General features: G+C 42.7%; 2 protein-coding genes and 2 long non-coding RNA genes across 6 annotated transcripts in view; 1 reads left to right on the forward strand and 3 right to left on the reverse strand.

Moving 5' to 3' along the window:
* Positions 1–4,222, reverse strand: part of LOC310673048 (uncharacterized protein C5orf47) — an 11,550-nt gene extending 7,328 nt beyond the window's left edge. Inside the window, exons 1-2 of one of the 2 annotated variants that reach the window (XM_083431009.1) lie at positions 3,594–4,212; positions 941–1,029 (exon numbers count right to left, since the gene is read on the reverse strand). In XM_083431009.1, coding sequence (XP_083287135.1) covers positions 941–1,029; positions 3,594–4,020 — 516 coding nt within the window. In that variant the 5' untranslated portion in view covers positions 4,021–4,212. Of the gene's footprint in view, positions 1–940; positions 1,030–3,593 lie in introns of both variants that reach the window. The other variant, XM_083431008.1, reaches the window with a different exon arrangement.
* Positions 4,223–15,346: 11,124 nt separating this feature from the next.
* Positions 15,347–67,930, reverse strand: CPEB4 (cytoplasmic polyadenylation element binding protein 4). 2 transcript variants are annotated; one of them, XM_083430797.1, is made up of 10 exons: positions 67,409–67,930; positions 66,681–67,039; positions 64,985–66,136; positions 52,034–52,115; positions 28,527–28,700; positions 26,290–26,379; positions 25,155–25,273; positions 23,964–24,078; positions 23,534–23,715; positions 15,347–19,887 (listed from the first exon to the last, which is right to left on the reverse strand). In XM_083430797.1, the coding sequence occupies exons 3-10, from the start codon at positions 66,107–66,109 to the stop codon at positions 19,660–19,662; spliced, it is 2,115 nt and encodes a 704-aa protein (XP_083286923.1). In that variant the 5' UTR covers positions 66,110–66,136; positions 66,681–67,039; positions 67,409–67,930; the 3' UTR covers positions 15,347–19,659. The 2 variants fall into 2 exon arrangements, with proteins under 2 accessions (XP_083286923.1, XP_083286922.1); XM_083430796.1 differs by lacking the exon at positions 67,409–67,930 and adding an exon at positions 32,259–32,282 and having other exon boundaries at positions 64,985–67,039.
* On the forward strand, positions 37,634–42,676 carry LOC310673084. Its single transcript, XR_014508827.1, has 3 exons — positions 37,634–37,700; positions 38,359–38,431; positions 39,008–42,676. It is a non-coding gene; the product is annotated as an uncharacterized lncRNA (long non-coding RNA).
* On the reverse strand, positions 53,524–64,974 carry LOC310673119. The gene is made up of 2 exons (XR_014508871.1): positions 55,747–64,974; positions 53,524–55,706 (listed from the first exon to the last, which is right to left on the reverse strand). It is a non-coding gene; the product is annotated as an uncharacterized lncRNA (long non-coding RNA).
* Positions 67,931–144,179: the final 76,249 nt, after the last annotated feature.

The raw sequence follows: 144,179 nt of genomic DNA on the forward strand, positions 1-144,179 counted from the left end.
CTGCACCAACTATCACCGTATCAGATGATCATATGGAGATTATCATGCATAATGACAGGCATCCCACTGCTACATGTGAGAATCTGTGGGTCAGGGTGAATGGATATAAAACTGATTGTGTAATCAGCCGTTACAGCTGCTGTGAATAGTCGCTGTGCTTATTTGGTATACAGTTAGACTCAACCAAAATGTCAGACTGTACATTTTGCATTTAATTGTCATTTAATCCAACTTTCACATTCCACCACCCCCCCACTTTATTCCAGAGGTGGGGAACATTTTTCAACCCAAGAGTCACATTCCCACAAGATCAACCTTCAAGGGGCCACATGGTAGTGGTGGACAGGGAAAAAACAAGTCAAACAGGCATATAAAATCATGAGTGTTTCTACCCGACCCCACCCCTTCATTCCACCCCACAAAGAAATATGCTACAATAGGACAAGTAAAACATGTGCTTAATTTGAGCCTGATCTTAGTCCCACCCACCCAACTGTTTTTAGTGCCTGGGCGTAATTCTGCAACATGAGAAATGGGACGTGAGTGCTGTTGAGCATGGGCAGAGTACTTTCCCTTCACTGCTAATTAATCACATCTGGGATTAGAGAAAGGCACTTTCAATTCACCAAAATAACTTCTAGGCAAGTTTAAACCCTGACATCCTATCACTCTTTTCTTCATACCTGGCAGTATTTTAAATTCGCCCACAACTAGAACATAATCTGCTTTCTTAACATATTATCCTCTTCTTAAGCAACACTCAGTGTATAGAACAATAAAGCCTCCTCCGCCATAGAGAACCACTCTCATATTACACCTTAGCAGGGCCCAATTTGGTAGGGGACAGCTTCAAATAATGCTGTAATGGCTAACCAGTTCTGGAACGGACTGCAAAGCATCTTCGTTTTTTATTTCTAGTGCCATTGTGCTGATGTTCTACCTCTTTCTTTTGATGCCTGATCTCATTGTTATCAACTTCCCGGGAAGGAGGAAATTCAAATGCATCTCCTTGAGTTTCCTTGCAGCCACCTATTAAAAGAGTTGGATTTTATTTGCCACTGTGTTTGTTTCAAACTGTGGCTGTGAGACATCACAGATTTAAATCAGATCATTTAGCTCTAATTAAAATCTTATTTCCCCCCACCTTCCCTTGCAATCATGGTGCAAGTTTAGGAGCCAATCTCTCACAAACCACTTTGAAAGATCAATATTTCATATCACTTCAAAGCATGAATGTCAGCCTTGCAGAGGGTACAGCATAATGCTGCATTACAAAGCTCATCTTGTTCTTCAGATAGTAGCTGGAAACGAAGGCAAGATGGCAATCAGAATTGGGGGCAGGGGGAAGAATTCAATATGTTTCCTGCTGCTGCTGTGAGAAAGGCTTTTTACTGCAGTACAAATGGGGGGAGGGTTTCTAATGTCTTTAGATGTGCCGAAAAATATCATTAGAACTACCGTTAAGGTTATTTTTCTTCAGGGGATAGAGGGGATCTTTCGGTGGGTTTGCCCTCCTACCTGCAGGACTACACAAACAGGGCCAACTTAAGTATATCCAGCGCCAACCTTTTACTGCGCTGCCAGCAGCTTTGCGGGGCTGGAGGTGGCAGGAAGCGGCTGGAGAGTGACTCCTCAAGCGGGGAAGAAGCGGAGGCTCTGGGCGCGGCACCGCTTCAGCGAGGCGGGCAAGGGCGGCGAGCTGATGCCGGGAGGCGCTGTGTCCAACCTCCGCCTCTTCCCTGGCGCCCTCCAGAACTTGGCATCCTGGCACCCCGCACTACTTGCCTCTATGGGCAAGATGCCCCTGTATGCAAATAAAGTTGCTGCAATCCAATATCCATTGGAGCAAGCCCCAATGAACTTAATGGAAACTATTTCTGAGGGGACATATATATCAAACAATTAACTTTTTATAAGTGAATGGTTTCCCAGCATTTATAGACATTGTATTACATTCTGAAAAATAATTAATTTAAATCACGAAATACTCCTTAATAGTGAAATGATTGACTAAGACTACTAGCCTAGTACATCACGCCTTCTCCAAATCTGTTCTGGAGGGTCGGGAAAAACCCTCAGAACAATGCACGGGCAAAGAGATGGGAGACTGTTCCATCTGGCAAGCAGATACGCTTGCAGTGACGTCATAGCTTGATGCTGAATGCCATCCATGATTTTAGAAATAAATTTAAACCAAACTGAATTGGAGTGTGTAGAGTCAGTAAGATTGAATACATGTATTTCTCAGGGAGAATTTCAGCAGGTGCAGGTTCTCCTACTAGTGTTACTGTGACAAGAGGAACATATTAAGTGCACCAAATGGAGACAAAAGTCCTGTTGAAAAAACTTGTGTAAACAAGAAAAATCGTACTAGTTTCTGGCCCTTGTGTTTGTTTGTTTGTTTGTTTGTTTGTCTGTTCATTTATTTATAAAAACTTTTTCCCCTTCTTTCACCTTAAAGGTCCAAAGGCAGGCTATAATAATATAATATAGTTATAAAAACAGATAAAACCATTAAAATTACATTTATGTAAAGCCATTCCAAATAGAAATCTATAAAATCAGGCAGATCCGCCCCCACCAAAAAAAAAAAAAAACCCTGTCAAAGGCCAGAGTAGGGGGTGGATCTTCAACATACAGAGAACGCTTCATAGCAGTAAAATGAAGATGTTGGAGAAAAACCTCTGCAGTGAGTTCCACAAGTTAAGGACTGTCACAGAGAAATCTTGTTACCCACAGGCTAGTAAAACTACCAAAGGAGCCCCCTCTGCAGATCTTAACAACTCAGGTTGGCAGGAATGGGGCGTTCTTTTGGATATTTGGGGCCGAAGTCATTTAGACACTAATGTGTTTAAATGCATCTTGAATCGGGCCTGGCAACAAACTGGCAACCAGTCTTGCATTGACACATGAAGAAACTTTTAAAAAAAGAAGAAATCCTGAGGGCCAGGAGGTTGCTGTCTATTTATTTTAACGGGGCAAGGCTTGGTATTGCAAGCTGTTAGATGAAAAGGCAGGCCAAGCTTCTTAGTCAGCAGAACTATTTCCCACTCCTCAAGGGAGCACAATCCTATGCAAGGGGAAATCCCACATTCAAAATGGACAAGAAATGATTCTGCCCACCAGTTCCTTCATCCGGATTATTGCGAGACCCTCACCACCCCAAGGCAGAACCACCATGGTAGGGGATATGCAAGTATTGTAAACAGGGCCAGATTTCGGTTTAATGAGGCCCTAAGCTATTGAAGGTAATGGGGTCCTTTATATGTCCAGCTGTCCTTTGTCAACTACAAATTGTCGCTGTTTTTTGTGTTGAATATATGCTACAGTATATGGTAATTTATGCACCTAATAGGTATCTAAAGCCATTTGCCCATAACCAAATATGTATTTTATCAAAGTAATTGTTGAACTTAAATACAATTAAGAAGTATGTTAATAGTGAAATTGGGGGGGAGGGGCAAGAGTGTGACTGTAAGCTATAGCTTGTTTAGCTTATACGTAAATCCGGCACTGATTGCCAAACCCTCATTAACACCACGAGAGGATACTGGCGAGGACACGCGGCCTCCTGCCCTGCGCTCTGCTCGTACCCGCTTCTTCCTGGCCGTCGGAGTCTGTGGAGTTGGCAGCCGCCGCCTCCGCCTTGCTGCTCCGCCCTTCGCGTGGCGACGGCGGTGGCTTGACCCCAACCAGCCTCTCGGCTCTGGGCCTCTTCGCCTCGCCTCCTTCCTCCCAGCCTCTCCCGACCCCCTTCGCTCTCGCCTCGCCAGGGGCTTTCAGCCCCAAGCAGGGGCTTCCTCGTTCCCCGGAGGGAGGACCGGCTGCACCCCGAGAGCCTCTTCTGCCCGAGAGCGCGGCAGCGGGAGACGCGCCCGAGAGGCAGGAGGCCTCCGGGTCCCTCAGGTGGCCGCCGCCGCCGCCATAACGAATCACGTTGCTGCAGCGGTGGCTGCCGAAACTGTTCACATACACCACCCGCCGCGACCTGCCCCTTCCCAGGACAGAGCTGGCCTTCATCCCGAGGGAAGCGGAGCCTCGGATAAGGGGCTTTCTCCTGTCAGGAATACAAACGGGGAGGAGTTGTGCTGTGAGCCAATGAGGAGAAGCGGGGCGCCCGCACTGTCCCCTCAGAGAATCCTGGGCCCTGTGGTTTGTACAGGGTTGTTGGGAAGAGTAACTCTGTGAAGGGGAAACTACATTGCCCAGAATTCTTTGAGGGTGGAGGGAATGTGTCTGGAATGGGGTGTGTGTTTCCTGAAAATTGCACAGCCTTAAGCGTTGGAACACAAAATGAGAACACACATATTCATATTAAAGACAGCTTTTCCCAAGCTAGCCTCCAAACATTTTTGGACTACAACTCCCATCATGCCTTGCCACTGGGCAGGCTAGCTGGCAGGGATGGTTGGCTGTTGGGAGCCCATTGTCATCTGGCTGCGCTAAGAATATTCCTGGGTGACTCATACTGCAGCAGCAGCAGTGAGTAAGCAACTTGTTTCCACGGAGGGGATTGAACGTCAAAATATTCCAGCTTCTTGCAGTGAAGAAAGTGCGTATTTATATATAGCTCATCATTATCTGACAGCCAGGGTGTTAAGAAGAAGCTATCTGAGCGAGCAACATAGAGGCTCTGCACCAAGTCCATTAGGGTAGAAGCATCCAGACTGCAGTAAATGTGTTTCTCTTTTGCTTTTCTAAGCAGTCCAGTATGATAAGCACAATTTGCAAACAACAGCATAAGAATCACCTTAGCACCTCTGTAGGTACTCAGGGGGCTGAGATTTATTACAGGAAAGGGGAGACAGGTTGGCACTGGGAATCAGGGCTGCCTTCAGGTGTCTTCTAAAATTCAGATTTCCTTGACATCTGGAAATGAAAATGACAAAAGTTCATTTCCTTGACATCTGATGGGAGTGCGTTCAACAGGGCAGGCTCCACCACTGAGAAGGTCCTCTGCCTGGTTCCCTGTAACCTCACATCTCACAGTGAGGGAACCACCAGAAGGCCCTCAGAGCTGGACTTCAGTAATGGACCTGTAATGGCTGCTGCAGAAGCAGGAGGGGCTTGACACAAATAGGATCTCATTCTCCAGAGATTACATAATTCACCAAACCCACATGTCAGACAGGGGCTTCACATACACTGCTTCAAACAAACTTTCTATATAGAACAGCCCACTATTTTTTTAAAAACCCACATCTTCCTTGCAGAAACATAACTGCAGTCTTCTCATTCACACCCACTCTACCAACTAACAGGCTTGCACTGCCATGTTAGTTTTCCTACTCTAATGAAGCTGCTCCCTGTGAGCTTTAGAATTAGCAAGGGTGCTGAGACCATACAATTTGTGAAGGGCCCTGAACTGCAGAGGGTTATATGCAGCTCTCTATAACTGTCTAGTTTGCCCTTCAAGCACATGATGATTGAGGATTACCAGGAATGGAATGATCATTGCACTGAGCCATAGAGGAATCACAACATGACTATTAAATTGCCACAAAAGACTGGCGGGAGGAGGCCGGTTAATAATCACACGGAAAACATTCTTGCTTGAGCACATTGCAGTTTGCTGCCTTCTACAAATTGTGTGCTTGTAACACACAAGTCATCAGACATCTCCTTAATACTCACTATGCAAGAAATAAAATGAAATACTATGCAGTATTTCATCTGGATTTTGTGTCAGTCTTGCACTGGCTACAGAAAGGTACTCTGAGAAAGACAGTTAAAAAGGAGCAAGGTGGGGAAATGTGCCAGTTGGGTAAAAGGTAGTGTTTTACAGCAGTGAATTCAGCTAAGCAATTTTGACTATTTGTAAAGCCATATTTATTGCTTTTCACATGGAGCATTTCACGAGGTGATAATGGGCTCTATCACAACATTTCCTGGAACTAGGGGCATGTCTTATTTATTTAACTGTTTTTTTAAAAAAAATTACAGCATCTGCATATATTTGTGTGAGGTTTTCTTCAGGTTAAAGACCTCCTTTAAATACAGTGGAGTTTTCACTATAACAAAATGCAACTCCATTAAAGGATGCAAACTGTTGTTCAGAGACAAACCATAAGATGGCAGGCTTAGCTATCAAAACACATATACACAAAGATAGAGGGAGAAAGAGGGGGGGGGGGAGAGAATCTGGTGAGAGAGTGGGGATTATTGTAACAAGCCCATCCCTTAGGTATTCCAGAACAGTAGTGTATTTTTATGTTGCAGGTAAAATGTCATGCTGGCATAAGCACAACTTGCAGACACAAAGCAAAATGATTTGCCATGAGTGATAGATAATTTGCTTCCCCACAGAGCAAGAAAAGCCTATCACAATCTCAAGATACCTATTCGACAAAAATGAGAGCCCATAAAAAGAAAATAATGACCAATGAATGAATGAGAATAAAATTACTTCTCAGTATTTTTAAGTCTGTTCAAAACAGCCATTCCAAGGAAAATGTATGTGATACAAAACAGGTAGGACATGCAAACTGGCCTGCACATTAACAAAATGAAAATTCAGTTCAAGTGAGAGAAGAAACCAGTTGCCCATATTTTTTCTTATGCAATACAAACTTAGCACTCTGGTGAGAAGACACCAGTGAGTCTGATTACAGGATGTTCTTTTATTGACTATTATACTGAATGAATGGAAGAGGTACCACAATCCTAGAAACTATAGTCCTGGTTGACTTCTGCATTCCAGGTGCTCTTGCCTCCAGTAACTGGCCACTGAACCAAATTTCACATTAGCCACACCCTTTTAGCCCCCTAAGAGGAAAAAAGAGTTACCTAACATTTTACATTTTACAAGACTGATACTGCTTGGCCACTACAGTGCTTAATGCCAAGCATACGGTATGCCCTAAGAACTGTGCTGACAACAGCATCCTGGAGGGTTCAGAGTGTACGTTAGGTAGGCAAAATGTGCGGGACAAGAAACAAATCAGCTGGAAAATGAGCATTGGCCTGGGTGTGGGGTCAAGTCAGCAGTAGACTTCGTAAAGCATTTCTTAAAGAGCTTGGAAATTATTTACAGAGAGATTTGCCTTGACAATTAATGGCAGAAAGGTTTCTGTCAAGCTGCTCCCTACAACTGGAACCAATAGAATGAGAAAAGGGGGTGATATCAGATGAGTTAGTGTAGAATGTGAAAAGCACTGCAAATGTTAGCATCTGCTTGCAGAACGAAGAAATGCTTTAAAACAGGGGTGGCCAACTCCCAAGAGACTGCGATCTACTCACAGAGTTAAAAACTAGCAGTGATCTACCCCTTTTTTGGTGTTCAGGTCAAAGTTGTTGTTGAGTTTTTTTCAGGTAAAATGTTGAGCTTTTTTTAGGGGAGCCACAGTTGTTCAGCTTCTCTGGAGGGAGCCAATGATCTACCAGTGATCTACTTGTTGGACATGCCTGCTTTAAAACAAGGATGCGTGACACTTCAGATATTCCCATCAGCCCCACCCCCTCCCTCAACCAGCACAGCCAATGATCAGGGATGATGGGAGCTGTAGTCCAGAAACATCTGGAGGGCCACAATTTCCCCATCTCTGCTTTAGAATAAAGACTAAAGCTTAAGGTTGATGCAGACTGTGGCAAGAAGCCAGTGCAGGTTTTCAAGGAGATGAGTGATGCATTCATAGCAATGGGAGGGAACAATGAAATGTGTGTTTTAGTTTATGTGCTGTGCCCAAAGCAACTCAGATCAAACACCAGCTTGCTACCAAAAGATGCAAGTACTATTATATAGGTACCAAACAGTATGGAAATACTATCACTTGCAAATTTACTGATTAATTTGCAAGCTCTCAAGTGATGCTATTGTCCTGTGAGATTCTCCTAAGAATCCAACAGCCTTGGAACAAGCACACTTGCCTTGTCTGCTTTGATAGAATTCTAGCAACATCCAGTATTTAATAAGCATGCAGGAGCCAAGTTGTGATTTCAGCCTGCATAACCACCATGGAACTTTTATATTCCCTTAGTGAAGGTTATTGGGTTGTTGTTTTTAAGCATGGCTCAAACCCAGTTACAAGCGAAGCTCTCAAGTTTATGATATTTGTGACGCGTAGGAAGGAAAATCTGCTGTTGAGTCATAGCAGAATTACTTCAGTCAGCTATAATACAAAGACAGAACAGATTATCCACCTTCAGAGCTAGTATCTGGAGACACCTTGATGGCAACTGAGGCTACCCTTTGCAGTGACGAAACTCCCGCACATCTTTGAGAGGTGTCGATCAAGAATAAAGTGCCACAACAGGAGTGCCTACTTCTCCAGGAAACTTTCAGAGCCCCTGTTGCTCTCACTGTGGCCCCCCACCTTGTTCAACAAGCTGTTCCCAAAATGTAGGATATATATGGGAGTAGCCTTTAATGTGGTGTGAGATGCTGGAACCAGAGCAGGAAATCAAGATTGCACTCGTGCACACATGAGCGGTCATCCCGAAAGGCTCCTTGGATCCAGACTCCAGAGGACTTTTGGAGAAGGCGATTCTCCAGGTTGTGAAAGACTAACTACCCATTTAAGGGCCATCTGGATATGCCCCAGGCATGTCAGCAAGGTATGTTTTATTTCCAGCAAAGGTTATGTGTGTCACTCTCAAAGAGAATATATATCCTTGCAAAGCAAGATTCACAATGAGTCCAGAAGGGACATAATGCTTACATCTGCAACTGGAATTTATCCAGCACATGCTGTTCCAGAAGCGTTTGTAATTAGGGCTTGGGACTAAGGGCCAATTCACAAGTACTTGATTAAAAAAGGATGAGTGTGAACTTATCAGAATGTGCATGCAAGGTTCTTGGCAAGTGTTTCTGTGATCACAGATTTTGGAGGAAATGCAACCACAATTATCAGCATGTACAGCCGAGTTCACACTGACCTTCTGCGGTCTTGCACCGACACATGTAGTCATGCGGAAGAATTTGATGTGTAAACTTGCCCTCCACAGAATTGTTTCTCTTCCCTGATTATGCCCCCATGTCTGCTGCTTGCTTGCTTATAGCTCTTGTATATAATATGGACCTGATCATCAGGACACAAATCGCTTGTGAAACTTCATTGTACAACAGTCCTGTGAAGCAGATGACCCACCAGATGACCCACCGGGACCCACAAGTACTGTTATGTAAATGACATGGATGATGGGGGAGTCCTGCCGTTTACCTGCTTTTTGCTTTTTGAAACTGCAGACCTTTCCCCCAAAAGGTGGTAGATTTCAAAAGAGCATGGGAATGTCCAAAACTAAAATGCATTGGTTATTAAGAAGCTCCTCACCCTCCTTCTATGACCACTAAATCTTTCTAAAAGCTTGCTATGCAGACATTGCCTATGAACAGCAGAGAGCCTTGCAGGGCACAGCCCTTTCATCACCTGGGAGCTCCAGTTAAAAAGGATTGAGCAAAAATGATGAGAAAAGCACCGCAACTCAGAGTTGACAATCATCTGCTAGATGTACAAGAGTCACCTGGTGTAAGGCAGCTGCACGTACCTCTGAAAAAAGCAGTAACATAATTATTCAGAAGGCCCAGCAGAGGGAGTGCAATACTGTTAATTTCATGCGCAGAGATGGTGGGTGGTTTCCTTTGAGTACTAAAAGCCAGAGAACACAACACACTTATGTGAAGGGCAAAAAACGGCCACTTCCACAACGTGCTTAACATGAAATAAATGTTAATACTACCTTGGTTACCCACAGATGATAATTCTATCATATTGCAGTGGTATAAGATGAAAGGTATTTACAACTAAGCCACTTGAATGTTTATATATATTGCAAAAGGCAGCTGCATACAGAGCTTCATTGCAGACGTTTTTCATACTGACGGACTGAATTGGCTTATTTTACTGAGAAGAAGAGATGTCAATGTTTTCTGCTCTGCTCTCCCTTCTGAGGCCATTATTTGTCTCCCAATTTCCTGTAGGCAGGCAATGGGCCTTTTGGACTGTTGTCTGAGCTGGCTTTCATGACACTGAATAAAGAACAGCTGAGGAATCGCCTCATAGGCATTTGCTGGGCAGCCAATTTTCTATCAACCAATCCGTTTTGAAGCAATGGGGAGATCTATTCTGCTTCCATTCCCAAAATGAGAGCAGGCACACACAATCAGGAATAAAATGGACATTTTGTCACCTAAAAATCACAAGAGGGTGGTTTTCTTGCGTTCTAACAGTTTGTAAGGGATGGAAAATTTTCAGCATGGGATGTGCTGTGCAGAGAAATGTGCAGTGTTCTAACCCATTATGCTGCACATGCCTCCTCGCTATCTAAACTCTAGCTTTAGGAAGGCAGTCTAAACAAATTCAGTTTTCAGCTTCCATTCCAAAGCTGACGAAAAGGACAAGCTTTAACCTGCAGGAAAAACAGCTCCTGCTGAAAGCGTTTGCACATATTCAACCCAGTCCTGATACTTCACAGGGTAACAAGAGCCATCTGATGCACTCTCTTTCTGACATACTTTCCTTTCCCCCAAAGTTCCCTTAGGAGGGGATACAGAATTAATTGGCCGGCTGGGGCAGAGCGGCTGGGCTAGGTCCCTGGCTGGTGAGTTTCTGTTGCTTACCAAGAGGGAAAGGGGCAGGGATGTTAGAGCAGTCCAAACACACCAACAGGGGCTCCACCCCACCCGGTAATCAGCTTTGGAGACCAAATAAAAGCAAATGCAGTTTTGGTACAAAAATAAAAGTAGGAACCACCATTCTTATTATCGTTAATTATATTCCCCGAGTTTGAGAACAGTCTCCCCTCAAAGTGTTGACCATATCCAGATTTGCTTAGCTTCAGCATGTGCCTTCGGATCGTACTCTGGAGTCATGCCACACAACCACTTCCAGCATCCTTGTTTCCAGGCATCACTAAGGAGCCACCAGGCTACTTAATAGTACACATAGAAATACAGTGGTACCTCGGGTTAAGTACTTAATTCGTTCCGGAGGTCCGTTCTTAACCTGAAACTGTTCTTAACTTGAAGCACCACTTTAGCTAATGGGGCCTCCTGCTGCTGCCGTGTCGCCGGAGCACGATTTCTGTTCTCATCCTGAAGCAAAGTTCTTAACCCGAGGTACTATTTCTGGGTTAGCGGAGTCTGTAACCTGAAGCGTATGTAACCTGAAGCATATGTAACTGTAGTACAAAAAAAGAGGACTCATCAGATGACTTCAGAAAGCAAGTAGATTCATACCTCACATTTAACTTGGGAGACAGTTCCCATCTCTCAACCAGGGCATGTAGCTCTAAACTCCCCTGATGCAGATGAAAACAGTGGCCCACCCTATTCCTGCCCTCCCTCATCCTGTCATCCTGCCCCCTCCCTCACTAGCCGTGCTGTACATCCAGAACCCTGCTCCCCACAACCAGGAGGAGTGGGCCAGGCTCATAGCGTTGCCTGCTACATCAGGGGGACTGTGGCCAAGATGAGAGATGGCAACCGTATCTTCAGAATTAAATCTGGGATGTGCATATGGTGCATATTTATAACAGGTTGTGAGGTGAGAACCCCGTTGGGAGATGGCTAGTATGTTGCAAATCAGCAATTCCATGTGTTTCAGTAAATGTCCGAGCAATTTCTGTTGCCAATAAAGTTGCAAAACCCGCAATAACCTACTAAAAGGGTGTGGCCCTTTCCAGGACTGGTCCTCATCCTCATTGTGAAGGGACAGGGTTGCGGGCAGCTCAGAAGAGATATATTCACTATACACTAGAAGTAGGTATGCAGAAAATAGATGCATTTAAAATAGCAAATGACTGCTTCCTGCTGTGACAGGATAAAGGCCGTTTCACCATTATGTTTCAAATGTGTACACCTACGATTCTTTTAAATGTATGTCGAAATATGTAAAGTGGGGATTTGACACCCACCCACACTAACATGTTTATTATACTTAATTCAGCTATTTGGGGAAACATTTTTTATTGCAGAAAACGAAAGGCTGGTCTCGTGTCAACCAGTTTACATTATTTCAACTTCAGAATCCAAAATGCTGTGTCTCAGTAATATCTTCCAAAACTCCGGGAAATGGAGGTTGCAAAAATGAAAGACCTTGCTAGATTGTTTCTTATACAGCAACTCTATTCTAATAATGATGGGAAAACTTGAACTGGTTTATGGGCTATCTGCCAACGTTTCTATCAAGAGAGTAAAGCAAGGTTGTATTTTAACACCTGTTGTTTAAACTTTGCACAAACGATACAGTTCAGGAGCTTTTATCTCCCCCCCCCCCCACTGGTGATCAAAAAACCCCAGTGCTTCTTTTTGCAGCTGATACAGCTCATTATCTCAAGTATGGCAAGGCTACTTTCCAAGTTTGGAAACTTCAATCAATTATAGTAAGGCCAAAGTGATGCACAGTTTGCCAAAAGGCATAAGCAGCATAAATGATTCTTGGTCATATAAGCAAACATTATTAAATTAAAACTTTAGGGCTTTTTTTGGGGGGGGGGAAATTACAGCATACCCATTTAGACACAATTAAAAGTTTCATCGGCCCATTCATTGGGGGCTATAAAGTCACTTTAATTCAGCAAGGGTCATAGTTTGCTACAACCAAGTTTTTGTTGATAAAATGGTATCTCATCTGGGCAGCAATCTACGGTAGTCCTAAAAGAGATAAATTTGATACAATTCACATTGGTTTTGTGCATATTGTGGTCTCATATACAGTAGTGTACTTGGCGCATTACCTAGAAGCAGCTCTTCCTTCTGTAAAAGGACACATAAATAATTCATCCTAAACTAGGTGGGAGGGGGGGACTTCCAGTAGTATCATGTCAATGCCTATTTTAAAAATACAATTTTTAGATCTGCAGCATTAAGAAGGCTGGGCATAATTTGGGAACTGTTTGATGCTATTTAAATTCTCTTGTAAAATAATATCAGGATGTGTCTGCTCACAAGATCTGTGAAGAAGATGCCCAAATAGATTGTGAATACACAAAGAATTCAAAGTCTGCAGTTTCATATGCCTCTTGCAGATACCATCAGGAGGCATCTTCCACATGATGTAAAAGTCAGGCACTTATTGTAATGACACCTACCCTTTGCAACTTTCTGTATTAGACAAGCACCATCTCGGTTGTCTTTTTGGAATACATTCAAGGCCTTCCTTTTTAAACAAGTCTTTGAAGGGGAGATTATTATCTTAGTCTGTATCCATACTGGATTTGAAATGGTTTTTACATTTTGCTTTGGGATGTTTCATAAATGAAAAGAAATTGCAAGGGGGGGATGTACTCACTTCACATTTCAAACAATGGCCAAATAATATCTGACTAGCCTTTAAAAAAAAGAAACCAGGCGAAGAATAATCTTTGTGTATGAACACCAGGTTGACAATATCACTATATTTTGTATTGCTATTTCTGTAACTCACATAACAAAACATAGGGATAGGGTTTTTGTTTTCCTTTTTAGTTTCCTAGAAGGTAAATCAGATTATTTTAGAACTAAATATGTTGCTGTAAACATGCTGATTACCTGTAAGGGTAGCTCTATTAAGAAGCAGCAAGAAAATCAAGAGCCATCTTTCTAATTCAAAACAGTGATTGATTTTGTTTTCAATGCCTTGGCAAACACGTGACATTTGCAACATTAGCTTTAGTGATCTGAATTTTGAAATTTTGGGTTGCTTTGTTTACATGTATCATGTATGGGATTTAGATTGTAAAGGGGCATTGGCTATAAAAACACAGATGGCTTGGCATTGTAATATAGAATACCACGTAGCTCAAAGCCTCAGCTGTGAACATTCCATAAAAGCTTTCCACTTTCTCCCTAGAGCAGCTTCCAAGTGTGCTTGGGGGATGAAGGAGAAAACCACAAGAACCCAGGCCGGCCTCACCCAGACTTGGCAGAGCTGGCTGAGCTTTTTTCTGCCCCGCCTGCCAAGTCACTCCAGTTTCTGATGCTTTGCATTCTTCTCCTCGGACACGTTGCCACCCCAATTGTCTCACCGCTCATCCAACATTCCATTATTTCGGCATCACACACTGGGCTTCCCTTTGTCCTGATGATTAAGTAGCAGAAGACCAGTAAGTGGAAGCAGGTGACCGAACACTTGGCTGTTTGTTTTTGGCCTAGCTGACATACCGAAGGCTGGATGTTTAAAAATAGATGCGAAGATGCTGAGTTTGCTGAAGATTCATGCCAAAGTCACATGAGACTCCTGCCAGAGACAGCAGATCTTCCCCAAGTACCAAATTTACAAAATATAAATAGTCAGGATTTGGCTCGACCCCCAGGGTGACATTTGAGCAGCAGCTGAAGGCTTATCCTAACAGCACACTCTCTGTGATTAGTGATGTCTGAAAACAAAGTTCTTTAGGAGTATCCCCTATTGTTGGGCTTGATTATGCCTAGGACTGAGACATCGAAGCTGACACCACTGGGAGGCCAAACTCTCAAAACCATCTCAGGACAACATGACAAAATACTAGAAGGGTTCTGACCTGACTGAAGATGGCAGATTTGCTTATTAAATATATCAATATCAACGCCATGGAAGCTGCATCTCAAGTATCCAAGGAAAATGGCCAATTGTATTATGGAATTCAAGAATGACTCAGAAAATTCACAGATGATAATAATAATAATCATCATCATCGCATGTTAAGCATGTTAATCTAACGTAGTACAGAAGACTGTTCTGGTTAACTAGGGCTCCTTCAGGAGCTGTAAGGATAAATGTGAACATTTTAGCTTATTTCTTATTTAGCAGGTTTGACCCAAGCAAGAAGCAGGACCAGATGCCAGGGAGAGAAAGTAGCAAAAGGAGAGAAGATCAGTTGTAGATAGTTCTTTACTAAAACTATTTCCTGGCTTATGATTATACGGAGAACATTACAGGAGTCATAAGATGTGAAACTCATTGGGCTGAAGAAAAACCAGTGCACCTTTCAAGTCTCCTCTCTTCTTGTGTCTCCCTCCTTTCCTTCCTTGAGCAGCTATTTAGATCTTAGCCACCTTGGTCAAAGTCCAAAACTCTGTCCTTATACTGGCTCTTCAATTCACAAGGTCCAAAGTAGAAAGAATAAAAGAATCATTGTCTAATTTTTAGTACTTCTTTTGAAGCAGAGAATAAAACACTACTGCAGGTCAGATGTTAGTTGTTTCTAGAACATAGTGGTTTGCAACTGTTATCACTAACAGCAATCACATAAATCTGAGCAATATTGGGATATGACTGTCCTTCAGGTCAACAACTGCATTTCATGGCTGGCCAGTGATTTGAATTAGAGACTCATGTAGCAAAATGATTTCCACTCTGCCACATTGTTCCTTCATAAAATAATGAAGTCAAAAAGGAATAGTGGTTATGTCACAATGCTGAAGAGTTCAAAATAACAGCTTGAGTAGTCATTGAGTTAAAATTTTTATTCATTCAACATCTCACATTACAAATATTTAAAAATTATATGCATACTGGTATAAATAGTCATTTGCAAACTATTTAATAACATTAATTTTCCACTAGCACTTCAACAAATGAACTCTCTTAAAAAAGAAACTTGTGTTATAACTTAGAGTAGAACATACAAAAATATGAACTTAATGTGAAAATGACTTTAATAAAAAATGAATTACCCTTATTTAAAATGCTATAATAAATACTACAACCTCCCCATACACAGTAAAAACTATATGGAAATTCAGCCAAGTAGTACAAGTAACTGACATACTTAAATAACTTTTCCTTCTGATAATATGAGCATTACATCGGGGGGAAACATATTAGGGATTAGTAAAAACTAGACACCCACTTGCTAAAAGTTTCACTTCCAAAAAATATAACAAAAGAATCTGATGAAAATTATAAAAACTAATTATACTTTAAATTTTAAAAATATAAAAAATAAAACAGTTGAATACAATATTGTCCCAATTCTTACAATGCTATCAATCACAGTAGCTTTAAAATAAGATAATAAAATAAAGCAAATGACCAAAACCTCTTTTATTCCTTTTTTTAAAAAATAATCTCAAATTTACATTAGTAGAAAGATTGATTTCTGATTCTTTTCTTTAGAAACACCAGCAAGAAAGAGGATTTACTAGAACAGTAGAAAATGACATTTTTAAATGTCTGCAATTAAAAACAAAGAATTACACTGCAAAGATCTTCCAGAAGTCTGAAATAAGTATTGCACATAACTTGAAGTTAACTTGCCACAATTCATCACATTCAAGTTTTAAATCACCTTTTAAAACAGAAGGCTTTAACTCTTCAAGAAACAAAAAAGGGGTGAATTATCAAGTCTTTCCAACAGCATCCTTATAAAACACTAAAGTCATTCACTGCAAGTTTTAGATTTGCTTTCTGCAGAGGTCTGTGTATGGAGAAGTAGATACTATATACCAAAAAAGCACGGGGCAGTGGGGGTTCCTTTACATATAAAATAATCAGAAACACTTTATTTTACATTGCAAAAATAACCATGTAATTACTCTGTAACTACATTGTAAGTACATGGCCAGTGCCATGCTTGTGAGAGAAAATGACATGCTTGTTTACACCCCTTTAAATAAAGTGATACCCTAAGATTTTAAAACTAATTACATGTTAGTTATGCTTGGAGTGACATGGCAACTCCACCCTCCCATGTAATCAGAAGGACATATTATATTAGCACTATCTAGAGTACAGAGTAATATAGATAATCATTTATGCCCTGTAAATTGAAGTGTAACCAAATAATCTGTAAACACGCTTTTCACACAATCACCACAAGTGAATATTAGTAGAATAACATTTTTCTTTTAATATTAGTCATGCATACTAACATTACATGCCCACCACTGGGCAGGCTTGGGTTTATTTCCTTACATATGATTTAAAAGAGCAGACACATCTCTGCAAACACCTAACATCAATTTGTTAAGATTAAAAATGGCTAAACATTCACCAAAAAACATCTGCATTTGTGTATTACTTTTAAAAACCTATTAAGAAGCGGTAGACAATTTGGGATGTTACTTTTAAACTTCTACTCTATGCTTATGCATTAAATTTCAAGGGTCTAAAGACAAACTCTCTCATTTGTCACTTTCATGCTTTTTAAAAATTTCTTTTTAAGTCTCAACTTTACATATAAGTATTTTTTTTTTTTAAATTATATGTACACCAAATACCTGGTGCTGGGCTAAAGATGTTTAAGCAACATGCTTTCTTTTCTCTGCAAATTCTAAAATAGCATTGCCAGTGCACAACATCCATAATTCAAAATGTATGCAGAGCACTGAAATGTATAAAAAGCAGAATATAAGAAAATAAAATTTATTAAAATTATTTATATTAAAAAATGAAGTATATGAAGATCTCTCAGTAATAAAAGTACAAAAAGCTACTCTTTGCAATATGAAAAATTGAGGTATTGCATAAAGAGATATCCCGTCAGTGAAAAGTGTGCCTAAAAATGCTCACTGTTGGAAAAACAAGATATACAAAAGTAGTGCATAACAAATATACATTATGTGCATGACAAAATAAGTTAGCTACAAAAACACTGTACCGAAATTCAGCAGGTCATGTACAAAGGGAAAAAATTATTATTCAAAGCTACTTCTCAAACAGTGTTATTTCTTGTAATGGTAACCCATCTCACCTGTTCACTGGGTAGGATCGGCACAATAAGACACCCCAAGCCACCTACAAGCATTTAAAAAAATTAAAACGAATATTCCAACTATAATTATGTACTTCAGAGAAAAAGGTCCCTGACAGTCTACAAAAGAGCACTCTCCATTTGCATTTACTGTTGTCAATATTTGCAGGGATTTCATTAAAAGCAGCTCCCTTTCTCTACTTGACGAGTAGACAGCAAATGTCTCCATTTTGACCTTTGGAAAATAACAAGGTATGTTTTATGTGTTGAAAATCAAAACTGCTTCTCAAAGATAATTGGGGAGGGGGAAGGAAAGGGGAGGGGGAGGGCTTACAGAAGAGATTTGCTTTTTTTTGTCTGTAGCTGTGCTAAGGCAAGTCTTTGGTTTAAGAGTCTATGGTGGTAACCATGCCAGTTCAGATTGCCAATGGACTGGGTTGTTTTGCACACTGCTACAAAATCATTTCTTAAGAACTGAACTCATTCACTCCTATCAATTTTCTCAGCTTTACAGAGCTCAAGTGACTATATCAAACTAACCAACACCACCCTGTGCTTTAGCTTTAACATCTACTGTGTTCTCACTTATATGGTTCAAACAACCCATGCATTTCTCAGCAAGTTGGTACATTAGAGCCCTGGAATTCTTTATTTTCTGTGCTAAGTTCCAAAAAGAATTATTTATTGAGATTTTCTTACTTGCTCTCTGCTGAAAGACAAGCATATTCTTCTTTGCCAATATGCAATGCATATTCATTCAACCAACAGTGCATAACATCCCTGGAAACAAACTTCACTTTGTCCCTCTTATGCTTTTGATGATCCAATTTCATTCGGAGATTAAAACACATTTACATCCCAGAGTAAGCCCAGTAAGTAGCCAAATTTTGATCTGTGTGGTTAGAATGAATTACTAGTGTCTTAGAGGCGGGCGGGGGAGGTGGGAATCAAAATCATAATCTTGAGGTATATCTTTAGGTTCTTGTATTTCACGTCAAAATGGAGAGCAAAGGCTGGCCCCTGATTAACATTAGTAAATTAGGATATAGAGTTCTATATAACCATCAAAAATAAAATCTATACATTTGTTCTTCAGGAGAGGACATGCCAGTTCACTAGTTGTCATTACTTTAGCTTTGGTAGGATTTCTAGGGCTGTATTCTGATAATGAAGTTTCTTCTTTAAAAATAATAATAATAATAATATAACAACAACAAACAACAACAACAACAAAGAATAAGTGCACTCCCCACCCACCCCCAGTAGTAAATTGACCCAGGATTTACATTCAGGAACTTTTAAAATGTGATTGCTTGGATGAAGAACACAGATCTAAGCTCTGCCTACTCAATTAGTAAAAGTTTGAATGTGGTGGGAAGTCGGAGGCACGGTGAGAAACACGTACTGTGCTAAAAAAATAGCTTCGGAACCCTTAAATAAAACATTTAACTTAATGCTGCTTTAAACCTTGCTCATGCATTTTTGTTGCTTTAAACATGCTCTTTCCTGTTACTAGGTTAACGGCTAACTGTTTCCATTGCTATAAAATCATAGGCGGCAAGAAAACAGGCTTCCCAGAGGTTTGGGCAGGGAAGGGGAGAAGGAAGGGTGGGTTGGACAAAGTGTCAGAATAGATTCATAGTGTTCCTATCTCATGATTACTTTTCATAAAAGTATTCTATTGATTTTGTTATTAGCAATAATTTAATTAAAAAACAAAATACTCTATTGTTTCATTTCTCTTCTCTTAATATTGTTCTCTCTTCCTTCAAGAAAAGATAGCAGGAAAGCAGTGTCCCCCTGGGTAACTAAAGGTAAGAGAACCTGGTTTCCATGCACTGTGTTATCCATATGAATAGCAGTTCCCAATACAGTTTAATGACAAGATTCTACAAAATACCTATATGATTATAGGTCATTCTTTTGTTACACTATTGTTAAGTTACAGACTACAACAGTAGGACATGCTATCTTGAATAAGAGGGAAGAGGAAGGGAGGGCATGGGAATCAGGTTAACAGAAGAGTGCACTTATTTTGAGGCCTGCATATGAACACGCTGCAGGAATCACTTAATTCCAGCGGAATGAAATATGTCTCGGGCGATCTCCTCCCTCTTTCACCAGGGGCTTGTGGAATTCCCTGCCAGCACGTGAATGGATAGCAGCCCAGCAATATTCACAGTAATACTGCAGACAGGTAACGTTAGCACAGAAAAATGGAGCGAATTTTCCACCACAACGGGCCCCCTGACATTCATCACACAGCTGATCATCCAAGACATATGGCTTAACTTCCACCTGTGTTAAAAGAAGGAGAGAGAAAGTTTACACTGCTAGAGTGTCTCCTGTGTAGATTACTGCAATCTAACTGTTAATACAGATGCCTCAATGAATATTCCACTGTGCCTTCAGAAAACCTCAATTGGAGCAGAGCAAGGATCCAACTAGCCGGGCATCCTGTTGCCAGCAATGGATAACCAGATACCTCCAAGAAACCTACAAACAGGACAGGAAAGCTATAGCTTTCCCTTGTTATATGTCCACTAGTAATTTGGTTTTCATAAGTTGTTTATTAATTATGAAGGTTATTTTATTACTATTATTAAAATTTGTATACTGTCCTATACCTGTAGGTCTCTGAATGTGGAGTGTGACACAGTGGTCAGAGTTCTAGACTAGATCCTCAGAGAGATGGTTTCAAATTTCCACTGAGGCATAAAGCTTACTGAGTAATTGTGCACAAGTCATCTTCTTTGAGTCTAACCTAGCTCACAGGGATGCTGTGAGGATAAAATTGAGGGTGCGAGAGAGGAAGCATATATGCTGCCCTGAGATCCTTGGAGGAAGAGCAGGATGAAAATACAACTGCTACTGCTATTATTATTATTAATAAAAAATATTTTACTAATTGATGCTTAAAGTTATCTATCAATTTGCCGAACCCTCTTTTAAAGCAATCCAGGCTAGTGGTCATCACCATATCTTTGGCAGCATGCTAAGAGACACCATGTAAACCTACAGAAGTCCCCCCCCCCCCGGTAATTCTTAGGATGCTTGCACATGTTAAGAATTTGTTTCGTTTTATACAAGACACACCATTATGTAAGTGATGTGTAAGGCAATAATTTGGCAAGGGAGAAAGGAAAGGGGATTTTGATTGTGCTGAAATGTTTGATCGAAGTATCATATTGGGGGAGTTCTGTGTTGCTGGTTTAAAAAAGTATTTGTTCCTAACTGGCAGCATGTCAAGTCAATTTTGAACATGTGAAAGTATTTTTTAATTAAAGTTACTGAGGTGCCCCATAAGAACAAGTGATTGAGGAGTTTTGCTGAAATAAAACCATTTAATATTTGCTTAAGCCTCACTACTGGGAAGAGACCATGGAAACAACACAAGAAGGGATATCTGTGATTGGATCTCTTCAGGATTGTTGGTTTTATTTTAAAAGGCCTGATTTGGATCTGAAATACAGCACAGGGGAAAAAGGCTTTAATTCTCTCCCCACCCCCACCCCCATTTTCTTAATAGCTATGGGGTAGAGTGGGGGGGAGCAATTTGGATTATTTGCCATGCAGAGCAAAGCATACAGTAACCATATGTCAGGCTGATGGTAGTATTAGGGGGACAATCTGAAGTGGGAAAAGGAAGGAAATTGGTCTTACCATGAATTTCTGTTTGAAGAGTGGACTGGCAGACATTCGGTTAACAGGTTAATTCCTCTAGTTAACGAACGTCCGCCAGTCCACTCATGCAAATAGGGAGGGGAAGAGATGCTTAAAAAAACCAATGTTCCCTCCACTGCCTGATTCAGTTCCTTCCATGAACTAAATTTACTATTAAAAAGGGGGTCAGTCCAATCATGGATCTTGTGTCATCTTGTCTTTTTGCACCGTTTCAAGGATTTTAAAAATATTTGAATGTTGAACAGCACTGTTTCCTAACCAATGTTAAGAAGTGTGAATAAACAACTCCTTATTTCATTGAATATGTTTTAGACAGAAATATATTTCAGAGGCTGTAGTGATATTTGCTTTAAATTGAGTTTTATAAAAACGTGTGTGTGTGTGTGTGTGTGGTTGAGAGAGCATTAAATGCTTACAAATGTCAAAGTCTAGATTTTCACACAAAAAGAGAGGCACAACATGATCCAGATATCTTCCCTGACTACAGTACACACTGATTGTCTGGATTTGCCAAACAAATGGGTGTCACTGCTATCACCAACTGTGGTAGCCCCTACTGAATGCCCTACTGAAGGGGTCTAAATTTAGATTTCCTCCCTCGGGGGGGGGACTCCTCTTAGATGACTGGTGCTGTTAAAACTGACAGTGGCTGCATCGGAAGCTGTCTTGCAAATCTGGCTTGTTTGGAAGTCATTAGTCATAGTCCCTGCTTCACATGTAACAGGAAACCATGGTCTGTTTTTGCCACTCATGTGAAGAGTAGAACAAAGTGACAGCAAAGGACATATCCTAGTTTATTAAACTGGGATCTGATTGTGCAAAAGTGGCGAGTTTGACTTGCATCTGTGGCTCCATTCCCCAAGGGGAAAGTGCACACACAGATGCAGATTCTGGACATGGAAATCCAGCAAGGGGGACGGCTTTTCTGCAAAGGGGACTCAGTCTAGAAAGGATCTGCATATGCCTAAATCTGCTGGAGGACATGGACAGGAATGTTTTCATTTCCTGCTCAGATTTCAGGTACCTTTTGCTAGCAACAGTAAATCTAACCTGTATGCCATTACTGTGTATGAGAAATTGAAACATGACAGCTCTTCTAAACTCGGAGAAGGACCAGCCACCACAAATCAATATGCACAATATGCAAAATTTTCTTTTTCTCCCTAAAAATCCAATCAAGTAAATCATGGTTTTCAAATTGCTGAGTCACAAAACCCCGGGAGAAAACATGTAAAATGGCTAAGAAACAGTAAAACAATACAACAGTGACAGAGCTGGCTCACAAGATCTTACACCACAACAAAATACTGCCTGTTCCTTAATCCTAACTCTTTCTTCCTCACCATGTGAATGACACAGCACAATGAAAACATCAGAAAATATCTGTCCGACATTAACTCGGAAGTAACTGCAAGGGTGGCTGAGTTTTTATCAATATTATCTCTCAGGGTGGTGAATAGCACTATTTAGCAGGAAGAAACTCCAACAAAAATTCTCATTATTACATATTTTTACATGGCTGTTTATTTGTATATATTTTAAAATTTTATATGTGGATGTTTTATGATGGCCTATATTTGTAATGCCTAATAAAGGTTTGGCGAATGAAGGAAGGATGACAATGAGCTACATACAGGGAAATATGGACATTTGTGGCAAAGCTATTTTTGCTTTTGTTGGCATGTGCTGTGAACATATGTTATTAAGAAGTCAGCACTAACATCAACATAAAATGATGATTGCATATTGTTGCTGTGTAACCTGCACTGAATTAAAACAGGACTCGGAGAGACTCACACAAATTCTGTAGAAATGAATGCAAATAGTGCAGCAGTTTGCATTCTACTGTCATAAACCAATTGACCATTCTACTTCCAGCACATAGGCAGGGGTGAAAAAGAGGCCAACAGCAAAGCAAGTCATGCAGAGGTAACAGGATAACATTAGGAACACAGGCTTATGCTGTGCTACAGGAAATTTCTCTGAAGGGAACAACAGTTTTAGAAGGTGCCAGAAGGCATTAAAAAGCCAATGTTAAACTAGATCCCCCCACCTCCGGATCTCTGGGATGGTGGAGGGGCTTTGTGGTATAGCTTTTTTGTGTGTGGTATGGCTTTTTTATGCATGTATGCTAGGAATACAGGGAAGATAATATTTTCCATTTAATACAACATTTTCTCCTGCCACACACGGGCACTTATATGGAAATAAACCCATGAAAAAATGCTGAGTAATACACAGAATGTGCTCTAGCCCTTACCCGTTTATCTATCTCTCCATGTTGCAGCTGAACAAAGCGGGCACTGATAGCAGCTATGTAACTCTGTTGATTAGAAAATGCAACACGCCCAGCTCCTTTTGGGTACTTCAGCTCAGGATCTGTGTCAATTCCAGCATAGCAAACTCCTCCATACAGCCGGTCCATTATCATTGCAAGCTCCACTAAAATAAAGTAGTAACAAATGATTTACCCAGATATTTTATATACATACTTCTCTTTCTAGACCCTGGGCAAAAGCATGTTTATTTGTACTCTTGTATCTGGAAATAATTGGAGTGTCAGCAAAAGTTAAATTTAGCAAGCACTGGCATACTTCTACAATAGAAATAAGGACACAATGTTCTCTCACAGCAGTAAGGCAGCTTGGATAGAATCAACGAGCCACTGCACTTGTTTTTGCATACCATACCTGCCCGTAAGGGTCGTGGAACTCCTCCTACAAAAATGGTTTTCCGCGGGTCTAGAGGCTGTGAGCCATCCATCACAAAGTCACTATCGCTAAGATTCCAAGGCCGGATTTGAACCTACAAGCAGAAGATGAGACTTTACCACTCACAATTCAAGTTGACAGTCGAATTATCCCACCACCACCCTGCCCTGGAGCATGCACATCATTAAGATGTTACAACAACAGTGTTTCCTGCATGTCACATCCATGGGATTTTAGAGGCTACTTTCCTAGCAATCATTCTAATCTAGCCAAGCAATAACAAAGCCAGGTTTCACATATGGAATTTCTGAAGCAGGAGCATAATAGGCTACCAGGGTGGAGAGAGGGCACTCCTCAAGGAAGCAGCTTGCACAGTCCACATGTCTGTCTAAGAAAGATGAACCACCATGTCCTTTACTCAGATACGGCTCAGTCATCACAACAAACCTCTGTCCACACATTAAATTATTCAGAAGTGAAGGACTATGGGGAGGGGGATGTACAGTGTATATGCGTGTGTGTGTGCGTGCGTGCGCACACACACGCACGCACACACGAGTGCATTACTTGTGACAAATGGGCTAGTCCTCAGCATTACCCTTGAACAGATAAACAGCCACATCCAGCCAGTGGCCCATGCTCCTGCCATGCAGACCAATGATTATAGGTGGGTGGGGCTGCCCACCCATCAATCACCTGACATAATTATGGCAACTATAAAGCATCTTGCTGTAACCTCCAGTCAGCTGGTTGATAGTTATAGCAAGGCCTATTGAAGTCTATTTGCAGACATGGTTGGATTCATACTGAAGTGGGAGTTAGATCTCCGCTTGTGAGAAAACAGATTAAGTGGGTCATAGTATAGGAGGGTCTCTTTGGGGATGGGGCTATGCTGGAGATCAGATATGAAACGTGGGATTTGGCCCCAAATCAGGTTAGTAAAGACTAGCCAAGTTTGGCCTAATGCCTGCTATTCTATATTCTGGAATAATTATCTCGACCCTAACCCAAAGAAAAGTGCATATTTATTGAAAAATAATGGTAGTATGTGCTCACGTAGAAAAAAAAGCATGTATTGCCAACTTATGCCTTGTGAAAATATAGCACTTATGCACCCAATTTCCGTGTACATCTTCTTCCAAATTACACATACCTGACAATTCCACCTACCGGTTTGTCTTTAATTGTGGGACTGGAAACACACAGATAGAGTTTTCCATCCTCTTCAATACATGCATCAATCAAAGCCTGCACAGAGCTTTCATCTTGGAACAGCAAAAATGCATATCCTATGCAGATAAAGAAACAGAGGCAAGCATTGCAAAAATTCTGTGAGATTCTGAGCATTGAAGTTATCTACTTAGGCTCTACATAACCAAGATGAACGAACCTTAGCTCATATTTGGGGAATATGAAGATTTTTTGGAGAAGCAGTTGGAAAAGCTCTGATCAAAACAAATTGCCTTTATTAATAAGTGTGGGAGCAGGCTACAAGAGCCAAAGTTTCCTACATTTCTTGGCCACAACTTCAATGGCAAACTCCCCATACAGTATATGTTGTAACACATAACCTTTTGTCATTCAAAGTGAAAGATTTAAGTGGAACAAGGAACAGGGGGTGAGGGGAGAGAAGTTAAAGCAAAGATGGAGAACCTATGGCTCTCTAAGAATGGTATTCAACTAAGTTTAATTCAAATTGGGCATGATAAAATAAATGGGCATAACTTAGTCAAGTTGATTAATTTCAGTGAATCTACTTTGAGTAAAATGTAGCTGAACACCCCCCCCCCAGATGTTGGGCTACAGCTTCTATTATCCCTGACCAGTGGCTATGCCATCGGGGGGCTAATGACAGCTAGAGTCCAGTAACATTTGGAGGGCCACAGATTCCCTGTTTCTGGATTAAATAAAGCAAGTAATTTACTGAATGGGAGCAGAAATAAAAATAATCTTAAACTATGACTAAATAGAGCACTCTTATCTACAGCCCAACTAAAGTATTCAAAGTACAACAGGGTCTTAGAGCAATAGCAGCAATGAAGAACAATTTCAAACAAACTAAAGGTACAGAGAATAATACTAAAAAAAAATCCATAATCTGCAACCTTACTGTGCCCACATAATAGGAAAATATTGTGTATCTTAGTGGATTGTGTTGGGCTTGAACCAAGAGAGCTGGGTTCAAATCCCAGCTCAGTTGTGATGTTCAATAGGTGAAACAAGATGTCACCAGATCACAGTTAACCTGCGCTCTTCTGAGGAAGGACGGGACACAAAATGTAACATATAAAATACTAAGTGTTACCTTTAGGAGGAAAATAGGACTTGCTTTCAGCCTTGTGAGGCCAATCCACAATCAAAGGGCCAAAGCGGCGAAAGCTAGCGGTGATCTCATCTGCAGGTCAGAGGGAAAAGCAAGTATTAAAACACCACATCATACAGTGATTTCAGGTAAGTTGGTCTAGCCCACAAGTATTTTCTGTAATGCTAACAGACAGAGAGCTGATGATATTTTTATTGTTTAAAAGGAAGGCTTGACAAGTCAAAACATATGTCTAATAATGAAGAAAACAGTTCAGATACTGAAGCTGTGTGTTTTAGATTACAAATAAAGATTTGCAGCAAGCCACTCAAAGGAGCGAAATCACTGAACCTAAACAGCTACCAGATCCTAGCTTCAGGCATTCTCCCACAGCTAGCGTGCAGAGTCTGAATCAGAGTGCAGAGCAGTCTGCTCTGCAAGCTGCTTTGCAAAACGCTGGGAGAAAGAGAAAAGAATATCACACGGTCTAGTCATGCCTGCTCACATCACATGCTTATGCCACATCTGTGCACATTATCTGAGCTTGACCTCCGACTAACTTCGGCAGGGCTTCTAGAAAGCAGTTATGTAATAGCCATAGAGACGAGGATGCAGACAGTATGCACAGAACACATTAACAGAAAGCAATTGCTGCAGCCATTTCAAAGCCTCCTTCCATTTCAAAATTCAGATCAGGTGACTTACATACTGGCTAATATTACACAAATCTAACTACTGTGCAGCTCATGTTAACAACAGCAGATAGAGAATTCTTAAAGTCAGTCTAATTTTAAAACAAACTCATAATTAAAGCTATTTAAAGGAAGAAAATTTAGTGTTTCTCTATAACACAGTATCTGAATAAATAAAATATATGTGATCTACCCACTTCCATTCATTTACTATTTTCCTTAAATCCCTCTCAAACTATCCTCTGGATTTCAACATGTGTCAGGATTTCTTTCCCCAAAAGCAAATGATCTCTGACCCAGTCACAAGCCTCCCAGATACTTTAATGCACATGCAAGCAACAGAAGTGCTAAAGAGATATTGGGACATTGCTTGCAGCTTACTAAGAACTGTTTTTCCAAATTAACAGAATTTGAAAATACAGTGGTGCCTCGCAAGACGAAATTAATTCGTTCTGCGAGTTTTTTCGTCTTGTGAATTTTTTCGTCTTGCGAAGCACCACTGTGTATTGACGGTTTCCCATAGGAATGCATTGCCGGTTTTTTAAAAAAGGCGCAAGACGTTTTCGTCTTGCGAATCAAGCCCATAGGGAAATTCGTTTTGCGCAGCAACTCAAAAAATGAAAGACTCTTTCGTCCTGCGAGTTTTTCGTCTTGCGAGGCATTCGTCTTGCAAGGTACCACCGTAGTATTTTAGAGTTAGCTATCCCAAAGAAAGTAATGTAAATTATTGTTTAAAATGAGGCATTATTTTGTTCTTATAACTAATTACCTAGAGGGATCTATTATTTATTTATTATCAACTTACTGCCTTCTACACAAATGTTTCAAGGCAATGCACAATAAAAATAGCAAAAAGCATTTAAAAACAACATATATATTTTATAAACCAAAACCAACCATGAACAATACAAAAGCGATACCCATGGCAGAGACCCATTCAGCTAAAGAAACTCATCCATGGTTGTCCATCTACTTAAACCCTGTTTTCAAATGAAAGCCTATACTGCAGTAACTCTCACCCTATTAGGCACACCCCCAACAGTGTTTATTATGCTTAAAACAGATTTGAGGTGTAGGAATAATTCATTCCCCCTATGAAATATACAGTGGTTACAAAAAGGCAGTGCCTTGTGTATTGCTCCCTAAAACAATTGAAGCACTGCACTCCACTTCTAAGTCAGACACTGATCTAAATTTGTGCCTGTATTAATGGCTTTAACATAAAGTCTTAAGCACAGCCATCTCCAAAATAAAAGACCTTCATAAAGAGTTTTATGATGTCATTCAACATAATATGCAACTAACGGAACTAGATGGAAAGAAAACCTATCGCATGAGCTGTCCAGCTCATAACTCCTTATCCTCACAGTTCATAACCCAGCAGCTTGCATATTTGGCAGCTCATAGCTTAGGTAATTATTTTTACAGCCCCCCCAAAAATTGCACATAGCCAAGACATGAGGGTCCACCCCTCCCATGTGTCACAATTAAGCCTTGGCCCTTATGGTTAATGTGGGTATTCTTGGCTATACTGATGTCCAAGTATACCTTCATCAATATCAGGTGGCAAACCACCTACAAACACCTTGCGGGAGTACCGTTCCACTCGCTCGCCATTCTGGTGGGAAAAGCAGTGTGGTGATCCCAAGCCACTATGGAGCGTCTGATCCCCACGTCCATCATCCAAAAACCCATCTTCCATTGGGAACAGTGAAGACTGACCTACAGTGGAAAAGAGGGGGGAAATGCAAAACATACTAACAGAAGAAAATTCTATTTGGATAGATACAATTATTTCATTAATATCAACTGCTACATCAGACATGTCAGTGCATTTTCCCTTCTGCGTACATAATTAACAGTAACATTAACTACATGTCTTTCTTACTCCTACAGCCTGACCTCTTGGTATACGAAGATGCCCTGTTAATGCTATCTATGAAACAAAATAGGAAAACTTCATTTTAATAATTCAATATTTTTTTCTGTCAACTGTTATGCAGGCAGCTCAAGGTAATGTACGATAATATAATACAACCACAATCAAAATCATTAAATGGCTAATCTCTACCGTCAATTTATCTCCCAATTCTCTTCTCAACACACACCAAACTGAATATTTTTCAAACATATGCTACAAAAAAATGCTTTATCAAATATATTAAGAATAATTTTGGTGCCTTTCCTCAATATCGTATGAAGAATGCTGTGGCATTGCAAGTTGCAAGATTTCAGCTAACCCCATATAACTGCATAGTTCAGATGAAGTGAAATATCCCACATCTAATTTACACTTTAATCTCAGAGACTTGAAATCATGAACAGTCACAATGTGACAGTAGTAGTAAAATATCCTACCAAACAAATACTCCCCTCCCCAAATCTGAAATTCTTTAGCCCTAGTTTTTACTGACACAGTAAACCAACTAATGCTGTAACTCTTCCTGGAAGTATGAGTTTCATAGGTCTCATAATGCTTGGCATACAGCATCACATAATTGTTAGGTTATTAGACTAGTGCTGGGAAGACCTTGGAGCAGTCTCTCTCTCTTAGCCTAACCTACCTCACAAGGCTGCTTTGAGGATAAAATGGGGAAGGAATAACAATGCACGCCTCATTTAACTTCAGGAGGAAAGGCAGAATAAAAACTTAATACTTGCCCTCAACCTTGAAGCAAGTATTACTGTCACCCCTGAATTCTTCTTCAGCTCAGGTTTTATTCTGATCTATAGAATAATTCCTCTTCCATCCAATCAGACTCCCAAACTTCTACCCACCCATTCCCTTCTTACCCACTAGCCTATTCCCAAACTTCCTCCTGTGAGCAGCCAGCCAAATTTATTTGCAAAAATCACTGGTCATCACAAAAGCATAGAAATATACCACCAAAATGAATATTGACCTCAAACGTTATTGAAGTCCTTCCCTTCATCCCCAATGGTGGTATCAGCAAGGAAAGAAGATTTCCTTCTTCTACCTTCGTAGGTACCTGCGCCACAATTAACCCCTGGAAAATCATTTTTTCCAGTGCCTACCAACATTGTTGTTGGGAAAACTACATTTCCCTGATTTTGTTATGAGAAGGAGGGAAAGGAAGAGTGAGACGCCCCTCCTTTGCTTTTCCCTGCAGCTTGCTACCACTACTGCCTGAGCCAGAACACCACTAGTAGATGAGTAAAATCCAGTAAACAAAGGGTAGTTGGCTTAGAAATAAACTGGCTACTTCTCAGCTTATTTCCTAGCCAAGATGAAACAAGCTGAGGCTCATCCATCAGTCTTGGCTGTGCCACTACATACGAGAAGTAAGAACTTAAGCAATTGTGTGTTTTTCCATATAAGAAAAGTCCCCACACATATAAGATTAGCATGTCAGGGGGAAAGGTTATAGCCTAGCCTTACCCCTAATATGACAGCTTTCAATGTACAATGATGTTTTTGTAGAGGAAACATTTGGTTCTGTGACTCTTCACTCTTTCAGACTGAAGTGATATAGTCCAGGTACAGATGTATCACCACAGACAGATGTAGACTCTAGGTGGTTTTGTTTCCTAATAGTAACCAGTACCTTGATGTTATACAAGATTAATGGATTATCTAGGAAAGCCATGTTTCAAGAATCATTCTGCTATTAATTATGTAGGGGTCTCCTTGCTATGGTACTTACTGTATATGTTACTGTGAAAGTGGTACTTTGTTTCATACCGCTTAACATTCATATAGACAAAACTGATCACTTTAGCACCTGACTTCCTGCATCATTTCAAGACAGGCTGGAAACTTGTGTTTCTGGCTAGTGTTCCAGTTTCTTTTAAATTAACATTCACACGGAAGGAAAAAATGTGTTACAATCCCTTTTTGATGAAACATCACAGTGCAGTTTTATTTAGAGTACACCAAGATGGTTGAAAACATTGTTCCTTATATACTGAATATGGCAAGCTACACATATTGTCAATGGCACTGTCATGCTTTCCTCTATGTGATCATTCAACAAGGGCAGCAACAGGAATGTCATAGGTTCCTTTTGATATGGGAAGTGGCAACTCTAAGGTTCTTGGCTGAAGGGCTAAAGGGCAGATCGGTGTAAGAAGATCTGCCTCCTCCTCTCAAACGCCTCACCTCTCTGATCAAGGGGTGCCCCCAGAAGTCAAACATGTCAATAAAATCTGAGTCACTAATAAACAGTGAACCAGTTTACCACAACCTATCAAAAAAAAACAACTCCTGTTTAGAAGATGAGCACAACAATATTAATCCCATTATCATTACCAGCATTCTAGAACATTTGCTTTCTAATGTAATGATCTGAAACCCACTGAAAGGGATGAATTCTCTTTGAAAACTAAATTTGCAGACCCTTTTCCTGGACTACATATAGCCACTCTTCCTTTTCTTTAGTATTAACTCTCCTTACTACTCTATTCTTATTGCAGAAATGCTTCCCTCACCCCAAGCAAGAAAGTGTTGAAGAAGCTAAGCAAAGTGGCATGTATTCATGGTTATTTACTCAACATGCAAGTTCAGAGGATGAAGTCCGAGCAATGCAGTTCCCTCATTCCACAAAGCACCTAAGTGACTTAATTGCCAGGATCCATTTTCACAAATGACATGAACCCCCCCCCAACTTCAAATTGGGGGCAATCCAGTCAGATGGATGGCATATATTATTATTATATTATTATTATTATTATTATTATTATTATTAAAGCAGCAGCAGCTGAGGAGCTCTTCAAAACACACAATTACAGTTCCAAGGCTCCAGGCACCTCTCAGACACAAAGATTTTTAGCTTATTCACAGGAGAGAACCAGAAAAGAAATCTGATTCCACAAGGGCACACTATTTAAGAAGCAGTATTAAATCACCCATGTCAGAGTGCATATGATAACCATTGTCTTTTTCCTATTACAGTGCATCGTGGCCAAAGTCACCTTTGAAAAATAGACCTGGAGCCCAAGTCACTTAGGTGCTTTTCTAAGCAACAACCACCCACACATAAGGTCAGACCTACATATATATTATATAGTCTACACTGTAGTAACACTGATTGACGCCTCCTCGTCCCCATGCCTCAGTATAACTATCCTAATTCTGCCTAGGTAGTCTTAATTTTGGGAGCCACTACATTAAGTTACTAAAGGTTACCACAGCATGCAAATTGAGGAAGCCTGGCTTTTTTAAAAAAAACTGCTTCCAGTCCTCCTTACAGAAGCAGATTGTGCATTAGCTGTGCCATGAGACATTTTAAACATCAGAAAATTAAAGAGGAATGTTGTTACCTCGCCTTCTCCCATATGTCCTTGCTGCATGTCAAATGAGAAGAAAAACAGCCTTTCAAACATTGTTAAATATATATATATATTGTTTCACTTCCCTTATGATTGTTCAGTGGTTCTTAGGCTTTAATGCGCTGCAGACCACTTAAGAAACCTTCCACCCATGCCCACATCTTTTGTCACTGGGTACACAACAACATGACAGAAGCTAGCAAAGAGATCTCATTTTGAAAACTCACTCTTTAGCTGCTTTGTGCTCACTAGGGCACCCTGCAGATCTGCAACTTTATTAGTAGTGACTGTTTCTCTCATGTTGCTAGGACACTGCATCTTTCGACTTCAGTTCTAGCATTCTGTGTGTTTCCTCAATATCATGACATTTGATTACAAGGTACCACCCTCCCCAGTGAAAAATTTACACAGGAAAAACTGACAGGACCATACAAACACCATGACATCCAACACAGGAAGGTCAATGTCTAAGGGCCTACAACTCCCAGTTTAGCCCCACATCTAGCAAGTCACTTGTAAGCACATGATCAATTGGGATAAACCAGTGCAGGACTCCATAGATTAGGTATGAGGCATCAAAACTGGTTGCTTTCTACCTACATCTATTGCACTCCCTCTGTTATTTGTCAGCTTTGGCCATCGAGAATAAATTGCTCCAATACTCTAGCTTCTCAATGCTGCCAGTGAAGAAGAAAAATACAGCTATGCTATAGCTTTTCGAGTTAAAAAGCTTCACACATCAACAAACACCTCATGCACAGAACGGCAACCAGCAACGTTCTTTTTTACCTATTAAACCCAGAAACAAGATTACATCCCCCTAATTTCCAAAACAAGGGATAGTCCATTAGGCAGAGATCATCATATGTCACATTATATCGTATTCAACACTCAGTATTAGGAACATACAGCAAAGCTTACAACCCACTATTTAAGAACCACTTGCATTGACCCTGAGGGTTCAGGCATTTCATCAACCAAAAATAGAAAATATGAACCCTGCAAAACATTTTGTTTCCCTAAAAGATTTGTTACTTTTGTTCCCGATATCTCCACTCCCAACACGTTTACTTGACCAACTCTCTCCACAGAACAGAGCTTTTGCCAGTGGCTCTTCTCGCCTATATCCTCTCTTCACTCCTTTCAAACAAATTAAAATACCCCTCAGTCACACAGGGTCTGATGAGGCAAAACTGGCAGCATGTTCAGAGGGGCTGGAGCTAGAAAGGGGTGATAACTGTACAGTGGACAGGATAATTCAACACTCAGTAACAACATACTGGAAAGGAAGGTCTTGACAATAATTCCTGCTAAACATCAAGTATTTCATTGTTTATAAAACCAGAAAGGCCTAGGGTGTTTCTGTAATTACTGAAGTAAAAAATCTAGCTACACTACTCTGCCTTGTGTTTGCCTGACAGAGCCTCAAGTGTTTTCAGAGCATTCCCTGCCTAAAAAGCTATAAAATTCTGCTTGTGGTCTATAACTGGCTAACAAAACCAAATATACAACACAACTTTCCTTGTTTGGTACACTGACAAGCTGGTCAACATAGCTGCAATTCCTAGTGAGGCCCATGAGAGTGATGCTGAATTGGCAGACTCCCTGTTCTGTCACTTATGTGTCACAAGGAGTCTGGTTTTGACATAAATGGTACCAAGAAAATAATACAGACTTGCAGTAGGCTTTCCTGCTGCAGATTTCCAAGCTGTCTCTAACACAGATTTCTCACGGAAACCACAGCCAAACACTACAACTTTAAAAACTCCTTTAAATATATGTAGACCTATTCATGTATGTATTGAAATACAGTGACATTTGTGTCATCCACATTTATATTATCTAGACAACGCTATAGTGATTCTCAAAACATTCCAGAGATGAAGATGATGTTATCCCTGTATCATATATTTCAAAAAGTTTTAGATGTTTCTGACTCAAGTACAGACTGAAGTTTCAGCTAAAGGCAGAGCTCAAGTGCACTGTCCCAGTGGTAATCTTCACAGAGTGCTTATGTTTGACAGATTAAGACAGGGGTGGGAAAGCTCAGGCTGCAGGGCAAATTAGGCCTGCTGTGGTCCTAATTCAGCCCACAAGACCCATTTGAATGGGCTGTGGCGCATAATGTGCTCCCAATTGTTCTTCTGTAAAAGGGGTTTGCATTCAGTGCCTTTAAATTTGATGCCAAAGGAAAGCCCTAATGGGATTAGTTCCATTTGGAAGCTCCTGAGTGGAGCCATCCCTGCCGAAAGTGGGGCTTGCATTGAGCACTGAATTTAAACTCAGCACCAAAAGCAAGCCCTGCTTTAATCAGATCCACTCAGGAGCTCCATATCAGAGTCCCTGAGCAGAGCAGCTGCTGAAGTCCCTGCTGAAAGTGGGACTTGTATTCAGCACTGAATTTAAACTAAACTGTGCCTTGAAATTCAAGCCATGGCTCCAAAGGAAGAATTAAGAGGGCACTTAAAAGTATTTGCCAAATTCTTCATTTGAAAGTGATATCACACACCTGATATTACCCAATGTCATCTAAGTGTCACAGGTGGTCCCACCTACCTGTCAAAAGTAATAAGCAGTGGGTGGGCCACTTCTGGATCTAGCCTAGCAAAAGATCCCCGCACTGTTGCGCTGGATGATCCTTGTGGTCCCTTCCAACTCTACAGTTCTATGATTCTACAGCCACCCTATTTTCTGAAGCATTTTCCAGTATTTTTGTTACATGCTTGAGAGAAATCTACTAAGTGCCCCAGTTCACTTCACATAAAATATGCCTTTCATCAAAGGAGCCTAAAAGCAGAGAAAGATTGCTTCTAAAACCTTTATAGAAAAATTTTGTCTGGATGAAAATCAAGTGATTTTAGTGCCAATTTTCACAGCTTCCTTTGTTGACAAGCCTAACTTTCATTGCTAGATTTCCCTCAATCCTAATTTGAAACTACACGAATAGCTCACAGCTGGGAAATAGTCTGAACCTCATCCCCAACCCCATTCACTGTGCCAGAAAACTGCAATCCTGTTATACTCATTGTTAAAAAATTCATTTACCTCTCTGAATCTCTGTAATGAAGAACACTTTATTATCTGCCCACTGTGGAAGCAGAACCATTATAAGAATATTTATAGACATATATTTGTTAGTATCTGAAGGTAGCCGCCTTTCCAAAAGAAAGTCATCATCGCTGCATCCAGGTATTAACTGTAATGGGTACAGAGTTCTAGAATAGAATTTGAGAAACTGATGTTTCTGCTAACCATTCCAAAAGTAGTGATAACTCCCATTCCAGCTTCTACTCTTCATTTATCTAGGACCAACAATTAAAGGCCTGTATGGAAGGAAGAACTGACACGATCCCTGTTTGTAGGGCTGGCTCTGGATACAACAGACAGGCGAGAGATGAAAGATAATAGTTTGACCAACACATGGGGGGGTGGGGGGAGATAAAGTTGTGGCAGCAGACAGTACAGTACAGGAAAACATGAGGGTAGGATGGTCCTGCTTTGCAGGAGAAGCAGGTTCTGCGGAAAGGAGAACTTTGATAGAAGGCAAGGATGACTGTCAAAGGCAGTTGGAGCTCACTTCCCCAAAATGTTACCTGAAACATTATGTAATACTACACCCATCAATGCTGTTACACCAATATTTCCTGCTGCAAACAAAGTGTAAAAAGGAAGGACATGGGGGGGGGGGGGGAGGAAAGACGTGTGGCATACAACACCTGCCTAAACATGCCAGGGAGCCCCAACTGGGCCACATCTCCCCAGTATATTTGGAGGAAGTGTTTTGCTTGCATAAGTCCCCAAGTTTGATCCCTACCATACACAATTCAAAAGAATTCCAGATATCAAGAGGTGGGGAAAACTGTTTGCCTCAGACATCAGTAAGCCAGTGCTGCTGGATAAATACAAATGAGGTTGACCAATGGTCTGCTTCTATAAAGCAGCTTCATTTGTTCACAAACTGTTAAGGATGTGTGCTGGCCACACTGTAAGAACAAAAGAAGAGCCTTGCCAGGTCAGAACAAAAGCTTTTGTACTCTGGCATTCTATTCTCAAGGTGACCAACCAGATGCCTATGGGAAACCCTTGTGTATCCCAAGAAAAGATGATTGCTCTGTAAAGTGTGGAGCTGCTTGTGATATGAAGTTTTTGAGATCAAGGGAATGATGATTAAACTGACAAAAGAAATTATAAAACCACCAAGAACCATTCAATCAAGCAAAAATCTATAGGATCTCATATTTACCTGCTAACAGTTTAATGATTCCCATTAAGTTTCCATTTTTCAACACTATTTACATACCAAAGTGGCAACACATTTGTTGTTAAACCAAACATTCCTGTACAGTTTATTCTGTAATTACTTTCATAAATTTTGTAAACTAGGGAACATAAGCTAAAATGCTTAACCTGATCTACTAGAATGCAAGAAAAGAATGGCCTAAGTGGATCACAGCAACAATAATCCATCTAATCCAGCACTTTGCAACTGGTCAGATGCCATAGGAAAGTTCACAAGCAGATCATGAAGACGACAACTACCCCGTATTTGTTAAGCAGATAGAATACCCATTTTTCATTAGTTACTACTGCTAATAGTCATTGATGTATCTAATCTCCATTAACTTGTCTAGACCTTTAAAAGAGAGAGAGAGCAAGAGAACCATCTAAGCTAGGAGCCTTCATCACATATTGAAACAATGAATGCTCCAAGCTGAAATGTGTGCTAAGAAACAGTTTCTCTGAACCTACCAGCAAACTTTTTCTTCCAAACTTCAGCTGAAATACCCCAGTGCTTGCTGGGCAGCAGTCACAGGAGCAGTCCTTATGAGGCCTGTCAGGCCCCGCCCCAGGCCAGGTGCAGAGAGGTATCAAAAGCCAAGCCTCTAAAGGTCATTAGCACTTTACTAAAGCTCAGGAAACTACTGGGATCCAACAGGTGATTCAAATTGGTGTGTGTTCCTGGTGGCTGATGTTGCATATTGACCTAAAATTTTCAATGTGCTTCTATACTCTAAATTTTGAGTACAGTACTCGAAAATCACCCAGTTACAAATTAAGCCCACTATCAACCATAAATACTGAGAATCTTGATGGTATTGAATTAGCGTCTGTACTTTGTAGTCAATTGTAGGCAAAATTGTTCCTGGGGCAGCTACAATTAGAGACAGCAAAGAATAACTCAAGCAGTAAGGAATTTGCTAGCATCACTGTATTGCTCTGATCTGAGTGAAAGAAACCTACATGCTACAACATAAAATATCCAACACAAATTTTGCTTAACCCGGTCCAGCATTTAAGAACAGCAAATAAAGTTCTGATCCCTCAAATTCATTCATGACAAATTGTCCAAAACCGTTCTTACATTTACAGCATCAGAAGAGAAAGATCAATTCATGCATGGGACACTAATGTGAGAAAGTGGCTCATGTGCAGGTAATGTGAATGAGATTAGCTCACATGAAGTTAATGTAAGAAATAGCAATGACAAAGCGGTTGGAAGGGCTAGATTGTAAAATACCTGAAGTTTGAGGTATATTACAAAACAGAACCCAAATTATTTATAAAAGAAAAAAACAATAAATCCAGCCACAGTTACAACCTTTAAGTAACAACCTGTTTGTAATTTCTCTGGGTAGCAGTCTGATTAGGGAACTTTACTTATAAAATCAGTAACTTTATTCAGGGTGGCTGTAAACACACTGTTCAGATTACCAAAAGTATTAAGTCTTATATGCATATGCACCATACAAACTTGCATAGGCGTTCACAATATCAGACAGACATTATGGAATGGTTTATTTCTAAGATGGCCGATTCTCAGGAAATAAAAATAAGAAAAGTCACTTTTCTTTTTTAAAAAATAAAATTAAATTAAATGAGCCAAGAAATGTTGAATGGCAAAATAAAATACTTGCAAAACAATTGTAGAATTCTCTTCTTTGGGCTGACATTTAACAACCAGATTAAACGTGTATACTGTATATGGAACACTAAATCAACAGGATAGGGTAGATTATAAATGTAATTATTGTTAAAATTATAAATAAAAACATGTAGGGTATTTTAAATTTAATTTTATCTCTTATACCAGGTCCTGGGAGCCACTCAATAACAGGTCTAGATTTGCTGCCATAACCAACTATTCTACAGCACTGTCATTTAAAGTATCTAGAAATTTTAGCTCTTTGTCTTTGAATTAGACAGGTGCATGCTCTTTTTTTAATATGGTTTCCCATCATGATACAGTAACTCAAATTCATTAGACTTTAGCTGCAAATTGGTCAACCCTTTTCTTATGGCTCTCAAATTAAGAGAGTATCTCCTTTCAAAGGAAACAACTCCAGTTTGGAATCCAATTCCTATCAGCTCCAACCAGTGATCTGTGATAATGTGGTTAGTACTCAAAAATATTTGGAGGGTACCACACTGGGGAAGGCTGTCCTATTCCAATAAAGATGAGCTAAGTTTTGAAGAGCTGAGGTATATATATACAGGTTGGAAACTGAGCTTAAGGTGAAACAAAGGTTAACTGCGCATTATAGTGATGCAGTGAGCAACATGTTTAAGGGCTGCTTAACAAAAGGGGGGGAGGTCATTTGTCCACTGCCTGAGCAGAAGAAACACCCCCAAACTCTTTAAAATGTTATTTCTGACTTAGGAGCTGTGAATATTGAAACACTGGCCAGAAATAGGGCATCTAGAAGAACTGAAATATATATTAATTAATGTTTCATTTACAGTTTTCTTTGCTCATCCCCACCCCACCACAACCTAAAAGACCACTGCAGGGCAATGATGGAAGAGGATATATAGTATGGCACTAGATATGGTAGAATAGTCAACATGACTGTCCAGCAATAGTGTTGCCATAATAAACAGATGGACAGAGCTGCCAGTGAGCTTTGTTGCATATATTGTTTCTTTGGTGGGTGTTTGCAGGATAATCCAGTACTTCAGCACTAAGTTCCAACACCTTAGGCAGTGTTCCTGTAAACTCCTCCTGTCTGAAATACTGCATCATGTGGTGTATTGTATAGTGCTAAAAGATAAATAATGATGCAAGGGTGTATAGTAACGTGAACTCTTTAAAAACATGTTGAACACTTTGTCTTTTCCTCACAAAGCAGGCCAAGGCACTGGCCATGAAAGAGGTTGGTGCTCTCATCCCCTCCTCAGGTTAGTTCTCACTGTTCCTACTTCAGTTCCCGCTGTCACCACTGTACACAACCAAACCTACACTAATTCCTGGGCATAATGTGGCAGGTGAGAACCAAGGTGGAGTCACAAGGTGAGTGGCAGCAAATCCAAAGGACAACCACAGTAGGCTAAGGGGATGGGAGGTTCTTATCTCACAAGTTCCCTGCTTCAGAACTTCGGCAGTTCCCTACCTGTCATCTCCATCTTTTTGCTCACTCTGGTGCAGTTGCCACTACTGGCCCTGTGCTCACCCAACACTGTCACAGCTCCATCAAGGGTCTGTTCTGAATGTACCTGTATGTCTATACATCCCAGAACATATTCCAAACAAGTCTCTTCAGAATCGCTTCATCCTTTGCTTATTTAAATAACAAGCCTCACTATATGCAAAACTAAACTTCAGATGGAATGTTCAATATACAGCTTTACAAGTAATCAGCTTATACTATGATTGTGCAATAAACTAATGCTTATTTAATATTTTTTATTTTACTTAATACCTATTTAATTAAAAAAAAAACCAGACAACTTTGTAGCAGGAACTGAAATTTATTTAAAGCTTTGAATGTCAATAGTCATCCAACACTTGGTTTAAAGGAGGGTGGGGAGGTAAGCTTACAACTCAGAAATAAAAATTCTTGAGTTTCCAAGTTTGAACTTGGTTCGCTGTAAAATGAAGTGACACGGATAATTCCATTGTAAGAAAATGAGAGAGACTGTGTCTTTATCTACAAGTTATCAGCTTAATTAGAACAGATCTACAAACGCTCCCAGGAGGGCAGACCCCAAAGATTGAAGAGTGTAATCACAGAATTAAATACAGCAGCTGAAATTTGCCCTGTCCAGCTGAATGCTAACTAAATACCAGGTTAGGTGGGATAGAAACTTTAATAGTTCCTCAAATGACTCTGTGGAAAGACGGAACCGCCTAATAGCTTCAAATACTGCTGTATAAGCAATCAAGCACTGATGTTGCACAGCAGTGCAGCCGGCAGCCATAAGAAACTGTAAAAATAAATGCCCACAAAATGGCATTGGCATGTAAGTAGGCCTTTATTGCTTTGTCACTTATGATGTCACTAGCAACAGCCATTGCAATAGCAACATTTGGCCATTGCAATTGCAGTTCTGTGGTGTGATTGATGAAGGCTGATATATCACATTGAGAGTACGTTCCGAGAAAAGGAAACAACTTCTGAAACCGAAGTCTTTCCATGAAGAAAGTATTGCAGCTATTGAGCAACAAATAGATAAGAACTGCACAATCATTGCTCTAATAACTTCACATGAAGGGAGGCCCTCAAGAGTCCTGTTTCTGCCTATATCCAGCACTGGGGAAGAAAGAATTAGCTTGAGATAAAGGGAGGTTTGTGAGCTCTCTGTAAATTGTATTTCTCATTGAGATGACTTTGTCTAATTCACTCAGTTTCAACTTAGAACTCCCTTGCCCCTTTTTTTGGAACTTTTCAGCAGACCTTTGGGAAGTGAAATGGCTAACTGGTAAAGTATCTGCCTTGCATGCAAAAGGTCTCAGGCTTTATCCTCAGCATCTCCAGGTACAGCTGTGAATGCCCTATGCCTGAAACCATGGAAAGCTTCTGCCAGTTAGTCTAGGCAATACTGAGCTAGGTGGATCAGTGTATGACTCAGTACAAGTTGGCCTCCTATGTTTCTTTGTAAGCTGTTTTATAAGAAAGGAGCAGTCTGGAGCTTGCAACCACCACATGGACATCAAGCCAAATAAGGAAACCAGCACCAGAAACACAATCAGTGTATTTTTTTCAGTTAGTTTTCATACAATCCAAAAAGGTAAATCAGACCAGCATGAAAACATGAAAGAAATTAATTTTGAAAAAGAGACACTAAGAAAAAAGGATCTATTAACTATGTCATTTCTAATGACCTCAAAATGAAGTTTGTTACACAGTCAATTCTCTTCTTTGTGACAGTGGCATCCTCTGGCACAGACTTTGAAATTCTTCAGACACCAGAAGGGAAAAGTAGGTTTCATCATAGAAGCAGTTTCTTTCTTCACAAGCTATTGTACCGTGGTTATTGCTCAATGACCTTGGCGGATTCTTGCTGCTATTTTGGGTCTATTCATTCTTTTGATGTGTCATTTTTCAAAAATGAGGCTTACATTTGTTGGTTTCACTGAAGTGAAGGAGAGCACCTCCAATGTCCTCTCATGCAGAGGTCTCTAGGTAAGGCACATTTAACTGAACTCCCACAAAGTAGATTGGAGCCAAATGACAATTCAATAGCAACATTCATTAAGAAGTTGTCCAAAATACTGAGGGGTATGCTACTGTCAGGTAGCAAATGCATTATAAAAGCCAACTGCCATTTCATAAATGCTACCTTAAGAGTTAAAAGTGATGCCTCGCCTAGAAGACATAGGATTCATTGAAAGGGCTGAATGAGCACTTTGCCTCAGACCAGTCTTCTGCAACCTCAAGGGTGGGGGATCTTAGGCCCTTTTCCTTTAAAGTTGGAAACTGCACTCCATAGCACAGACGGCTTATAAAATTCTTCTGGTTCAAAAGAGGTTTGCCATAAATGAGAAAGGGGAACTGCTATTTGAGAAAAACAATTCCAAAGCTTCCTTGGTATGCAAAGCTAATCGCACAGTTCTCTGGATACAAGCCACCCTCACTAAGTCCAGATAATAAAGCCTCCCTTTTGTTTACTACAGTGTCAAGCATTCCCATTGTCAATTTTTTTATTATTATTATTTTGCCAACTAGCAAAATCCAAAATACATTTTTTCACTTTTAGGTCCAGCAACTTGCAGGTCCTTCTTAAGCACTGACTACAGTATATAATTGTTGTTTGAATAAAACTTTAAAGACATTCATAGCAAACAATGTAGTATTATTTGCTAAATTACGCACAATACATGTCATGATCTCAAGGTGGCAATCTAAGTTTAGGTATGAGAAGAACATATTGCATATATTTCTCTTTCCCCCTAGAAGGCAGGCTAAATGGCTTCAAAAATTCCAGAAATGTTACACCTCTACTTTCCAACAGCTAGAATCAAAAGCAGGCATAGGCCAACTCGGCCCGCAGATATTTTTGGGACTACAACTCCCATCATCCCTAGCTAACAGGACCAGTGGTCAGAGATGATGGGAGTTGTAGTCTCAAAACATCTGGAGGGCCGAGTTTGCCTGTGCCTGATCAAAAGTATCAACTTCCCAATCAGACAACTTCTTCATTCTCTTAAACCTTTTGAAAGTTAACCCCATCAAACACGTGTTCTAGGCTCCCCTCCCTTCCCAGTCCACCCCACCCCACCCCACCTTCCACACTTAACATATTTACAGTTCTGTTATTGCCAAAGTCATTTTCTTGTTTCTCTACTCATACTTTGCAGAAGCTTGTTCTGCTGAAAGTCCAGCACTCATCTTATCCCATACCACACAAGCACCTCCTACATGCATTTTTACACAAGTGCCCCACTTTCTCTTTGCTTTCTAAGAAAACCCACCTACTACTAAAACGGATGAAAATGGACAACAATGACAGAGGACACAAAAGTTTCTTCAGGTGTTCTCTATAAATGTTAAGTAAACATACAAGAGGCGGCCATGGGGACAAGCACATGTCCCCATCCCCACAAGTTCTTCTGGGTTGGAGGCAGTCTTCTGAAGCTGGAAATCTGCACTCACTGAGGATCCCACACATTTTAAAACCCTGATTTTCCAATTTGTGGAGGGAAATCAGAAGAATGGCAGGTTTGGTGGTGGTGGAATTACTATGCCTGCTTCCATGCCCCCCCCCCTTGCATGTTTACTTAACCTATATGCCTTATAAGTTAAAATATGCCTTAAGAGGGCTCGAGTTCCTTACAGATCCTTCAAATATCATCAATTAAGGGGGAGAAAGCACCAATATAAAGATTTTGACACTCCCCTATCTCCTGAGAATGTACAAAGCTGGTAACCAGTCGGGTTATGTTTTGAATTTTAAAAACTTGGCTTCTTATTAGGCATTACCACCTTAAGTAAGCCACTGGGAGGTTTACAGCGTCTTCAAGCCAAGGGGTCACTTGGCTCTACTCATCTCTCTAAAAACAAGCTCAAATAGTGATTAGTTAGCATTATGTCTTATTTGAAGGAGGCAGCTTACTTTAGAATAACTTCCTTGAATAAGGCTTTATTTTAAGCATGGTTTCAGTGAGCTGTTTATTAGTTGTCCAAAATACTGAATAAGTCACTCATTTGCCTTTGATCTTGCACACTAGTGGCTGTGGCTTTCTGAAAGCTGCGCCAAAGGATGTTCAACAAGTCAGTGGTTGCCGTTTTACTGCAAATGGACACATGTGACTGCAACCTCAAGAGAAGTCGTCAAACCACAAAACCTTCACACAGAAAGTGTTACAAGCATAATAGGCACTTCAGAAAAATCAGCAAATCTACAGAAAAAATAGTGGGCCCATCATAGAAATAAATGAAGGGAGAGTTTAAATCATTCCTTTACTTCCCTCCTCATACTCTATCTAAACAGGGGCTTTTTTTCCTTTTGAAAATTTGTATTGATTTATCAAAAACATATGGGCAAATTAACGCATAACCATACAAGCAATAATGAAACCATACATGGAGCAGATTCAGTATAAAAACAGAGGTGCAGTTACATATAACCAAGTCTTGAAGCTGAGTCTATATCAACCAACCACATCAAGGAGTGAGTCATGGGAGGGGTACTTATACGGTGCTCCCAATTTAGATAATATAAAAATGGACACTAGGCTGCATCAAAACTGTTCAATTTGGTTTTGCCCCAGACTATACAGACTATACTCTATCAACATTCAGATAAAGCAATGTTCCATACATTAGAAAACCATGGGGTTTGCATAAAAATCTAGAATTTCTTCATATTACAAAATTATTACAAGGCAGCTGTGTTGCAATACATGCAACAGCCTCTCTAATTAATGCAGAAAGTAATGTGCTGTAGCTTGCTGCACACAGCACTTAATGTCACCCAACTAGCTTTTGAGTCAGCATTTTGCAACTTGAAAAAGACAGACTAAGAAGACATAAGGCACGTTGAAGCTCTGAACTTCTTTGTGACACAGTCTTCTTGTCACCAAAATTTCTTTTTCTTGCATATAAGAGGTGGACTAAGAAAACACAAGCAGAATGTTTCTGCATCCTCCTATTTATAGATTTTGCTTGCTGCTTCAAGAAAGCTTCCACTATTATTTAACATATTATATTGGGGCTTTCCCATAGTTTGCCATTAGTTCACTATTCTAGTTGTAAGTGGCACCATTTTATTTTAACACTGGAAGAGAAAAGTGAGGTGTTATAGAAATCTTATCCTCAATGATCAACTTACATAAAAACACTGTACAGTAGTTGTCTTAGCAGTTTAATATGATGCAACCAGCTGGGCTTGATACATTTAATGTACCTCCTACAATAACCTAATCTACTCTCATTAATACTATCACCACTTTATCTTCATAGATTTTAAGAATGGAACAGGAAAACATATATATATATATATATATATATATATATATGGAATGACTTCATCTAAAAGGGAGATCATTTTTTATTCTTCCTCAACATCATTAACCTAAGTATTTCACCATTTTAAGACCACTTCATGACTTTGCTTTGGTTACTTTTAACTAACCTCACACAACGGTGTGAAAGCTTAGCAGAGCTGAATACTTAATCCCAAATTCACAGGTATATTAATCAACTGACGGTTAGTAACTTGGAAAGATTGTGGGGTTATTATTATTCATTATTAATGAATAATAACAGTTTGATTTATTACTCATACATCACCCTAAGGTCTCAGGGCAGGGTACAACAATATAAAATACAGTACAATATTTAAAAGAGTTTAATAAAAAAAATAGGGTTATGGTAGATAAAAAAGATTATTATGGATAGCTCGACAAAAACATTAACTCAGTGTGTAGTGTTAAAAAAGAGGAAAATTCCAGGCAAAGCATTGACAAGACGACTATCAGTATCATAATGTCATTCTATAAAATCTCTGGTGTGGCTGGATTTGAAATCCATAGTACCCCATAGTACAGAAATGGATTCAATGCAAAATGGGCAACCAAAGTGATCAAGTGGGTTAAGGCACTTTCCCTACAAGGAATGACTGACACACTTGGGACTTTTCAGTTTAGTAACACCTAAAGGGTTTTGGGGGTTTTTTTGAAACAGGTTTATAAACATTAGACCTTTAATCTCAGGGTCATGGAATCAAGCCCCATGTTTGGCAAAAGATTCCTGCATTACAGGATGTTGCACTAGATGACACTTGTGGTTCCTTCCCTGCTCTACAATTCAATGAGTCTATGGCATGAGGGTGGTGTATATTGAAAACGTGTCCTCCCACTCTCATAATGCTAGAAATTGGGAGTCACCCAATGAAACTGGCAGTAGATTCAGGACAGACAAGATAAAGCACATCTTTACACAATGCATAATTGATGGATTCACTACCACAAGATGTGGTTACCAACACTAGCTTTAGATTACTTTAAATGAGGATTTTGTAAAATCATTCAGGATAGATCTATCAGTAGCTATCAGCCAGGGTGGCTACTGATAGCTACTGATACTCATTTTCGTAAACAATATTCCACTGAATACCCATTAAGAGGGATGGACACATGGGAGGCCTATTGCATCCACGCCTTGTTTGATGACTTGCTGGAGGCATCTGGTTGATCACTCTGGAAAACAGGATGCTAAACTAAATGAAGGCTTGATCTGATCCAGCAGGGCTCTTCGTATGTTTTTATTATACCACTATCCTCCTTCAGTTAATCAGCTTCTTCCTGCCCTACTTCCAGGCAACTGATGACCATTTGAGACTACGCAGTATATTTTATTATAGGGAAGAAAGTATAGTCTGATTCATTAATATTGCCATCTCAAATAACTGTAGTGAGGAGGAGGAGAAGCATGTCTCTCTGTGTCAAGTTCAGTCCATGAAAGTCAAATCTCTCATAAAGGAAATGCAATTAAGTCTCTAGAGAAAGACTTCTGCAGACACTCTTGTGGATATAAATATCATACTGAAAATGACAGCTGCTCAAGGCAAGCAAATAATGGAGGATTCAGGAAGGTGGTCAACAAAAACAAAGTTCCCTAACATTTGACAATAGATTAGAGGACAATTGTTTGGGTAGTATAACTCACTGTCTCTGCTAAAATACAAAAGTGCAGTACTTAAAAAAAACAAAAACAAAAACAAAAATTCCAGGAAGACAAACCAAGCAAATATGCTTCTTTAGGAGGCTATTGATACACATTTACCCCCAAACAAAAATCCCCTCTATATACAGGAAGCTGCCCTATACCAAAACATACTATTGACCCATCTAACTCAGTGCTGTCTACACCAATTGGCAGCACCTCTCCAGGGTTTAAGAGACAGGGAGTACTCCCTACCTGCTATGAATTGAATCTGGACCCTCTACACACAAAACATTCTCAGCCTCAAAGCTATGGTCCTTCCCTATACAGACAAAAAAAGACTGCAGTCTTCTGGGGTTATTGTGCTTACAATGTCTCAAAAACATTAAGAGGGAAGCAGTCTCATTGCTCTTCAAAATTCACCTACGATAACCAGAAAAACATACCCTTTTGCAGCTATCACTTAATAGTGACTTACCCCAAGGTGAACCGACACCACAGCTTCCTACACACATGTTTTGTTTTCTTCAGCTTTTAATTATTCAATTGGGTATACATTTTAAAAGCTGAACGTAGGCTACTGTCTCTTCTTGCTAGGCAAACACATTTGAGAGAAGAGGAGTGTATGTATGAGAGCTCACGAGAACTTTGGGTAACAATCCTGATTTCTAATCTTAGCCAAGAGATTTGAACAGGTCACAGAATCACACACTCTTTTCCAAGATCTACATTTCATACAGCAGGGATGAGAAATCGGCAGCCTCCAAGTGGTTGTTGGATTACAACTCCCATCATCCCAACCATGGGTGGGGCTGACATCTGGAGGGTTAGCAGTCCCCATCCCTGTCATACAGTAATTTCTCCAACCCTTTCTCATAACCCATTATCATGGCTAGGTATTAAATTGCATCAACCTAACCAGTGTTTCTACCACAATCAACATTTTGAAGCAGTTCTGCAAACCATAGGCACAATGGGAACCTTGGTTAACATGAAACAGTGTTAAGGTCAGTGCCGATGTAGTTATTAACCATAATGATAGAGGCAGGAAAAGAGATAATTCTCACGAGAGAGAAGGCAGCTCACAATTCTGTGGCCCATTCCCAGGAACTACTGGCCAACTTAATTCATCCACCAACCATTTATTCCATGTTATTATATGGTTTTATGCTAATTTTTCTCCTGGTGCAACTTTTATATTAATTGATTTGGTTGACTGTATTCATATTTTATTTATCTGAAATCTGTGAACTGCCTAAGGGACATGATTAATTGGGTAGTATATGTGACAAAAATACTTTAAATATTTTTTTTAAAAAGTTCTTCTTTAGTTGCTAGTTCGTTAGTAACCATTTCCCTCTCAACGTTTACAGGCTTTCAGCTCCTGCAAGTCAGTGGTGCTTGGATCCAGAGGCAATGGTGGGAAGAACAATGGATGTGACCTGAGTATGGTGGGCTGCATTCCAGCCACACAAAAGTCAGAGGCTTCTACATTCCAGTTAGCCAGGAAGAGGCATGATCACAGTTCAATGACATACTCCTGCTAACCAGAACCACCCAAAAAGGGGCTGTGGCTTGGGAGAGTCCCACAGTCCACTATTAGGGCCTGGGATTCTCTATCCCTGACCTTAAGGCAATAGCCACTGAGGAAAAGAATGATTATCGTGTCTCCAGCCTGCCTACAATCAACTCTAGCTTTCTTTGCTTGTTTCAAGGAGTACTTCAAATTTTTCAGTGGTCAAAGTCTGACATTATGCATGATTACTTCTTATGTGATGAATGTAACATGCAGCCAAGCACTCAGTCAGATATTAATTGAGCTATCTGTGCTACCATTATCCGGTGTGCCAATCCAATTTCATGGGATTCAGAATGTTTTCTAGAGTTATAGTGTGAGCCTAATTTTAAAACTTCACAAGCAACAAAGGCTTCTGCCAATTATCTCACATTTGAAAGGAAATGCCACCTTGAAAAATAACTTGTAGTATACAGAAATATTTATATCCCCATTTACCCAGTAATGAGTTGATGAATAGCTTTACAGAGTCACATCTTACATCTTTTTGGGATGCTTATTAAAAAAAACAACCTATGAAGAGTTACAGTAAATAGCCTCTTAAAAGCGTGCAATGACAAAATAGCACAACTGAACTATAATAAATATTTCACATTAAATAGCTAAAATGCATACATGGAAAGTTAAGAACCTTGACAGCAATTCTATTTTAGATTATGTCTATTTGGAAGCCAATTAACCTAGATTACTTATTTATGAAAGGAAACCATGTCCCTTTTCTGCAGTTCTTATCAGGATGAAGCACCTAAAAGTACACAGAATATTTCCCAGACCAAGCAGTTCTGATTGCTATGACAAGGTGACCACAGACTCAGTTAAGTAAGACACTGACACAGTTTGCATGTAATGCTAAGCCAACCCATGGCTAAAGACGAATGTGTAAGCATATATGTATTCACAGCAAAGATGGCAGCAACTTCACTCCACTGGTCATCCTACTGCCATGCTTCCTGGAGCAAAGCCATGGTCTGGCATGGCATCACATCCAAATCAGGGCTCATGGTGGTTTGCGTTCCCCAGACAAACCATGAGCTGTAAGTCCCATCCCCCCCACACACCCAAACAAACCATTAGCTACAGCTTATGGTTTGTCTGGAGCAAGACAAATCACAAGCCCAGGTTCAGATGTAATGCTAAGCCAAACCATGGTTAAGCTCCAGGCAGTGTGGCAGCAGGCAAAGCAGGCACACAAATGAGGCAGGGTGAAGCAGCTGCCTCAGGTGGCAGAAATGCAAGAGGCAGCACCCAGCCTACCCCACTACTTCTGCCACCACTGGAACGCCCCACTCTCACCTAGTTTCGGCGAGAGTGGGGCGTTCCACCACTCTGCTTTGCTGCTGGTCTCGCTCTGCCCCTGGGGGCAGAAGGAGGGCCGCGGAAAAGTTCACTGCAGGGCAGGGAGTCTCAGCAAGGGGGGAAATCCCTTCCTACATCCCACCAAGGGGGCGGCAGCAGGGCATTTAGTCTCAATCACCAAAATGCTTTGGGCTGCCCCTGGAAGCAGGAGGAGCAGGGGAGGTATGAAGCAGATGCAATTTTTGCTACAAGTAGTCACAGGATCACACATTCATGGTTTGGCTTAGTGTTATTTGCAAACCAGGCCATTAGCCAGCTGTGGATACTCAAATGAGGAAGCGAAAGTTATCTGAACCAAATTCAGAGGTACTCCTCCCAAGAAGCAAGGTACAGAAGATATAGTACTTGGAAAGTCTCTGAAACCCAACAGCAGTATTATGTAACTGAAATCAAACAATAATGCATGTTCGTTGCTACTGTTCAAGGCATGGGAGTTGCCTAGTTACACCACACCACTTGCTAAATTGCGTTTTCTATAAGCTGGTTCCACCCAGCATAATGTAAGTTATATACTTGATATCAGTATAAGCCTGCAAGGAAATTAATTACAAAGATAGGACATTTTTGTACTTGCACATGAGGCAACATGGTTATATATTAAGATTCTATTTCACATAGTTTAAGGCCATGGCGCAGGAAGCTAAATGAAACTGGATTTGGCTCTCTTCTCTTTGAGGAAAGACCATACCTGCTGCTCAGGTCCCCCATATGTTTCACCTGGATAATTTATTCTCCACCCTGAATAGTATTTAGGTTTGGTGACAGTGGTAGCTACTGCTTTCACCCCAGAAGTGGGTAGAAGCAACTCTGGGTAGCCACTGTGTCAAGCATTTTGGGATTCTTTGTGACAAGAAGAACTATTAAAGGGTAAGTTAATTCCATTACTACCAGAAACCTAGACAATAGAAGAAATTTACTTTCCAGGAAGGCCATAAATCTGCTCTAGCCATGCCAAGGCCAGTGATGAACTAAAGCAAAAGCCTTGGACAAAGTAGATAAATAAGGGAGTCTGACACATAAAACCCCGAGACATGTAAGTTAAGATTATTGCTTAAGCACTGACCCTAAACAAGACAAATGTATTGCTTAACATGCTGCTTCTAGGAGGTTGTACGTTAATATATTTCAGGTATGTTTTGATTCAAATCATTTTCAGAACAGAAGAATGGTTATTTATGTGACCTCATCAATTCCTCAAGCTGTACCATTTTCAGTTGATAAAAGCATTGTTCATTTTGTCAGGCAGCAGACATTTATTAATTTATTCTCTACATCCAGAGTAGGCAGTATGTGTACCCACTAAGATGTTTCTGACAAAGTTTTCAATGTCAAAGTGTCATTGTCAGAATTTACAAGATTTCAGCAGTGAATTTGGACTAGGAGTATCATCCATTCTGCATAATGCACAGATTAACTGGAGTCTGCAGGAACACAAAATGCTCAATGACAACAGATAATTTTGTCATCACATATGCCAGAGTTTAAAAGATTTCGAATCAGCTCCAAGTCTGAACAATGGGGAGTCAGGCCACTTCTATATCCCTAATTACTAGTAGTATAGTTCCCCATTGTTGGGGCCTCAGCCTGCTCTTGGGTTGTTCCTAGGAACACTTGAGCCAATCCATGTAATGGGAAATATAGCTACCACGGTCAAAGAGGCTACCATATCACCAGGCCTAGGAGCAGAGATGGAACATGGGAACTACCTTTCCCATAATTCCAAGAGTCATTGAAAAGAAGTTAATTATGGAGTGGAACCAGTGCATTTGGCCTGTCCCAAGTTAAATGGACCTTAAACTTCAATTCAGGGGCAAATTCTGCACCATCTTGTTTTGTAGGTGTATCACAATATAGAGGAACCACAATGAAACAACACTGAGTGGCATCTTCATCCAAACCAAAATTCATCACTTCTATAACTTATATGCTTAGCTCACTTTTTCCACCAGCTTACCAGACAGACAGTACACACACAGCTCTAGGGCTAGGTCAGTTGGTTACCTTGTACTCCAACAAAACCCCTAATATTCAAAGGACTCTTGTACATTATATCTATGGTATAATAGGATTGTCCAAGACTGTAAAATATCATACTGAGGAAAATAGGCCAACAGGGTAGGTGCATTTTACATATCTTCAGATAAGCCTTCAATTTTAAATCACATTTTAAAAGTGTTACTAATCTGAAGCCACTTCAGAAAGCAATGTTGGAAAACATGGCCTGTGTTTTTAAGAGGTATTATGCCAAGGAGGCCATTAAGCACACACAAATGTTTTACTGACTGCTTCCACTTGAAGCAAAAGAAAAAGGAGGTCCAGAGTCTGGACAAACTAACAAATACGAGGGGGAAGTAACTGCTTTAGCTATTCTATAAATACTTGAACTTCATACTTTGTGCAAGTATGTCAGCCTAATTATTTATTGCAGGAAAAGAGTAATCCAAGTTTACCTTTCAGTGAATCACTTTCAGCTCTCATTATGTCAATTAGCGAGTTCTCCAGTGAATGCATGTCAAAAGTTCTCGTGCGATCCTGCAAGTAAAACACAAATACCAGTTTAAAGAGAATGCTACTAAGAACTACCCAGAAACCTTTTCAAATCAGATTTTTTTAAAGCAGCAATTTAATAAAATACTCCGAATCAGCTTATATTGATTAGAGTAAAGCAAACTATTAATGGTTTGGGGAACAGTTTGTAAGCACTGGAGGCTGCAGCATTTACTGAAGTTAAGTGGGTATACACCGGATCAGTCCCTTGGAGCACAATAATTTTGAAACAAAAGTACTGTTACTTCAAGTTAGGAAGTCAAGGTTATCTGAACCTAATTCAGAGGTACTCCTACCAAGAAACGAGATACTGTACAGAATACATAATGTCTGCATCATTTGAGTAAATATTTTTCTTATGTGGCATAAAAATTGCTTTAACGCAATTTAGTTTGATTTAATATTTGCATGCCACTTTTGCAACAAAGTTGAGCTCAAAATGGCTCACAATAAAGAAGCATTAAAAACAAGTGAACAGCATTTTGATCAATGCAATCATATCAAATACACAATAAGTAAGGCAAAATCAGTTCTACAAATAATGCAGTTCAAAACAACCGCGTATTTTAAAAAAATCCAAAAAGATTTTTTTTCAGTATTTAAGGCAAAACAAGACCTAGTGAAAAGCATTTCAGAATTCACTGTCACTAAATGATGACCTTAAATATGTTGTGTGTTTTAGACAACACTTTCTCTCATATAAAATCCCACAACTTTTAGGGATCTCCAATAGGCTACCTTTCCATGGATAATTAGATACGTGTACTCAAAATGGAGATTTTCCAGTGTAGCATGGCAGCTCTGGAATACTTTTTTTGGGAGGCCTCCAAGGCTACATCATATGGTGTTAGCTGTCAACTGAACACTTACTTATTTTAGAATATATTTTAGTTCTCAAGTCGCAACATGGATAGTTTTGCTGTCACTGTATGTAATTATATTGATATTTTGCATTGATTTTTTGCTGTGTGTTTTGTTAGGTTGTTGTAAACTACCTTAAGCACATTCAGGATGGAAATGCAGTTTAAATATCCAAAATATATTGAAGCAAATTTAAGACAGTCAAGAGCTACCACCAGTCCTGTTTGGAAAGTAGAATCACAATATGCGAATAATAAACAAAATATTAAAAATATAACCCTGTCTGATGCAAGGCCATGCTTGCCAAATTTCATCAGCTTGACACGTCAAATGCTGATTTAAAACCACAGACTTCAAGCCTCAGTAAAAGCAGTTTCTTAAAACAATTATATTTAGTTCTTATTCAATTAGAGTAAAACATAACTAGATATACATTTCTAAACACTCATATTGATATAAACGAAGTGGTGAAATAGTCCAAGTAGGAAACATCCTTACTGAGCTGAATTTTTACTCTCCTACATTTCTTATCTTTTTCTTTTATTTTTTTACTCTACTGATAGGATATATTGAGGCTTGTATTCCCACCCCTGTGTTATACAAAGGTATAAATAATTCTTTTTAAATCTGAAGCATCTTTAAATATTACAAACAACCTTTTATGACCATGATCTCAAAACCATCCTCTTAGCATTTAAAGCCCAAAGAGCTCATCTGTTTACTTGAAATGCAGCAGTGCAGTACATGTCATTTGCTCTGTGCTATACAGTTATCAGTAGTTCAATAAAAACTGCAAGTCTTGGAATTCAAATATTGGTATTCCACATTACCCAGTGTTACAGATAACAAGAGTACACTGCATACATTGAAATTCCATTCAGTGTAGTGAGACCAACATTGGAATTTACGGTACATAGATATTTAACTGAGGCACAATGACTTGCAGTGAAGGCATTACCATGTTGTCATCTGTAACACACCTCCCAAGTATTTCTCACATACAATAGCCAAAACCATCACTTAGCACGTACTTTCATAGTTCACTCTTGACCGAAACAACAAATACCCAACTAAACAGAAAGTTCAACGTTGTGTCATCTGGAGGAGGTAGAGCACTCTGGAGGAGCCACCCGCTGATGCTGCAAAGTGCAGCATACATGACATACGTCACATGCATGCGACATGCACCAGACCCCCTCAACAATATCCAACAAATATTCGGAGGGGTGAAGACCCCCCCCCCCGAGTTGGCATGCCTGCTAAGATGTGCCCACTGTTTTATATTGCAAATTTCTCATTGTTGTTTTAATGGGTATAACATTAGTCCCAGGTAGTCTACTTAAACTCACCTACCTAAAAAAATAAAATAAAAAATGTTTCTGCCCTATAGGAAAGTATTGTGAACTTACTCTGGACATGGGATTAGCAACAAGGCTTTGTTTAACTATGCACACGAGCCCTGCTTGCAGTTCTTTGCTCCCTAACCTTGAGGTCAAGCTGTAATTTTCCAAAATCAGTAGAGAAATGCCAAGTTAAATACCAGCTCATCTCTTACACCCATTTTCAAGAGGCCAGGTAAGTAATAAAAGCATGGCAATCCAATAGTAGAATTATATTTTTAAAATACAATTCTCCATCAGAATTTGCTTTACTCCCCAACAAGGGAAAAGGTGAAAAGTAAATTGTTAAGTCAATGCTTGAAGCAACAGACCTTGTTGATGCTGAGCTTTGCTGGTATACACAGTTTTTGAGTTTAAAATGTATATCCTTCTCAATTTTTTACCACCTTATTTCCTTAATGTCTCCCTAGGATCAGATGAAAATGAGAAAGGTTTATGTATCTGCACACTGATGACTATATAGCCCAGATCTCAAACTTGGAGATTTCAAGCTTCAGCTTCAACTGTGTCCGTTCACCCAGAGCTTTTATGTAGATGCTTAAGCAGAACAAGGAAAGAACCCTGCAGGCAACTCGCCACAGGGAGGAACAGTAGCTGCCCCAGCATCATTTTCTGAGCCTTGCCTCAGAAGGAATAAGCAGAGCCTACTTAACAGTGCACCCAAGCCCTACCCCCTTGGTCAATGGTACTGATTGTGACTGAAAAGTCCAGAGAAACCAACAGGAACACAGTCCACCTTCTGATGTAAATAATCCACAAAAGTGATAATGGCTGTTTCCAGTCCCAAAGCAGGCTGAAACCCCAGATTGAAATAGCTTACCTTAAGTAATAAGAATTTATCTTATTTTATACACACATTCTTTTGCTCTCGTCTCATCGAAAAAACTTCCAGAAGTAATACAATATTTCAGGTTATCTAGAGAGATTAACTTGTGTTTTGCAAGTTAATCACTGGGCCCTTTATGGGCAAGTTCAATGATGCCAAAGTTTTTTTTTAAAGCCATAGAAGAAACATGCACAAGGGACAATATACTGCAATTGCATATAAGGAAAGTTTTGGGAAAGTCCAATGGTGAATAGAGCTAAACATATTTTTAGCATTACAGGATCCTAACAGACCTAGAAGGAGGTCATTTCCTTTAGATATGTTCATACTTAAAAGTGAATTCATAGCTGGAAAGCCAGCCAATGGAACATCAACGCTTATATTCCCATTAGAGAAGGTAATGTGGCTTAGTGTACAATTTTGGACTTTGACTAGATTGTGATCAGCATGTTCTAAAGTCAGAAAGAAGAAACAGAAAGAAGTCAAAAACTTGTGAAAAACAGAGGAGAGCTCTATTGGTCCCTAATACCTGTCACTCAAATGGAGGAGCCTACACTGGTTCCATCTTCTCAACCAGGAAAGATAACCTTAGTTCACCCATGGTAAAAAAAAAAAAAGGGGGGGGCAACAAGTTATCTCACAAAACAACAAAGAGAGACTATAAAAGAATGGTCCATGTTCCAAGGCAATGCATAATTTTTAAGAACATTTTTAAAATGCTCATTTTCCATTTTAGTTAGAACGCTACTTACCGTACTCTTATCATATATGCTAAGTACGGTGGAGCACTCATGGGTTCTGCTATGGGTCAGCAGAGCTCATGGCTGAGACAGACATTATCCTCCCATTTAATATAAGCAGGGTACTGACAATACTATTCAAACTGACAGCACTTGCAAGTTTCTGCACCAGCCAAAACTCACGCGATTGAGCAAAAAAATACCTATTTAATTTTGAACATCAAACATTAGAACAGAACATTAAGGAAAAGTTTGAAGCTCTTTGGAATTAGTCATCCAGTTGTCATAATTAATGAGTTGTGAGCATCAAGTAGGTGTGATGCCAGTTTGAGACCTGCCACATCTTGCAACAGTATCTGCATTCATGTATCAAGAAAAGTTATGAAGACATTCAAGTCACTGTGTAAAAAACACAGGGAGATCCAGGAAAGCATAGCTTTGACAAGTGAGCATCTCTTACATCCTGTTTCAGCAGACATATACTTAAAAACCAATGAGAGTCTGACCATTCTTATGAGATACAAGAAATTCCTATGAGATGAACTCAGCAGCCTTTCACCAAACCTAACTTACATATGGATACAATGACTGGGTAAGAAGATAGGTGCTGTGCAGGTTCCCTCTACATGACTTACAGGAACTAATGTCTATTTTTACAGACTTTTGACTTCACACTGTTCATTCTTATTTAATTTAAAGCACATAATCTCATCATATTCTGAACTATTCTGCCACCTCCCACCTCTAGGAAGATCTCAACCTATTTTCTTTTCTTGTCAAAGGGAGGCTGACATGTCTATAGTTACTGGTATTCTTCCAAAACACTTTCTTAACATTCTGTATAGACGGATCACTTCACATCTTTCCAGGAGGATTCTTCATATTTAATCAATATCTTGAAATTTAAGCCAGGATAGCTTTATAGGAAAAATGTATTAAGCTGCTATATGCACAGTTCTGAAATAAAACATGCATTATGGCCAAGAAGAAATAGAATACAGTATGTCCCTGCTACCCAATTCAAGAAAAGTTGCTTCACATTTGCAAAGGATGGGTCCATCCATATGCAGAGTGGGTGGTCATGCTTTCTGCTAGTTAAGAAGGAGTATGTCTGAAGACATCTGATAAGCATGCAACTAGGAGCCTAAAGCCTTGTCCACACTTCCACTTGTCCCATGCCTAGCTCAGAAAATGATTTGTGCTTTGGCAAAACCATGCTTAATCATGTTAACAGGCTATCAAGCAGTTTCACTAGAGGTACAAGTAAGGAATAATAATAACTAAAAAAATCAACCACTAAGGGTACAAAGAAGAAACAAAGAATCAACCCCAACTCTTAAACAGAAGTAGGTTTTCATTTTGGGAGTGGTTTCCCCCACTGCAATATGCAGTTAAAAGGAGATGTGCAAGTCAGTTGCAATTCTACTTTCTGTCTCACGTTTTAACACTCAAAAACAAAATCCATTTATCTCTGTGAAGAAAATGTTTGCTTCATTGCGGGAGGGGTGCTCAGGGGTAGGGCACCAATTTTTTTAACCCTAGGAGAGCTGCTGCTAGCTGGAGTAGATAGGGCTTAATATGCCAATGCAGAGCTTCGCGTGTTCATTCTGAAGTGGTACAGTACAAGAGGACTACCATACAACATGGCTCTTACTTCTTTTTCTATATAATAGGAACAGTGTGCTCTTGCCCAGGTCCCCTGGAAATTGAGCCAGTTTTCTCCAGCCAAAGGACAATTTCTTCTGGGGTTGTTTGTATTCTGGTGTGGATGGGGAAGTACAAAAACAGATGCAATGTTTGTCAAATATGAGGAGTGGTTGCATAGCTTCCCTTTAAAATAAACACAAATTGGCTCTATTGGGGGGAATGAAAACAATGGCCATTGCCCTCCGCCAATATCCCATTGGACACCACATCAAATCACTGTGCTAACCTCAAAATACCTATATGAATGAATTAATCAAGTCTGATGACTATATGGGCATAATAAATAAGTAAACAGATGACCAGCAGCACAATAAAGCATGAGCACTTGTGTTTATTTACCGCAGTTTGCTATAATGTATCTGTAGTTTTACTTTAACAGGTGGTTCAAAGGATACTGAATTGGAAAGTCTACAAAGAACAAGCAAGTAATTGTGCTAATAAGAGCCTGACTAATAAAGATTACATTACTAAATAACTGCTTTCTACCACTAAAGAATAGAAGGCTGTCAACCGATAAGGAAATAGCAGCTGTTTCTCAGAGACATACCAGTATCATCATGCATTTTGTACATTTAGTCAAGATGCAAGACACTTCTAAGTAATTAATTAAACCTCACGGTTTAAAAAAGATTTTTGTAAAACTAAACACTGATGGTAGTAATCATCAGATATTTGCTTAATATACACTAAAGGATGTCAGTTAATATTCTGCACTGTGCTATAACTTCATTTGAAAGAGAAAAAAATGGTTGGTGTCTTTCCTCAAGGTTGAAATCATTTTGAAACATGTGCCATTGCTTATCAGCCTCCAAAAGGACAAGGGGACATATTTTAATGCAGAGATTGCACAACTGAGCCAAATTTGCAGGAGTTCTTGCTCCACACACTGGTACCAATCCATAATTTCCATTTTAAAATTCTGTGGATGTGCGCACGCATGTGCATACACACACACACACACACACACACACACACCAGCTTGAATCATACTTCAGATAACAGAAAGGCTCTCTTTAAAAGAGAAAAAACCTGAAAGCACTATTAAAGACTGCATACTCCTGAGGTTTGCCGCATACAGAGCATGCATTGTGATACTCTTGAACATATTAGAAATAAGAGTCACAAATAATTATGGCACATCTCTGCTTTCAAGAAGCTTTGGTGCAAACACAACTTTAGAACTTCAGCAATTTTTCCTGCAGCAGGCAGTGAAATCTTGTTCTGGATTCAGGCAGAGTGCTTGCACTTCCAAAACTAAACCTGTCATCATCTGTGTTCCACAAGCACAGCAATACTTAAAATGGGAGATCCCTTCCAGTGCTCATTTGATGGGAGGGTTGGGTGGCCCTTAATGAAATCCACAGGCTCCACTTTTAGCCAAATAGACAAATAACGCCTCCAAAAGTTTTTGAAAATAGTCACTCTTAAGATGTCACATATGGTAAGGATTCTGGACCCCTGTAATTCAAGCAGTGGCACTAGGTTCTGCAGTTGTATAAAAATTCAGTGGTGCAAAAAGAACATAAAATTATGACATCTACTTTTTGTGTAACCTCTTGCACCATATGGCGTCCCTATGCTTGTACGATTTCATTCTACTCTTACTAGGTAGAACATGCATACACACAGAGTAAGGGTCACGATGTGTCACAGTTTGCACCCATATCACCTGATAGTTACTGCTGAATGTTTCTATATTGTGTTTCCCAGGGTGAGGCAATCTAATCCATAAATTGCCAACATGAATGCCAAACACTGTAGAATCAAAAGCCTGTCTGGGTGTGACAAACTTGCTTGTAGCAAAGGCTGTGGTGTGTCTTTTAAAGTGAGAGTTCTTTGAAGATTAAGGCTTCAGTAACCATGTTTGCTGATGATGTAAGCAATTTAATTGAAGCATTGTTTAAAGAATAAGCATATGTTAACTCATCATATTTTATGCACTGCTCCTGTACATATAAACACACCTGAATTTAAAAACAAGTCTTGGGTTTCTGAAACATATCTAAAAACTATTATTTAAATAATCCTTATCACCTAAGAGGTATCCTAGATAAGTGGTTCTTCCTCACTCATGTCTACCACTCTGAAAAATGCAGGCAAAGGAGAGGAGCAAAAGGAATATAAATATTTCGTTTTACAGAGCAGAAAGACTGCTTCAGCCCCTCTCGCCATGGTTGGTACATTGTCTTTACCATTATGTTCTACCTTCCTTCTACAGCTCTTTCAATGACATGATTTTAAATAGAGGTTCTTAAATGCACTGAAGTTTTGGCTATATTAAAGAAGAGGGAGGGGAAATATTGCAAAAGCCTTTATTGCTTAAGCAAAAACCGTCTAACTCTTGCTGAACAACTTTTGAGTTTTATGAGTTGGAGTGACTTGTACACGTTCTCCCAGACTGGTTCTAGGTAAATCTTGCACATGTATAGCCAGTTGTGGTTTCTTTTTTTGTTTTTTAATGCACTGAATCCAATTTGGGCCTGTTTGGGAAGTGCAGAAAACAAATGCTGTCCCCTGTTGTCCTTCTAGCTCCTTGCTGTCCATCAGAGTAACTGGTTTATTTACATGAATATGAGAATCATTCCAAAACTTCCTTATAAAGGCCACTTGAAAACCCTGGTGCCAGGAAGTGATTCAAGGATAGGAAAATTAAGAACAAATGAGATAAAAATTCTAAATCTGTTTTCACAACTCTTGATTCAAATTATGAGATTTTATCATATAGCCACAGCAGGAGAAAACCATCAACACTTTGCTAGCTATTGAGAAACCACTTGTGTGAAAGCAGCCCTACAGATTTTAGTGGAGTTACCCAGGGAAAAGATCAGAATCTGAACTTTTGTTTGAAATGTCTTAACAGCAAGAAGTCTGTGAGTATGTTTAACAGATGTATTTTCAGTTAATAGATTCAAGATATTTCATAATCTGCTCTAATGTAAGCTAAGCATATAGAATTGCATTCTTTTCATCATCAATAATATATCTTCCTATCTCAACCTTAACTTTCTTTATTGCTAAACAGGAAAGGTGTCCCACTTTTATGAAGAAGTACACAGAAGAAAATCTTTGTAAACATGAGGGCAGAGCATCAGCAAAAAGCAGTTGCTATGACCAAGTCTATTATACTGCTGACTTCAAACAGTGACACAATGGAAAATAAGACAATGAGATCTTTAAAAGACAATAAGACACCAGGAGTGCAATCTTATACTCAGAAATAAGCTCCACTTAGTTCAGTGGAACATCCACAAAAATAACGCATCATTGCCAACTTTCTCCGCAGATGTCCAAATAGTTGCCTTATTGTACAAGATAAAGTTCTATTTAAAAATAACTTATTATTCTTCAATGAATAATAAGCTAACACTACACTCACAGGATTTTAAAAAGTTTTTAAATCAATGTGAAAATTAAATTAATCTTTAGCTGAATCACTCAGCCTCCATTTTCTGCTAAATGGTATGATCTTGTGTGCCTTTCTTAAAAAAGGAAATATCGCAAAGAGATGGCATGTAGTATTATATTATTAAGAATATCCTGCTTTCTCACATAGTTTATCTAGCATTTTCAAATGTTCAAAGTGCTTTGCATACATTTTCTCAGTAAAAGTATATTGCATTGACAGCTGCATTGTATTTTGAAAATTACAAGCAGGTCATATTACAGAATCTAGTCAACATTATTCTAGCCAGGACATTATTTCTACAACCATAATGATGTTTTTGCTTTTACAGCATGCTTACAAACAAATACGGAGCGATCACTTACCTTTCTGTCTATTATCCACCACTGTGTTTTTGCAAGACCAAGCTCCAGCATTTGAAGCAGGCCTAACAACGTAAGTAATCTCCCATTGCCACAAGTAATCTCCCATTCTACCAGGCCAGAAATACTATGCACTGGCATGTCAAATGCATGCATACCCTTTATACTTTAAAAGACTACTGGCAAAAGGGAGAGTGAGCCACATGCACTCACTCCATTGCTCCGTGCTGCATTTCTGGATTCAAACTGCACTGCAGGTTACACTGGCTCTGTGTGCAGCTTTCTTCTCCCTTTGTGTCTTTAGAGACCAGAACTAAGATAACAGTGAGCCACAAGCACAGCTCATATTGCTCTGTGTTGTATTTTTTGGTTGAGAAACCACAGAAGGACAATTCACACTATTTTACAGACCTTTAACCACCACCATGTGGGCAGACAGACAAGCAGGAAAGCCAGCCCATCCACGTCCAGCTGCTACCCGCCCTCCCCCGCCCCCCGGCCTGCATATCTATTCATTAGGGCAGAATTGGTACTGGCTACAGCTGAGAAATAACCTGCATATCTGCTTTAAAGTGTCTGAGCACATTTATTTGCAACCCGGGTCTATAGGTCTGCTTCAGTTGAAGCAGACCAAACGTTGCTTTACACTGCTGCAGACATAATGGCGTCCTACCCTAATAAGATGGCACTAGGGATATCCTCGATATCCAACCAGGGATATCCCCAAGAATCATAATTAGTTGCATACACTGTATGAGCTTTCACACTTCCAGGAATCCCTCCTAAGTTCAAAAATGCTGCATTGTGGAACTGGTTGTGTTCCGATCCCCTCCCCAGCAGCACAGTACGGGAACTCTCATACAGCAATGCAGCATCCCATCCAGGAAAACAGTGATGCAGCAGTGCCAACAGCTGTTACTAGGGGCAGGACTGGATTATGTCACCGGACATACATTTTGGCATCACATTAATATCAACAGTCAAGCACTTGGTCCTTATGTACTGCTATACTGTTCAAGGTGGGTAGAATTTGATTTGTTCTCAAGTGCCCTTAAAGCATCAAATCCTTATTCCTAATTTGTGACAGAAGAATTTAGGCCTATGTGCTTATAATTAAGAGACCCGACTCTAACACTCTGACCACTGGACTATTATCCAGAGTGCATGCTAACAGCCAGTTACCATCCTTCTGTTTACAGTACCCTAGATTATACATAATGTCATGATGAACTGCAGCATAGGTGAATATATATAATTAAACTACGCTCCTGTAAAATATCTACATAAACATTAAAGCCAACATCCTTCAGAAAGAAAGCCAGCTCTGTACTTCTAACAGAGGATCTTTCGCTATAAGAGAAAATCCCTCAAGGATATGGATTCTGTATTTCAAAAGGCATTCAGATGAGACTAAAAAGAGATTCTGCACTTATTATATTTATATAAACACTGCAAAACCCCTCTTTATAGAAGAGCCGACTTATATTAGGAAGCGACTTGTGTATGGATATGTTAAAATAGCAAGAGGTCACCCAGTGAATGGGTTAGTCACGATCAAGTAACACTGCCATCTATTTAAGCCATTTTGTTATAGCTGCCAAGATAGTTTGTGTGTAGTGATACTAAACATGGGCCCAAGAAGATTCTGGCAATTATAGGTCCAGAGACAGCCCTGATTTGATGTATTTAGGGCCTTTGCAAGCACACTTCATATTGCACATTTTGTTTTGAATTGCATATACCTTGCATGCTTACTTGAACAATGTGGGCCAACTCATTTATTTTTTAGTTATTTGTGCAAAGAAAAAAAGCATTATGGATTTTATACTAGAGAAGGCAAATGTCCAAGATTATTTTAAAATTCATAAGAGGATTTGCTTGAGTGCTAGGTTCTTCTTTTGAAGTCCTGCTCTTGTCTTGCTCATCACAGAATTCAAGCAGTGACAAACTGGAAACCATTTCATTAAAATACCTTTCTTTTGCTAGGCACAAGAAAACATCAGATTTGGTCTTGCCATGGCCTTCTGCTTACTGCTTAAGTAAACAGATAACAACTTACTGCCACAAATTATTTTTGACCACAATACAATATAAGAAAAGCATGTGTCAAGATACAGACCATAGCCCCAAGAGTAGCAACCCAAAAATGGTGTGCCAGTACACCAACAGAAAATTTCCATCTCTGACATTCATAGATTTGAGGCCTTAACTACAGGAGTAAGGACACCGTCTTATTCTGTCACAGTGTAGCTACGTTGTCACAGTACAGAATGAATTAAACAGGAAGTCAGAGCTTGCTGCAGTGACAGTGCTAGTGCTAATGGTTTCCAAGGTTAAATTTGGTCTTCTACACGAGCCTTTTATACACTTCCAGTCTGAAAAATTATTTCAAGACTTCTGGCTATACAGCATGAACTAAAAAGTCTCATTAATGATAGTACTTTTACCAGAGAACTGCATGCAAGATAATACAAGAACTTCCACTTCTCTGTGCAGTATAACTAGATTATAAAATATATTTAGATCTTTAAGACTGTATTTAAGTCAAGTATAGGTTTCTTCTGATCTACCGGTTTTCCTATCCCAAATTACAACAAAACTAGGTCACACCATGTTTTTTGCTTATACCATGCCTAGAAATGCAACAAAAATTTTGCAATTTTTGCTTTTTCACATACTACCCATGAATCCTTAGGTTTCAAAATCCTCTTTATAAAAAAAATTAAACCCACCAAGCTTAATCACAAATTCCAAAATAAAAAAATAAAATTGCCATTGTCCAGATTTTCACTGATTACATGGCTGGCTGTTTTTAATAGTAATTAACCTTCAGAAACTGGAGACAAATTCCCAATACATTTTAAGCACACAGCCTCTTTCCTGATAACATATGGCCTCATTTGAACAGCATAGGCCAATGTCTGAAGCGAGTCTATATCTATTTTTAGTAATGACTTATAATCTACCAAAATCTATTGCCCTTGCTGGAGGAGATCAGCTCAACATTTTGTAAGAAAACTGTAAATCCCAGTGGACTATTTTTTTTTTTTTAACAGATGCATTCCTATTGAACGGAGAAATTTCACAAAGCCATAGGCATATTTTCCAATAGTCCAGTTTTAGGCTCCAGTACTTGTGTACTGAAAACATAATGCTATTGCCATATGGTAAAAAAAAAGGGGGGGGATTCCATTTCAGCTGCTCGGTTTTTTTAGGACTTATCCACCCCACAAAAGAATTATTTCAATAATCACTCTTGCAACTGTTTTATTGATCAGGTGCATTAACTTGACAGCAAACTACCTATATAACAGATGCACTCTTAGGCTATAGTTACTTCTCTGACAAACACTATACGGAACATTCATGATTCAGAGATGAGCAATCATGAAGCCTGAAATGTCAAAGGATAAACTATATACAAGAGGTGTATTTTTAAATTAAGTCCTCAGCTCTAATAATAGAAACCATGCAAAAACAACAGAGTCTTGCTATTTCTGCAACCATTTAACACATTTATGAATATTCTATTTAGTATTAGTAGAATAATCTCACCTGAAAAGGAAAGATATTGTCAGCTCTGTTCAAACTGTCTTCCATCCAAGATTTTGGAGCAAAAGCGGAGCTGGGCCGTGCATACTTCTGCAACTGGATATGATTACTTGGGAAATTCTTCTTCAGGGGTGAGATGGAGTTCAGGGGTGTGATTCCTCCATTCAGTCCCCTGCGGTGGTCTCGGCCTTGGGACCCTCCCCACCCACCATATCCACCACCGCCACCGGGACTCCATGAAGAAGACGGTGTAGGTGATGGGCTTTGGTAGCTGCTCCATGGAGAAGGTGGTTTGTTAAGATTATTAGCAAGATGAGGCAGTTGATTAAAAGCAGCATTTCTATGCGTAAATGGAGGTGGATGAGGGCTTGCAGGAGACCTTCTCTGTTGTTGATGCTGATTGTGATGATGCTGAAAATGGGGGTGATGAGGGTGGTGCTGAGAGAGGGGTCCAATCTGAGGGGAAAAACTACCCCCAAAGCCAGGACTGACATGATGTGGAAAATTCTGAAACAGCAGAGCACCATTATTAGCTGAAGCAGGAGGAACCCCTCCCTGATGGAAGAAACTCGCATCTTCATTGATTATTGTTGAAGAAGAAGGAGCTATAGCTGCTGACCAGTTACTGAAACCAGTCAGAGAAGATGCTGTAGATGTCAAGGGCTGGCTTGAAGTACCCAGCCCTGTAGCCTCTTGATAATCAAATCCTGTTAACACTGGCGATTCTATTCTTATTTTCTCCTTCCCATTGCCGTTCTCGGAAGAATTATCCCCCTGGTTTTCTTCAGATTTAGATTTCTCTGATTCAGGCAGCATGCCTGCTTCCTGACTTTGACTAGGGGAAAGCTGCTGTTTTTCTAGGGAGTCTTGCTTTTCCTGTTGCTGAGTTTTAGATTTTTCAGACCCCAGAATCTCATCCTGAATGTTATGGGCAGCTGGAGCAGGAAAGAGCCAAGCTGACCCAGCACTACTGCCATTGGCAGCTGTGTTATTTATAAAAGCAGCGGGGCTGGGGGTTGCATTTTGATGGTGGTGCGGAGGCTGCAGATGTGGATGAAATCTGACTGGAAAAGCTGACTTATTCCCGGTGTTGTTTTGCACTAACACGCCAAACCCGTAATCCCCCATTTATTTTATTTAGGATTTTAATTCCGCCTGGAAAGAAAAAACAAAACAAAACTTTAAAATGTTTTTGTTCTTCTACTAAAGCAAGATAATTGAAAATTACTACAGATCTTTCACCTCCCCCTTCTTTCCCACCTACCCACTTGAGATATCTGATTTGGATATTATTCCTGGAATCTTATTAATGAGATCACTTAAAATATTGACATGGATAGACTTGTGTTCACTTCCTTCAAATATCCAGAAGGAATAGAAAGTAAATCTTTGGTTAACAAAATAAGAGGTTTCCTTTTTTTCTAAAAGGAAATGCACAAGAATGAAGTGGGGATGAAAGAAAGCTCCTGGGAATTCTTTTTTAAAAAGATTTTTAAAAAACTTTTTTGCCTTAACAGCCGCTTCAACCTGCCCATGTACACGTTAATGGAAACAATACCATGACATCTGGTGCTCCTCACTCCTTCACAGCTCCAAAAATATATTTAAATCTGGAATAATTTAATAAATTCTATATAATCTAATATATATCTGTGTTCTATTCTAACAGTCTTTGCTGCTAAAAATCTGAAATTTTTACCTCAAGATTTCAATGGTGGAGCAAGTTGTACAGGAGAGCTTTCCCCACCCCCCCAACCTGTGCTGCTACTGCCTTTGCCTTGTAGGACTATATGTATAATATGCTCTATGCAGATGCCCTTCTGACAAGTCCTTTCCATATAAAGCAGGGGAGGGTGCGAGGATTTGTTCCTGTTTTAATCTCTAGATATCTGCATTCACTGCGTGTTGTGTGTATGTGTACGGACTGAGTTGTGCAGGAGGAGGGTGGATTCTTGTTGTTGCTGCCGCTGGTTGGGTGGGTTCCTGGTTGCTGCTTTTCCGAGCTCGCTTCCTATTATGATCCGATATTTGTGTGTCCTTCAGATGAATCCTGGCTGCCTGCAGAGGAAAATTTTCACCTCAGAAAAATCAGCAGTCAAGTGTTTGGAGGGGGGCGGGGGGAGGGGATGGGAATAAGTATATCTGGCGAGCAGAGTTTAGACATTTTAAAGCCATCAGCAGAATAATTTATTGTGCGACAGCGGGGGGGGGGGGGAGATCGGGCTCAGATCCTTGGACTGAGAATATTTAGAAAGCGGGGGGTGGGGTGGGGAGGGTTGGAGAGAAGAGAGACGAACCTCTTTCGAAGGTGGGGGAAGGTGAGGAGGGAAATATAGGGCTGATGCCGCCCTTGCTCCCTCGGAAGGGGGGGGGGGAGAATGAAACGGAGCAGGGATTTCACCCCCACCCCCGCAGAAGGACTTTTACCTCAGGAGGGGCGCAGTCTCCGGCGGGGAGGGGATGGCGCTGGCGGGGGGCCGGGCTCCTCTCTCCCCCATGGGAGCCGGTTTCTCAAGGGAGGGAGGGTCACGAGGATCGCTGGGTGGCGAAAGAGCAGGGAGGGGCGATATCAAGCCTGGCTCCGGAGGTTGGAGGAGGAGGAGGCGGCGAGGGAGGCGGCGGTGGCGGTGGCGGCTCCCAGGGGTCCTGCCTTTCCTCCCGCTGCTGATGCTCCGGGGCTGCGGCGGCTGCTGCTGAGGCTGCGGCTGCTTCTCCTCCGCCTCGGCTCCTCCCGGCGTCGTTCTTTTCCCCTCATGTAACACAACTGTTTCTCGGGCGGGAGGACCGGGGGGGGGCTCCTGTTTAGTCACGAGGCGCTGGGCTACTCTGTCGATCCGCCGGTTCGCCACTCCGGCCCGGCCGCCTCAGCCGCCGCCGCCGCCGTCGTCGTCGTCTCCACAGGACCGAGCCTCCGATCGAAATGACAACCAGCTGGAGACAGGCAGCGCGGCACTTCCGGTTCAGAGAAGCCACGCCTCTTCCCCCCCCCCGTCTCTCCTTCTCTCTCCCTTCTCTGGCAGCGGCCACGCCCCTCCCTCTCCTCCTCAGCCGCTAGGCCGCCTCTCCCTAAGCCAAAAGAGGGACTGCGGGAGTCGGCAGCCCTTTTGGATGAGGGCAGAAATTGTTCGGCGCGGTGGCCATCTTTGTTTTGGGCAGTTTTCTTTTCCTCAGAGCGAACCAAGGCGGACATGTTGGTTTAGGTCGGGGAAACTCCCGTGACAGGTGAAATTATAGTTGGCCTCGCTTAAACAGCCATTTTTGAATATGGCAGATGTTAAGGTTTTATCATTGGTTAAAGGGCTCACTGAAGATTGGCTTGTTTTATGTGCTGGAAATTAAAGCTGCATCACACACACATATATGCATTTATATATATATATTTATATATGTATTAAGTATGTGTGAGAGAGAGAAAGAGACAGGTGCAGGTTTACTTACCAGCACATATAGATGCAGTTTTTATTCGAATAGGTCGCTTAAACATATATAGGCGACCACGAATTCGAAGAAGAACTCTGCATCGAAGTTAAGAGAGAGGTTGACCCTAGTTTAAGTCGTGAGACAGGTAGAAAATGCTTTTTAAAAATGCTTTTTTAAAGAACAGTTTTCATTTCAGGTCACCCCACAGGAGAATGTTGTACGTTTCGCCTTCCATGACAGTTCATGTTTCTCCTCCTTCGGCCTCTGCTCGAGGCAATGAGGAAGTTTAAACTGCAAGGATCTTGCGAATACCTCGATAAAAACCATTTTGCTGGAAATACTAAGCTTCCTCTCCTGCGGCGACTTTGGGGAGAGTGCAGAAAGGGTGAAAAAGAAAAGACTCGTTGCGGGGAGAGACTGTCGATCTCTTCCATGTGCCAATTTTTACTGCAAGAAGGTGCAAACCAAATGAGACAGAAAGGATTTGGCTAAGCACCAGCGAGCGCTCCGTGAACCCACAGAACAGGCCAGACCCAACTACGTCCTTATGGATGTTGCATCAACAGAAAACCAAAGGGCACCACCTTTGCTGTGTGGGTGTGTTTGGTCCCACTTGGTGATAACCTTATGGACCGACCTCTCATGCCCCCCGCATGTCTCTATTTCCGCAACACGAAAAGGCACATGTTTACACATACGTACCAAAGACGGAAATCGCCGTTGGCAGCGTAACAATTTACTTATGAATCCTATCCAGGGTTAACGCCTCTCTGTGCTGTGGCTGAACAGACGGCTTGAAACTTGCGAGGGCCAGGGTTCCTTTAAATGCCAGCACGCCTTTGTCGGTGCGTTAGGGTGATCAAAGATTAGCCATGGCGACGGGCGGCATGACTTTCAAACTTATACGTGGCTTTTGCCAACCGCAGGGCCGGGCTGCGCCCTCCTCGCCGGATCTGGCAGAAAACCCGGGCTGCTTCTGCCTCTGAGCGCATCTGCAGCGCCGGCAACCCCGGATGCAAGCAGGAAGGCGGCGGGGCTGGGATCCGCAAAAGGGAGCCGGGAGAGAGCGCCCACCACTAGGCTGGGGTTGCAAGATGAGGAGGGGGAGAGGCAGCCTGAAGGTGGCAAGAAGAGGAGACGAGGGCCGTCTGTTTGGGGGTACAAGCCTTGCCTCTGCTCCTCTCCTCCCCTCGGAGGAGTTGGAGGGCAATGCTACCTTGTCGTTAGGAGAGCTAGCGGGAGAAACTCTCCTTCTGACCCGAAAGAAAGGAGGAAGCAGGAACGGCAGCACGAAAGTGGAAAGGAGGGGGGAGGGGAGAGGGAGGGAAGAGACCCTTGAAAGGGCAGTTCGTGCCTTACCTACTGGCTCTTGCGAAAGAGACCAGTGGGACCGAGGAGGTGGCGGGGGAGCATGGCCTCCGTGGCAAGCCCCTCCGAGGGTTGCCGGAAGACACACCTGCTAGCCCAGAGAGAGGAGGAGCCGGCTCCTGGCAGCTCTCGGGGCAGGGAGTGAGGGACCGATCTCAGCCAAGGCACCATCTGCTCGGAAGAAGAGAGTAGGGACCCCTCCTAGTGCAGACAGCTAAGGTGCAGGAGGGCGAGGGTGGCTCAACAAGGGAAGCCATCCGGGGAATGTAAAGGGGGCAAAAACACATTTGACTAAGGCATCGCTAGCTAGTGCTTCTGTTGAGTGAGGTGCATGGGTGGATCCCCCTGACCCGATCACAAGGACGAAGTATGTCGTTGTCACTCAAGGGAGGTTGAGTGCAAAGAAATGTGACTTTACACGCTACCTCTGACTGCATGGACAGTAATCCTAGCCTTAAGAGAAATTAGAAGAGTCTTCAATGATGGGCATTTAGTAGGCCACAAGGAAGCTGTCACCCATGGGCGTTGTGAAGGGTGGGCAAGGTGGGCAGCACCGCCCCCAATAAAGTAAATAAATAAAAATGCTTAACTAACTGACCAAACACATCTAAGATAGCTCAGTTCTGCCCCCAAAACATTGATCCTCCCTCCCCCCATAAATCCTGGCTATGCTATGTCTGTGCTGTCACGCTGATTATAATGACAAAAATAAAAACGTTGAGAGCAGGGATCTCTTTGCACTGCATAAACAAAGTGGAGCATTTAAGGTTGCAGTTCTAAGGGCAGCAGGGACTTTAAGTGGTATAATTTATGTTTTGCATGCTGTAGGTTCCAAGTTCAATCTCTTATCTCCAAAGGACCAAACAGCCGATGATGGTCCAGAGTTCTGCCTGCAATCGTACCTACAAAGCTAATACTTGCCAATACTGGGCCAAATAGTCTGACCTACAGCTTCCTATGCTGTTATTTGGATGTAAGCTGCATTGAATAAGTAGAGCAGTGGATTCCCCCCCACCCTATAAATTGCAAATTTAAACGTTGTGTATATGCAAAAGATAAAATTAAACACATGATCTTCAAGCAATTCTGAAAAAGTCTTCCATTTTTGGAGATTCAAAAACCGAATATTCTGGTACCAAATTTATTCATCTTGCTGCATTTTGTGACCTGGTATTTTTCGCCCAGAAATAATTCCCACATTCAAAAAGTGGCAATACATTCAGATTTATTTAAATAACAGTTCTTACATAAAGGAGCAAGGCTTGCACACAAAAATTAACAAATATACAATGGAGTTTTCATCCTCTTGTTGCAGCAGAAAGCCGAGTTCCAAGCAGTATGTTGTGTAGGAGTTTTGTGTAAGAAAGTAATTCTCATATGTTCTGGTTTCTAAAAATGGTAAAACCAGACTGCAGCACACTCTTGCTTTTCCTACAACAAGGATCCTTGCACTGCTATCCTATACACAATTACTTCAGAGTAAATCCCATTGACCTCATCAAGACTTACTTTCAAGAAAACATGTACATTGTTGCCATCAATGGCAGGACCCGCCCACTGTTGTCCAGCAAAAGCAACTCTAAAGGTTCTTTAAAAGCATCAGATAAAACTATAAGGAATCATACCGATCACTCAGAGCATTCCACATCTATAGCATGTTTTACAAGCAGCCATTTTGCACTAGCAGTAGCACTTGCTTACCCTAAAATCCTTGACCTGCTCCTGCACCCCCCTGCTTCACCAACAATATGCAATTTATTACTGTTCAATTTTCAAAGGTTCTTACCTGACTTGGTACAGTTAGGGTGCTTCCAGATGACCCGTTTGTTGAGCATTCAGCTTGATTTGTTAGTGGAAAGATTAGGTGACATTGGCTATTTGATGAGCATTCATTCTGATTTGCTCACAGTGATGTGAAAGCAGATGTAATCCACATCCAGTGCATTTTCCCATCACTTTCCTTATTGCACACTGCTATATTAGTACAACCTGAATTTGCTGGTATGTGATTAAATCCCACCCGAAAATAATTGACAAACTGGAAGGGCCATTACTAAATACCACCGCATAAGTAGTAAATCATATTTTGATTTGGCTTTTACGTCTCGTTTTCACCATATTTTCAGAAGATAAATCACAGGTGACAGCAGGGAAGTGCAATATTGGATAGGTGTGAATCTCAGTGTGTGTTTAGTCTCCCCGAGGTCACCTGTAGCTCCTACAATTCTCCATCCTCCTTCACATGCCAATCCAAATGGAAAGTTCACAACTCCTTTGCTCATTTCATAACTTCAGTTACACCATCTTAGCCTGCTCACCTCCACTTATACTGTGCTTGTACAGCCACTGTATAAACAAGGCAGATATTACAACTGTGCCATAAGTTTCCAGTGGAAACTTCCAATGGAAGCTAAACCTTGTAGCATTGCCCCTGGAACCACTCATCATTTGGGGAAGAATATAGAGCAGTGCTGTGCAAATCCCCAGATATTGTAACTAGACTAAATTTAGTAACACAAAACACGGGCATTTGGATTTTCTGCTTTCAGATTCGGTTGTTGATGTGTTCATGTGCTTAGCGCAGAAATCAGTAGCCCTTGAATACAACTGAGAGGAAGACGAGGAGGAGAAGCTGTTTGCATGACAACTGCAAAAGGAAAAAAAATCCACAACCACAACCAATAATCCTTAAAGCCTTTTCTCAGCCCATCCCAAAGAGCTTGCAAGTGTAGATGCATATTGCAATATGCCAGGAAGATTAGTAAACCAGAGTTCTATTATGCAAAGTGACTTTGCAAAGCTGGAGCAAACCTTTGTACCTTGACACTGTGCCAGATGCATCTTTATCCCCCATGACGTACTACCCTGTTCCACTTCTCGTCATTCCTATCTGCTCCTGCCCACTTCAACTTCCCTTCTTTTATTCTCTGTTCCCACCAACACCTGTGTACATATCACAAAATCCCTCAAACTATTCCACAAATACTCTGTAAAAATTCTGTTAGAAAAATCACACAAATAAAGTGTGCATGTGGATGTTCACGCATTCCTTGCACACACACCCCATTTTCTTGCCAGGAATGCTAGAGCCAATTCTTGAATGTTTATTCAAACCAGACATTCCATGTTTTTTAAAGCACGGCAGTGAAAAAGATGGATCATGTACCTGGGGAAATGCAGTGTCCGCTATGAATATTCAGTAATTCAATATTCATTTAACAGTGTTAACATCTTTTCTGTATTTGTATTTTCTCCCCTCTGATGCAAACCTCCAAGCAAAACTTTGAGTGCCGTTTTTATACATGACAAATTTCATACATAGCTATCGGTTTCTTGTAGGAAATTGTGCACAAATGTCCATGTTCACTGTTGCAGCCGTGTTCATCCAATGTTCACTAGATGTATCTCTCTCCCCTGAAAATCACTTCTTGACCAAGTGGTTTCATTCTGAAAATAAAAGCTCATTGCCGATTGATTCTGCATTGCTCCACATGTCTCTGTTTGAAAACAGATGTAGGCATTATTGAGAATGGGGAGTGGATCCACACCTGTCCAATGAGGTTTTGTGCAGACACAAGGCAGTAACAGAGAGAAAGGGCTAGAAAGAACTTTGGAGTTGAGATAGATCTTTACAGTTTTCCACCTTGTTCTCCATTTCAGGGTTGGGAAGAATGCCAATAGGGGTCCATTTATCAATTTCTGCTGAAATCTCTATGGTTGAGATTGTTGCAAAACCTGACCAGGTAGCAGGAAATATGAAAGACCTCCACCTAAGACCATGAAGACGCATGGCTTGTTAACATAGTGAAACTAGGTTAGATGGAGCAATTTTCTGTTCCTATGCTCCTGGGTCAAGTTTGGGACTGGTTTCAGCCACCCGAGTTCCTCTTTCCTGCCAGAATCCTGCCTTAGAACTCTCAGGTTCATATAATATATAACTAAATTCTTATATGGGATTCACTTCTACGTAGGACATGCTATAACCATCCCTTACCGTTAACAAATGTGCATAGTTCACTGTGTGCACATGCTGTGGTAACCTCCCACATATCAGGATATATTCACAGGAAGTCACTTCAGGACTGTGTCTACACTTACCTGTTTGCAGTGCAAAAATGTCCAGTGAAGTTGCCTTGCGACTGGGCCTAACATGCCATCAGGCAGGTTTTCTTAGAGTAAAATCCTTTTTTTGGTTCTCTTTGGAATGTTGCACAACAGCAGGTTTTGTAAGAATCCTATATTATGCTGCACCAACTAACTTCCTTACTGAAGTCACATAGCACGCTCCATTCAATGTATTTCCCCAGAAAAATGCCCAGCACCTTAACCCCCTGACCTGACAAACTAGACTTGGGCTCAGGAGCTAGGACACATGGCTACTGCCAGGAGCCACCTGGTGTCAATGCAAGACAAGGGTTTTTTCCTTGCAAACACAGCCATCACTATGTTGCTTCAGAAGGTTGAAAACAAAATAAATTATAAAGTATGTCCTCAAAAATCTACCTTGCAGATATATTTGCTACCTAGGCCTTTCTCAGACCTCTGTTACAATATCCATGACTGCTAGTGTTCTGTTAACAGCCATACCACTTCCATCATAAACTTCTAATATCATCTCCCTTCAAGATGGAGACTCTTTGAATAAAGATGGTCTCTCAAAAGGCGCCTTTCCTTTCAAGCCAAGGGGGAAGGCGACTTGAGTTACCTTTGTGGATTACAACTGTCAGAGTATCATCTGGCTTGAGGAAAGCCGAGCCCTTGGCCTTGTCAGTCAGCATAGTGCAGATAAAACAACCACATGACTTCTCAGTTGCTGATAGTGGCCACATATTCTTCTTTAACTTCTTTTGCTGATTTTATCATTTTGTTTGTTTTAAAATACAGACTCCTATTCTACAAATATGAAAGGATCCAATCTTCTTAGCCTAGAAATAAAGGAGTGCCATATTGGAACGAGGGCATCTGTTTGTATAAACTAAGCATCCATTTCTTTTGTAGACCAAATCAGTTTTCTATATTTGAAGTTTCCAATGCTTGAAGTAGTAATTATTTGGTGGCTGGAACTCTGTAGCCATTTTTTGGGGTGGTCAAGTGCAGCTTGGGCTGGGAGGCCACTATGTTCATCATTCATATTTCTGAGTGGCATCTCTAATATGCCACGTATGACAAGTAGTCTTTGTGTACAATGGTAGAAAGGACATCTGACAGAAGAAAAGACTCAGCACCATTCACTTTCTCCTCCCTCAGCTATCTCTGATTGAGTTATCTCCAGGCAACCAAGCAGTAGCTAATATAGAATAGACCAAATTGAAGGAAAATCTTTTGTTTCCAAATTGCATATTTTCCAGTGCAGTCCTATGCATGTTTTACTTGCTGGTTGGTGGGGGCCATCCCATTTTGTTCATGGTGATCTACCTCCTAGCGAAGTGTCTGTGGGTGTTTATGAATGGGTGTGTAGGATTGCCGCCTTAGACCACAGCAACGCTATAAGTGATCTCTCTTAAACACTCACAGCCTTTTGTCTTAGGCAAACTGGAATTGCAGATCTGGATTCCTGCATTATGTTGTGTCCCTGAACATCCACTGCAACAGCAAAGACTTGTTCTATAAGCTCAGCAAACCATTTAAATTCTGCATAGGGCACATTATATGTGCTAATAGCATCATTTAATAAAGCCATCTTTGCTATTTTTCTATGATTGCATTAAGGTACTATGTATTTATATACCCTCATATGTTAAACAAGCGTTTAATAGAATTCACTGCCTTGCAGCCTTCAGTCTCTTTCTCTCCCTTCCTCCCTCCCTCCCCCCCTCTCTTTTAAAGACATCAGTGCCCAAAGAACTATTTCAGATGTAGTAATTATGTAATATTAATGAATGGTATCACATGCAGTTGTATTTGCCCATTCTTTAATGTAGTGGAAGAGATTCATTGTATGTAATGTGCTTCTTGAGAATGGCCTGACGCGGCAAAAATGCCCCAGGTTTAACAGCTCATGTAATATATAACAAATGCATAAATAATTTAGACCCAGAAATAGGTAGCATTTTAAGAGTGGTGGTACTCACATCGATGTACATAAAGTCTGGCAATTAATTCCATGGAAGCTTCCTATCCCAATCAGCCTTAGCAAATATATCTGGGATAAAACTACAGATTACTGTTTTGATCTTATGTACCAGTGATGTCCAGCACTGTATGTCTACTCACAGAGGTAAGCTGTGTTGAGTTAAATGGCACTTACTCCCAAGTAAGCGGATATAAGCTTGCAACTAAGTGTGTGGTGGGAGGGTACAACTTTCTGCAGATACAAAGCAAATGAAACAGCAAACTAAAATAGTGTTGCATTAGGTTTTTTTCAGAATGCACCCCAATGTAACATAGGCATGAAGGTTTTGTGAGTTGCATATACATTATGGCCTGTTTATCTCGATGTTTTACAACAAAGCCTTTAAAGAGTCTCTAATGTCAGATTTCAACACTGGAGCATTCAGAGGCTACATGCCTGAAAATCCTAGATTCTCTCTTGATCATACTGAGGCGGCTTCTCTGATGAAGATGGATAATTGCTTGATGGGACTGGTAGTCTCTAGGCTGTATTCTCTGTATTAACAACCAGAGCATCTGCGATCTGCTGTGTTTTATGCAGATCAGGTGCAGATTTTTCAACTCCTGGCACATTTCCATTGCAGCTTTTGATCTATCATAAACCCACAAAATCCATAGAATTCACACCCCACTCTAAAATGTGTATAATCACACGTTTTGCCATACACTGCAAAATACCAGAGGGTTCGGGAGCCTTTGGGGACAAAGTCATATTGAACTGTGCCCTATTGGCATATAACGGCACATAATACCCAGTAAGTAGCAATTCTTAAATGCACTTTGGAGCAGCAAAATGAAAATCTTAGGCTTAAGAATCTGAATCTTCTGGCTTGCAGGGTTTATTTCAGGCAACAAAGGCCGGCTTGTGGAAGAGAGTGGTTGCATGTTTAATATTCCACTTTTCCCTTCATTGGGGAGAAAAAGAATCTGGGGTGTCTGCTGGGATGGTAGAAAGAGCACATGCTTAGTAGTTTTCTCCCCCCATGTTAGGGAACCAGGTCTGTCTCATTACTGGTGACAGCACATATTGGTAGGTCATAGAGCAAGGGGACAGCCCTGCACAGAACAGCTGGGGCCCAGAGCCAGCAATCTCATTAAAGTAAGCTGCTGCTATTTCCAGCCTGTAATAGAGCTTTGCAGCTTGATTATATTCAGTGAAAGCAGGTCATTACAAACACAGTGCTTTTTGCATATTATCTAAATTGAAATAATAATATGTTCTCTCCTTTCATGTGCTATATTGATAAATCCCAACTTATGAATGAAACATGTTGATTAGTTAGTTAAAAGGAATTAGTTCTGCATTACGCTTCCAAGTTTAAGGCTTGATTAGTGCAAACAAATAACTTTTTCTTGATAATAAGCCATTTGCCGATTATTCTTTTAAATGGAACACACAAGCATCAAAATGATCTAGAGAGACAAGTGAGAGCGTCATGGGATTCCCCTTCCCCACACGCCTCTTTACTGTTTGAGCTTAAATTCAATGTTACTTTTAGAACCTGGTAAAATGAAGCAGATCTACATAGCGGCAGGTCTTCCTTTTATATGGTAATATAAACATAGCAGAAATACACTAACGGCAATGTGCTTGGAAACAGAATAAGACAGGGAGCAAATGTAATATCAATGTAGCAAAGAGAAAGGAATGTGCCCATTGAATACAGTACTGGTAGCTGGTTGACAATAGATCTTTCTATTACTGCTTCTTCCTTATTTAGCAAATAAACCATCAGGTTTGTGGCCTGGTCCCAGGACCTGCTATGCCAGTTTATGCACATTTAGAATTGGGCGTGTCTAGTTGTAGCACAACAGCACATAACTATTGCAAGAATGTTGTGTAAGCCATTTGTGTAGATGTGCTAGCACATAGCACAGGTTTCAGAAGAAAGGAAGAAATCATAGCTTCAGCAGCTTTTCTAGATATGAGTAAACACGTGGTTGCGTATATGTGAAATCATCTTCTGAGTCTACTTACTGTAGGTGTAATGCAGATGGCCACCCCTTCATCTGATACTGCATTTTTTTCAGGGCCTCTCATAATAAATGAATGGGTTTAGGACATTTGCTTAACTCGCAGCAAAACACTGGGAATTAAGCATGTGCTTAAACTTCAGAAACAGAGCAATCCTAGCCATATCTATTCAGAAGTAAGGCCTACTGAATCCAAAGGGGCTTACTCCCAGAGAACCATGGTTAGAATTGTTACCTAAATGTATGAAATAATGGGCTTAAGGTTATATTTTCTTGCAGTATGATCCTAATCAGGTTTACTTCATCACCAAGTTCAGTGGGCCATATGCTGCAATCCTGAACATGCTTACTGAAGAGTAGGCTCCATTGCTTACAGTGGAGCTTACACCCAAGTAAACATGCATAGCAATTCAGCATTAATTGGTTGTTCAAATATATCTCTGTGTGTTTCCCCCCAGAGTGAAAATTGTGTCTGGCTAAACGTGAAACCAGGCATTAAAATAATAATTCTAGGCCTGGTAAACAGACAAAAATTGCTGATGATGAGTACTGTGCATTATTGACAACAGGTAAGTTGGTCAAACTGGAAGACCGCTGAAGTCCCTGTGATAAGAAAATAAACTTGGAAATGAGTGCAATTCTGTCTTGTCCATGTCCTCTGAAGCTGCTGACTGATCACAAGTCTACAGGGGTTGTAGATCCTGTGTGCCAACTGGTAGATGGAGGTTCTTGGTATATAGAATGAGATATGTTGTCTGATAGGGCACAAGATGTGAGAAGCAAAGGATTGGAGGAGTGAGACAATGCCCTTCTAGATCAGGCTTGGTTACTGTCTTGCATCACAGGACAAAGACAGCAGAGGAATCCTATCTAAGGCTGACAGTCTCAAGGAAGCTCCACCGAGATAACTGAAGCAACTTAAGGCAGAGGGTGGCCAGCAATGTACTTGTGTCAATGAAGGACAGACCCTTTTGAGCTCTTAAATGTTTGGAGACATGACTAGGCTTCCTTGGAGAGCGACAAAACAAGCCCAGGGTTTTAGAGAGAGGCGTTACCGAGTTTGGTAACCCCCATGCACATTTGTGTACACACAGACACACACAGGCTGGGAGCCTCAGTGAGGCCCCTCTGGAGGCTTCATCTGGGGCAGAAAACCTGGCTAACTTCCCCTTCCCCCTCCCAAGCTAGGACTCTGCCTTGGACACAGAAAAACAGGCACACACAGAATTTTCAGTAACAGAGTCTTTTTAAACAGTAGCGTGATGTTGTAGTCTTGTTGCTGAACCACAACCTGCAGAGTTCAGTGGAGTGGGAGACCAACCAACCAGAAGTGTCTGGAGGCAGAGTCAGCATCCAAATTCAGATCCAGTCCTAGGGTCAGGCAAACCGCAATCCGCATGGTCTGATGGTCCTGGGGCCAGGGAATCCAATGAGCAATGGACAAGCAGAAAGGTAGGTCCAGGAACTACATGTTCTATTTCCAGCATCTGACTGCTGCTGAAAGCTCTGCTTAAGAAGGCTGAAGCCAGTTGGTTCTCATCAGCGCCTTCTCCTCTGAGTCCTTGAAGGCTGAACAGCTGAAGGTGGAGTCAATCTGCCTTCTCCGCCTTCAGACTGCTGTTCAGCAGGTGAGGCCAACTCCTGACCCATGACACGTAAGTGCAACCAAGCAGACACTTTGGCTTCAGGGGGCATCTAAAGCTGTCTAAAGGGACCGTACACATGTGGTGGAACTTTAGGAATTAGGATTTGGTCCCTTTTTCTCAGCAGCCCTTAAGGACTGGGATCAGTTCTGGAGATACTGTTGATTCATTGGGTGGTAAAGCGTGGTCCTAAGACAACCTTTGATTCAGTATCAGAAATAACTGCATCATCATTGGAGAACTCTCAGGATATTAGATGATGTAGCCAGATCTTCGACTCCTTAGATTATATTTTCCACCCCCTTCTTGGGACCTACAGAGTCAGATCAAGATGCTTAGTTCCAGTCTTCCCCCACAGGAGAAGGTGGGAAGCATACAAGCTGTTTATAATCTGGTTTGTTTCAGAAATGTCTGCATCTAATAATAACTACGGCAAATACTTGCCTGAACACCATGCTCAGTTTTCAGGGGCTGTATGCATAATTTCTGAAGTAAACAAAACACTTGTGTTTTCTACTTATTATTAGATGCAGACATGTTTGAAGCAAACTACAGTCCTTGCATTTGAAAGAAAGTCCTTGCATGTGAAAGAGAGTTTTAATATTCTTCCCACTGCACCACCATTTTCTTAGTTCTTTAACTATCCTAACTGCCCTCTCCAGTTTTCTTCCAGTGTCCAAAAGACGAGTAAGGAAATTATTGTTCAAATCAAGAGAGGCAGATAAGGAATATAAAAATTTCAGGGAATGGTGTGAAGAGACACATGAGGCCTCTTCCTTGCTGAAGCTAAGCAGGTATGGATCTACTCAGTTCCTGGTTGTGTGCCTGCACACCACCTTGGTTTTAGATACTTTTGCCTGTAACATGGGTGCAATGCCTTTGGATTTAATGATAAGTCGTTCACTCACCTCCATTGTTTCATTCCTTTATTTAGGAACACAGGAAGCTGTCTTCCACTGGGCTAGATAATTTAGCTCAGTATTGTCTACACCAGATATCTTCATACTTTTCATACTCAGGACCTACTTTTACCCCCAACAAGCATTTGGGGACCCCTTCTTTTACCATATATTTGCAAAGTGGTCGTGATCCTGTTGTGACCCAACTTGGATCATGCCACAGCCTACTAGTTGGTCCCAACCCACCAGTTAAAGACCACTGCTCTACACTGAACTTGGCAGCAGCTGTCCAGGGTTTTAGAGAGAGGCATTTCTTTTTCTTGAAAAATGCTCTCTCTACCATTGAGTTATGCAGTGCTGGATTACCCAAGAGGCAAATGAAGGACGTGCTTAGGCACCAGCAAAGCAGTGGTATACACAAACACACACACACACACACACACACACACACACAAAGAGATAATTTTTGGAAAGAATTTGACATTTGATATTTCAGAGAAAGCACTGAAGCATCAAAGCAAACATTAGGGGGAAAACCTGAACTTTCTTAGACTTCCTTACACTCCATTACACAATTCCCCCCATTTTTCTGTTCTTTTATTGTTACTTATCCTCACCTAAACCAGGAAAGATCCTACTAACATAGATTAATATAATCTGAGAAAATCAGATCCTGTACTGCAATGTGTTGCACATGAGATACATGCATGTAGATTTCAGCATACGTGTAAGTTTTGTGTCATTTGAAAAATATAAATTTATTTTACCATTTAGTATTGCTTTTATTTTGAATTATATATGGTGGACACCATAATTTTTTCAGTGCTTATGGCCTTTAAAGGTATTAATCTGGCCCTGGAGCGATGGTCCCTCATTTACTTTAACATTTCTATCTTGCTTTTCTTTTTCAAAAGTAGTAATAAGCTACACCACCTTTGGAAATATTTTTCAAAAATGTCAGTGATAACAATTACATTTTTTTACTGCTCTATTGCTAAAGCATTGAGGATGGCAAAAAAAGTTTTAAATGAGACAAGCCTAGTATGTATTAAAATCAGACCTTACTCCCATCCCTTGATTATCTTGAACACAAAGTTCTTTAAAAAGCGGGGGCGGGAGAGAAAAAGTGATAAAATACTTAAGTAAATTGAAGTCGAGTAAATCTGAGGGAGTCTGTGTGTCTTGGGAGGTCAAAGGATCAAAAGGCTACTGTCAGATGCTCAATGAGTATAAGAAACAAATCAGTTTAAAGTGCAAATAGTATACAGGTCAGATGTGGGAAGCAAAGTGTTGCTGAAATCACCAGACCAGATGTACTTGAAAAGCAACATTATTTGTTACACCAACAGCACTGTTGCCAGAGGCTGGAAACTGGTTTGGATCCTGTTTTATTAGTGAGGCAAACAATAGATGTTTTATATAATTCCCATAATGTTCCTCCCACATCTCTCACCCCACCTTTGAAATTAACCATACAAAAAACGAGGCAACGCACCTCTCACCAAGGGGGAAAGAGCCATGGGAATATGAAAAGGGTGTGCAAATGCTAATTGTGCTGTAGTTGTTACATTTATTCTGAAGCCACACAAGACAGTGACCAGACACGTAATGACAGCATTCATGATTTTTCCATGATGGAGGCCATGTTCATAGATGTATTTTCCTACACACATATGAAAAGGGCCGGGTGTGAAAAGGCTTGTTTTGAACATCAAACTCAGTGAGGTTGCTTAGCTGCTACACTCGATCAGAATGCAGCTTTACTTGCCCTTCTGCAATGATTAAGATAATGTGCATATCTATGGGTGTGAGTCTATAAACAATGTGAGGAGAAACAACAACAGCAGCAACAACAGCAAGTAGGTGTTAGCTTCCCTGTTGAATATATCAACTTGTCCTGCTGGTTTGCCACAGCCTTATGTCTTTCAGACTCTGCCTACACCTTGCCTTCCAAATCTCTGATGGAGCAGATTACATTAGGTGAGTTAGAACTGCCCGTTTCCATCCAGCTCAGCTCTGCATTTGCTCAAATGACAAAAGAAATATTCTCTACACTTGGTTTACTGTAAAACATTATGAAGAAAAGAGGGGAGTAGGGGGAACACTAGAAGGTTTCTGGTGACTGTCATGATGTGTCAACAAAGAATGTCACAAGTCCTATGGTGGTTGTTCCTCTTCAGTGTCTTCCCTCTAGATTTGTCAGATCTCAGCCTTCAGTCTTGTCTTGACCATTCCAGATAAGGAAAATTTGTCCGGTTGTTAAAGGGCAGCCTCCCACAAACTGGTTGTAGGATTCCAGCTCCCACCAGCCCCTGCCTACCCACCCAGCAACATTTTGAGGGTCCCAGGTACCCCACCCCCCGATCTAAGGGGGAAATGAGAAGGATGGCAGAAGGGGGGGTGATGGTGGTACATGCACACTGTATCAGCTCCACCCTCCCATTGTGCAAATGCAACCTACACAGCCTTTTGACTGTGTATCCATTTCAGGAAGACACCTTACATCTCTCCTTTGCCGAAGTACATTTTACAGCACATTACCTCACAGAGTTCTTGTGGGGGTGAAAAGGGAGAGGGGGAGACCCATGTATGCTTTGGAGGAAAAGTGGGGTATAAATGTAATGGTAACTAAAATGATAAAAAATGAGAATTTTGACAACAGGAGTTACTTGCAAGGAAGTATCATGTTACACAGCTTTAACATAGGATGAGGGAATTGTCACCTTCCGGCGTAAAAGGCTAACAGACTCCTGGAAGCCCTTGGGTTTATTAATCTAGTTTCCTTGGCATTATTGGGCAATAATACCAAACCTGCTGATTTAAAAGCAAAAACAAATTATCTGTTAGAGTGATTGTATTTGCACAAAAAGCACCAGTTTGCCCTTCCTTCAGTTTTATATTCTCACACATAGCAGCACAGGCAAACAATAACGCACATCTGTAATGAATGCCATATGCAATTATCTGCAGCACCACCTCCACTAATGCCAGAAGTGGCTATTTTAGCAGAGCTCTAAATCTGCTGTCTTCTCCTGCAGCCATTACTGCGTACTTTGGAGCATATCACGCTAGGTTTTCCATCTTTAAATGACTTCACGCATACTTCATCTGTCTGTAGATGATTATTGGTGGGATTGGTTTTCATCAGAATTATGCCTATGCTGCATGCCATTCTTATGGTCTTTAAAAGAAAGGATTCTGTCAATACATCTGGAGAGATCAGAGTTCAAGGGAAAGGGGTTGCTACTGGCTTATGCCTCTTTAGAGATACAGTGCCAGGTGAATGCATAATGCTTTTAGGTGTAAATGTATCCGTGGCCCTGTTTTTTACTTTACATATTATGACATTTATACCTGTCCTCTAAAGAAGCTCTTGCCGTCACTGACAAATCCTCTGTGGGCTGAACCAGCCAGATGAAAGCACACTGGGTGGTTATGGGGACAATCGTTGTTTGGTTGTTTGGGATGTGTTATGGACTCACGACTCCCCACTCTACATTTCTCCTCCCCTTCCTGGCTTGCTGTAACCATAGTTTGCTGCGGCATCCAAACACAAACTATGGTTATTGCTAACCATACTGTTACATGCCACCCCAATCTCTGAGCAGTGAGAGATTCCAGGGGTTCGAAGCACTTGCCCAGAGATTGGTTTCCTCAGAATGAAGGTGAGTGGAGGTTGTGGTGTCTTTAGGATATATAGTTTTTATTTACACATAAATACAACCTGAACATAGGATGGAGGGGCTCACAGCATTAACAGCCCAACATATCTTGCTCCTCCAATAGTCACAGCTTTAGATTAAACATGTCTCTGTGTCCTCAGCTTCCAATTCACACGCACACACCTCTGCTGTTATTCTCCTATCTAGCAGGTGAACAGGGTTGAAGGCCCACCCATTTGTTCCATGGCACAGGACAACTTTTTGGGTTATCCTAATCATGGTACTTAATGAGCCAGCCAAAGCCATTTTCTTAATTAAGGAACTGGTTTGGCAAGCTTGCTAATACCACAGACACAGGATGCCAAGAATTGGAAGGGACTCCGGGCATCATCCAAACTGACACCCCCTCCCAACTCATAACAAAAATTGTCCAAATTGGGAATCCACTTCAAAAACCATGGCTTTGGATTTTATGATGGAGGCACACTTTGGTAACCAAGAAGCAGAGGATGGAATTGGCACATCTGAGGGGTGGAGGAAGACCTGAGAGCAAATTTCTGACAGCCTTGGCTATGGCATCTGAATTGAGCCAATAGGTCTCAGCCTAACCTTCTTCATGGGGCAGGTAACTCATCAAGGACTTTACAGATTGTGTGAGAATGGGCAAAATATCTGAGTCATGTCTGGGTGTGGCAGCTAAGGGGGGAGAACCTGGGGGATGGAACAAGGTGGCATGAGGAGGAGTGTGTATTTGTGATGAGTGTGTGTATTTGTGAGGAGAGTGGTGCAGGGCCAGAGAGGCACAATAGCTGGGAGTCATCATGAAGGAGCATCAAGTCCAGAAATAGAGCAACTGTGTACCAAAGATATGGCAGGCAGGAGGGAGTTATCAGGGATCCAGAACTGTCAAGAAGGAATGCAGCTCAAGATAGCTGGGGCTGTGAATAAAAGGTAGAACTAAAGAGAAGAATCAAGAAAATGTGGAAATCAGTGTGGAAAAGAGGAATGAACTAAGGGGTTAACCTATTTGATCATTGCATGTTTACCGAAAAGCAAGTCCCACTGTGTTCAGCTCCGAAATGAGTGTACAAAGGATTGTAGCCTAAATGTTTGTGGGGGAAATATGGAGTTCTGTGGTCTTGGGTAATGCTGAAGGGAGAGGTGTCAAATACCTGGAAGGGTGGAAATTCAGCTCAGTCATGAAGTAAGCTAATGGGCAGGTGGTAGAATGGTAAACTATGATGGAAGGTACCCACGTTTAGATCCCCACTTGACCATGTAGTCCGATCAGTATCTCTCCATCACAGTGAAGGACCATGTGCACTATCTTGATATCCTTGGGGAGAAGGCAGGATATAAGTGCAACTGATAAGAGCATGCTGGGACCAAGAGTGTCCCAAAAGGTAAAGGTACCCCTGCCCGTACGGGCCAGTCGTGTCCGACTCTAGGGTTGTGCGCCCATCTCACTTAAGAGGCCGGGGGCCAGCGCTGTCCGGAGACTCTTCCAGGTCACTCTACCATATATTTCTTTTTTGGGGTGGGGATGTGCTTTTGAATGGATTTTTGTAGTAGCCAAATTAAGAATGTGCAAGCCATTAAGGAGTGAAATCACAGGACAAAGAAAACCAGGCTTGCTTGTTACGAAATCTGCAGTTTCATTGAGGGTGGTAGAAGAAGGCGATTTTGCCAAGTTCGTGTCATAAACCTAGAAGGATTTCTGCTCCTCTTTCTTGACAGTCAGTACGTTAAGCAGAACAAAGGTGTTGCTACCTACAAACCTCCGAAACCACTTGGCGTGTAATTGGCCCTGGTTGCGTTTGCACTTGCTTGTTGCTAATTGCAAAAAGGCAAAGTGACAGCACTCTGGGGTTGCCGCTTCCAGGACACAATGCGAGTGCCATTAATGTCCTGCAACAGCCTATGCATCCGTGACCCCAGTAGTAATGGCAACCTTCTATTTACCTCCAACTTTACAAGTGGTGCAACAGCTTAAGGGGAAAGTGTTTCTCTTTACTATTTGAATAGTAAACAAATCCCTTAAAGACACACATTCTTCCACTTGCGTGACTCTAGCCTAGGCGCCTTGGTCACGTGGGGCTTGGCTCAGGAGGCCAGCCATTGAAGGCTGTCAGCAAGAGCCACCTGAAGACTTTTATTTGGCTGGTTCAGGCTACAGCAGATTTGTCCAAGGCAGGAGAAACCGTGTTTGATAGGGCTGGGAATCAGCTGGCTGGTGACAGCTACGTGCCAAAGGATCTGCCACTGTTCTAGGGAAGCTTTTGCTTTCTTCCAAGGAATCCAGTCATTCCTATTCCCCTATTCCAAGGACCATGTGCACTAGCTTGAGATCCTTGGACAGAAGGCAGGATATAAATATAATAGATAAGAGCATGCTGGTCACAGAGGACATTGGGAGGTGGCAGCAGCAAAAGCTGGTCTATTAGGGTGAATGGGCCACTGTTCCACAAACCTCAGTTTGTCCTCCAGCATCCTATGTCTGCCTTCCTTCTTGCTTACAACTAGTTCACAGGGTGGCTCTGGCTCTCAACTTCCTCCTCGGTGTCTATGTTGCCTTTTTAGAACACAACAGGGAGGGCGATGGTGACAAAACTAGAATACTGCAGTTGGTTCCACCTGCCATTTGCTCCAGTGCCACCTACTGGTGGCCTTCCTGCCTTTCTCCCTACCAATGGGCACCAGCCACTACTGGATGACACTCATCTCCTCCTGTACAATGCACAGCTCCAGGACAGAAGCATCCACTTTTGACCCAAGTCTAGAGTCTCTGACTTCTTCATAGGCCTCTGTAGCAGAAGGCTGTTCTTCTGATATCACATCCGATTCAGCCATTTGCTTTTGTTCTGCTTGGATACAAGGATGCCACCTGAGGAGATGCAAGGGAGTGAGGTTTCCATGTCCCAACTATTAAGCCTGATGTCGAGTGGCTTTCTGGGCATGGGAAATGGTGGCTGGCAGCCAAAAGAGCTCTTGCTCCTCTTCCTGTCTGGCTAAGATACATCACTTTGCCACCTCCCAATGCTCTGCCAAGACAAGGAACCGGGGTGGCAGATTAGGGTGGTGAGTCATGGATTGCCTAAAGCAAGGATTTGCATTACCAAAGAGGATAAAAGAGGACACCAATTTGCATAAAATGTGCTTACTATAATACAAACAGAAATACAGTACATCCCACCATAGTGGGGAAGGCACTACATAACGTGTGCCTTCTCAGTCTACTACCCAGGTGCTAACTGCTGACAGAGAACTCCAAGGCCCCTGGTCTCGCTACTTTGAGTTCTTTGTCATTAACTCAGACTTGGACTGGACAGCCCTCTAACAGAGGACTGTCCTCTGTAACGTTGGACCACACTGGGGAAGTAGAAAGCTGCCACCTGCCACTGCTTGCCACACCATATACACCTAAGGTAAACACACACACACAGAGAGAGAGAAAAAAACACACACAATTGGCCACCCCTGAAAACTGATGCAAATCCCGCCCCCAATTCCCCTCCTGCAAATACAGTGGCAATCTAAGGAACAGCATTTTGTGGCAGCTCCACTTGCCAATCCCCAATCTGTTTTTAGCAGCAGAGGAAACCTTGATGTGATGGAATGAACGGAAAGAAAGCAATAAAATGTGCACTCATTTTCACTTCAATATTTCAGCACACAGCGACGAGGCCATGTTTCCCTTTTATCTCTCTGTGGCATGCGTGTTGTGTTATCAGCTGATGCCTCTGCATTGATGAATCTGCTGAGCTGTAAAAAAGAGAGGGGAGAGAGAGAGAGAGAACTGCTGAATAAGAGGAGTAAATAAAAGGAAGCAAAATCTTCCATTGTCCACTGGTGACAGCGGTAGGACCCTGATTAATAATGGAACAGCTTTTCCAGGAAAGGAGACACTGCAGCCTGAGCCAAGCAGCAGCACTGAACTGATATGGTGCTGTTCCAGGAAAGGCTGCTGTTCCACAAGGTTTTGTGGAGCCATTACTCTATGCTGCAGGCGTCATGTGCCCAAAGGCTGTGATTCTGCTGCATCTGCTGCAGAGCATCCTGCCTCCGTGCTGCCACACATGAAAGCAGCCGTGGCCTAAATTCTGCAGCCAGTACAAAAACAGAGGCTTGTGTAGTGATGCAGTCAAGAGAAGAGAGGTTATATGGAAGCCATATTGATGTGTTTGTTCATTCCTAAAGGAGTGGCTGATCTGAGGCAGGAACCACATCTGGATCTGAGATCCAGAACACATACTGATGTCCTCCTACTGCCTGTGATCCAGAGGGAGGGGCAAGGTTGTTTCAGTCTTGCTAGGAGTGCCTGACAATTGTAATATCTCGTGCTTTTTCACAATATCCTCTCCAGGCTGCCTTTATACCCGACATTATTTTGTTTCAGGCCTGGTGGCAATTTCAATCCTCTCAGCTTTTGTATATCCAAATCACTCTGTCCTTAGCAAACTGTTTTATTTTGTTGCTCTGTGGCTTACAAAGGATCCGTAGGAAAAAATATCCTGTAGTTTGTGCTTAATCTTTTTGTGTGTGTCAAGTTATAATTAGGCCACAAGTATGTGCCAACTTGTAGGAAGTATCAAAGCCTAACCACATTGACCGAGTTAATATTTAATTAGTCACCATTATATTTCAGTATAAGTACCCATTTACAAGATTGATTCTTTTATGGATAAGCTTTTCATAGGCATTCATAAGATTTTGAAACCAAGCTTCTGTTTTCAGCTATTTACTGCCTATGAGAAGGGAAACTGACTTTGCTTGGGTACATCCCAAACCAAGGAAGCTGCCACACGGACCTTTTCCCCTTGATGTTCCATCCTTTGATGACCCACTATGTATGGAGAAATCAGATGGAACTGTTGTGAAAGTACTACAATCTGTGTTTTCTGTGTTGTCCACTCACAGTTTTTCAGTTTTTTAAAAACGGCAATAGAATCCAATTACATGAGTCCATCCAGCATGGATGGACAAAACATTATTGAAGCTTTTCAGGGTTTCTGTGCTTTTAATTAAAAGTTTCCTGTTTATAAGCCCTGCCCTTTTGGTTGTTTCTTGCTGATTAAGCGGCAGCGGCAGCGGCAGCGGGTGGGGGGGGGGGGAAGGGGATTAAAAGCAGCTCAATTGTTCCAGTCCCAGTTTCTGTTCTCACTCGTTCTCTGTTTTTCTGTTAATTTTTCATAGCAAAACATTAAATATTACAGAAAGATTTTGCTCACGGGGGAAGGTATTGCTGGATAATATAGCATTACATCAAGCCTAGGTTTTAATTCTGCCTCTAGCCAATTCCTACAAAGCAAAGCATCAACAAGCACTCACAGGCTCTAGTCTGCAGCAACCTCCTTTCCTGTATAAAATACCTTCCTTGATACACCTAGAATGCTGCTACTTACTACTTGCTTATTGTTTCCTGCTTTGCATTTCTGCTTACTCCCTATTCCTTTTGTAGGGCTGTCTTATCCCCCTTCCTACCTTTTCTGCCTTCATGAAGCTTTCCCCCAGATTGCCTGCTGCTTCCACGTGGCTCTCACTTTCCCACTTGTAGCCGTATGTGTCAAGGTGACCTGCAGATATCTTATTTACGTAGGTTGGCCTTTCCATCAACCAGTTCTCCATCTTCCCATTTCTTTGTTTATCTGCCACTTCTATCCCTGCTGTGGAACTGTCTCACCTCTGCATGGTCTTCTGGAAATGGAAGTAGGAATAGAAGTGAACAGAGAAAAAGAATGGAAATCAAGGGCAGATAAAGTAGCCTGAGGGGTGGGGGGAGCACCTGTTTTGCATGCAGAAGGTCCCAGCTTCAAGTCCCAACATGTCCATGTAGGCCTGAAAATTATGGAGAACCTCTGCAAGACAGCGGCGCAAACTAGATGGACCAATGATGTGACTAGGGCTGGGCGATATATAGATATATAGTCCAAAACCGGTTTGAAGTCCATGCTGCGATATCGGTTTCATAAGTTTTGACCTGGCAATGCATCACGAATCATGATGTGCATGAGAGAGGTGGGCTATGCAATAATCACAATGCAGGAAAACTGTGAAGCCAGTCAATGCCTATGCATAGCTCCATCCTTATTTCAGACATGGTGAAATACTGGTATATCATGATGTTTAGCTGGTGATAGGTCATAATGTTGAAAACCAGATATTTATTATTATTATTATTATTATTATTGAAATATACTCAGAGTTGCAAAGTGATTTCATGCTCTTTATTCAGCTCATAGTGGTGAGGAGGAATGAATGAAAGTCCCCTCAAAGTATCTGCTTTATATACATTATTTACACAATGGGCTGCACATGATTGGCTAATTCCGGAATTCTACTGTAAGCCAATCAGGTTGTGGATTCACTTCTATCTGGAGCATGATTGGGTGGTTCCTGCCAACCAATCATACTGCTGCATTGTTCTAGGACCAATCATACTGCTGCATTCTGAATCCTATTGTTCTAGGACCATTCAGACTGCTGCTTTTTGGATCCTATTGTTCTAGGACCAATCAGACTGCTACAGTTTGGATTCTATTCAACTCAGTACATAACAATTATTATTATTTATATACCACTCTATACCCAGGGTACATTCCCCCCCCCCCAAAGAAAACACATTTTAAAAGGGCATAGGATGTAATTGGATCAACCAAAGACCTGGTTAAAAAGTAACATTTTTGCCTGGTGCCTAAAGGTGTATAATGAAGGCGCCAGGGGAACTTTCCCGGGGAGAGCATTCCACAGATGGGGAGCCACTACAGAGAAGGCCCGTTCTCATGTTGCCACCCTCCAGACCTCTCAAGGAGACACATGAAGAAGGGCCTCAGAAGATATCTCGGGGTCTGGGGAGGTTCATATGGAAAGAGGCGGTCCTTGCAGTATTGCGGTCCTGAGCTGCCCAGCCTTAGATATGACTCAGTATAAGGCAGCCTCCTAGAGCAGAAGGCATATTGCTTAGAAGGCAAGCAAGACATGATAGTAGCATATGAGGTTTAAATGTGTATCTGCCCCAAATATGTAGGAAATGGAGGAGACTGGTTTTAATTGGGGTGCAGATGAGAAGTGTAGAACCCTTCTGCTGCTCATAGCTTACACCTCTCTTCAAGAGCATTTTTTCCAGCTAAGCATCCTTCCAGCATTGGAGCCCAGGCTCAGCTAAGGAGAATTCTTTTTGGGGAAACCAACGGTCTTTGTTGTGAAGTCTTTGTTAAGATGCAGAGTTTAGCACTCCTAAACCATGAATCCACTTTTCTTCTTAAAATGGACCCCTGCCTCTATGACTGGGGCAGATCCATATATAAACACATGCTTTTGCCACGATCATATCCGAGTTTAATAGCATACATGCACATTATTCTACAGGGTACATAACAGTGAAACATAATGATGCTAGTAATGACCTCCCATCAAAATGTGGTTATTAAGGAAAGGCTATATTCAGTTTCTCATCTACATGCAGTATTCCAGTTAATATTTATAGCGTGCCCTCTGGGCTATAGTTAAAACAGGGAATCATATTTTTCTACAAAATGGCTCCTTCGCTCCTGAATTCACGGCTTGGGCAATTAGTGGGCTGAAACTGGAAAAAAGAAATAGTGATTCAGACTTGCCAGTTGAATTCACAACCCAAATCTTCACTCTGCCCTCACAGTTGTGACTTTCCTCTCTGCTTCAGACCACATGAATGGCAGAGGAGAGAGCCCAATCCAGCCAGCAACATTTTCTTTGTGTTATCTGAGCAGGCAGTTCTTTCTAATTTAATTTAATTTTGATTAAGGTAGCTTTAGATGTGGAACTTAACATGAGAGTCAGGAAAGCAGGCAGGAAGACTAACTCAGAGGCACAGAGAAAAAACAGAGACTGAAATAAGGGAACAAGAACCAGGATGTGACTCAGCACAATTGCAATGGGGGAGGGAGGGAGAGCAGGAGAAACAGGCCGGTGGAGGTTTAGCAGGCTTTCAGTTAAAAAGAAAGGCTTTATTTTACATATGTCCTCTGAGTGACGGTTAAATAATAGCAAGCACCTTTTGAAACAAAAACACCTGCCATAGTTCCCTCCCCTTCTTTTGTCATTAACAATATAAATAGCTAGAAACTATAAATCCCCCTTTTGCAGTTCTGGCTTTCCTTGTTTCATTTTGTTTTCCAGACTTCCTTTATTGCAAAATTTCAAACTTCTGCAGCCGCAGTCCGATAACTAAAGGATGCTTTTAAAAATAAAGGGGTGGGGTGGGGGGAATAGGAAGAAGGGAAGGTCAGGAGGAAAAGTGCCTGCTAACAGAAATGCAGACAGGCAGGTCTGCAATTTTTTCCCCAGGCTTCATTAGCCCATGCCAGGCCAACATAGTTGACAGGCCTTAGCTCCAATCAGATGATTCTGCTCCTGGTCAGCAACTCCTCTCCTGGCATGCAGCACAATTATTGAAAGCAGCGGCAGGGCATATGGTGCATATAACCCAGGGCGGAGTGTGCTCCCGAGGGGGGCAGGGTGCAGAGGGTGCCCTCCCAAGCGTGGGACAGCTGCTCGGGTGCATGGAGCGGCATGCAAGCCCTTCCGCCAATGGCGGACATTCGGCGCACCGCCCGTGACTCCCAAGCCTCCCTCAGCTGTCAAAACAAAGGGGGAATGCCACTGGCAAAGCAGCACAGCTCCCCCCTTCCCCCGATGGCTTGAGGTAGGCTTGGGAGTCCCGGGTGGCCAGCGCACCAAATGTCACTCCCTCAGCAAAGACACCCAGGGCGGTCCGCCCCCACTGCACCCCCTTCCTCCGCCCCTGATTAAAGGGTGTGCATAATCTTTCACTTGATGTGGAACTATCATCACTTTGGGTGCAATTCCTCCCTTCAGGCATTTATGCTGCCTGCATGACCACTGGAGGGAGAGCTACTGTATTTTTTGCTCTATAAGACGCACCAGACCAAAAGATGCACCTAGTTTTTGGAGGAGGAAAACAAGAAACAAAAAATTCTGAATCCCAGAAGCCAGAACAGCAAGAGGGATCACTGCGAAAGCAGCAATCCCTCTTGCTGTTCTGGCTTCTGGGATAGCTGCACAGCCTGCATTCGCTCCATAAGATGCACACACAGTTCCCCTTACTTTTTAGGAGGGAAAAAGTGAGTCTTATAGAGCAAAAAATACGGTATTTGGTACTGATGGGATGCTAAGTGTTAAGATCTAAAGCAGGCATAGGCAAACTCAGCCCTCCAGATGTTTTGGGACTACAACTCCCATCATCCCTAGCTAACAGGACCAGTGGTCAGGGATGATGGAAGTTGTAGTCCCAAAACATCTGGAGGGCCGAGTTTGCCTATGCCTGATCTAAAGGTTTGTCTCATTCTCCATGCATGGATGTCAAGGGGATGGGGCCAGGCAGTTTCCTTGGTATAAGCTCACCAGCCATCATGAAGCAGGGCATTTTGCTAGTTTTTGATAAAATAGAAATCACAGTATTCTAAATCTTCACCCAGTATAACTGAGCTTGACAATGGCTAGGCAAACAAATGGGTTTGTTGTTATGTAACAGATTTACATTAAATAGAGTGCTTCCCCCCTATCCCTCATCCTTTCCAGCAATGAAAAGAATAGCAGAGGCTTTTATTACCTCTGCAAGGCTAAGGTTCCCACTTGCCTGGTTACCCCAATTTGTGGCTGGGTGGTCCCTTCAGTTTTTCTGGCAACAAGCTGCCCATACGATAGACCTCTTCTGTGTATGTGTGCAAATTCTATTTTTAAAACCAACCAAGCTAGGTATAGTGTGTAAAGGAAGCTAAACTCTCGGTATAATTTGTGACTGTGCACCTTTTGTGTGAGGTGGTATGGTGAATGTCAGAGTAGGACTGAGGACACTTGTGCCCAAATTCCCCCACCCATATCCATGAAGTTGGAAGGGCAGAGAGTGATGACTTTGGGATAGACCAGTCATAGTTGTAGAGTTGGAAGGACCCAAAGGGCCATCAAGTCCAACCCCCTACAGGAATCACAGCTAAATAATCACTCCACTCTTAAATCCCAATACATTCCTAGCCATGACCATCCCTCCTTCTGTCCTGAGAGCCATGGAGACCTCGATGTACCATAGTAATCTATGCATTAAAACAGTCTTTGAGTACTGCATCCTTTGGTGAGAGCCAGTACATCTCCAGTACTGTCACCCTCAAGCACCTGAAGGTCTCCAGGTTTCTCAAAAAACTCTACTCTGTCTCCCTTGCTTCCCCTTATGCTTGGAGCTGTCTCCTGGAACAACTGCATGACGCTACCTCTGTTATTTCCTTTAAATGCCATCTTTTCGTTGAAGCCTTTGGAGTAACTCACCTCTAGACTCCATACCCACTATTCTACTGAGTCAAAGAAGATGAAAAAAAGGATCTTCCCCTATTTACTTCTTTTCCCTTCTTTTGTCCTCCATCTCTTGAATTTTAAATTGTAAGCCCCTTGCGATAGGAGGCATGTTTTCTCATTCTTTTAAAAAGTCCCATCTACACAGCCAGTTTGAAGACCTGCTCAGTCTTAGAGAAAGGGAGGCTTCCGTAACGACAGCCAAACCAGCTACACAATCAGCACAACAGCAACAATGCCAACATTGTCCTCCCAGGAAGACCTTGACTGTCACAAGGTGGGCGATCATTTAATTAAACAGGGGGTTCTTTTGAAATGCTGGGTCAGAATGAACTAATAAAAAATCTTCAGACACCTCATATCTAATACTTTACCTCTTTCGACCCATCAAAGTATTTCAATGGATCCTTTGTTTCTCCTCAAGCTGACAACTGACACTCATTTCCTGGATAGCAAAAGGCCTATTCTGCTTCTACCAATGGCACAACATTTATTTAGTAAAAAAATAGAATTAAAGGGGTGGGAGGCAAACACCCTACCCCCTTTAGCCTTATATATTGACATAGTTCTGGACTTTACCTTCTAAAGGATGACATATGGGTTATGGAGGCCACAAAGGCAACAGTAAGTTCCATCACTGCAGAGATACATTCAAAAGTGATTGACAAAGTGCTAATCAAATGGCTGGAAACACATGAAAAGAAACTGAAAGTTATTGTTCTGTGTATTTCATATATGCAGACTTGTCAAAGAAACAGATGACACACATTTTTGAGATGTGAGAGTAATAATTTTGGAACAGGAGCACCACGGAGAAACATTCCAGTCCAAAACCTTTAGATGGAAATAATTTCTTTTGATGTCAGTGGAAGTTGCTTCCAAAAAAATGTAGTCTAGGATTTCAAGCACCTGTCTACCAAATGTAGTGTTGGCATCTGCTAAGGAAAAGTATTCCCAATCTATCTGTGGCTCTTCACTTCATTAAAAAAAACATAGAAGCTAAGGTGGGTAACGTGGCGGTTGCAGTCATCTCAGCCAGATGCTGACTCGATCCAAACATGCTTAGCTTCAGTAAGAAGCTTCAAGTGGTCAAACAGACCCATGGGGGCCCAAACTTGGCAAGAGGTGCAAAGATATACATGCCGCCTTCACCCAACACATGTACATGTGCATTCCTCTTTGGACCTTTGCATCCCAGTGTAAAGATCCATAGAGAGGTTCTAACCCAGGCATAGGCAAACTCGGCCCTCCAGATATTTTGGGACTACAGTTCCCATCATCCCTGACCACTGGTCCTGTTAGCTAGGGATCATGGGAGTTGTAGTCCCAAAACATCTGGTGAGCTGAGTTTGCCTATGCCTGTTCTAACCATTCATTGGTAGATGATATCCTTCCTTTAATCAGCAGCCCTGACTGTGCAGAATCCCCAATCACGAGGGGGTTTCTAACCATTGAGAGAGGAGCTAGCACATGAATGGATGCTGGGGGCACGTCGTGTTTGAGTTTCTGTTATGACGGCTTTTCAGCTCTGTATGGATGCTCATGAAAGTGGCAGGACAGGCATGGAAGCAAACACAGGTTATCTTTAAACCATCCACGTTGACACAAGGAAAAGACTGAGGTGTGGTAGAACTCATCCTGCTTTGCTGCCGCTAAAATTACAGAGCACTGGCCCAGACATCATTATGCAAAGTCACAACAGTGCTCACCATTTGAGGAAAACACTGATTAGCTCCAAACTAACTAGAATAGCCGTTTGAGGTAATGAAGGCCCTTTCAGCACCAGCGTAGCTTTGATTTTATTTACAGATAAAGCAAACTTTACCAGGGTATCATTTCCTATGTTAGAGCCTGTATCAAAGAGTGGCATGTTTTCTCACATCTCACATTTCCCTATAAGCAAAACATCCCACATTACCTCACCCAGGGCCAGTTCAGAAAACCAGTAGGCAGAAGTAGTGAACTTCATTTTGCTCTCTAGAGCTCAGCATGGACCAGAAATTGTGGAGCACAATGGAAGCTTAAAGCCTTTATTCTGCACTTTATTTCTTATTTTTACAGGCTTTCCCAGCAGAATGGGTTGACTCACAGACAGTATCTGATTTCGTTTTTGAGAAATGTTTTGTCTATTTTTATCTGTTGCATTTCTGTTGCTTTATCGTTGTTTTATGTAATGTTTGGCAGTTTATAAACTTCCCAAAATAAGTGAATTTTATACACATGCACACACATACATACACACTAGAGTTCCCTTTCCCAATTTTTTTAAATTGTGTACACAACCAAAAATGTAAAATTACACCAGCACATCATCCAGGTACAACCATGGCATTTTCACTACAAATCAAAACTAGTAAGAAACAGTTTTGAGTGTTATGCATCCTTCAAATCAAGCACCTCTGAGGACCATCGTTTTGTCAAATGCTCTTTGTTAGAAATCCCTAGCCTATTGACGAACTACAGTTACTAGCTTTCCAGAAGACAGTGATAAGCATTGATCAGGTTTGAAACCAGCTTACATTTATAGCGTAGGATTGTCCTCCAACTCAAGAAACATTGTCACTGAAAGAGGAACAAAGCCTGCTTTGTACACAATGAGCATGACCACAGATTTCCCTCTCTCCCAATATTTTCCTGAGATGCCATGTTCTCGTATATAGGCTTTTGTGATGTTAAACTAACCCTCCCACTGACACACACACACACACACACACACCAGTGGTGATCCTTATTATGACACAACACAAAAACGCCTCCAGTTGGCACAGCACACAAAGATGTAGCAACGTCTGCAGCATTCCCAGGATCAGGCCGTGCAATCAAAAGCCATGGAAGCCAGTTCCTTAATGACACAATTGTGTCCACAGTGAATCCAAAATGCAACGCACAATGTATTGGGAAGTGAAAGAAGAAGCAACTCCTCCCACCAAACCTTTTGCCTTCAGAGCTTTCTGGAGATAGCCTCAGCCTTTTAACCTAAAAAGAAATGAAGATATATTAGCTAATATATATTAGCACTTATGAAGGGCTGTGTACTTGTGATTCATCCAGAACTGCCTGTGCCAGGGCTGGCCAAGCCCTCCACATGCTGTTGCACTCCTGCTCTCATTTTCCCTCACCTTTGGCCATGCTGGCAGGGCTGATGGGAGCTGGAATCCACCAATATCCACCAACCTTGGATGCAAAAAGTGGATTTGAGTGGGGAATGCAGTTGGAAAGCTGATATTGTTTAATTTGGAAAAAAAAAAGGGAATTAGACATATTAGCTGCATAAGTTGATTAAGCACAGGGGTCTTCAAACTTTTTAAACAAGGGGCCGGTTCAATGTCCCTCAGATACTGTCGGGGGCCGGATGGGAAGTTTTGGAGAGTGGGTTGGTGCGCTCGTGGCAGCTGGGCGCCTTGGAAACCGGGAGCCTGCAGGAGCTGACCGAGAGTGGCACGCACTGTCCGATGCTCCTCTTCAAGGAGCACGGAGACAGAGACAAGGACGAGCTGGTGCCTCACTTGCAGCTGCCGCCCCATGCGGGTGTTTCCGCCCTTCACCTTCCTGCTCCCTGGAGGTGAAGGCCACCACCTGGGCCACTTCATCACCAGCCTCATCATCCTCCACCGTCACATCGGCTGCTAATGGGAATGCGGCGGCAGCAGTCCCGCCGAGTCCTAGCCTAGGCCAGCTGTCCTCCTCCAGGAACACCACTGCCACCCGCCTCATGGGGACGCAGAGCGGCAGCAGCCACAGGAGCACTAGGGCGGGGGCGGGAGGAAGAGGCCGAGCAGCGGCAGCTCCGCCAATCAAACGCTATGCCTGGTTTACCTCAGCACGGCGCAGGGATGACTCTGCAAATCAAACACCGCACTGCGCTGAGGTAAACCAGGCGGGGCGTTTGATTGGCAGAGCCGCTGCTGCTCGGCCTCTTCCTCCTGTCGCCGGGAGTCTTGGCTTTGCGGCAGGTTCTTATATAGCCGGGCAGGCTGGATTTAGAACCCTGGTGGGCCTGATCCAGCTTGGGGGCCATAGTTTGCTGACCCCTGATTAAGCACTTAAATGTCAGGCAATGTCAGGGATAGTGTGCACCCAAATTATGTAAAGATAGAATGTGCTTGGTTTCTGTACATAGACTGCCCAAGCTATATGTATTAAAACTCCTACTTCTTTTTGCCTGGATCTGAAGCCTTATTTACCACGGGGATCCAGGGCCTGAGCCCATTTAGCACGCACTCCCTACCTCGGAGGAGACAAAGGCACCAGGGACCAGTTTCTTCAGAGAGAAAGGTTTTTATTTTCGTCTGCGCAGAATGGCACCAGTGGAATAGTTTCCCAAGACTGGCGCATTGAAACAAAGGAGCATTCAGCTTTTATCACCCTCAGTTCTCCTCCTGCCCCCCCTTTACACCCAATCATATGCATCCACCTATGCTGTTCCTCCCCTTACGCCAATCATATGCATCCACCTATGCACCCCACCTTCTTGGAGCATGGGGGGAGAAAGGCAACCTTACATTCCTACGCATGCTCAGTTTGGTGACTTACTACGTGTCCTATTCTCTCCATATACGCTCTCCATATACGTGTCCATTCTTACTAGGGGCCATTCTAACCTAACAGGTTTGACTTGCCTAAGATACTGTTTGACTTGCCTAAGATACTATCAGAAGATAATATCATCGCTAGAGCTCTCCAGCCAAACTTGTTTAACCAGCTTAAGAGATACACGTCCCACTCCCTTCAATAAGATACACGTCCCACTCCCTTCAATCCCACCTCTTCTTTTGGGACAACCTAACTCCTAGGTTCGTCCAACGGGAGGGGACGGTATTCTTGCATTAAAGCAAGCACACGAGGTCCCATCATACGGGATACCATCCTGTGCATCATATTTTGCAAGCATTGCATTAAGCAGGGGATACAGAAGCAAAGAAGAAGCAAAATTAGCAGTGGTCCCATCATCACAGCAAAGAGTCCTCGAAGCCAACCACTTGGTAGGAATTTGTCTAACCAGGACATATTCCAGCCTTCCCAAGTTTGTACCGGAACGTGTGCCACCTTTTCTATGCTGGCAGCCAAATCACGGATGGCTTCACCATGATCTGAAATATTAAAACAACATGCTCCGCCAGTTAGGTTGAGGGCTGCACAAAAACCACCTTGTTTGGCCAGGATGAAATCCATTCCGAGGCGCAGCTGAAGGACAGCGGTGCGGGTCTCAGTTAATTGGGTAGCAACCAAGCGGAGGGCCGTGGCTGTGGCATTAGCCACTAGTTCAACCACTGCTTGGAGGCGAATAATGCGATTCAAATTATAAATGGGTTCTCTAGCACCAGTTACCCACTCATCAGGGTTCCATGAAGCAGGGTCATAATGTGATATTATCCGCTCTGGGGGCCATTCATTATCTCCCCACTTTTGGGTGCTTCCACCTGCTATCCCTGAGATGTCTACACTTTTACGGAGTCGCCGGGGCGAGGTGGAAGGTATCCACATGGGAGGTAAGAGAAAAGCTGGGAAGCAAATGCCATACCATCCGGTCGGAAGGATGTGATAGGCCGTGGTCCCACAAACCCAATAAATTTTCTGCCCCACCTGGGAGGTGCCAGTTAGACCGATATTACTCAAGAGACCTATAGTAGAGCAAGCCCCATCACATCCGGTGTCATCGAAGGGAGCACACGTACAGTTACAGTTGGTGGAGCGGCCCACAAAGGTGGTGCGGCTCATAGTGGGATCTCGGGTTTGATTAGCACAAAACCACCCAGGGGTCCTATAGACCCGAAAAGGGGTAAATTTGTTCCAATATGAGGGGAAAGCAAATTTAAAGCTAAAGTTAGCAGTATATTGGACTAGCGTGCGATTGAGGGGTAAGGGGAGCATAGGCAGTCCCCCAGTAGCGTCCTGGGGGCCAAGGGTGCAAACAAGACAGCGTGTTTGGTTCGTACTCTTGGCCATCATTTCGGCCATCTGCAACCAGTGGTTATACGGGTGGTGGGCCCCCCATTCGCGCATCTGACTAGCGAGACCGAGAGTCCATGCTTCACTTGGACCTTCTTCTACATCCCTCTTCCCAAAAGCTAATCCCATAAAGAGCAATATAAGTATCATCGGGGGAATAGGGACACGTGGCCGTCGTCTTCCGAAGATTCGGTCACGTTCATGCCAACAAAAATATCCCACCATCCAAATAACAAGGGCTGTACACACTACTCCCAGCCACCAGAACCAGTGGTTCCAGGGCTCCTCCCACCAATATTCAAGGGTCATACTGGAGGGCCCACTGATACTGCTCCTCAATAAACCTTAAGGCTTCGGGGTTTTCCCCACGCCACCAGTAGGAGGAGGAGGCTCCCACTACCTTGAGCAATTTGCCCACTATTCCCAGGGGGTGTTTGGTGCTTACGTGATTTCTTAAGAGAACACAATACCCAAAGGGAGCCCCTCCCTCTTCATATATCAATTTGCACCCACAGGAATAGATCCACCCCTGTACTGGCCTGTCCCAGGGGGAAACTATGTCTAGGGGCTCTGGTCCCAGTACCAGAACTCCAGGTGGTGCCTCTGGGGCGTTATCAGGGGAACAAGTCTCTATGTTGGGGACGCTGCCCGCGGGCGCCCCTCCCATCCATCCAATTTTCAGCCGTGCGTGGAGGTGTCAGCGTCCGGAGTGACACCAGCAGGGCGGTCGTCTACCCGGCGTCGAGTGATGGTCAACCGAAGGGGTGCGTCAGGATCAGATGAAACAGTCCAATCAGAGACAGCTTTCTTCACTCGAGTGTGGTGGACCCAAGGGGTGATGCCTGCAACCTTCACAGCGGTGGGGGTGGAAAGCAGAACGGTATAGGGGCCCTTCCAGCACGGTTGTAGCGGTTCCTTGGCCCAGTCTTTCACCCACACCTCATCACCTGGCTCGAACTGGTGGAGCGATTCAGTCAGTACACAAGGGGTACGAGCCTGGGTCCACCTGTTGAGAGAGAGAAGAATTCGGGCGAGCGACTGCACATAATTATTCAATTCCACATCCCTACTGACATGGGGGGACAGCAATCGCACGTATGGGACTGGCCTTCCAAACATCACCTCGAAAGGTGACAAGTGGGTTCGCTTTGAGGGGAGACTGCGGACCCTCAACAGGGCCAGGGGTAGCATGGTTACCCAATTAGATCCTGTCTCCTGGGTCAGTTTGGCCAATTGATTCTTCAAAGTTCTATTCATCCTTTCCACCTTTCCCGAACTCTGGGGTCTATAGGCGGTATGCAAATTCCACGTGATCTGCAACCCCTTAGCTAGGCCCTGCAGGACCTGGTGAACAAATGCCGGTCCATTATCGGACCCAATAGTCCGGGGCAGTCCATAGCGGGGAATGATTTCCCGCAAGAGGCATCTGGTCACCTCTGAGGCCTTTTCAGTCTTTGTAGGCCAGGCTTCTACCCATCCAGTATAAGTACAAACAGTCACAAGCAAATAACGGTAAAATCCACAACGGGGTAGCTCAGTGAAGTCCACAACGAGGTCCTCCATGGGTGCGGTCCCACTGCGCTGGATTCCTGGAGGGACCAATGGTCCGGTCCGGGGATTGTTCCTTTGGCACAGTTGGCATCCCCTGGAAATCTGGCTGGCCATTTGGTAAAGGTGAGTCACGTAGAAACATTTCTCCAATTGTTTGGTGGTGGCATCAGGTCCCACATGAGTAGACTCATGGTATTTCTGGATTACTTGGCGGGAAAGGGATTCTGGCACCCACACCCTGTCATCTGGGGTAAGGTACCATCCTTCCTTGGTCTGGGCAAGCTCCTGAGATTCAGCCATTTCCACTTCCCGTTTGGTGTATATTGGGGGGTGGGTAAGATCCACAACTTCCTCTGGGATCAATGCTCCGAGCAGTGGGGCTTCAGGTTGCCCTCGGGCTGCCTCCTTTGCTATTTTATCGGCCAGTCTATTCCCTCTCGCCACTTCTCCTGGGCCAGTCCTGTGCCCATAGCAGTGCACAACTGCCACTTCCTCTGGTTCCCATACAGCATCTAGGAGATCCAATAGTGCTTGTGGATGTGCCACTTGACTGCCTCTTGAGGTGAGCAATCCTCTCTCTTTCCAGAGGGCTCCATGTGCATGCAGGGTTAAAAAGGCATACTTGGAATCAGTGTGAAGGTTTACCTTCTTCCCTTTTGCTAGGCACAAAGCTCTGGTGAGCGCTGTGATCTCCGCCAACTGGGCCGATGTTCCGGGTGGGAGAGGCTGTGCTTCTATTACCTGGTCCTCTAGGGCTACCACTGCATAGCCTGCCTTTCGCTGTCCTGCTTCAACGAAGCTGCTCCCATCCACAAACCACGAGGGCCATCGAGGGTCCGCCTCATCCTTCAGGTCAGGTCTACTGGAGTATACTTCATCCATGACTTCAATGCAGTCATGTGTGGGCTCTTCACCTTCTCCTACCGGTAGCAAGGTAGCCGGGTTAAGAGCCTGGGTAACCTGGAACTTCAAGCGAGGATGGAGCAGCAACATTTGGCACTTCCTCATCTTTGCTTGGGAGAGGAAATAAGTGCCTTTCATGTCCAATAAGGCTGGGACAGCATGTGGGGTAACGCAGGTGGTGTCTTGTCCAAAAGTAAATTTGTCTGCTTTGGTTAACAGGGTGGCTACTGCCACTACCGCTCTCATACACGGCGGCAGTCCTTGTTCGGTGGGCGTCAGCCGTTCAGATAAATATGCCACAGGTTGCTGCCAGCTTCCCAACTTTTGACACAGGACCCCCTTTGCTGTACCTTGATCCTCATCCACAAACAAGGTGAAGGGCTTCTCGGGGTTTGGGATGCCAAGTGCTGGAGCCTGCTGCAATGCCTTTTTCAAATCCTCAAAGGCTTGCTGCTGTTCTTCTCCCCAAACAAAAGAGTCTTTTTCGGTTCCTCTGGTGGATTCATGCAGAGGCTTGGCAATAATGCTGTAGTTGGGTATCCAAATTCTGCAAAATCCTGCGGATCCCAGGAAGCCTCGAAGTTCTCTGCGGTTTCGGGGTTCAGGTATCTGGGTGATGGCCTGCTTCCTTTCCTTCCTCAGAGTCCGCTGTTGGTGGGATATGTTAAACCCCAAATACTTCACGGTTGGCTGGCAAATTTGGGCCTTTTTCTTGGACACCCGGTAACCGGCCCTTGCCAGATGATTTAGCAGGTCTCTGGTGGCATTCATGCACTCTGTTTCGTCTGTACATGCAATCAAAAGGTCATCCACGTACTGCAGTAAGGCTCTGTGTGGAGAGGTGGGGAAGCTGGCTAGGTCCGAGGCCAGTGCAACTCCAAAAAGGGTGGGGGAATTCTTGAACCCCTGTGGAAGTCGAGTCCAGGTATATTGAACCTTTGTTCCCGTCCCTGGATCAGTCCATTGGAAAGCAAACAAGGGCTGACTTTCCTTTGCTAAACGGCAACAGAAGAATGCGTCTTTTAAGTCCAGAACTGTAAAACTCCTAGCCGTGGGAGGGATCAGGCTCAGTAAGGTATATGGGTTTGGCACGTTGGGGTGCAGGGTCTCCACGGCTTGGTTTACTAGTCGGAGATCCTGAACTGGGCGGTATCCTCCATCTTCCTTCTTCACCGGCAGCAGTGGAGTGTTCCATTGTGATTGACATTGCTTCAAAATTCCATGCCGGAGTAGGCGCTGCAAATGCACCCATACCCCCTCAGCTGCCCGTCGGGGAATGGGGTATTGATTTATAGCAACCGGGTTGGCAAATGGTTTGGGCTTCACAATTATCGGTGGTATATTCTTTGCCATTCCAGGAGGGTTGCCTTCTGCCCACACTTCAGGGTTGACATCACATAATAGGTCTTCTGGCAAGGTGCCCTCCTCTTCTTTCATCATCATCAGGCGCCAATATTCTCTCAGGGGCATTTCCATTGATAGTTCACCCACTGGGCCAGTTGTCATCATTACTTCTCCCGTTGGTTGGAAGGAGATCTGGGCTTGTAATTTAGTCAGCATGTCCCGGCCCAACAAGGGAATAGGGCATTCAGGTATATACAGGAATTTATGTTGAACTACTTGGCCTCCCAAGCGGCAAGTGACCGGCTGCAGAAAGGGTACCTCTCTCGATTTCCCAGTGGCTCCAATTATGTTAATAACTTGGTTGGTAGGCTTAGTCATGGGTATAGGTAAGACCGAGTGGGCGGCTCCTGTATCTACCATAAAGGGTATAATTTGGTTCCCTGCTTGTACTTTGACCATGGGCTCACGGGAACCTAATTCAGTTGGGCCCGGTCTGTCCTAATATTCTTCCTCCTCTCTCAGGCTCATAGCGCCTGGTTGTCCTGCCGCTGGGGGATACCATGGGGGTCCTTGACCTCTTCCTCTTCCTCTGGGGGTGTGCTCTGGTGCCCAGGGTCTCAATTCCTGTCCAGACCCGGCAGGGGTTGTCCCCGGGATCCTGTTTCCTCTTCCTCTTCCTTCTCCGGGTTGGGCCTGGGGGCACTCCCTCTTCCAGTGTCCCTCTTGCCGGCAGATGGCGCACTGGCTTCTTCCCAAGCGGCCTCTCCCTCTTCCTCGGGCACTGCCTCCCTGCTGTAGGCCGGGCGCAGCCGCCTGTAGAGCCATTAACTTCTTAGCTTGGTACTTCTCTTTTTTCTTCTGAGCCTCCTCATCTCTCTGGTTATAAGTAATTTGGGCGACCTCTAACATCCATTCCAAATTATGGCCCATGAACCCCTCATTTTTTTGGATTTTTCGGCGGATGTCAGCAGCTGCTTGGGCCACAAAGGCTGCCTTTACAATAGGGGCATTGACATCATCATCTGGATCCAAGGGGGTATATTGCCTGTAGGCTTCCTTCAGTCTTTGTAAATACGCCCCCGGTGGTTCTTCAGGGTTCTGCATCACCTCACGGACCTTCATCAGGTTGGTGGGTTTCCGAGAGGCCCGTCTCATTCCAGTTAAAACATGCTGGCGGTATGTATTCAGGCTATTTTGCCCTCCCACATCCTGATAATCCCAATTTGGTGTAGTCTCAGGGTAAGCGGCATCAATAGCTGGTTGGCCTATATTTTGACTTCTCAAATGGGCCCTGGCTTCTGCATGAATCCTTCTTGCCTCCTCAGTGGTCAGCAGAGAATCCATGAGGTAGTGCACATCATCAAATGTGGGATTGTAGGTTTTAAAAATCCCTTCAAAGAGTTTAATAATTTTGGCAGGGTTCTCTTCAAAGGAGGGGTTTTGGTTCTTCCAATTACATACATCAGCGCTTGAAAAGGGCACATGTTGCACTGTGTAGGTACGTGCTGGCACGGCTCCTCCCGCGCCGGGGGGGCCAGGCGGGTCATACACTCTACGTAGTGGCATCAAGCCTGCCCCTCCCTGTTTCGCCTGGCTGCGTTCCCGGTGGAGGAGGGCCCTCCGTCCCGCCCTTGTCCATGCATCCTGGAACTTTTTGCTCTCTTTGTTCACACAGCCTGCGGCTTCCACCAAATGACCGCAAACGTCTATTTCATCCTGAAAGGGTGTCACATAATCCTGCAGCCTCCTAAACTGAGACTGGGTCCACTTGGTTTGGGTCTGGGTTAAATCCTCCAGTTTTTGTAAAAATTCCTCTCCCTCCTCTTCTTTTGAATCCTCATCTTCCTTGGTATTATTATTACCTGGAGGGGGTGCCGTAGGGGCCACTGGCCGGGGCACATAGGGAGGAGGTGGTATAATTTTATCTTCCTCTCGTTCTGGGTCTTGTAAGACCGGAGGCCGTGACGTCTGGCTCACAGAACAGAGTCTTGTGGCTTGCTCTTTGGGGCGGCACGCCCTTAGCCACGGGGGATCCTTTTCTACATTGGTCTTCCAAGTAGAAATGTAGGGGATTTGGTCTGGGTGGACATTGATAATATTTCTCCAGAGGGGGTTGATTAATTGCAAGTCAAAGGTTCCCTCGGAGGGCCACCTGGTCCCCTGTGTCGGCCAGTCAATTGCACAAAGTGTTCTGAATCTCTCTTTTTTCAACTTGAGTCCCCAGTCATCATTTTTAGTAGCCGCCTTCCAATTGTTTAAGAAACATTCCAGAGGGGTACATTTATCTTCCCCCGGGGAGGTGCATTTACTTTCTCCCGACCCCATCTTGATTTTCCTCAACAAAGTAAAAGTAATCCGCTCCTAGAGACAATTTTATTCAGGCAAGCAACTCTCACTCCAGACTGTGACTTGAACGTGCTCGCGCAGTCAGGAGCCACATACGCTTAGCCAAGGGGAGCGCTAAGCCCCGACCACTCAGACATTCATCCTTTCACTGGATTACTTTGGCACACTTCACACACTTTCTTCCCCCAAAACCTCCCTTTCCCCGTTCCCCAACCACCTCCTCTTCCCGGCGGCACCTTATTGCCACTGCCAGGTGAGACTGATCAGGTCTCGTGCCCCTTTCCCTTGGGCTTACCTTTTTCCGTCTAGACCCCCTTCCTTCTCCTTCTCCTTTCCTTCTCCGGCCGGTGCTTTCTCTCTCTCGACCGAGTGTCTCCACTCCGAAGCGGTCTGGCGGACTCCCCCCACGAATCTGGTGGAGTGCGCGCTTGGAATTCGCCAACGGCGTTCGGAGCTGTTCACCGCGGTCAAGCCTGGCCTCCAGGTATTGGGGAGGGGCTGAATCCCGGACGAGCCCCCAGAGTACCTCCTCTTCTATATCTTAATTTTCAGGCTGGTAACTCTTTGCCATGCCCTTGTAAATAACCTGTGTCCCTGTTAGTTACTGAGCTAAGGCAAAGTCGTAATTAATGGTTACTGCCACTGATACAGGGGGTAAGCATGGACTAGAGCACACTTTGTGTCCTTTCAGCTGTAGTGTTGTGTCCAATGGGAAATTTGTGCAGTTGGAAAATGTACTTTGAAAAACCTGGAGTCCACCAACAACTAGGAGGGCACAGATTCTTCATACCTGTCCTGCACACTTACACACATACGTACCAAAACCAATTCAGGAAAAAAAAGAAGGCTGCAGAGAAATAGAGGGAAACCTATAAATGGAGGAAAGAGGAGAGCAAAGGGCCAGAACAAAGGGACTGAGAAGAAGCAGAGCAGACCTTTTCTTTCACAGGAGCTCCTTGAGAGGCTTGTCCCTGGAAACTTATAAAGGAGGTCCCGGCCCTTATTTTGGGTCCAGAGCATTCATTGGTAGGTCTTTACTCCAGGTTTGCAGCAGCAAGCTAGAGCTTAGAGCCAGTGGAGAATGCAACAGCCATTCCTGAGCAAGGGAAGTGTTTGGGCAGGGGCAAATGCCTTGCCTCTTGCATTTCTGGAAACTAGTCTGATTTAAAAACAAAAACAGGCAATTTTTTGGGTTGTATTTTTTAATTTTTTCTGGCACATTGGCAACTCTAATCATGAGCAGGAAAAAGTGACGTCTCCTGTCTGGTCGGCCTCCTGCTCATGTTTTGTACCGAGAAGTTACATTTGTGTTCTCTGCAACTGCAGTCACAGAACCTCTTATTTCCAGTAATAGCTGTGATTCATTCTCCTTCTATTGTGCTAAAGTTCAGTTAGTGTAGCTTTTTGTTAAGGATTCTAATCAGAAATAACATGTCATTAGACCAACTGCTGTACAGGATGGATCAGCAATCATCCCTATCTGGCACTTATTCTGGCAGACAATGATGTTATGGTTGTTTGCTAACAATTATGCTTGCAGGTATACGTTAGTTTGTGGGTCATATTCTAACATTCCTTACATTGCACTAGGACGCACACACACAAACGCACACAAAAAATAAGCATCACAGTCTCTAAACAAGTCAGTCAAGCTTTATTTATTTATATTCCCCTTTTTCTGCAATTACTGCACTCTTGAGGGTGCCTCCTCCAGCTGACCTGTTTAATGATCATTCATTCTGATTTGCTTGCAGAACAAGGCTTATGCAGAGGTTAGTTTACACCTGATCTTTACTGAGCATTCATTCGGATTTGTTTGTGGGGCGGTTATAGGACCATAAGCATTCATTCTGCATTTATTCCCCCATCTTCCCACTGATCAAGTCGATGCTCTATCCATTATTCCACACTGGCCTGGTTTGCACATCATGGTAAACCAGAGTATAGCTTGCTGTGACTGTGCAGATGTGCTGGCTTTTGGTGAGTTTGTGCCCACGTTGTGCTTGCTTCCTCCCCAAGTCAGCACACGATAGCAGCTAAACCAAGATTTGGCTTAGCACGTTGTCTGAACCCATGATCAAGGTTAAGGTTTCTCCTCTTAAACCATGAACTTGTGATGGCCTGGGACTTGGGCTTGGACTCAGACTCGGAACCAGAGAAGTCTCAGTCCACATCCTTTGCCTCAGGCGGCATCTGAACCTAGTCTGGGGCCTGATTCTGAAGAGCCCCAGTCTGCACAGGTTCCCCTGCAACAAGCACCAGCTGAGCCGAGTCAGGGGCCTGAGCCTGCCCTGGCTCCAGATGCGGGTATTGCTTCGTTGCCTTCAGCTGGGCAATCACTTACAGCTGCTCCACTACCAGTTGGGTCAGGAGAGGCTGGGGCGGCCTCTGGGTCTAGTAACCCACCAACAACTCCTGAGCTGCAAAGACTAAGGGCTTCGGGTGAGACAGGGAAGTGAGTCACCAGGGGATCAGGACTGGCCGTTAGCCCGACAAAGATAAAAGGCTGTTGGACCCCACCCCAGGTTGCGGGAGCAGCATTGCTGTTTGCTTGAACCTGACTGAGACCCGGTGCCAGACCTTGTCTGGTTTCCTGCCTCGTGTTCTGCCTTGGCCCTGTGGGACTGACTCCTCACGGAACCCTTGGATTTGGGACCGGACCTGGACCGCGTTGCTCGGGTTAACCCCCAAGCCCAGCACAGAACTATAATAACCAGAAGGCAAACCTTGGCCACAGATCATGGTTAAAGAGAAGAGACTTCAACCACAATCCCAATTTAAGATGTCACACTAAACCACCCCTTGCTGCACTGCCCTAGAAAGCCCAGGGGGGAGCTGTGATCTCCTCCATGGGTGCCAGCATGTCCACACATTCATGCTAAGCCATGGGTTGGGTTGGCATGTTGTGTAAATGTGGCCAGTGACTCCATGGGCTTGTCCACACTGGGAGACTGCAAAAGTATGTGTTGAGAATTTATAGTTGTCTCTTTGCTTTTGCATACTTCCTGGGCTGGGATTCATTAAACAAACAAACAAAACCAAGATGCACACGAAGCTATCTGTTCACATGCCCGGCTGGTACTTAACTGGCATAATAGAACCAACAAATTAGAAGCTGGGGACAGACACAAAAGGGAATTCCTACTACTATCAATGGAAAAGACCAAAGTTGCTCCTCATATACAGATTCAAATATTTGTGGATATGTACAATGTGGTATAATTCAAATGTGGAGGAAGCGGATTAACAGCTAAACAATGCTCAAATGTGGACCAGCACTATAATTCACATTCACATACAGTGAACCCCCCCTACACACACATACACACATGAGCCAGGGAAGAATTTCCCTGCCTGGATCAAAATTTAATCCAATAATAAAGACACAATAAGAACGCAGACATATATTTCAATGAAGACATCTGACTTGTCAGTTAGAGAAACAGATTAATCTAATTAGAGCTTATTATGGGATAAAGTGCTCATTGTTTTAAAAATCAGAGGGAGAAAGAAAAAAGAGAGGGAAGCCTGATCTGAATTACCAAAATGTTGCCTGATAATTCTATTATTATGCACTTTGTAATGCCCTGGAAGCTTCTTTAAATAAGCACTGCTATGGACTTTGATTTTTTAAAAATTATAAACCTCATAGCATTCTTGTATTGTATCTTCATCTTCAGCAAAAAAGAGGCATCCCTATTGCCGGACCGTTGCATAAGCAACCTGAAATGTGATAAAAACAAAAAGTAACCAGGGAATGTTCATATTGCCTGGAGAATGTACTAAATGCGGTCAATATGCAAATTCTCCAAGGCCTGTTGGAGATTATGTGTACAATTTCCCTTCTTAAACAGATTATATGGAGAACATGCACAGTGGTCAGTTGTTATATACATTAACTATTCAGCTTACATTACCACTAAAATACACATTGGTGCAACTTCAGTTAGCTTTAAATGTGAAATATTTTCCAAATTAATATACACAGATGGTAGCCAATTCAGTCTGTCCATCAGTGCAAGTATCTCCACTTACAGAGCAGAACTTCTCTCCTCCCCTCTCACCATGTGGCTCCTAAATCTGTTCTCCCAACACCTCTGGAGCAGATTTGGGAAGGGCACAGGGGAGAGGGGGGAGGCCCATTGTGCATGAAAAAATCCTTGCACTGACAGATACCACACACTTGTTTTTCACATGCAATGCCTCTCAGTTACAGAGTTTGTAGAATTTATGCTTCCTGTTCCACGAAGAACATGATTCAGCTTACATTTAATTCAGTAAAATTCAGACCTTTCGAGTTTGCACCACCCAGTTGAACCCTGCCTACCACTTTGTATGGCACTGCAATGAACATTTGCCATTCTATTAAATGCTCAGCTATTCTTCTCCCCCAGTCCAGGTTGCAGCTGAATACTGCTACCAGCAACATCCCTGCTGAGGACAAACTGTGCGTTACCCACACATCCTTAATGCATTGAAACAAGCAGTGCTCCAGGAACTGTAGCCAGTGGTCAAATGTACAATGCCTGGAGTTTACATACTCTCAAAGGGCCTATGATTTATTTATATTTGATGACTTTGTTGATAAAAATTGTCATTGATAGCTCAGCAGGTTAGCGTGTGGTGTTGATAAGGCCAAGGTTGCAGGCTCGATCCTTGTATGGATGGCAGAGGTTTTCAACTTTTATTGGTCCATGGGTCCCTTGGCTGACTGCATTCTTCCTCACCTCTTTTCGAACACCCTCCCTTGGGGAGTGTTCCTTCAGCCTCCTCTCTTCTCCTCTCTCCTTGGGAGACCTCTGGGCGGCTGCAGCTGCCACCCCTGGTTTCTGAGCTGCCCCAAAGAGAGGTGCCTCCTCACACTGCCCCCCCCCCCCCGGAAGCACACCCTGGCCAGCCCCAGAGGCACCATTTACCTGCGAAGCCTGTAGCAAGGGCTGCTGCAACAAACAGCTGTGCAAGCTTTTGGGAGGCAGTGATGCGAAAGGGCATCAGAGAAGGGAGGGAAAGAAAGAGGGACAGAGGCCAGTGTTGTCTGCGGCACCCGTGACCAGGGCACCCTGGTCAAAAACCACTGTTGTGTGGGATAGCTGCATATTCCTGCATTGTGGGGAGTTGGAATAGATGGTCCTCAGGGTCCCCTCCAACTCTACAATTCTATGATTCTGTGTTCTTTAAAGGCATAAGCCTGAAACAAATGGACACACACACATATATATTTTCAAGCTTTCCACACTGATATTACTGTCTGGGATGGAGACCACACCAACAGTGAGTGTGGGCAGGGAGAGGGGAGCACAGGTCTGTCTGGTCACTGATACTACTTGAGATGCAGAGCACTTTGGAGCAGAAATTTAATCCGTTACTATGTTTGTGAACCCTGCATTGAAACATTACCTTTTGGTTTAGTCTTACAACCATCGAGCTCAGTTACATGGGAGCCCAGGAGAAGAAAGAAATGCACTGCTAACAATATGAAAATGCTGTCGGCCTCTTTAGAATGTGTGTGAATACATGCTCATCATATATGTTAACCGGGACTCAAGCGACATTGGACAGCAGCAGCTCCTCTTGTTTCAAACCAAGTCACATATAAGAAGGAACAGAGCAAGCTACCAAGTCTGACTGCTGGCCCATCTAACTCAGGTTGCTTTAGTGTGCAGATCATGTGCTCTACCACTTTTCTTTTCTTTTCTTGCACTCTCACCCTTTCGCTCTAAAAATGGATTCTCGATCTCCACCCCTCCATTTAAATGTGACCGGGACAGAGCCGGGCTTGCCACTGTCAAATTTCATTTGAGTTTGCTCAGCCATGCTTCCATTGCTTCCCCAAAAGCAATTGCCAAAATTGCTTGGATAGTTATCTGTTCTGATACGGGTTTTCAAAGAAGGAAGATGGCACGTAGGGTCAGAGGAGGTTACAGAAAATGTGCTCCTTGCATATTTTCGTGGTCTCAGTGCTCTCTCAAAATGGTTCACAAGGGGGGCTTGCAACAAAGCATTGCACTGTGGCCTGCTCCTGTTATCATAGAATCATAGAATCATAGAATCATAGAATCATAGAGTTGGAAGAGACCACAAGGGTCATCGAGTCCAACCCCCTGCCAAGCAGGAAACACCATCAGAGCACTCGTGACATATGGTTGTCAAGCCTCTGCTTAAAGACCTCCAAAGAAGGAGACTCCACCACACTCCTTGGCAGCAAATTCCACTGTCGAACAGCTCTTACTGTCAGGAAGTTCTTCCTAATGTTTAGGTGGAATCTTCTTTCTTGTAGTTTGTATCCATTGCTCCGTGTCCGCTTCTCTGGAGCAGCAGAAAACAACCTTTCTCCCTCCTCTATGTGACATCCTTTTATATATTTGAACATGGCTATCATATCACCCCTTAACCTCCTCTTCTCCAGGCTAAACATGCCCAGCTCCCTTAGCCGATCCTCATAAGGCATTGTTTCCAGGCCTTTGACCATTTTGGTTGCCCTCCTCTGTACACATTCTAGTTTGTCAGTGTCCTTCTTGAACTGTGGTGCCCAGAACTGGACACAGTACTCCAGGTGAGGTCTGACCAGAGCAGAATACAGTGGCACTATAACTTCCCTTGATCTAGATGCTATACTCCTATTGATGCAGCCCAGAATTGCATTGGCTTTTTTAGCTGCCGCGTCACACTGTTGGCTCATGTTAAGTTTGTGGTCAACCAAGACTCCTAGATCCTTTTCACATGTACTGCTCTCAAGCCAGGTGTCACCCATCTTGTATTTGTGCCTCTCATTTTTTTTGCCCAAGTGCAATACTTTACATTTCTCCCTGTTAAAATTCATCTTGTTTGTTTTGGCCCAGTTCTCTAATCTGTTAAGGTCGTTTTGAAGTGTGATCCTGTCTTCTGGGGTGTTAGCCACCCCTCCCAGTTTGGTGTCATCTGCAAATTTGATCAGGATGCCCTTGAGTCCATCATCCAAGTCGTTGATAAAGATGTTGAATAAGACCGGGCCCAAGACAGAACCCTGTGGCACCCCACTAGTCACTCTTCTCCAGGATGAAGAGGAACCATTGATGAGCACCCTTTGGGTCCGGTCAGTCAGCCAGTTACAAATCCACTGAGTGGTAGCATAGTCAAGACCGCATTTTACCAGCTTCTTTACAAGAATATCATGGGGCACCTTGTCAAATGCCTTGCTGAAATCAAGGTAGACTACATCCACTGCGTTCCCTTCATCTACCAGGCTTGTAATTCTGTCAAAAAATGAGATCAGGTTAGTCTGACATGACTTATTTTTCAGAAATCCATGCTGACTATTGGTGATCACAGCATTCCTTTCTAGGTGCTCACAGATTGTTTGCTTAATGATCTGCTCCAGAATCTTCCCTGGTATTGATGTTAGACTGACTGGGCGGTAATTATTTGGGTCCTCTCTTTTCCCCTTTTTGAAAATAGGGACAACATTTGCCCTCCTCCAGTCTGCCGGGACTTCGCCTGTTCTCCAGGAATTCTCAAAGATGACTGCCAGTGGTTCTGAGATCACATCTGCCAGTTCTTTTAATACTCTTGGATGCAGTTCATCTGGCCCTGGAGACTTGAATACATCTAAACTAGCCAAGTATTCTTGTACTATCTCCTTAGTTATTCTGGGCTGTGTTTCCTCTGCTGAATCATTTCCTCCAAATTCTTCAGGTCGGGCATTGTTTTCTTTATCGGGGAAGACTGAGGCAAAGAAGGCATTGAGGAGTTCAGCCCTTTCTGTGTCCCCTGTTTGCATTTCACCATCTTCTCCTCTGAGTGACCCCACTGTTTCTTTGTTCTTCCTTTTGCTACGAACATACCCATAGAAGCCTTTTTTGTTGCTTTTAACCTCTCTAGCAAGCCTGAGTTCATTCTGTGCTTTAGCTTTTCTGACTTTGTGTCTACACGTGCTGGCTATTTGTTTGAATTCCTCTTTGGTGGTTTCCCCCCTTTTCCATTTTTTGTACACATCCTTTTTTAATCTTAACTCAGTTAAAAGTTCTTTAGATAGCCACCCTGGCTTCTTTAGGCACCTTCCATGTTTCCGTCTCATTGGTATTGCCTGAAGTTGTGCTTTTACTATCTCCCTCTTAACAAACTCCCAGCCATCATGAACTCCCTTTCCTTTTAGTATTACTGTCCATGGGATCTCACCCAGCACTTCCCTAAGTTTTATGAAGTCGGCTTTCTTAAAGTCGGTGTTCCAGACAGACAGCCAATCTGGAATTCCTCTAGGATACTTCATTTCATTCCCTCTCCCCGCTTGTTTTTTAGGTCTCCTCTGAAAGACATTCCCTGGCCACATAGCCCCTGTTTGGCTGGGTGGGGCTTCCTTAAGACCCCCCCTAATAACTTATTGAACTTTTGCAAACCTTGGCACTCCCCTAAACAAGCTGATGTTTCAAGTGTTATGCCTCTTTCCAGTCATCCACCTTTGAGGATTCCACCTTTTGTCACATTTCATAGGGATTCCTGGCAAGTAATACTATCAACACAGTTCCTAGCTTCCCACAGGGCAGGGATCATAAGCACTGATCAAGTTTGAAACTAGGTTACATTTATAGTGTAGAATTGTCCTCCAAGGAACATTCTCACTGAAAGAGGAACAAAGGCTGCTTTGTACACAATGAGCTTGACCAGCAACCACAGATTTCCTTCTCTCCCAATATTTTCCTGGGATGCCGTGTTCTTGTATGTGGGCTTTTGTGACGTTAAACTAACCCTCCCACTGACAAATGCCACCCCCACCGGCCATAATCAGTGGAGATTCTTACTATGAGAAAACCAGAAAAAAGCCTCCAGCTGGCACAGCTCACAACGATGTAGCAATGTCTGCAGCATCTCTGGGAGCATGCTGTGCAATCAAAAGCCATGGAAGCCAGTTCCTTAATGACACAATTGTCAACTCCTCATATTTCCACAATGAATCCAAAATGCAACACACATTGTATTGTAAAGTGAAAGAAGCAGCAAATCCTCCCCACCTGAGTTTGCTATTAAAGGGGGTGATGGAGCTGGAGAAAAACTTGTTGGCCGTCTAGTGCAATTTCCCACTCAGGGCAGGAAATCTGGGGCCAGAAGATACACAACAGCTGCCTCCCCAACCTGTGTTTGAAGACCGCCAATGCACCCATCACTTGGCTTGACTTGGTTCTTGCACTCTTGGGCAGCAGAGGTGGTAAAGACGTTCTTTTTGTATCCTTCCCAGTAGTTTTCTTCTCTCTTCCTCTCTCCCCCTCTCTGAACAGGCAATATATTACTCTAACTGCTGACGTTTTCAGCTCTACTAATGTACGCATTTCATTTCATTTTAAAAATACAGTGGACGCTTGGGCTGCGAAAATGATCCATGCAGGATGCACGTTCGCAACCCGCAGCATCCGCCCGCAACCCGCAGCGGCGCATCTGCACACACGTGGGTTGTGATTTTGTGCTTCTGCACATGCACAAAGTGTGATTTAGCGCTTCTGTGCATGCATGACCGCTGAAACCCGGAAGTATCCTGTTCCAGTACTTCCGGGTTTCGGCGGTCTGTAACCCAAAAAAACACAACCTTAAGTGTCTGTAACCCGAGGTGTGACTGTATGTTTTCATCATCAATTCCCACCCAAAGAGGAGGTGTGCTACATGCATGCATACAAACATTTGAATCAAAGTGTTACCGACTGCAGTTTATTCATTTTCATTAATTTCACAACATTTATATACCATTTGATTGTAATACAGTCTCCAAGCAGATTACACACAAAAACCACATTAAAATTATCAATAAAAGACTGCTAAAAACAGGTGTTTAAAACATTCAAAAGATAATGAAAAATCAGCAGCAAGAAAATGAGATTGAAACACATGTCAGCATACCACAGGTCTGGCTAGGTTGGTGTAGTTTTTTTAATTATTATCAGATACGACACACATGTTTTGCCAAGATCTTCTGCAACCTGGCTGTGAGAGCTGCCTAGGCATGGTTACAAGCTACGTTTAAGGAGAGAAGGTCAAGAGTGGAAATGAATAAATATAGGGCTAGATAGAAACTCTGTGCAACAGTGGGCTGGCCGGGTGGGGACATGGAACTGGGCTAGCTTGCTAGGTTGGCAGAGACAAGTTCAACAGCAAAGCTGGTATTCTGCAGAGCTGTTATCAGGTCTGCAGAAGGGCATCTCCCAAGAAGCAGCATTGGAGGCAGACACCAGGCTGGTGAGGGAGAGTTCAGCTGCTGATGACTCAAGGGTCGTGACTCAGCACCTTTGGTTGGGTGTGGTTCACTGCAACAGCAGCAGCTGCAGTCACAACTGAGTCTCCTGATACTGACTGAGAGGAAAGTATCTATTAAAGCAGATTAATCATTGCTTTGGAGACAGCTTTGGATGGACTAGCCTCCTTTTTGAGCATAAGCCTAGAACGCCTTAGCAGTACTTATCAGCTCACAGCTCAGGGGTGGCTCAGTGCTGGTTCCCCCCCTCCCTGTGCAGTAGGTTTCCTCTGCAAGCAGAATAATAATAATAATAATAATAATAATAATAATAATAATAATTTTATACACTGCCTATCCGCTGGGTTTCCCCAGCCACTCTGGGCGGCTCACAACAGAATATTAAAACATGATAAAACATCAAACATTAAAAACGTCCCTAAACAGGGCTGCCTTCAGATGTCAGATAGTTGTTTATTTCCTTGACATCTGATTGGAGAGTGTTCCACTGGATGGACACCACTGGATGGAGAAGGCCCTCTGCCTGGTTCCCTGTAACCTCGCTTCTCACAGGGAGGGAACTGCCAGAAGGCCCTCGGAGCTGGACCTCAGTGTCCCAGCAGAACAATGGGGATGGAGACACTCCTTCAGGTATACTGGGCCAAGGCCGTTTAGGGCTTTAAAGCTCAGCACCCACCAACACTTTGAATTGTGCTCAGAAACGTGCTGGGAGCACTCCCTGTATCAACACAGATAAGGCGCATTCAGTAGCTGCACACAGACTCACGGGCCGCTCTTGGAGTAGGCAGCTCCTCCTGTGAACTGGGAGCCTGCATTGGAGAGGATTCTGGGGCAGATGGCACAGCACAGAGATGGGGAAACTGTGAACCTTCCTAGGTTGCCAGGCCACAAACTCCCATCATTCCTTGACCACTGGCCATGCTGGCTGGGCCTGGTGGGAGCTGGAGTCCAACAACATCTGCAGGACCACAGGTTTTCTGCTTCTGAAATAGGGAAAAAGCTACACCAGCAGCAGCATTGACACAGAAGAGCATGCTCCCTTTGAACTACGTCATCCAGGGCAGCTGCCAAACCTGCTTATTAGTCCACTTGGAGCCAGACGCAAAAAGGGGGTGTTTGTGTGAGCATGATGTAACGGTAGAGTTTTCAGCTTGGAATGGGAAGACCCAAGTTCACATCCCCACTCAGGTGTAACACTCACTGGGTAACTTGAAGGTCTGTCTAATCTATTTTGAGGGTTGGGGGTGAGACATATGCAGTGCTGGCTCCACGGAGGAAAGGCAGAATATAAATGGCATAAATACAATGGAGCAGGAAAAAAGCAGCCTGCTTTAGATCATGGAGGAAGAGAATACAGAAAGGCAAAGAATGCTGTTTGAATGGTGCAGCAAGATTTTTAAAGTGTTGGCTCTAGCTGGGTTTGGCAGGGCGGGGGTGTAGCAACCAAGGTTTTGCTTCAGGGTGTCTTGGTGTGTCACTGAAAAGATGTCTATCTATATGCAAGTATGTAAATAACTTAACATTTCCTTGTCTTCTTCAGGTTACTTTTCACTTTCTAAAAATACAATCAATCTCATATACCTCCTCCAACAAGCATTCCATGCATATTTAATGCAAATAATACAATTAAACATTAAGTTTGGTAAATAGTTGGAATTGTTTGCATCAGTTAGGTGTCTTCAACTTCTCCGACTTGCAGATTGTGCCAGAGCGAGTGATGGATAGATGGTGGCATGGGGGCAACACTGTCCTTCCTCATGTACTGAATCAACATGTACTACATAGTTTCTAAACAGCCTTTGTGTTGCTGAGCGCTCTGATTCTTCGTTCGTTTATCCCAAACATTGTGATCAGGTGGGATCTCTGGACATGAAAGTGAAACCTGTCTGCTAAAGGTTTTCCAAATATCCATGGCCTTTCCCCCCTTAGATCTTGAGCCACCAGTTCCCCCTTGTCCTGAAAATGCCTTGAAAACTCATGCTACGTATGTGCGCGAAGCCTAAAAGCATCTGAGCAGAGCTGTCTGGTTAAGCCTGGAACAGTAATTCCTTGTTTGCAGACCTCTTTACCGTTAGGGTTAAATGTGATTGTAACTGAAGTACATTGATTAACCCGAAATAACTTTCTCTCAGTTTGCTGGCTGCTCAAGAATACTCAGGGGACCTGCTTTTGTTCTGAGTTAGTCATTCAGGAGCCCTGGCTCCAATTTTTATGTAGCTATTGAAACTGAGTGAACCAGAAAAGCACCCGGAACTACACAAGGACACATAGTACAGTTTAATTAGTTTAGAGAGGAGTTTAATTCCCCCCCCCCCCACTCTCCCTAAGCATTATTCAGATAGAGACTTTGCTTTTACGTATATGGTCTTGTTAAAATAATTTCATAGATGGTATATAGTTTAGCAGAGCAAGCTTGAGGCTGAGGAACCAGGGCAAAGGTGGTTGCAGGGAATAAGGACACTCATTCTCTTGGTGCAAAATCCTGGAAGAGTATTTTACGTGGCTGCCATTTGCAGATTTGTCTGTTGAGGAAAGTAAGCAGGCGACAACGGCACTGCCAGTGCAAGAAGTGGGGCTAATGTGTCTATTAATAGACACAGAAATTCCTCTCCAGAATATAAGCAAGCATTTTCCGGGTTATCAAAGTGAAGAACAGCTAGAAAATAACATAGTATTGTATATAAACAGCAGAACGTATCATTTGATGTCATAAACCAGAAATGGAAGCTGAGGGAAGTCAACGGGGGGTGGGGGGTGGGGAATGAAAAACTTATGTTTATTATTGATATTGGATATTTGTTCTGAAAATGGAAAATCAATAAAATCTTTAACAAAAATAAAATAAAATAAAATGGTTGTAAATTTTGAGGTAGAGCACATTCTTTGCATGCAGAGGGTCTCAGCTTCAGTCTCCACCCTCTCTAACCCTGAAACCCTGAGGTCGGTTGCAAGTCAGTGTAGACCAAGAGTAGCCAGGAATAGTCCTCCAGATGTGGTCGGGCTTCAGTTCACATGAGACTCAGCTGGCATGGCCAATGTATAGAGACCGAATACACTGTTACTTCAGATTCCTCTTCGAAAGGGGCACGCGGTGGTGCATTTTATTTTATTTTTTACTTAACAATATTTATATACTTCACGACTGAAAATAAAAAACCCCACAAACATCTCCAAGGGGTTAGGCAGTTTTAGATTCTGGACTCAACAGTTTGACAACAACCCCCCCCCCTTTAGATGGTAACGTGATTTACATCACTTCCTTCAAAATGTGGTAAGCTGGCCCTGCCGGAAGGTCTGCCCAGCCTGCGCTGCTTCTTCTGAGGTGGTACAGGCCGGATGCTGCGGAGGACTGGAGAAAGGTAGGTGGCGGAGGGAGGGAGGGGGATGTGCAGGCAAGCGAACGAGGGGTTGGCAGCAGGTAAGGGGGCAAGGGACAGGGTCAGCAGAGTGGTGGTGATGGTGCCCCAAATTGCCCTCCCAAAATGTTGTGGGGTATGGTACAAGTTGAACCAAGTGCCATGATTCATTGAAGTGGATCAAGAAGACCACCTGCCGGTTGTCTTACCAAAAGGAAAAGGTCATGAGGATTATCTTCAGGGGCAGGTTTCCCTGCATGGAAACAGACGAGAGGAAAAGCTTACAGCTGAAAGCAGAAGCAACAGCCCTTGCTTCATAGGAGCAAGCACAGAGGAATTTGGCAGCAGTTAGTTAGATGCTATGCTTGTTTCTGCTTTCATGCGAGAGCTTAAGAAGTGATTGAAGGGCAATTTCCCAGTTAACAACAAAATGAATAGAATAAAAGAGCAACAAAATGGAAAATACAGGACAGGACCTTTGTATGCAGTAATTTTTAATGGTTTGCTATTCCATTCTATCTATTGTTCTCTCTGCCTCTGATGAGAGCTGCTTTTAATGGAGCTCTTTGGAATCAGTAGCAGGTACTTACTGGAACGCTACATCCAGGACAGTTGGCAATTGTCCTTTTAACAGTCTGGCTGAGGCACACAATATTTTATTTATTTATTTTTTGGTAGGGAAGAGTATTCTAAATTTCGCTTCTCAAAACCAGACATTCTGCCCACAGCATGGAATTTATGTTAACCCAAGACAATCTGGGAGCTTGATGCTCAAGGTGGGAACTCTGGCTATGTTAAAACAACAATAGATGGCTTTATTTTATTTTGAAGTGGATTCATTGCATACCCTACAGAGAAGCCCCTGAATCAACGATAAAAATGTTTAAAAATACATAAAAGAATAAAACCAATAAAACTATGTTAATTTATCATAAACAAAGCATTAAAAACACAAATAACCAACCCATCAGCAGTGAGACTTAAAAACTCAGCAAGATAGCTAAATAGTCCTTAACTGTGCCCTAAATAAATATTAAAGATGCTGCTAACAATGGCATTAAAGGTAAAGGTAAAGGGACCCCTGAACATTAGGTCCAGTCGTGACCGACTCTGGGGTTGTGGTGCTCATCTCGCTTTATTGGCCAAGGGAGCCGGCATACAGCTTCCGGGTCATGTGGCCAGCATGACTAAGCCGCTTCTGGCGAACCAGAGCAGCGCATGGAAACACCGTTTACCTTCCCACCGGAGCGGTACCTATTTATCTACTTGTACTTTGACGTGCTTTCGAACTGCTTGGTTGGCAGGAGCAGGGACCGAGCCACGGGAGCTCATCCCATCGCGGGGATTCGAACCGCCGACCTTCTGATTGGCAAGACCTAGGCTCTGTGGTTTAACCCACAGCGCCACCCGCGTCCCAACAATGGCATTGCATTCGCATAATTTAAGATGCTATGTAAGCCAGGCAACAAAATTTCCAAGCAAAATTATGCCACTTTTAATGACACAACACAATATAGCAACACCACTCCATCAATCACAATGTTACATGCTGATACCTGGAACAAAGCAATCAGGGTATGGAAAGGGCCAAATGATGCCACGATAACCACGAGCAATTACTACCACTACTACTACTACTACTACTACTACTACTATTAATAACAACAACAACCCAAAAGGCAGGGTGTAAATGTTTTTGGAAAATGAAATGGTGTAACCCTACCCTGCAGTGCTTAGGCAAATCAGAAAGAGGCACAACTCCACCCAGTGCCCAATATCATGGCACATTCAGTGGCAGGAGTCCAGGGGAATATAGGAAGCTGATTTGGGGGCGGGGGCTTCCACTGACTGTAAGGAATTTTTTTCTTAACTTTTGCCGCCTCTATGCCCTAGTAGCAATATGCTGTCCCTGGTGGCTATTCACATCTCCCACAGTGCCACGTAGTGATACTATGCCAGGAGCACTATGGGAAATTTAAACAGTGTCTCCTTGAATCAGCCTACAGTGGTACCTCGGGTTACATACGCTTCAGGTTACAGGCATTTCAGGTTACAGACTCCGCTAACCCAGAAATAGTACTTCGGGTTAAGAACTTTGCTTCAGGATGAGAACAGAAATTGCGTGGTGGCGGTGTGGCAGCAGCGGGAGGTCCCATTAGCTAAAGTGGTGCTTCAGGTTAAGAGCAGTTTCAGGTTAAGAACGGACCTCCAGAACGAATTAAGTTCTTAACCCTAGGTACCACTGTATTTTAAAAAGGGAGGTTTGTGGTAGTGGCACAGAGATGGCAAGATTTCGCACCCCAAAGTGCAAGGGTTAATTTGTTTTTCACGTGCTAAACATGTAATAGCAAGAGTCACACAGGGTGCGGAGCTGATTAACAGCTCTCTCTGCATCCAGAGAGCACTGGCTGCAAACTGGGCTCACAATTGGGATGGGGAGTGTTGCTTAGCAACCAGGTGGAGCCAAAGAAGTTGCCTTCAGCCTGGGTTTCTAGAACGTAAAGAGGCCAGTGTGCTTTTATACATTTAGTTCCATTTCGTACATTTATTTCCCAGTTTCCCTTCAAGGAATCCAAGGTGGCATATATGGTTCTTCCTTTGTCCATTTTCTCCTCACAACAAAGCTGTGAGGGAGATTACACTGACAGTGACTGGCCCAAGGTCACCTAGTGAGCTTTATGGCTGATTCAAACCCTGGTCTCCCAGTCCCTAGTCCAACCACTACACCAGTACACCAGTGTACTGAAAAGACATTAGCATTTTTTGTACACTACCCCAATCTCTGAGTGGTGTGAGATTCTTGGGGTTTGAGGCGCTTACCCAAGTTCATGTTTCCTTTTGGGAATGAGGCACAGCAGAGACCATGGTGTCTTTATGATATATGCTTTATTTACACATATTTACAATCTGAACCTCTGATGGAGGCATTCACTTCATCAACACCCCAAAAGGGTCTTGCTTATCCCTTAGCCACAGCCTTGGATTGAAACAGGCATCAAACATAACTTTCTGACTCTCTATCCAGCTTGATGCTTTACTTATAGTTTGCATCACAGGGAAACTCTGCTTGCAGCTCAGGAATTGTCCTTCCAACTATCTAAGAGTCGAAGGAGGAGCACCACCCATTTGTTATTTGGCAAAGAGGCTCCTTTCCTTCGTTCTCTTAATGGCCCATCACCTTGGCGCTCATCTCAACAGGAAGCTAGCCTGGCTTATATTTTAATACTTGCTAGATCAAGGGGTTCAGGAAGGTAGCCTGGCTTTTGATTAGCTTCCAACACTTGCTAGATCCAGGGATTAAAGGGGTTTGGCACCCACAAACTCATAGCACTATTCAGTATGTTTAGTGGTTTCATTCTGTTAGTTGCCTGGTTCACTCTTCTCTTCAATATGTCTGACTGCTTCAGCCCTGCTTGTGCACTACTAGTTTCGACAACAACACAAACAAAGTAACAGTATAAATGTGATTCAAAATATCATATCAAAATATATGGTTTATAGACCAACTTATCATATAAACAAAACATATTATGAGAAATTAAAGTCCAGCAGGTTGACCAGGAAATACAATCTATTCAGTTCTTATATTAGCAATATCCACGGTGTGGAATTCTAATATCTTGTAGAGTTCCACGTGAAGATGCATTTTGTATGTGTGTGAAGATGCTTTTAAGAATTCTAGCGTTCCTCATATGCAGGTTTCAGACGAAGAACTTGGAAGAATGGCACATGCAGAAAATAAGACAAGGATTCCAGGATAATTCTTTGTTTTGCCCAACCGGGCTTCGTCAGCCTTGTCTTATTTTCTGGATTCATTCTGCTCTATTCAGCCACTTCTGCTAACGTGCTGGAGCATGGCAGCCCTAACAGTGGCCAGGAGGCTTTGTAAATGCTGGTTATTATAATCACAGCATATGGTATTAATTGGCGTATTACAAGATGTTTAGGCTTCTCTAAAAGTAAAGTTGCTATAGTGTTCACCTTCTGCTTTAAACATATGGAAACAGAGCTCAGCAAGTCTTTCAACAGTCAGCTTAGGTGGAAAAGAAAAAAGGAAAAGGAAACAAATGGCAACAATAATATCAGAGAAAAAGCTGGAGGAACCCATGAAATCAGACTATTTAAGGCTTTCAGCCATCATACATGATTGTGCTTTGGAGAGCTAAAAGCCTGAATAACGCTGACTAGCTGATGAGTGTAAAGCCCATCAATGGCAAAAAGAGAATGCCAACTAAACTGTAAATAAGAAAATACTACGCCTTTACCTATATAAAAGAGCATCTGCTTAAAACCAGGCAACATAGAAATAATAAATAAAGCAAAACAACAACAACAACAACAACAACAAGAAAAACCAAAAGGTATCTGTAAAAGCACATTATACAGTTCTTACAAATAGAAGAGCAAAGTGTTATACATTGAACATACATATTGGTTTACATAGATAATAGAAGGAGAGAGCGGGGATATAGGATTGTCAGATATATTTTATTGACTCAACCATAGCCTTAAACGTTAGATTTAATTTTTTAACAAATAAAATAAAAAATTGAAGAAAACAATTCATCTTCAAACTGAGAGGAATTTTGTTTTCGTTTTTTTAAAAAAAGAAAATTAAAAACCTGTCATTTATCAGGAAACTGCCCCTTCTAATGAAATAGCCATTTTCCATTGGGGGGCGGGGAGCCAGTTCTAAACATCAGGGCCTCAAACCAATACAAAACCTACTGAATACAAAGATTTAGCGCTGTGTTGGATTGTAGCCCAGAACTATGTCAGACTCCCAGATACGAAAGGTTGCATTTTAGCTAGCTGGATCATGGGACCAGCAGCCAGACTCCTTGTTGCCCCATGACACCCATCCGACAGACAAGCAGGACTGTAAAATGAAAGACTCTGGAATTTCTGTGTCATCTAATGCCAGGGGTCAGCTTCTAATGCAGAATAAAGTACTTATTCCCCACTGGGTCCTAAGAATCTGAGCTTTAGTTTGTTTTCTTTATGCTTTTTATTTTGCGGGTTTCTTGTTTAAGGGGAAAACTGTCAGCGTATACTGGGGATTTAGACAAATGTTAGCAGAGCCAGTAGGCCAAGACACTTCTCTGTCTGGGGTGAAGCAGTAAATGATACCTCCTCCCTCCCCAAATCAAGGTGCATAATACTTAAGGCACCTCAGGCAGAAAATTGTACAAGTGCTTCTCTGTCTCTCTGGTAGTAAAAATACAGTAACAACGCATTAGGTAACAAACGGTGAGCTGCCCTTTCATGACACTCTGGGGGAGACAAACCATAAGCCCATGTCTGGATGTACCGCTAAGCAGCAGTATAGTGGCAGATTCAGAAGTGATTTTGAAGGATCCCTTCTTTATACAGTGGTACCTCAGGTTAAGAACTTAATTCGTTCTGGAAGTCTGTTCTTAACCTGAAACTGTTCTTAACCTGAAGCAACACTTTAGCTAATGGGGCCTTCCGCTGCCGCCGCACCGCCGGAGCACGATTTCTGTTCTCATCCTAAAGCAAAGTTCTTAACCTGAGGTATTATTTCTGGGTTAGCGGAGTCTCTAACCTGAAACGTATGTAACCCGAGATACCACTGTAGTCACAGCTGCACACCCTTCTAAAGCTATACAACATTCTAAGGTTACAGAATAATCTTATAATTATAGAATAATAATAATTTGTGATTGGTTGCAATGATCAATGCTGCTCTCCATGTGTCGCCTTTCAGCTAGGTCTACTATTTTCTGTGCGTGTACTTGGGCAAATTATTTGGAGTGCTCCAATATCTCCTTTTGGAGAAGTTCTGTTTTCCACGAAGTTCCATTGTACAAAAGAGAAGCTGCATGCCATTCTCTTGAAACCAAAGCCCCATGTGTTTTCAGTGTTCCTAAGTGCTGAGCTGTGGAGCACACATGACTCCTCGGTGTTCTTCTTGCACGGCTTCTCCAGAGTGACCCTAGGAGCCAATCCTTAGTGGCCTACTCACTTCCTTTCACTCTGATTGGCTCCAATCAGCCCAAAGGGTGAGAAGGCTTCTTCTCAGTGGCTAAAATCATGCTACATGGGCAGCTCATTAGAGGCAGAGACCCAGTAATGGAAGAAACAGGAATGGGTTTTCAACACCGGACCACCTCACCTATGCTGCTAAGTGAAACCTGGGCAGCGCAGCAGCAACAGGACCAGGTGAGGGCACAGTGGCAGAAACCTTCACTGTAAAAAGTAAAGGTAAAGGACCCCTGGATGGTTCAGTCCAGTCAAAGGCAACTATGGCATTGTGGGGCTCATCTTGCTTTCAGGCAGAGGGAGCCGGCATTTGTCCACAGACAGGTTTCCAGGTCATGTGGCCAGCATGTCTAAACTGCTTCTGGCACAACGGGACACCGTGGTGGAAACCAAAGCGCAAGGAAATGCCGTTTCCCACTGCAGTGGTACCTATTTATCTACTTGCACTGATGTGCTTTCAAACTGTTAGGTTGGCAGGAGCTGGGACAGAGCAACAGGAATCTGGTGGGGATTCGAACCGCCAACCTTCTGATAGGCAAACCCAAGAGGCTCAGTGGTTTAGACCACAGTGCCACCCGTGTCCCTTTGCTGTAGCACATTTGTGCCAAGCCATGATTTGGCTTAGCATTATGTCCAAATTGGATCACTGAGGCAGGATGTGACCAGTGAATCTTTTACCTCATTCTCTCACTGGTCATCTGTTTTCTCTTACCCACCCTCTTTCCTTGCCTATTTTTGATCAAAAGTCTAATCCCCTTTGAACACCTAGAATAATTTCCTCTTCAATTAATTGCCAGGTCAAGCCCATTCAGAATGCCAAAGTAAAAACTGCAGTCTATCTCACATTGATAGCAAAGGCAGCCAGCACAGAACTGCCGCAGCCCATCTCCACCTCTGTCTTCTTTTGCCAGTGGAAGGATGAATATGGCTATTTTAATTCGCAAACAAAATGGTTTTTAACTAGGAAGGGTTTAAACTATTTACTGTTGTCAGAAAATTCAGCAGAGACATGATCAAGGCTCTTGTGTAAAACGTGCAGGGGTTCTCACTACCTATAAAAAGACATAAATTAATTGGGGGGGAGGGGGAGATTGGCGGGCAGGAGAGAGACAAACTGGCACAACTACAACTGGTTTATTATTGGAGGGTTAAGCTACTCTGAAAAGAGTCATTGTCAGTGCAGGTTGCACCAGTACTAGAAACCCAGATTTGGGGACTGTGAAATCCTGTTTGCATAGCTTCCGCCAAAAGTGCTTTATTAGCAAGTTGCAAAGTCTCTCGGGCTGGAATTTCTGCTGCAAAATGGCATCCAGGCCAAGCTCACAAATCATTAGCCCTGCAATCTTGTTTATCCTGCTAGGGATTGGAGTTTGGCCTGTTACAAAATCGGAGCAGCAAGTTTGAATGGTTCCGAGCAAAATAATAAATAAACCGGCTGGCGCTTTGAAGAGTGGAGGGATGCTCACTTGATACTGACAGGATCAAGGCTGGCCATGGAAGCCTGCCTGTGGGGAAAGGGGGGGGCACTTGCAGACAGCCAGGGCCAGCAGCCAGCTCCACAGCCATTCTTGTTCACCACAGAGGAGCTCTAATTCGGACACATCGGTTTTTGAAAAGGGCTAGCCAGGCGCTCAGTGTATGCCCATTCTGGGTATGAATCACTTTCTAAATGTGAAAAATGTGCAATTAATGTAAGGACTGTTACCTAAACTATTCATTGCCCTTCTTAGCAGGGTGAGAACTGATTGCTTGGTTGCTTCTGTACACACCTTGCTTTTCCTCAATGGAACTCCTATCAGCGTTGTATCTTTACAGCAAACCTAGGGGATGGTTTCCACATTGAGTCAGAGAGAGCATTTGATTCAGGAATTTGCTGGCTGGTCAGCAAGCTCATCCCACAGTGAGGACTACCCTGCGCCTGCCTAAACTCATTCCTCCTGTGTTTGTTTGTTTTTCTTTTATGTGTGTGTTTGTGTGTTTTTTGTAGTTACATGATACACCTCTGCTTTCCACAGACTGATTTGCATATGCTGTGCTTTTGGAAGGGGGACATTTTTTAAACATCACCTCTCATTTAAAGCTTTATTTGCAAAGCATACATTGCGAAAGCCTCGGCTATGAGAGCAGCCTAATAAACAGCCCAAAACACTTAAATAATCAGATGTTTGGAAAACAGGAAGCTCTGTTTTCCATAGGGCTGTTTCGTGCATTGTGATAACTAGCAGGAGTTGTATAATGACCCTTTAAAGAATGGTGTTTCTAACATTTCCTAACATTATAACATTTGCATGATTATATTGCTCTTGGCATCCATATTAGGATTGTAAATAAATATACCGGTCACCCAACAGAGGAATATATAACATGGTGTTAGACTAGATGACTATCTGCGGGCATGTATAATTTGGGACCAAGCAACCCCCTTTTAAAAAAAGGATTCTATTTGTTTGTGTGTGTGTGGCATAAAAATTGCAGCTTTGTTTATTATTATAACCTCCACCATCTCTTCCTCTTATGATATTGTCATGTGCTCATCGTTTTTGAGAGGTGAGAAGTTCCAGAAGAAAAGCTACAGGGGTTGGCTTCCTTTCAGTGGTCAAGCCCAGCGTGTCTTTATGGTGTTTCTTTTGTTTGTAAATATGTAGGGTGGAATTCATTGCAGCACTAAGTGGAGTATGCTTGCCTGAAATGAGGTCTGCTTGCACAATGGAGTGTTTCCCTCTTCTCCCCCTGCATGCACCCTGCACACATTCTAAACATGTTCTGGCTTTCCTCCAGCCCTCCAGAGCACATTTAGGGTGGGTGCGTGGGGCACTGGGTGGATGCAGTCCCATTACACAAGTGGACCTCATTCCATGCACACAACCACTTAACTGAACCTTGTCCATAACTAGAGCATAGTGGAAGCAAATGGACCCTCTCCTATAGCAGGCAGTAGACCTGTTCACCCTGAATCAGAACTCAATGAGACCCTCCCTAATTAGGGTGTTTCACTTTCAGTCAACTCACCGTCCACTCTGTCTCTTCAAACTCAAACTGCTTGAATATGCTTCTCTGCTCCCTTCCACTAGCTGAAGGATGTCACCTTGCAAACTCTGGTGGATATTACAGTCTAAAAGCTAGAAATATATTATTAGTTATCTAGAGAACATATCATTTTATCATTTTAGCAGGGCTAGCGCACAGAAAGCCCCAGCAGAGTATAAAATCAAGTCATAACTTGTGCAGCAGAACTGCATGGGAATAGGCTGTTAAACCTGTTTAAAATTTCCATTTAATTTGCTGAAACAGCAGGCCCCTTTCTACCTCTTTAGCATTGAACAGACCACACACTGGTAAGTAAGTTTAAAATTCTTTACTTACAGATTGAGATGTCTGATACATGCATTGTTCCATGCAGCAGCAAGGAGAACACAAGCAGAATATACAGCAAGGTAGCTTGCTGGAGCAAGCTTAGCCATATCATCCTTTGTTACATGGTGGAGAGAGGAATAAGCTTCGCTTCCTCCCTCACAGGGTAGAGGGAGCGTGACATAGTTTAAGTCTAGGAATAGAACTCTGAGATCTTAACCCCTTCTAACTAGGTCTTATGCATACTGTAGTTATGCTTGACTGCAATTTCTCACAGATGAGACATCAGCTGATCATTGTTGAGTAGTTGGAAGCCATCAGGTGAATGCAAAATAGTTTCCCAATGTGTGTAACAATACTATTTCTATTAGTAGTAGGATTTCCTATTGTCAATATTGTATTGTTATCAGCTCTATGCTTCCCTCAGAGAAAAAAGTGAGACAGAAATTGTTTTTACTAATGTGAAATATACGGTAGGTATATCCAAATACAGTTAAGGAATTTTAAGTTCTGGAATGAAGGGTCTATCAGAGGAGAGGAGGTTGTTTCTATATGATACTGGGTGGTATTGTAGAACCACACTATTAATTGAAAGCACATTCAATGGGCAAGGCTTCCTCCAAGAATTCTGGGAACTGTAGTTTGTTCAGTGGGCTGAGAATTGTAGCTGTGTTAGAAGGAAACTACAGTTTCCAGGGTTACGGGGGGGGGGGGAGTGCCATACCTATTGAATGTGCTTTAAATGTATAGTGTGACTCTGTTTTGCTCTTAGTAAAAAGAAAGGTAAAGGACCCCTGACAGTTAAGTCCAGTTGCGAACGACTCTGGGGTTATGGTGCTCATCTCGCTTTACTGGCTGAGGGAGCCGACATTTGTCCACAGACTATTTTTCCAGGTCATTTGGCCAGCATGACTAAGCCACTTCTGGCAAACCAGAGCAGCGCACGGAAACAGCATTTACCTTCCCGCTGGAGCGGTCCCTATTTATCTACTTGCACTTTGACGTGCTTTCGAACTGCTAGGTTGGCAGGAGCTGGGACCGAGCAACGGGAGCTCACCCCGCCGCAGGGAATTGAACTGCCGACCTTCTGATCGGCAAGCCCTAGGCTCAATGGTTTAGACCACAGCGCCACCCGCGTCCCTTGCTCCTAGTAGACCCTTTTAGATTGTGGCCCTAGTCTATTCTGAGTAGAACTAAGTTAAACACCACCCTATGTGCATGACTTCACTTACCTCAAAATTCATGATCCAGCTCTGCTGCATTTGGGAGCTCTCCTACTCAATCTACTGAGTGGTGCTCTGGACTTCTGCCTCTAAATCCTGTCCTGACAACGCCACTGAGCACACCCATTCTGGCACACAAGAATGGGCCTGCATGGGGAGGTTTTTTGTGTTTTTTTAAAGCATTGGGATAAATACTTTGTGGAAGATGGAACAAAAAAGCAAGCCAGCATTCCACCAAACCCCAAAGCAATTTAGGCACCCAAAGAAAGCATGTGCATCAATTAAACATGCACATAGTTTAATCCTCACAGCCCAATCTGATTCTTTCTGATTTCAGTGAGATTTACTCTAAAGCAAGACTGCCTTGGACCGCAACTATGTGGCAGGAAAATTAGGGTGACTTGTCAGTGCAAAGGTTGGGATATTCCCAGACGTCTTGATTATCTCACCTTGGTGGATTTGAGTTTCATGTGAAAGACCAGGGCTTTTAAAGTGCCTATTGGGCTGCAAAAGCATAGTCTGGTTTGGGAGTTTTGTAAATGGCCTGAAACTGTGATATGATTCTGTCTTAAAGCAAGCACCTCCCCACCCTCCTCAAAAAACCTAGCCTCTCGGTTTCATCATGGGAGAGAGCAACAGATTCCTGCAGAGATTATTGTTATTTGTGAGAGCTTTGTGTTTTTTTAGTCTCCCTTCTTTGCATATGAACAGTCCATGTGAGCCGAAGTGCTTTCCATGTGATTTTCTCATTCCTATGCTTGCAGTGTAGCAGGGCATTTAAAGCAACCGGCAAGGTCAGTCTCTGTTTGTCGGTGGCATTGCAAGAGCAACGCTACGGAAAAGATGTTTTAGAAACACCACAGCCATCGCTGCCCACCCATGGGCGAAGTCTACATGAGGAACGCTGCATTCCTCCAAGGAACACTGGCACCACAAGGAAAGGTCATCTATCTTTCTGTCAAATGCTGCCGGGTTGGGATTCCACATTTGGGAATCCCGAAGAGGACACATTAATTGAGTCACAACAGCTCCCCTGCACAGTGCCAAAGCCCTATCTGTGCTGTAGCTTTCAGAAGCAGCTCCCTTCCGCCGCAGGACAAGAAGCAAACTCCAAGGGTTCATTTTACTTTTGCAAATGTGCCAAGAACCCCACTTCCACCCTTCACCAGGCCTGCAATGCTACCAGGTTGTGAAGCCAGCCAGGAGACTGGAGAACAGGTGTTATTATATTGCCATTTATAGACCGCTTTCCTGCCAATCGGTCAGTAGAGGAAAAATAAAAACAAGTCAACAAATCAATACAATTGCAGAACGTCCATACTAAAGCAGCACCCAGAAGTTTTTGCAAATTGAACAGGAGATCAGCGAGTAAGAAAATAGCCATTCTGTGTGATAAAGGAGGCGTGTTTTTAAATTCACTGAATTTTAAAACAAGGAGGGTCCCCCTCCTTTTATTTAATAAGGAATCCCCTCTATAAAAATGGGAAATATTGATCAGTAGTCAGAGATTGAAATGGAAGCCCTCAATAGCTGAGTTTAGACCGTGCAGAACTTTTATTGGAGATGGCTTTAATTTGAGCCAGGTTTAGCCACAGAGATTGTAAGTCTATGAGCACCGCTATGGAATATGTGAACTAGCAATAAATAAAATATTGGTTCTGAGCATGTGCAGAGTGCACTTCCTTTACTACTGTCAGCCCCTATGCAGAATATGCACAGTGCTTCTAGATCATGGGTAGGCAAACTAAGGCCTAGGGTCCAGATCCGGCCCAATCACCTTCTAAATCTGGCCCGCGAACGGTCCGGGAATCAGCGTGTTTTTCCATTAGCAGAATGTGTGCTTTTATTTAAAATGCATCTCTGGGTTATTTGTGGGGCATAGGAATTCATTCATTTCCCCTCCCCTCCCCTCCCCAAATATAGTCCAGCCCCCCACAAGGTCTGAGAGACAGTGGACCGGTCCCCTGCTGAAAAAGTTTGCTGACCCCTGTTCTAGATCTTCCAGTGAGTTGTAGGGCGTGGAGGACGGAATAACACAGCTGAATGCTCCTCCACCTAAAAATAAACTTAAAATGCATACAGAACGAGCATGTTAGGGAGAAGGGCTGAATTGAACATTCTCCCCGAGATTCCAACTTTCTCTATACAGGGTGGGGGCTGGACACCCAGGTATTAGCAGGAGCTTCCTTTCCTCCCATTATGAGATAGAAATAAACCACACAGCCCCCCCCCTTCTTTACCAAAGAGTTTCCCAGTAACATGAAGATAGCAACCAGACACCATAGCAACAAGTGTTTCATTTTTGTAGAGTTTAGTATAAAGTTTTGATGCTTTGATCACCTGACTTGAAAATTAGCAGAATTGCTAACCTTGCTAACTGTTGTGCATGTGGAAGTCTGCCCACATCCCATTGGATGCAACTCTTTGCAACTTTAAACAGATTAATCAATTATTGTTGGGTAGTTTTTGTTTTTCAGAGGGAATGTTAGTCATCTAATATGTTTTATTATGTGTATATTATATATTATATTTATACAGTGGTACCTCAGGTTACAGATACTTCAGGCTACAGACGCTTTGTGTTACAGACTCCGCTAGGCAGGAAGTGGTTGCTCCAGGTTAAGAACTTTGCCCCAGGATAAGAATGGAAATTGCGCGCCAGCAGCGCAGCAGCAGCAAGAGGCCCCATTAGCAAAAGCACGCCTCAGGTTAAGAACCATTTCAGGTTAAGAACGGACCTCTGGAACAAATTAAGTTCTTAACCCAAGGTACCACTGTATATGTTGGAAGCAACCCAGTCAGATGGGTGACGTACAAAAAAACCCACAACTGTACCATATAACTCAACAGCACGTCCCTCTTCAATCTGTTTTGCACAATGACACCAAAGCAAACTGCTTGATGAAGCCAATTATATGAACTCAGTTTATTCAACAACTTGCTACGTGACAACATTGGAGTCAAAGGTCACAGTAGCTATCAGGACATGCCTGTTCACTTTCATTGTGCTGAAATCCAGTATGCTAACACTTGTTTCCTGAAAAGAAGCAGGTAAGGGATTTCATTTGTTCTTACTGAGAAAGGTCAATTGGTTCCAAGAAAAGCCATTTTGCTGATGTTTAAAGAGCCTGGGCTCATCCAGACTTCCGCTTGTGCTGTGCTTTCCAGACTTACGTTCATGCTTTAAAGCTCTGTGTCTGAGTGGGTTTCATTTTTTATTTTTTCCTGGTGCTTTCCCTGGAAAAAGCCACGTTTTACCGTTGAATTGGAGCAAACAGAAATCCGCAGAAAACCCAATTGCTGTTTGCTCTGCTTCAACAGTAAAATGCGGGTTTTCCCAGGGAAAACACTGGGACAAAAAATAAATAAAACTCACTCAGACAGGGCATTTTAAAGCCCGGACCTGCACCTAGAAATGTGGCCAAAAGGAAGTCTAGATCAGGCATAGGCAAACTCGGCCCTCCAGATATTTTGGGACTACAGTTCCCATCATCCCTGACCACTGGTCCTGTTAGCTGGGGGTGATGGGAGTTGTAGTCCCAAAACACCTGGAGGCCAAATTTGCCTATGCCTGGTCTGGATGATTGTTGAACTCCCAACTCCAATCAGCCCCACCCTGTGAGGCCAACCATCAGGAATGATGGGCAATACAACATCAGGAGAGCACCAGGTTCCCCATCCCTAGGCCAATCGCTTGTGTGAAATCAATCCTGAGCAACAGAAGAGGAATAAATCTGTTAATCAGTGTAAAGGTTAAGAAGAGCCTGTGCATCCATTTCAACAGGGCTTGCTTAGTGACCCTCAACCCCACCGACTGTTGCTGGGGAAAGCTCGAGTTATTTTGCAAGCAAACGAGCAGAGCAAAAGGCAATGGAAAGGTTGGGTTTTGATGCTGAGTAATTATTAAGCTGTAATTAGCGCAGGGCAGCCGTGGTCTGTTCAAATCCCAGTTCTGCAGGTGGACGGGGTCAGAGAGCAAAAGGAGCTACATAGCAGAATATGTAACCCTTTAAGCTACTAACTGCCGAGAGAGATTGGGTCACTCGAGTGTATTGTGCTACACTGGTGTCAAGGCCAACCAGGCAAGCCGTATCCCAAGGCATAACGGCATACCCAAGGCATAACTGTAGGAGAAGGGAGAAGAACTAAGGACTTGGGAAGAGTGCAGGGGTCAGATCGGGCAGTGGCAGATTCAAGAGAGACGAGAGAAACTACTTCATCACTTGACAAAAGGTTATAGAAACAGCATTTTTTTCTTCAAGCAGAAGAAGACATGCTGCTGATCAGGGAGTTGCCATCAGAACCAGCAGCAACCTAATGTCAAGTTCAGTCTTTGCTCCCTGTAACGTTTAATAAGGGAAATGTGTAATACGACACCATCAAAACATGTATTTCCCAAATATAGGTTGTTAAGGGGATTGGAAGAGTGCTGACTACATTTCCCTTACACTGAAGCGGGTAATAAAAGGTGGGGCTGCTGTCTTTGCCGGTTACTTCATGTTCACTGTCATTCCTAGTTCTGCCCTGAAAACCATTAACAAAAACTTCAAATCAGTGTTTGACAGCCGGGACATAACTGAGCAAGCAGTCCTTCCCATTCCGGTACCATGTGCTTGGAGGGAAACAGCCAACCAACCTAAGCATGTTCAGGCTGCCTTCCTTAAAGGTGAGGCCTCGTAGAAGAATGTTTAGGAGCTATGAAGTGATAACATAACATTGCTGAACACATCATACATGTGGCTACAACCCCAACATGCATGTGATGGACTTAAGTTCCCGTTCCCTTCAGGGAGACTCGAGGGCCGCAGCAGCTATGTGTAGGGCTTCCTGCTCTAGCTTTCTATTTGCAAAGCCAGTAGGCTCATACCCGCCAACATTTCCCCCGATGAAAATAGGAACGTCCTAAGGAAAGGCGGGGGACGCGGGTGGCGCTGTGGGTTAAACCACAGAGGACTTGCTGATCAGAAGGTCGGCGGTTCGAATCCCCGCAACGGGGTGAGCTCCCATTGCTCGGTCCCTGCTCCTGCCAACCTAGCAGTTCGAAAGCACGTCAAAGTACAAGTAGATAAATAGGTACCGCTCCCGGCGGGAAGGTAAACGGCGTTTCCATGTGCTGCTCTGGTTCACCAGAAGCAGCTTAGTCATGCTGGCCACATGACCCGGAAGCTGTACGCCGGCTCCCTCGGCCAATAAAGTGAGATGAGCGCCGCAACCCCAGAGTCAGTCATGACTGGACCTAATGTTCAGGGGTCCCTTTACCTTTACCTTTAATGCCATTGTTAGCAGCATCTTTAATATTTATTTAGGGCACAGTTAAAGACTATTTAAGGACTATCTGGAATCAAATCAGAAACCGGGATGGCTTCTGTAAATCCAGTACTGTCCCTAGAAAATAGGGGCACTTGGCGGGCTTGCCAGCTGCTGAGCTTGGAGCAACCCAGCAATCTGAACCATTCAGTCCCAAGTACAGGTTACATTCAGTTCAACTCAGTTTGAAAGCATGGTGGTTTGCAGTGGTGTTATCAGAGTGTCCTCTGTGCCTGCGATAATAGAACCATATTCCCACTTGCCTACAGCTCCCTCTCCAAAATCAGCTGACCACAAAGTGTGGTCATGGACTGAAGATTGTGGCGGAAAGGGCATGACTTCTGAGTCTCCCTTTCCTCTCCTTCCCTCTTGCTCCCCACCACTTGGAGGAAGCTGTGCCTTCATCTCCCTGCGTTGACTCAGGGTCACAGCCTCTAAAAATAAACTGTTTGTATTGATTAACTTGGCTGTACCAGCAGCAGTGAATCAGCGATAAGAAACTGAACCTAAACAAACCTTTACAGCACTTACGGCTGCCGGATTATCCCTGCAGCATGTGGATCACCAGAGGCCTTCTGTTTTCCACTTTCAGATTATTAGTATATGGACAAAGAGAAGCTTTCAAACCAAGGGGAAAATTACAAATCTGAAATCGTCACTTCTTTCCCAGTAAACCAGAAAAGATCTGTGTGGGTTCTTTTCCCTTTGCCAGGCACAGCTTTTCTAATGCAGTTCCGTATGAATTGTTGGTTGTAAACTGACCCTGTATAAACTTTCTGGAGAAGTTTAGTGTCAACTCCCATCATTTATTCTGAGGGGCACCTGAGTGTATATGAAATGATAGGATGCAATTAATTTCTCACCAGGGTAGAAAGCTTTAAAGGATGTTATTAATCTTACCCTACTGGAAGAAGAAACAGCAGCTAGCATCTCAGCAGATCAATCTTTCACCTTATGTGGAATTAAATAAAAGAGAGCGGAAATATTCTTGTCCTTTGGTCCTCTTATTTCCAGGTTTCAGGTAGGTTGTTAACGAAGTCTAATTAAATTCCTGAGCCAATAAAAGGTTCCCAGTCCTCATTTCCATCAAAGAGAGTTTCTTATTAGACGAGAGGCGGTATGCTACCCTAAATGTAATACCTGGGTGAAAAGCAGATATGCTCCCAAACATTACTGTGTTACTGTAGGAAATCCAATTACAATAAGAGCATAGATACCTATAATTATGGCAACCTCATGATGTCTTTTGCTCCCATATCTCAAATAACTAGCAATAAAACTGTAATCAGCATATATAAACAATATGTGGATGTTGATCTCTGTTATTATGACCTCTCTCCTCAGGAGCATCCCATCTCTCCCCATAAGGATAGGTAATTGCTATATCAAGTTCGCAATCATGCATTGGGTTGCCTATAGCATTAAGTCACTCCCCATTCCAATTGTCCTGTAAGACTGGTTAGCAATTGCCTGGGCTGAGAGGAGACATTGCAGAATGTTACACAAACAAAGAATTATCACAGTGTGCGAGGTAATGGAAGATTCTGTCAAGGGTGCAACAAAACGTGAATTCACCGGCCAATGACTTGCGGGATTGTCAACTTTTAAAACATAATCTGGCACCATAGGCGGTATATCTCTGAGCATGTACAGAATGGAAAATACTTTAAAGCAAAAGCAAAGGACATCTTAGCCCATGCAGAGTGTCTTTCCTTTCTAAGCAGTATAGGGTCAAAAGTGCCTTTGAAAGAAGGGCTGTAGCTCAGTGGCAGATCACATTTCTTTAATGCAAAAGGCCCCAATTTCAAACCCAGGCATCTCCAGGGAAAGTCTCCTGTCTGAAACCCCAGAGATCTGTTGTCTGCTGCCTGTCATGCCACCCCCACCCACCCCGGTACAATTACCGAGGAAGGGGTGGCATGCTATAATATACCTCTGCTTCCAGGGGCTTTTAAATAAAATGTTTTCAACAAATGCAGTAAATACCCCCACCTTCTAGCTGCTTGGCTATAAATGTTTTTTTCAAGCCAGTGTGGTGTGGCCATTAGTGTCAGACTAGGATTTGGGAGAGCACAGTTCAAATCTCAATTTGGCCATGAGACTTACTGGGTGGCCTTGGGCAAGTCACTGCCTCTCTGCCTTAGCTACCTCACAGGGATATTGTGAAATGAGGAAGGGGAGAACCATGTAGGTCACCTTGAGCTTCTTGGAGAAAAAGTGGGATATAAATGCAATAAATAAATGATAAAAATAAAAATAAAGCAGCCAGAGAAGCCCCCTCTTTATAATTTTTAAACTGTTTAAAAATGATGCCAATTTTTCATTAATCCCCTTAAAGAATGTTACATAGACATTTGACAGAACGGTATTTCCTGGTCTACTTATGTGCAAGGGACATGAAGCAGATTAAGACCAGCCCATCCATCTCTGAGTATGAATGGTACAATTATTAAAGCAGTCTCAACATTTCGCCTTCCTGTAGAATTTGCAAATTCACAGATTATGTATTAATCATGCTTAATGTTGCTTTTATTCAATCAATTTTAGCCTGAACTTGTAACTTATTGTCTTTTAATGCTTATGGTTTCAATCGATACGAGGATGCAGAGATCTATTTTATCTCCTCTGGTTGGGCACTGCGTTGTTGTGTGGGCAGAAGTGAGGGGGAGAAAACCTGTTTCACAGAAGCAGAGTGAAAACATGTCACATCTTATTTTACTGAGCACATTAGCCGGCTCTTCGTAGGGAGCAAACACCAAAAGCTGCGGTTGTCCACTCTAGCGCTCTGCTTTTCATTAGCAGGATATTGCATTATGGCGTGAACCTCTTCTCACATCAGGCTAGCCTGCTTGCTATTGAAGGCAGCCATGTGCATTATTTCAGGCCTGTTGGGCCATCAGCATTACCATGGTTACTAGAACAGAGCGCTATTGCGCCAACACACATTTGCCATCATAATATCACAACTAGGCTGATAGTCTCAGAAATTCAGAAGGGGCCACGTCCACCACTATACACTGACCTTTTGAGAAAATGCTTCATACTTGTGGATCTGTGCTGAGCCGTTGCGAAATATAATACAGTATTCTTGCTGAGGGAATGACATTGTTCTGATGGCTCTAAAGGGCTCTTCCACCCCCTGCGAGGTGCTCCCTTTCCATAGTGTGTAAGGTGCATGTGTCTACGTCTGAGGCCGTAGACAGCTAGGCTGCAGCACTTTGCTTCCTATGTCACAAAAGTAGCATCTTTGGTAAAGTAGTGGGCATACCAGCAGCATTAAAAGCCTCACCAGCAGACTCACCATCTGATCAGGTGACTCACTGTATCTCCATTGTATCCTCTCAATAACCCTGTGAGGTAGGTCAGGTTGACCACTATGCTGCACACTTGGCCCTGTAAGGACACTTGGCTCTGAGTAGAACATCTCCTCTGAGCAGCTTTTATGAGTCCGACTTCCTGTGAACGTCTTACCCAGCGGTGGCTGCTGTCCATTGGGAGTGGTGGTGCGGAAGGCAGGAGGGCCAGCAGTAGGTAGAGCTAGAGCCCATAAGAAACAGAGCTTACTAATCCTGGTTTTGCCCACATCCTACCTGTTGAGTTCTGCACATGGAGTCTAAGAGGGAGGAAGCTGACCGCCAGTCCTATCACCAGGGGTGGATTTGTTAAAATGGCGCCCTGAGCAAGGACAAAATTTGGTATACCTCTCTAAATATTTCTTATTTTCACAACAGTTCCTTTTGAGTAAGTACCTGTATAAATATAGGTTATTATTATCAGCATTGTCATCATTATTTTACACCCCGCCCCCATTTCAGTGCCCTGTGCCCACACTGCCTTAATTCTGGTGCTGCTACCACCTGAAGTAGATGCAATGAAAGAGGTGGGCAAGTGAGGGCTGGCTGAGAGCAGACTGAGGCTGGTGGGGCAGTGCCCTGTTTGCCCTTAAGGGAGCAGTCTCCACTGCTCTTACCTTAAGCTTCTGTTTCTTTCCTGGCTGATTTCCCCATGGCTCCCCAAGGAGACATGATATTCCAAATTTATTTTCAGGCCCTGCCCTTAAAGCACTTTCAACAACTGGGAAAAACAATGGGGGGAAACTACGAACTTTTCTGCCTGTTATCTTATTAAGGAACATTTACAAAAGATGATGTACCGGTGCACTGACACTCGGCAAACAGGCAAAAATGTACAGAAAGGGGTCAAATCTATGCCACAAGGTAGAGGGAACCCTGATCCATATGTGGTGGTCGTGTAAATATGCTAGCGCAGTGATGGCCAAACTTGGCCCTCCAGCTGTTTTGGGACTATAATTCCCACCATCCCTGACCACTGGTCCTGTTAGCTAGGGATGGTGGGAGTTGTAGTCCCAAAACACCTGGAGGGCCAAGTTTGACCATCACTGTGCTAGAGAATTATGGGAGATGATTCATACAGAATTAAAAAAGATCCTTATGATCACATTTCCCCAAAGACCTGAGGAATTTCTGTTAGGGATAGCAAGTGATGATATTCCAAAAAAGGCACTCAGTCTCTTTTTATATGTGACCACTGCAGCTAGAGTGGTATATCCGAAAAATGGAAAGAAAAAGAGATACCCACAAAAGAAATATGGCAGATTAATTTGTACAATACACAGAATTAGTAACTATGACTGCAAAACTAAGAAATAAGGATGAATCATGGATAAGAGTAATCATGGAAGAGTTTTGAAGAGTATCTCAGAGAATATAATAGTCAGTTTAACTTACAAGTAGGAATGAACATATTAGCAGTAGGTAACATTAAATCAAGGAATATTTGAGATGAAAATGGGTGGAATAATATATTATGCAGCTGACAAAAGACTACCTAGAATGCCATGGAGAGATGGACTGGGAAGTCTGAGGATAAGAGATAATGATGAATATTGTTTGGAAATATATAAGTTGTAAAAATGCAAATAATAATAATAATAATAATAATAATAATAATAATAATAATAGACTTTCAACAACTGGTTGCCCTTTCCCAGGGCTTTGCCGACAAAAGCTGCTGCAAGTGCTGGTTTAATTCAGTGCGGTTTTCCCTTCCTTGCTGTATCAAATATATTTTTGGATGCACTTCTGTAAGAAGCTGGAGGCTGCCCAGTTTTGTAAAATTAAAAACAAGTCCCAACCACCTCTACTTTGCAATCCCACCCCCCGCAATATTTACAGTGGCTGCAAGGCGTTCTATCCATTACATTTAGAGTGAACAGATGAATATCAGCCATTTGATGTACTAGACGAAGTGTCCGTAATGATGGGATCCATTCCAGCATGTTAATTGAGTAAACTGGAAGCATCTCTTAATATGATTGAAATAGGAACAGTCAGCAAAATTGCCTGGCACTCTTTTGAAAACGGTAGCCTGATTACACAATGCAAAGGCCTTGTCCTTCTCAAGGACCTTTTATCCATAGTCATCACAATGCTCTTAATGCTATAATGAATAGGACTTGTCTGCACCACAGCCCCAATTCATCGATCCTCACAGAGAAATGGACTATATGCATGCTGCTGTGAATGAGGGTCTTTTGATACTTCGTGGATGGAGAAGGGGTGCCTGGATTATTCTCCATCTCCCGTCCCTTTCCCAAACAGGTGATTGGGATTGCGAGGGCTGACCACAAAAGATAAATCTTTACCAGATGAGCCCATCCTCCATACCTGTTTCCTTCATGATGAAATGTCATATTAAAACTCTTTAATTCACCCCCCCCCCAAAAAAAAACCCCTGACATCTGGCCTTCAAAGGTCCTTACTATTGTGAATTCAGCTGAAACCTCAACACTTTGTTTTGAAAAAGGACCATAAAACACATTGGGACTAAGCCTGGAAAGGTATTGTAATTTCAGCTGGAAAAACTGATGAAGCTGCAAAAAAACGTTTTGTTTAAGCCTACAAGGGGAGTAGGTGATAGAAGTGTTCGGTCAGGAGAGTTATCAGCCGGATAATAAACTCACCCTAGTGGCACAGATGGCCACAACACTGATGGAATTTCGCCCAGGATAAAAACGTTCTTTTTAGGTTTTGGAGGTTATTCTGGACTGTTTTCAGCTGTAGTTTTCCCTGATATTATTGATTGTAATAGTTTTATTGTTAACACTTTATTATTTGTGCTTTTATTATTTTTGGCGGATATGTGTAAACGGCTTTGCACTCACTTGGAACAGTAAAAGGTACACAAAAGCTTTAAATAAATAGTGTGTGCGCGCACGTGACCTGTCCCTATGCAGAGCCTATGGGACTTTGATGGAGCAAAACTTGCAAATGGTTAAGGTGAACCATTTTTCCTAGCCAGAACCTAAATGATACAAAACAATATAGCAATTGCCCACAAAGAGCTAAGTGCATAAATAATTTGTTTAATACATGAACAATGCAACAGACCCTCTGAGTCCAAAGAGAAAATTAGTCAATTCCTATCTGCAAACTTTTTAGACAGGCAATCTAAACTTTTCTTTAATCTATCACAGTGCTAGACACTTCAGAGTCACTTCTTTGCGAACAGCTTTGGTCCCCAAACTACAGCAAATGGCTAACTTACTTGAAGGATATAGTCCTGCCATTGTGACGCAATCATAGCAAATAATACCTGTTCAGCTATACAGGGACTGATTCCCCATCCCTTTCACTATGTGTATAAGTAATTTCAATTTACCTTGTGCAAGGAGATAAGAGCCCAAGAATATTACCCCACTCTCCTCCAGAACAAGCTTCCATTTTTCTAATGACCCACTAAGTGGCTGCTCCTTATTGGTCTAAACCAGGGTGCAAGATGGTACCCTTCAGATGTTATGGACTACAACTTTCTTCAGCCCTAGCCAGTGTGCCCAATGTTGAAGGGTTGGAGGGAGCTGTAGTCTTAGTTCTGAAAATGTGCCTACTTTTGGAGAACCCATGCATACCCTGTTCCAAATGACTCTTAAAATTGCTCAGGTTAGAACAAATTCAACCTCAGTTCATTCATTACTTGATGCTGCTACGCCTTTCATGGTACAGGAGAAAGAGCAGCTGTGTGGGTGCCCCCATTCTCCTGGGTTCTCATTTTTACTAATATAGCTGATGTAAAAGACCTTGATGCTTGGACCCCTTGTGACAATGGAACAGCAGCTGTAGCATTATTTGGCCAAAAAGAACAAAAGTGCCAGTGCTGAGATGTAATTCCTCTACCACCTACATGTTGTAGATGAACATTCTACACCAGACGCTTTGAGATCATTGGCTTCTCACTGTCTTCACTAAGAGGCCAGAGGGTGTGTTTTTCTTTTTTGGGGGGGGGAGGGGGACAACAGTCTTTTTAGATTATGCTTCCCCTTGATATTCACACAAACATTTGCATTATCAGCTGAGCCCCTATCAAATGTCATAGTTTCCTCGTTAATTTGAAATTGGGGGTGGGGAGGGTAAAATATATTATGTTTTGTATTTTTCTCTATAAACCTTAATAAAATTTATTTTAAAAATAATAATTTGAAATTGGGGTCTCCCCAACTGCTTAATAGGAGGTGGGAAGCAACAGGGGAAGAAGGTGGGTAGCAGGCAGATATTGTGTCTGTTTTCGCAGCATCTACAATTACTGTACCAGCTAAAAGCCTTTGATAAATACGCACATTACACATTACTGTGGGTGGATTTATTAAATGATTTTACAGTACAGATTGATGTTTCCTTTGCAATAATTTAAGATGCTGCACATTTCCTTTTTATTATTATTTCCTTTTTCCTTTTGGAAGGAGAAGAATAGTTGCCAAAGGAACAAAAACGATGCCTACAATAAATGGACTCTCAAATGGAGTATGCATTTGTTTATCCACCCTTGTCTTTACATCACACCAAGCTGCTAGAGCGGCTGCAGAATTTCCAGCCATCTTACTGGGCTATTTGCATTTAAATAGTTTTCCTCTGTCATTATGTAAATGCCTCTTAGTACACTCAAAGTGGCCATTTTTCACTCAGCGCTTCAAACTCAGATTTCCCTGCCCCACAACAACACCTAGAGCTATCAGGTCTCCTGTATTTTCTAGGACCTAGCACTATGGGGGCCTTTGGGGTTATCATCCTGCTCGCTCCCAGAACAGGAACATCGTGCATTCCACCACTTTCAGGGAAATCTGTGATGAAGATGCTGCTGTTGCCCAATCTGCAAACAATTAACTATTTATATTATATTTATGAAATGATGGCTGCCCCATGGTCTTTTTTTCAGACTGG

This window comes from Podarcis tiliguerta, assembly GCF_965153285.1.
Source record: "Podarcis tiliguerta genome assembly, chromosome: 2".
Classification (NCBI taxonomy): domain Eukaryota; kingdom Metazoa; phylum Chordata; class Lepidosauria; order Squamata; family Lacertidae; genus Podarcis; species Podarcis tiliguerta.

Excerpts from the sequence above, each read along its gene's own strand:
- CPEB4 (XM_083430796.1), bottom strand. The coding sequence starts at position 66,109 with ATGGGGGATTACGGGTTTGGCGTGTTAGTGCAAAACAACACCGGGAAT. Across the intron at positions 28,701-32,258 it reads GACATATGGGAGAAGGCGAG|GTCAGTCTTCACTGTTCCCA; the intron begins GTAACAACATTC and ends TTTCCACTGTAG. Across the intron at positions 24,079-25,154 it reads CCACAATTAAAGACAAACCG|GTTCAAATCCGGCCTTGGAA; the intron begins GTAGGTGGAATT and ends TTCTGCTTGTAG.